General features: G+C 38.3%; 2 protein-coding genes across 2 annotated transcripts; both read left to right on the top strand.

The window, feature by feature from the left end:
- The first annotated feature begins 5,224 nt into the window (after positions 1-5,224).
- On the top strand, positions 5,225-115,418 carry LOC118821269 (lethal(3)malignant brain tumor-like protein 4). The gene is given in 21 exon segments (XM_036589814.1): positions 5,225-5,452; positions 19,694-19,793; positions 22,752-22,842; positions 22,942-22,996; positions 23,181-23,266; positions 29,930-30,034; positions 30,157-30,292; positions 31,808-31,899; positions 35,650-35,801; positions 37,458-37,534; positions 44,249-44,334; positions 44,824-44,934; positions 50,620-50,734; positions 53,057-53,168; positions 62,603-62,654; positions 62,656-62,786; positions 66,029-66,172; positions 74,100-74,173; positions 104,114-104,283; positions 111,589-111,651; positions 113,724-115,418. Coding segments are annotated over 19 exon segments (1,992 nt in total). The 5' UTR covers positions 5,225-5,452; positions 19,694-19,793; positions 22,752-22,767; the 3' UTR covers positions 113,880-115,418.
- Positions 115,419-125,246: 9,828 nt separating this feature from the next.
- Positions 125,247-142,188, top strand: tmem200ca (transmembrane protein 200C, genome duplicate a). Its single transcript, XM_036589825.1, has 2 exons — positions 125,247-125,497; positions 139,594-142,188. Exon 2 carries the CDS (start codon positions 139,627-139,629, stop codon positions 141,235-141,237), a length of 1,611 nt encoding a protein of 536 aa, XP_036445718.1. The 5' UTR covers positions 125,247-125,497; positions 139,594-139,626; the 3' UTR covers positions 141,238-142,188.
- The last annotated feature ends 1,991 nt before the right edge of the window (positions 142,189-144,179 follow it).

The raw sequence follows: 144,179 nt of genomic DNA on the forward strand, positions 1-144,179 counted from the left end.
GGTTCATTCAGATGCTGCCTCCAAGAACCATTAGTCTATGTGTTGAGACATAATTATGACAAATGAAAAGAATGTCTATGAAAAAGGTATTTTTTGGCATTTATTTTAGCTGTAGGCCAAATAGAAGCACCATTTGACTTTATTCTACAGGTTTTTTCACAGAGGCAGACAGTACAACATCTAATGACAACTCTCATCTTCTGTTTAAGTGTACCATTTTGGAATTGTCTAGAAGGCTGCTAGCAGCATGAGGAAATGTTGAAGCTCAGTTGTGTTCGCCTACTCTTCCAGTGTTCCAGAGAATTTTTCCTCAATGCCCGAGGCCTCTACGCCACGCCATCTCTCTGTGAAGCCCTCATCTTCACCCCGCAGACCGCCATCTGTCTGATCGTGCTGTGAATTCCTGGGAACGCGTCAACTTGAGCAAAACAAGAAATCAGGAATTCTGCTTGAAATGAATCACTTCCTGTAAACGAGAGGGATTTTCCTATTCAGTCTAATAGTGAAACTACTGAAAATATTTCCATCTGACCTATAAAAGCAAATCTACTGGAGATGATGTCATTTATTTTTGAGGACATGGCAGGTTATACATGTTTATTCCTAAGGCATGTACACAGGGCTGGAATGAAGCAGGGTTTGGGGCAAAATACCTTCAAAATTACAAAGATTCCCACAAATTAATAAAAAAAAAAACACATCTCATTCAATATATTTGTTGCTGATGTCATGTTTAGACAAAACTCCCTCACAAAGCTGAAAAATCCCACTGAAAAAAAAACTGTCCCTAATTTCTAACGGTACATTTACAATCTAAGCAGAATCATAAGATGAGCATTGTTGGCTTATCATTTTATCTTAAATAAGCTTTACAGAAGTTTTTTTTTTCTGTCTGAACATAATACGTACAGGCTTATACAGCAGTGACAGTGTGTCTTCTCTGCTTCAGTGTACTGACATACAGTACATCCTGTGCAGCTTCGGCTCTTCTGTGAGGAAAATCTAATCTAATAGTTTGGTCTATTGCTACATGCCATTGGGTATCTGTCCTACTATGATTGAGGCACAGTAAACACTGCATTCCACACAGACCGCCCAATCCACAAAGCGCATGAGATAACACATTCTTTGCGGTGGAAAAAGTATTTGTCAACAGTTCAGTGTGATGCTGATGCCTGTACTTTCTCAGGGGACTCTTGGGGGACAAGCAAAATGAAAAAAAAATCACCTGCTTTTTTGCTTCTGTCTAGGATATATACCTTTCCCTGGTGAAGACGAGTCATTAATATTAAACACAGTGCTGTATGATTGGGCTCACTGAGTGAGTTGATAAAAATAATATCGAATAAGCATGAAATCTTTTTATTTCAATACATTTCACACAAACATGGGTAAAGTCAGTGCCATAATTTGATTTTAGTGTCATCAAGTAGCAGTACAATAAATTAAATAAACGGTGTTACTAGAGTACTTTAGAACGTGCTGCAGTAATAACTCTTCTGGGAAGGCTTTATTCTCGATGCTGAAACATTGCTGTGAGGATTTTATTGCATTTTGCCACAAGAGCATTAGTGAGGTACCGATTATGGATAATTAGGTCCGGATCACAAACTCCATTTCAACTCATTCCAAAGGAATTACATAGAGCTCCATCACTCCAGAGAACATTGTTCTTCTGCTCCACAGCCCAGTGCTGTAGGGCTTTATACCCTTCTAGTTGATGCTTGACATTGGGCATGGGGACTTTAGGCTCATATGCAGCAGCTCCAGAGTATCACAGTCTATTAGCAATCCATTTCTACGGAGATTCTCCAAGCTGTGTTCAAATGAACACCTGTGTCAGCAATGGAGGCACCTTAAAGTAGCTGAATACACTAAATAGAGAGGGTGTTTATATATTTTTAGACATATAGGGTAGTGGCCTCCCAAAAGTGATCCTCTGAAGTAAGTTCACCAATAGTTAAATGATTAAAACCTCTGAATACTTTTTGAGGCTACTGTATATATAATATAAAATATGCAAAGGGTACTTTTACATATATGCATGATCTATACCACTACATAGGCAAAAGCTACATATACAGGGTGATTCAAAAAGATTAATCCAACTTCAAAACGCCATATTTTTACAACCGTGAGGCGCCTAGGAACCAATCACATACCAATTGAAAGAGGGAGTTTCTGACTGTCACTGGAAGATGGCTCCCTCCAGTCTGCGAGGAGATGGCGACCCCTGAGCAGAAAGCGTTTTGTGTTCTCCACTTCAATAAGAGTGAATCCGTCATAACTGTGCATTGTGATTTTTGTCGGCAGTGAACCTCCAACAGCTCAGAGCATTCGTCGTTGGATCCACAACATTGGATTATCTCCGAAATCGCATTGAAAGAGCCGTGAGTACAGTAACACCCGACATGCTCAATTGAGTACTTGACTATCACGTTGATGTTGTCCATACAGCTGGAGGAGGTCATATTGAGCACTTGTAAAATTACATAATACATTTTATGCTCACTTAAACCGTTTACAATTTACTGCATTGTTCTGTAATGATTTACAAGTGAAATAAATCATTTTGAAATCAGATGATTTTTTTTAATCACCCTGTACTTAGAAGATATTAACTGTTATAGCATTATTATAATCGTAGACCTCATTATTATATTACAACATCAGTCAGTATTTTAAAGTTTTCATTCCAAAATGCATTAAAAACTACTTTCAAGAATTTCCTTCTTTTCATAATATACAGCTATATGCAAAAATTTGAACACCCCTAGTCAAAGAACATGTTGAAAGCTGATTTTCTAAGTGAAAATAAGTTAACACATCTTCAAAATGGAACAAATTTAAATATGGCTTGTTTTGCTCATTTTAGTGCACAATTTAACATACTGGTAAAAAAAAACAAAAAAAACATAGTTTAACATATTGGGAAAAGATAAAGCAGTAACTCTATGTTAAACATGTCATTTGCTCAAGAGTGCCCAAACTTTTGCATATGACTTATGTATATGACTGCACATTGTTGAAGGTGGGCTTTAAACATACAAGAAGAGTCAGTGTTATATTATAATATTATAATTTCCACCTTTATTACAGATATAAAATGTGTATTCCATGTGTTTTATGCCAACTGTCATTCTTTTCAAAAGCATGTTCTATCCACACGTGCTACATATGCATATTCAGCATTTTGGAATGAAACTCTTCATTTACAGGCAGGGTTGGGATGTAACAGAATACAAGTATTGGGAATACATATTCAGAATACAGAAAATATCTGTGGCAGCGGAGGCGTGGTCAAGTGCTGTCTGTGGGGGAGAGGCTTGCCCATAGTGAGGACGTGGACTGACTGGCAAACGCTCACACCTGTGGGCAGTTGTCTCTTTCCCTACTAATATGAGCTTCTTTCCCCAGTAGAGAGAGAGAGAGAGACTTGGCAAACACGAAGACTTAGAGTACAGTTACTCAGAATACAATTACATTTTTAGGAGAATACTTTTAGAATACTTACCCACTAAACATCAAACATCTTGAAAAGAACCACCATCAATGCTTGTTTATTAACTATTTTAGAATCAGTTCACAGCATGTAGCAAACATGCTTATTAGACAAATTCTAAAGAGGACCTGAATTAACGGCTTCTTTACAAAGACTGTATTTCCTGCTAAAGCCTGAGTAGACTGATAAATCACTGTGATGATCAGTTATTAATCTCAGTGTTACTGAGCTCTGCTAAAGCCTGAGTGGGCTGATAAATAAATATGATGATCAGTTATTAATCTCAGTGTTACTGAGCTCTGCTAAAGCCTGAGTAGACTGATAAACCAATGTGATGATCAGTTATTAATCTCCGTCTTACTGAGCGCTGCTAAAGCCTGAGTAGACTGAAAAACCAATATGATAATTAGTTACTAATCTCAGTGTCACTGAGCTCTGCTAAAGCCTGAGTAGACTGATAAACCAATGTGACAATCAGTTATTAATTTCAGTGTTACTGAACTCCGGTAAGGCCTGTGTGAAGTCAGTGTGAAGATCAGTTAATAATCTCTTACTGAGTCTTACTGAGCTCAAACAAAGGTTACACATTTTCTGAACTTCACTTAAATGATTTTTCGTGAAACATATTAACGGAATAATTACATTAAGAAAATTACCAACCAATAACAGTGAGGAACAAAGTGAATTACGAAAAACGTTTTTCTCATGCGCCTTACCGAGCTGTACTGTAAATGTATTGTAAATGTATTCTGAATATGTTACCTGTGAAACATATTGCTGAATACATTTAGGACAGTGTATTCAGCCATCACTACTTTTTTTTTCAAAGTAGCTTGCCCAACCCTGTTTATAGCAAACAATATGCATATGTTACATGAACACATACTTATATTAAGGGCACTGTTCTTGCTAAAGTCAGAGAAAACAGCTAAAGGGCATGTTCATTTTAAATCGCTGATTTTGTGATTAATTCCCCCGTCTTTAAATCCCCCACCTGTTCGTGAGCACTAACCTGTTCAGCCTGACACTGAGCGCTGCCTCCAGTAGAGGGCTGAGTGTACGCATGCGCACTGCGGCCCACTGGAGCCTATTTCTACTGTCACCGCGTTGAGGGGCAAAGCGACTGGCACACATCGTGTGGGTAAGGAATTCATAATTTCATACAACCCGACCTACCGCACCTCGCTTTACACCGATAACCGCGCTCACACCGCCGCACAGCGTCGGGTTTTCGAGGGTACGAGAACAGTACTGATGGGAAACGGTGGTGTTTTTCTTCTCCCTCGTCTTTAAACGCGTTTGAGAGAGAGAGAGAGAGCGAGAGAGAGAGAGAGAGAGAGAGATGGCTATCCTCGCTAATCTCTCCTGTTTTTTTCTCTCCTGTTTAAACACGCTAAGACAAAGTGGGATGCCCCCCTTCCCCTCACATGCTGACCCAGTAATACTGAACTGAAAGCACCGCCACGCTCTCAACATTTATCGACAGTGTAATTATATATTCCGAGTGTGTGTTTTTCCCCCTTTACGTTTCTGTCATGGTAAACAGTGAGCAGCTAGCCGTGGAGCTAAGCGAAACTATCATTTTCAGCTCTCGGAAATGTTTCCTTCTCACGTTTTAGGGCGCTCGGTTTGGTAGCTGCTGTTGAGTTTGTCACCGTCATGAACTCTTCCTGATGTTTGACTGTCCTCATGCTGAGGGGGGACTTCAGCCCGACTCAGCTTTTCCCTTAAACGCTTTCGTTTCTTATTTGGCTGTGTTGTGGTTTCAGCTGCTCTTCCCCAGGTGGGTGGAGGGTCCGTTGGCGTTCGTGAATGACATTTAACGCCGTTTTGTTTTGTTGGCGAGTTAAAAGTTTCATGGCGCCGCTGTCGGAGGCTGATAAACAAACGAACACTTCAACATTCAGCCTTATCTTCTAACGACCGAGGGTGAAAAACACTGTAAAAATAGTAAGAATAAACCTTTAACATCCTTCTCATGGGTTAAACTAGTTTTTGGGGTGTTTTTGTTTTTGTTTGTTATTGAATTGTTTAGTAAACGGGGCCCTACATAAGATGTGCTGTAATCTTAGTTAGGACTAGCTATAGGCCTGTCCACAAGAAAGAAAGAAAAAACACGTTTCTTATTGTAAGATAACATACAGATATTGATGGGTGTCGTTATCGGGCTGATATAAGCAGAAAATGCTGTGTTGGATTTGGGAGGGAATACAAGAATGAAACTGGTCAAATCCTGTAACAAATCTGTCCTGAAATAGCAAACAATAACATTGTGTGATGTGGTGGTGTTAGCAGGGGCTGGTAGAGTGGTTTGAATACTTTTAGCCAGATTAGCCTGCTTTCACATGTTCATCTTAGTAGTTTTTGGAAAAGAAATAATGTATACAAATAACAGATCTGTATCAGTATCAGTGGAGGTTTTAATATCGATGTAAGTATTAGAAACGAAAAAGTGGTATAGTGCCATCTCTGCCGTCAGCTAATAAGTGTGATACAGGTAGTTATTCAATTGCAGTGCACCTGTTGTTGAAAATTTCAAAGCAGATGTGTCCAGAGTGGAGTTTTTTTGGGGGAAGCTACAGATTCATCAGATAGTTTCATGAGAAGTGTGTTCCCCCCCCAGAGGAAGAAATACCCGTCTTACAGCCTTATGTGTATAAACAGATGGTCTTTCTTTTCATTGTTAATTTCTGTTTCATTTTTCCGTTTATCGTCAGTCCTGAAGCTGTTTTCTCTGAGATTTCCACAGGGTTTGTGTGTGTTTCTGCTGCAGAGTCGCTGAATACTCAGTTTCATTTAAAGAGCAAACTGTTCCATGATGTTTGAGTGCTTTTATCTTTGGAGTTTCCGCAAGTGAAAAAATGATGGATTCTTTGTAAACGTAGGCTGGCGCATTACACATGGATCCATAAAGACATATGATGTGGGCTGGAGCTGTTTATTTTCATTTTGGTGCCGGGAAGTTGTTCGGTTGCTTCCAGCTCTGCTGCTGCCCTGTAGCACTTCCTGTTCAGTACAGTAGCTCAAGCTGAGCATGAATTTATGGCTTAGCGACAGTTCTGTCGATTACATCTGCAGTTTGTTTTTTTCTTTGTTTGTTTTTGATTGGCTTTAAGCAAACACATTGTTGTGTAACGCCAAGAACTTGAGCCTGATTTGATGTTCTTTAATGAGGTCTTGTTCTGAAAATGATTAGTTTGAGCTGAGATAACAAAGGAAGACATTTCAGATTTGCACAGAAGACCTTGTTTCATCTAGAAGTGTGAAGTTAACTTGAACCTAATTGTGAAAGTGAGACTGTGAGCTGTTTCTTTATAATACTGATAAATTGGCACTCTAAATCGTAGAAATCAGTCAGAGACTTGCAGAATCTGGAGGATTTATAAAGTTTCGTTTTGCTATGGGAACAGTTTTTTAATTATTTGGTAATTTTACTGTCTGTTAATTTTCTCAGTTGCTTAAATCACATTTCCGAAACACAGAACGCACAGCCTCCAAAATGTTTGAAGACCCCCCAAATCCCTTCCCACAAAGTGCAAAGTAAACTGTAGTTAATAAGAACTGCATGATTGGGCAATATTTTGATTACTCATAGTGCTAGGTGATATATGTTGTAGTGTTATTGATAGGCAGGAAAAAATTAGTTAACTGTAAAGTATGTCATTTTCTGAGTGCTTCAAATTGTTTAGAAAAAAAATTCAAAATGCATAAAAAATCTAAATAAATTAAACAAAAATAAAAGATGAAACAAATTAAAATAGTAAATTTTCTTTCTGCAAATGTAGTTTGTGTGTGGTTATCATTTATAGTACTTTCTAAAGATTCCTTTGGTGTAAATATAAGAGAAACAGAGCAAAACCATCCATTCAAAACAAGCTCAGGTTTGAAAGACATTTTTTTAGCATAGAGTAGCAGTGCTCAGGAAGAATGGTTTACATTCACGTTATTTATGAAGACCTAAAAATTCTCTGTGATATATTTGGAAAATATTGTGGTCCAGCGCTGTCTTTTGTAGGTGTTTCTCTTAGCCCCACATTTATGAGTCATTTTAACCATTGAATTACTGGGTGATGTATTGTGGCAAGCTATGATATGAACGAAGAAGTGATCCAATACTTTTTAGAAGGGACCAAAGAATTCATACAGGTGCTTCAAAGGTGCAGCCGTCCATGTATGATGACTCAGAATAGTGTTGTAAGCTTAAAAATAACCTGTAGTTAAATATGTTGTCATGATATTGAGAAATGATCTCAACCTTTAGCCCCAGTTTTAATAATGTTCATGTGGTTTTAAAGTGTAAAATTGAAAGGAGTGGGAAAGCGCATGTCTTTACTTCACTGCATTTCACGATATAAGCACATTAGCAACAGGTAGCAAAGCTCACTAGCTGCATATGAACACATGGACACAATGCAGTGGCCTTTCACCTGAAGATGTCTCTGTGGCCAAAACATGCTGTTTTGCCCTTTCATTTGAGGGCTTTACATTTCAGAAATGCATTGTACCCGTTGAGAAAAGCAAAAACTTGTGTAATGGTGTTCAGGATTTTCTTGACAGGTGGACTTTGTAAGCAGTAAAATATTTTGGATAATGTGCTACAGTTCTTGGGTTTGCATGAGCATTTTTAGAACATTTCATCCTGACCGCGGTGCAGTCACAGGACCACTTGTTATGTTTTGTTTGTGCACTTTGCACTGTTGGAGACATCATGTAATAAATTAATCTTTTGAGAAGATTCAGTGGAATGCCATAGTTGCTATTTAGAAACGCTAATCATGTTTGGACTAATTTTCCTGTAGAAAGCTTAATTTGTCAGGTTGGATCTCAAATCGGCATCATCACATGAGACAACCCAGCATTTTTGAGTCTTGCTGGTTCTGAGGGTGATGCCTTTATGACTGCTTCATTGTGATATTGTGTCTTACCCCATTAGCGTGAAGGTCCTTGGAAAGTCCTTCACTTTACCATCATAGATAGAACTCTTGATTTTTTGCTCCTGATCTAGGCAGAGCTAACCTGCAATACTGAACTAGCCTGAGGTCATGATTCATATCTCCAGCTGTAAATGGGACATTGTGGTTTCTCTGCAAACTTTTTAGTTTCTTTGCTGCTTTGATAGATTTTTATTTATGGTGTAAAAGGATGATTGTGTCACTGGAAGTTTTGTCACTTGTGTGTCAATAGCAGAGGGAGATTCAACAATGTGATATCATTATCGCAGAAAATGGCATTAAACTAGGCTTTTCTGGGAATATTGTGGACTTGAATCACACTTCCATCACTCTTCACCCAAACCCAAAAGCACAGCCTCCAAAATTTTTTTAAACGCTGTTTAAAAGCCCCCCCCCCAACGTCCTTTCACTCAAAGTGCAAAGTAAATTGCAGTCAATAAGAACTGCATGATTAGGCAATATTTTGATTGCTCATACTGCTAGGTGATATATAGTGTCATATGATTATAACAGAATTGGTGTTACATAGTGTTATTGATAGGCAAGAAAAAACTAGTTAACTGTAAAGTATGTAATTTTTTGGCTGCTTTAAATTGTTTTGAAAAAAACTATTCAAAATATGTTGCACCTAAATAAATGAGCGTTCCTGGGAATATTTCTGGGAATATTTGTAGGCTTTGTCAGTACATAAAGAATACTGACAGAATACAGCTTGTTTGACTCTTGATTGGTTGACTCTTATTACCAGCCAGCTTTATGGCCTGCAGTTTTATCAGTATCAGCAAAAATATCACCGATAATTAGCCTGTTTAGCCAAGATTCAACCTCACAATCTCCTAATGATGGGGTGAAACGATTTGGGCCACTGGAGAACCCATGAAGTGTCAGCACCTGTTTAACTGTATGGTGGCAATAGAGGCTGAACTGGTAATTCTGAGTACCATCAGGATTAAAATAACAGAACATGTCAAAAATATTCAAAACAAACCTTTAGTATATTATGAAAAAACAAAACCTTTTTTACCGAAAAGATTGAATGAAAAATAATGGGGGGGAAAGAAAGAGAAACCAAACTGGAACAAGAAAACAAAACCACAACATTCTGAGTAGCTCCTCCCCAAGTGCTGTGATATTTAGATTGTATATATTTATGTTCATAGGACTGTGAGTTTTTGGTGTTTTATTTGAGCTTAAATTGTGTGAAGTTTTAGCCTTTTAAAATTGGTGTCAGCCACAAACCTTGGTCAGGCCCTACTCCCAAGCAGCTACTCTTTCGTCAGGAGATTGCGAGCTTGAATCTTGACAATGATGGAAGTTCAAGAGAGTGTAGATGGATGTAGTGATGTACTGTACATGAAACACTGAATTCTAAAAAAGTCTTTCTACTCATGTTTGTTGTTATCATTTTTGAAAGCTGATGTTACTGTTTTGGTTGTATATTGCATCTGTTCTAACTTTCCAAGCCTCAAAAAATATAAATATTGTGGTACATATCATATATTGGGAAGTATTATGTTTATTTTTGCCATGTTGCCCACTCCTGTTAGTCAGTGCACAATGCACTTCTTTAGCACATTATGTGATGAAGAAATCTTTTGTGGAGATGTGAATCTCTTTTCTGTGAATGTGTGGGAGTGTGTGTTCTTTTCTTGTGGATTCTGTGTGTTAATGTAGATTTCGTGACAGTGTTCCGCTCATGTAACCTGTTTCATTTCAGTGTTTTTTTTTTTCCCCTTTGCTATGTAAGCGCTCTCTCTTGTTCTTGTTCCTATAGCGTATTTTTAACCTTTTTTTTCTGAAGTCTTTGCTGCTTCTCTTCTCAGGGAGTTATACCATAATTCGAACAGCTGTTTATGTGTAAGAAGGTTTGGATGTGCTAGCAGAATGGATGATAGAAAGATGAACAAAGAGCTTTTCATGTGGCAGCATTTCCATTGTTTTAGATTTCAATGGGAGGAAGGCAAATCATAGATTGTGGGGACTGAAATTGTTTGTCTGCAAAAATATCAGCTGTGAATAGAGTTCCTGCTTTGAATTCCTCACATAGCCTTTGAGATTTGAGGTGAGTGTTGTGGTTTATTTCCTCAGAGAGGATTTTCTCCTATAAATGTAGTGGTATTGGCAAACACCTTTACAGCGTCATTCCTTTAGATGATGGGAACACAATTTTACAAGATAAAAGCACATTTCAAGATTTTGTCACTCATGCAAAATGCAGGTTTGTTTGGAAGACTTTAAGTCTTAATTTAGGAATAATGTATTTTTACTACTGGATTATATAGAAATAATAATTCTAATTCCAACAATATACACCATACAAAGTATTTATTAATGGAAACGTCTTTCTGCTAAAACCTAAGGGTGATGAAAGCTGCTGAAAGCTCGTGATGCACCATTACACACCTGTGTTGTACATTTACATATTTACCAATGCAGATACCATTGCCAATATATACACCTTCAGAAAGTGTAAACCTTGGGGCTACATCTCTATGAATTAGCGTTGCTGAGAAATATAATATTTATTTCTGTGTTAAATATTTTAAATGCAGTACTGTTAATAAAATGTAGATATTTTAGTGCAGTTACCACCAGCATCACCTGTGTCATCAAATATCATGTGGCTCTTATCAGTCGTTTTTAGTGTTTGGTTAATGATAGGTGTTAATTGTTTCTAGCACTGGCAGCCAGCGTCTTAATCTACTTATTTAAACGAGAGGTTTTGTCCGCTGTGCCTCTTTGTTTTGTTTATTTGTTTGTCATCATCGGGGCTGTGATTAGCATGCACTGGAGAGAGCTCACCTGTCATATCATGATGCAGCAGTAATTGTTCTGTAATCTGTAAAACTAATGAGCTAAACAAAGAGCCCATACTGCAATTATGAAAATATGATTTAAGCATAAATGGCTCTGGTGAATCTGCTAATGTAAGTTTAGTTGTAGTTTTAATGGATCATTTATCATAGCACTGAGATTAAATGGGAATTCTGATTTTTAAAAAATATCTGCATGGTTCAAACATTGAGATGTAAACAGTCATTAAGAGTTGTTTCATGTGAAATGGTGCATTGTAGAGAAACTTACTGATACTGATTTCTTTACAGTGGTGGTGACAGAAAGCAGAGCCATTTAATTTACTATTCAAAACAGTCAGTGAACCTTCACATATTTCCGTGTGTAATGTTCATGATAAAACAGTTTGAAATCCAAAAAGAAGTTGATATCTCTCCACCATGAATGGATTTAAGAAAATATCAAAAAACAATGTCTCTGCCGTCAGGCAACATATTTGTAACCATTTTGTGTAAAAACTCCGTGAGAAAACTTTTAGAGGCAATAAACACTTCAGGAGTCTGGTTTCTATCACCACAACTGTGAACAGTTCTGACTTGGCAAGTTTCTGTAGAATAGTGCGTTTCACATCAAACCACTCTGAACGACTGTTCACATCTCAAATTTGTGAACTTTGTGTTCAAATCTGTGAATTTCCCTTTTAAGTCAGCATTTTCTGCCAGCCCTCTCTCTCTCTATCTCTCTCTCCCCCTCTTTCTTTTTCTCCCTGTCATGCTCTCTCTCTTTCTCTTTCTGTCTCTTCCCTCTCCCTCTCTTTCTTCCTCTCTCTCGCCCCCTCCTCTCTCTCTCTCTCTCTCTCTCTCTCTCTCTCTCTCTCTCTCTCTCTCTTTTTCTCCCCCTCTCTTTCTTTTTCTCATGCTCTCCCTCTCTTTCTCTTTCTGTCTCTTCCCTCTCCCTCTCTTTCTTCCTCTCTCTCTCTTCCTCTCTCTCTCTCTCTCTCTCTCTCTCTCTCTCTCTCTCTCTCTCTCCCACTCTCTCTCCCCCCCTTCCCCTCATCTCTCTCTCTCCCGTGGATGAGTGTGTACATTTCCACCGCCAGTCAATATTACTGTGTTTGAAAGCATAGCTGCTATTAGTTGGCTTTTTGATCCTGTTTTTCTCTTGCTAGTGAAGAATCCGAGAAGGAGCTCTTTTATTTGACCTCTTAAAGACTTTTGGAATGGTCAAGCCTTTAGGCCCTGTCCTTGCCTTGAAGAACTTGTATGCTGAGATTAAAGAGAGTAGTTTGCTTCCGTCTGAGCTTATCCCTGATGTAAGGGAGGGAGGATATCCTTCCTGTACATTTAATCACACAGCCCTGCAGGATGGCACAGCAGCACTGGTCAGCAGTCCAAGAGCTGTTGAACCTGCTGCTCTATAGAAGCGTGGATTCTCTCGGGTTGCGCGTGAGAAGGTTATCGAACTCTGTTCCAGGTGCTGGTATTTGAAAACCGAAATCATTATTTAGAGTATGCATTTTGTTGCATTGCGAGAAGTCAAGGAGAAAATATGATGTAAAAAAGAAGTCAAGGCAGCACGTTTTCTTTCTTTTTTTCTTTCTTTTTTCTAACTGTGGTCATGCTGTAGCCTTTCGCACATGTAATGCTTTCCCTCACAAAACATAAACAGGATTTAAATGATCACGGTGTGGTTACATCAAAATGAATAAAAACGTAAACCTAACATGCCACAGTAACAGTAGAGGAAAGATACAGTAAGAATAGACTGTCAACTTATTAAACCTATAATAAAAAACACTAAACCATACCAAGAACTACCAAATCATAGCAAGAACAGTTAGCTTACATGTAAACTCGTGTTTATTTTCTCTGGTTCATGCAGGCTTCTGTGTGGTGTTATCACACTACATGCAGTGGTGAAACGGGTTATTATAGAAAGCAGCCTCTCAGAATTTGTGGATTTTTTTTTTTTTTGTTTCAGAAAATGTGCTTACACAGTGTGCTGGTGGCACAGGAAAGCGGCACGACAAAGCACCTTTTTATGTAATACAACACTGTATTTTACGTGATCACACAAGCGTAGGTTCAGTTAATTATGTCTTTGTATTCTCAATTCATATATGCTCTTTATATTATCATCAGACCAAATACATCCACTACCGACTGGGGGAAGGTTTAATTGCAGTGAGAAAATTATTCTATGTTGCATTGACATCACCCAAAGTCATAAATTGGGTGATTGGGAAGCCATATGAATTGACCTTGTTTGTAATATGGAAAGCAGCTATTCCATTTCAGATTTATTTATGTTATTGAGCACTTAATCTCTACTTCTGTCCTCCATTAAAATGTCAGCTATAGCCGATCACAGACATGCATGCACACACCGCATTAGGTCAGTAATTTGAGCGAAATATCAGGTGTTCTTTATCCCATACCAGTAATCTGTATGAAGCACAGATGTTTGGAGATCTCTCATGTAATCTGAGTCTCAGGGGAATAGGGCTTTTGTAAGCATCTTTTGGTGCTCTTGCCAGGCCTTGGCCAGCAGCAGCCAGAGCCTGGTTTAGAGCCCTGACCCACTGCCAAACAGGTAGATTCATATGAGCCTATACTTGACTACACCTGCTGTTCCATGAATAAAGTGTTCCTTGTCCATGAAGTACTGGAACACTTTTAGATGTTAAACAGTCTCCTGTTTCATGTTCATCTGCTGGTCAAGCCTGGCTTTTTTTCAGTAATCAATCAAAGTTCAAAGTTTTTGATCCACCTGTGATGTTATTGATCTTCCAGTGCAGGTTTGAGGGAGTTGCTGATCCTCTCGAAAAAGGTGTTAGGCAGAGCAACTTCTAGATGACATGAAAAATAATTTGTAGATCAAGCCTCGAAGAAGTAATGAGTCCACTGCACACACAGATGCTTCATCCTTATGGCCTGTGGAGTGCATGAGTTATCAGTGAAAGATAAAGGCGGACTACAGTGTATCTTCCGCTCAGCCCACGGTGTGTTTAACTGCCTATTGTTTTGTCTGCTCATTTATCTTGACAAAATGGCTGTTCTGTGGAACCTTTTTTTTTTTTCTTTCTAACGTTCGTAACCAGTGAGCCAACATCAGTTTGAGTTGTTCTATGAGCAGATTATGTTTTTCAGTAGACTCTTTACCAGCAGAATAGAGACCTCCTACTTCTCTTGCCATGAGTTATTCTAATTCAGGTGACCATTCATTCATTCATTCATTCATTCATTCAAAAGAAGACATGTGAGCTACATTTTCAGTAGGATGTAACGATTCCCAGAATTCACAGTTCAGGTTTAATGTAATATAATAGTGGTGTCTCCATACAGCACTTTTTTTCAGTGCAGTGAAAATGAGTGGCTAAACATATGACTTATCTTAATGTTTGTACATCAACATCATAGAAGTACAGTATTTGAAACAAAAGCTGCGCTTTATAGTGTCCTCATCTACCACTCTAGCTACAAGCTAATATGTTAGTCCCAAGTTTACACACTAGACACAAGCTGACATGTAAGTCATGTTACAATAATACAATAAAATACAATATGAATTAATTGATAGTTAATTCTGACTAATTGCAATACACTATATACACAGGAAGGCAATATGGCTTCTGTTGTTTCGTTCCATCTTAAGGAGAACCCGTTTGGAGCACAGACAAAACTATAAACAACGTTAATGCCATAGGAACAGCATGGTGAAATGTACAACATGCAGAGCGGAGGTGGCGTTTTACAGCAACGTGACAATGATGCACAAAGGAAAAGTGGAATGTCTCGTGGAATAGAGGAACATTTCAGTGGTTATGTACAGTCTAGTAAAATAAATGCCATACTGAGGTAGAAGTTCAATAGTGAAATGGCTCCAGAGTAACGTCGTCTAGCCTTCCTGGCCAGGACGACAAAAAATCTCTTTTAAGATGCTTTCAGGACAATATTTCAGGTGATATTGCAAAAAAGTAATATCTCGATTATTTTCAAATTTATTAATGATTCTCGAATCTGTTTTGGGGGGGGTTCTTGCATAATGCCATTGAAAAAAGACACAGTTTCTTTTTCGCACTTTAATTTGAAAGACTGCAGAAGTGCAAAAAAAGTAACAGCACCACCTATAATTACTAAACTGTGCAAACAGTGGTTACTTTTAAATATCCCTTCAAGGGACTCAAACTGTCCAAGCAGAACTAAATTTGTAATTAAAAAAATCACAATAATTAAAACATAAAAGAACCATCTTGATTTAGTGATATTTTTTAAAAAATAGCAAGCAGCTTCCTTAAAGCTCACAAGCAACTCTCACTTTAAATAATGTGCAAGCATGACCTCCTTACTTTAAGAAAAGTGCAAGTTACTTGAAAGGAACACAAGCCTACCTACTGTTTCAGGCTTAAGAGATGCCCTCTGACAGGTAACAATGTTCCCAGTTGCACTGAAAACTCGCTCATTTTCATTGCATTGTTTTGCTCATTGCTCCCATTCCACTGGGTGTTTGCGTCGTAAGTGCTGGAACAGATACGTCGTACTGCTACATTTGGTTGCACCTGTCTTTCGACACGACTTACACTTTACATGAATTTGTTCAACATCTGACTTCTCAAATCCGAACCAGTTCCGCACCACTGAACTGATTTTTGCGTCCTTTCTTTGGTACGAGCTCCCTCCTCTGCGAAGCGCCGCCTGCCTCATTCTGTGTTTGTGTGTGTGTTTCTACCACGCGCGGCTGAGGTCAGCACACAGACCTGTGAGAGGCGGCATTTTTTATTTAAGATGCGTTTTTCGTACGTCTTGAAAATTGTAATAGTTTTTGTTGGTATTTTAATTAAAGTACAAGCAATGTAAACTTCAATGTAAACAATCTCGATTGACACATTTCTAACATCGTGTGAAAACGTTAATTCGAATTAACCAAATTAATCTTGAAAATCGTCCAGCACTAATGTAAAGGTGTTTTAATTTGTTTTATTAGCTGTTTGAAAATTTTAGTAAATGATAGAAAAATAATAATTTCTTGAATTCAAACATTGTTTCGATTCAGCAACTATTTCAACCGGGAAATAAGTTTAACAATAACGTAAACAAAAGCAGTTTAATATTTGGAATGATGATTTTTCAAATCCAGGCTTCTGGCCATTATTTAAAGGTATTTCTCTCTGAAATAGGAGTGTAATAATGGATTATTATTAACATTGAAAAAAAAAAATGATTCATGGATGTGAATATGAAAGTGATGGTAAGTTACAGCTCTAAAATAAATGTATATATTTTAGCACAGTGGCATAAATATTCTGATCTTCAAGAATACAGTAAATGTTTCATTTAATACTGACTTGAATTATCAGTTAAATCTAAGCATCAGTCTCATATCTGCATGCTGCCGATATGATTCTGATATCATTGTGCATCCTTAGATTCTGAGCAAAAGCTCACCAGGCAGTATGATTCTCATGATTTTTGTGTTTGTTGCTTGTAATGGCATCGTAATTAACATGATAGAATGGCAAATTAATCAAATTCACAGCTGAGGCTTGTTATCTTTTTATTCTTGTTTTTTTTATTCTTGTTAGCCCCTTGTATTCTTCTCAGCTCCATAGTCATTGACAGCCATTTGTCATGTTGTATCAGTGGTTGTCGCATCTTATTGGCCTCTTGGCAGCCATTAGCTTGATTAAAGGAGAACATGCTCATATATGAGGACTGCTTTGCAAATGGTTAACAGTTCCTTACCTTAAATCCTTTCAGGTCATTGAATAAATGAGATTGATATTTCAAACAAACAGTGTCCATTGTACAGTCGTACCTACACAATTTGAGCACTGTGTAGAACAAAATAAGGCTGTTACAGCTGGTCCGTTATGTTTAATATCTTGATGGATGTCTAGTGAGCATGTTTGAACTGTAATGGAGTTTATCTGGATCCACAGAGAGAGTTCTAGCACTTCAGAGCATGATGTGCTGTAAAAAATGGGTTGTCAGTTCAGCCTAAAAAAAGTGTTTTGTATGGTAAGTTTATTCAGCTCAAATAAATAGTTCGAAGTTTGCAAACAGTGCAAAGCAAAATAAATAGGTTCAATTATCAAAGGCAATATTTCACATCAATTTAAATCTCAAAAAGACTTCAAATCAACATCAGCTCTCTCTTACTTTTAAGAATGTAAAGAAGGAAAACAACATAGTGAATGTGATATGATATGAGTGTTTATTGACAATATATTCTCTCTTTCTGTCTCTCTCTGTCTCTTTTTCTGAGACGGACCTCAAATGTAATCGCTACAGTTTGCTTGTTTCATTACACATTATCTTAACATGTCAAACTACATTTTAAGACGCTGTATGGCTGGCTGGCTGAACTGCAGCAAAAAAAGTTATCATCCAACATTGCCATACATCACTGGCTCCGTACCTTATTGGATATCTTCTATCTAGAACTATCATCTGCAAAAATTAACAGTGCAGCCCCTAGAACTCTTTATACATGGATTCACAGAATCACTTAACTGTATGGAGTGTTCAGGTTGTGAATGGTGTAGCTCAATTCATGTGTTCTCTGATTGGTTTCTGTTGTCCCATGTGGGTTTGGGTTGGGGTTGAAATGTTGCTGTTTAGCTTTTCTTTGAATGTAAAATAAATTAAAAAAAAGAATTACAAAAGAGCCTACGGATGCACCAATATGGGAATTCTTTGCCAGTGCCAAAATCCGATTTTTTTTTCATATACCTGTCTGCCGATGCTGATACTGTGGTTGATATATACACATTTATAAAATGAAGAAAAGGGCCCTGACACGATGATGCCAATATGGTATGATATCATCATGCATATACTTTAAAGCACTTAAAAGTAATAATATAGATTATAATCTAATAAATATAACATAGAAATTCATTGAAATTCTTACAACTCTGACATCAACAACACATGACATTTTAAGCAAGTAACTGTTAGCTGTTAATTACAGATTAATAACTGTTGACCCTTGTAATAACATTTTCTATCCTAGTGCTTCTCATATGAATGTGTGGACTTAAACAACAAACCACTCACCAAACAGCCTGTCCGACTCTCTCCCTTCACCGCATATCTACATGGATATCCAATCATGTTAGAACAGATGTTGCGCATCAGAAGCAGCGTGTGCTCGGTCGTTTTACAGTCCGAGTGCTACTGTGAGTCCTGTGAGAAGTAGCAATCCTTTCTCAGCAGTTCAGGGCAGAGGTTCCCAAACACCAGGCTGTGACTCATTTGGTGCCGGTCCACAAAAATGCTGCAATGAAGTGGGGGGAGTTAGCAGCCTAACTGCTAAACTCCACTATTTATAATGTAATTGATGCTGTTGTAGTACTTTTAATTTAATATGTAATTCTTGCTGTTGAAATGTTCGTAAACAAATTTTATGTCATTTTGTCATTATTGTCGTATCTGTCTGCTTTACATCTCTGTATGGCCTTGTGCATGCATGTACTGTAGATTGCTGCTGGCTGCTTTTAGTTAGTGGCTAACGTAAATGAAGAAATAAACAATGAAGAAACTGCCAACATTAACAAACTTGCTAAAGGTACTTCGAACATGGAAAATATCTGTCCTTGGCAAGAGTAAAAACAATCCCACCAAAAACAAAGCATCTTGTAATCGAAAATACGTTAACAGATACATGCAATACCGATTCTTTGCCACCGAGGATGTTGCTGTTGCAAATGTTTGTGGTATATAAGGAGAAGCTAGCGAATAAAGCTATGAAACTGTCCAATTCCTTCTTCATTTGGAGGCAAAACATTCTGTGGCAACAGCAAAACATAGGCTAAACACATCTGCAGTACCCTCCCCTCCTTCTGTCAAATGTTAAAAAGGGTAGGGAACCCCAGTGTTAGAGTAACTACACCCTAAGACCTTTTTTCATTAATAGCTGAAATGGATTATTGTGTAGTAATAGTAGTAGTAGTAATAATAATAATAATAATAATAATAATAATATACACCAGCCTTGCTTGAAATGTGAACACATCTTTCCAAACTGTAAAAATATCATTTTTATCGTGGTCAGCTCCACCTCTGAAGTGCCCCTCTAGTTCAACTGTGCTATAGGCGCAGATGATGTGTCTTTGCATTAATGTACAATGACACGTCACCGTATGCAAATCAGTCAGCCAGTGTGGAATTATGGTTATTCGCAGACAGATTCTGATCAATGCTGTACATACTTGGAGACTTGACTCTTTTAACTGTGTTAATAAAGTGCTGGAGGTCAAGCACATCTCTAACAATCTCTCTTGCTCTCTTTAGGTGCTGGCATCTGTGTAGCGCTACACAAATTACCAACACTTGTACATTAGGCTAACAGCAGGATTAAGAGGATCTTCATGTAGGATCTATTTATTCAGCCCAAGTGCTTGGAATGGCTTAGGAGAATGTTGTTTCTTTTGCTTTGATACCAGGCCTTGGAGCGATTCAGCGAGGACGTAGAATGTGATTGGAATGGAAGCTGGAGGACTGATTCCCTGATAGGGTGCTTTGGGTGAGTGCAAACACCAAACGGTGAGTCACTTACAGCTGCCGTTGATATTGGTGTAATTGTGCTGTACTCAACATGCCATACATTTTAATACTGACCAAATGCTGTTTCTCTGAGTCACAGTGTTTCAGTTTTTTTCAGACCCTCTTCTTTGCTGCTTTTTCTCACTTTTTTTTCCTCTCCTGTGCCAGTGTGCTTGAGACTAGATTTGGCATGAACAGAAATTGATGCTTACTACATGAGGTATCACGTTTCGTGCAGGAGGCTGTTATACGGGTCTTGCGGCTGAGCTGGGAAAAGCTTTCCTTTGTGCAAAAATACACCTACATACATTTTACAGTGCAAAAGATTTAGTTTTAGAAGCCTGTACCTTCTGGTGTGGTTTGCACAACTGGCAGATCTAGACAGACGTTTTTAACTGCTTATAGGCTTTTTTAAATTCTAGAGGTTTCTATAGGCATCCTGCTTTATAGGCACTGGAGTCTTAAGGTGTATAAAATGAATAGTAGCTTGTTGGCTTTTGAGAAAGCATGCATGAAGAACAGTGCAGTGATGTGTGTCTTGCTAAGCCAAGTAATCCAAATTCAAGAGACCTTCTGGGATTCTGTGCTCCTCCTAGACTTCTCATTTAATTTCTGTTTCATGAAACCAGAGTCAGAAACTTTTATGTTCTGGTTTTAAAACGTATCTTTTAGATCTAACATTTAAAGTGGTTTCCTTTCTTATATATTGGTTGTGTGAACTAATCAGTTAAACAGATTGAATTATTTTTGCTAAATGTTAAGTGGCATCTGTTCTACATTCTTAAAGATGGTTCTTCAAGGGTTCTTTAGTGAAGACAATGGTTCTCTATAGAACCATGAATACTTAAAGAACCATTTGGATGCTTAAAGGGTTCTTTGCACCATGAAATGGTTCTTCAGGTTGACGGAAAATGTGTTGTACGTGGTTGTGTGTAGAACCTTTTTGAAAAGGGTTCTATATAGCACAAAATGTGGAAGCATATCAGTATCAAAATGAAAATGTAATATGTAAAATGACAATATTTATGTTTTCATTTAAATGGAACTCCTATGTGCAATGTTGAGCTCAGAATGAAAATTCAGATTTAATACTGGGATTTTAATTTGTCATTTGGTAACTAGTATTGACATTTCATTTACACAGAGATTTAGATGCTTTATAAGTAGCTTTATTTAAATTAAAAATATTTTCAGAACAGGATATTTATACTTAATTGTGCAATAATTGTGTCAAAATGATCCATAAAATGTAATTTGTCTTATATGTATTTTTACTCTCCAATAATGCATTTAAATTGCTTTATAAAAGAGAACACCAAACTAGAAATGTTAAAGGAAAACAGTGCTTCTCTTCTTTGCAATTACATACTCTCACCTACAGCATTCATTTGGTGTCAGAATACCTTTGAAACTACATTTGAACCGGTTGCATTTTCTTTTTCATGGTCTTCCCAACCTGTCAATCATCTCGTCATGCTTTCATACCAAAATGGGTTCTTCTATTGTTACAAGCTTGACAAGAGCCATGTTTTTAAGATTGTAGCTTAGGGCATCATACCGCCATTTAAAAGTTTAAAATCACTGTTTTCGTTGATATAAAACTAGTTTTGTTGCAGGTACATATATAAAATCATTCTATTATGATGCTACTACTCTACAATTTTCTAGCTAATTTGTAGGAAGCTCTAATAGAATTAGCTTGAGGAGCCACTTATCCTCCATGGGAAAAATCTACCTGCTCATGGAACACTCTCATGCAATTTTACATGCAAGCAAAACATTGAGGTGTTCTGATACTGCTAAATTTGCCACCACTGCTGTTACTATTACCTTTACTCTGAATGAGCTGTGAAAAATCTTTTTAAGAAAATGTTTGAGAGGAAAATGAAAGAAATCCTTGAATGTAAGTTGTTGTTGATGTTGAGTTTTATTTTCAGCTCTTTTTTGTTGCAACTGACAGTTGCAAAATTTAAGTTTACAGTTTTACATGTATCCCTTAAGCAGTTAATGTAAGACAAATACTTTAGATGTTTTATTTAAATGGTCACTATTCTTCAAGCAATTGTGTATTTATACTCCACTTAATATTTACAAATTACACCTTGGCAAGATTCAAACTGAGTTTATCACCACCTTAGTGCAGTGATTCCTATTATCCCATGATTATGACAGTTTCTATCATCATTTTCTGTTTTTACTGTTATTATTCGTGTTATCAGTCATGATTATAAGTATTTATAGTTGTACACAAAAGTACAACACAAAAGTTGAACACCACTGGTCAAATTGCATTTGGTTGCATTTAGTCTAGGTGAAGATAACATCCTCTACAGAGAACACACTTCTGCACATTTTAATGAAGAATTACTGTTTATTTACTGAATTTAACATATTTAAATAGAATGATGTTCAAAAGTTATGAAACATTTTATATTTTATGTTTTATCGTTTTCCAGTGTGTAAAATTCAGAAAATACATAGAAATTGTGCACTGCAATTGTCAGGAAAATGTCACATTTAAGTTTCATTGTAGATGATGTGTGAACTTATTTTCACTTGGAGAACGAATAAAAATTTGACTGGGGGTGTTCAAACGTTTGCAAGTTTTGGTTAAGCATTTTTCAAGTCTGTAAAATATTCCATTCAAATTTACCCAGAATTTACACCATTGTGATGTGTACAGATTAAAGTCTAAACTGATGAATAGTGAAACTGTCTGTAAAATTTGCATGCACTCACTTTACAATATCATTTGTCCATATGCACTTATGCAAATCTGCACCTGATGAATTTGGTCATTTGTGTTTTGTGCTGAAGATTTTATCAGAATGCACTTCAGTCAGTGTAAGGGTTTTTTGTAAAGAAGAGTGTGATTGACCATGATATCCCCTCATTTAGAGTTCTATTTCTTTTTGTCTTTGTTTATTCATACTAATGTTTGTTTATGTCTCATTCCAGAGTCAGTTGTTCTCTAATGATGCAGGGAGAGGACAGGAAAAAAAGGAAACAGAGTTTGAATCCAAGAACGTCCGAGGAATACAGTCTCAGAGTGAGTGTGGAGAGTCTCCTGCCCTTCAGTCAAGCTGTACTGACTCCTTTGCCGTATTTGTAAAATAGATTGTACTGATATTACCATAACCTTTCCTAGGAGCGTCCAAAAGAAGATACGACAAAGATGAAAAATAAAGTATCCGCTTCAAGTGGTAAAACATCTCTCCATGTTTGACATGTCTGTGAAAAGATTTGTGAATTTCAATATTAATATATGACCTCAAAGACTTATCAGAAATAAATTTTGCAGTGTTCAGTTCACTGCTTTTCACCCATAAATACTTCTGTACATTCTACTAAGGGATTTAAGTGACTTATATTTCTAACTGTGAGCAGGTAACAGTAAGAAGAGGCCTTGGTCGTGGGATCAGTATCTGGAGGAGGAGAGAGCCATAGCAGCACCTCTGAGAATCTTTACTGAGGTAAGGATCAACGCCCACATGTACTTACTGTGTAAGAAGCAAATGATTACTCGTTGTGTTCATATGTAGCTTTCCTGTACAAAAATGAATAGAACTGAAGTTTGTCGTCAGTGTGGCTGACAATTACACATTCAAAAGGAAAAATTACTAACCCATAAAAACAAGTTTCAACATTACATTATGCTACTCTAGTACTAATCTAATTTATATTTAAGTGTACTTCAGAAGACAAAACAGAAATAAATTAATTTGTTTATAGAGATAAAGCATAAGGGGGCTGTAATAGACTTAGGAATAGGAAAGCGCCAACTGCCAGTTCTGTTACATTAGCTAACAGACGCCTGTGCCGACTAGAATCACGTTGAGTGATGGGGAGAATGGGGGAGGGGGCGTCCTACCCACCCAGAGAGAGTGAAGCCAATTGTGCTCTCTTGGACTCCCAGCCGGATGACTGTAGCATCAGCAGGCATGGAACTCGCGAACTCCTGGTGATAGGGCCAATGCTTAGATGGTTGCGCCACTCGGGAGCCCTCTAAGTAAATTTTGAGCCTTGTGATTTAAAAGGCTTGCACCTTTTTTGTTTTTTTGTTTTTTTTTTTCTTCTGGAAGTCCACTTATACCATTTGTATGGTTTTATGTACAAACCCAATTCCAGAAAAAAGTCAGGAGGGTAGATAAAATGCAAATAAAAAACAGCAATAATTTATAAATCTGCTTTGCCCCATATTTGAACAAAAACATCATTGTCCCAACTTTTTTAGATTTTTGATTTGTACCAAAAAACAGCCATTACTTACTTTTACATGACCATTATCAATCTCTCTTTATCCTTGAGAATTAAACAGGTTGTTGTTACAATACCTTTTAAGACTGATGTATGTAAATGGCCTCTATTCTGGTTAGCTGCTCTGTATTGTGTCTCATTCAAAAAGCAGTCTGAGTTGAAATACTGCTTATAACTTCAACATGAATGGGTGGAGCTAAATTGCTGTAGGTTGGGCAGATATATGTAAAATGTTTTGGTTTTCGTGGCATCACAAGAACACTGAATTCAAAATGGGGTAATTTTGCAGCTTAGTTTCCATATGTATGTACTGAAGACTGAATGGTCTTATTTATTTATTTATTTATTTATTTATTTATTTATTTATTTATTTGTGTGACTTTGAGAAGTGTTTCAGCCTGGACTGCTTTTAAATATATATATAAAAGGCCTATTCCCTCCAAGTATGATTTTTAACATAGTAAAACTTCACATCAGGTCCAATAAACGTTGTTGTTGTTGTTGTTGTTGTTGTTGTTGTTGTTTTTTTTAAGGTTTGCATTTTATCCAAGCATGAATGATGTTTGATACAAATAAGTAAACAAACTTATCTAGAGTGCCTTTAGGCCTTTAAATGTTCAGTAACAAATTATAAGGGCTGGAAAATTGTCAAGTAAAGAACTGAAAAATGGTTATGTAATAATCAGTTACTGTCATTTGGTATTTGAAACCATACAAATATTGTAACTGGAGTAACTGGATCTCAGGGGAAAACAAAATGCAAGAAAAATATAGGATATAGGTCCTTTAAGTGTGTACGAGGGGCTTATACTCTGCTGTTGTGCAGTTATTTACTGACACGGTGCATTTTTCCCTTCTCAGTTTTACAGCTCTTTTACAGGTTTAGCCTGACCCATAAATATAATGTGGCATTGCTATTGTTTTCAAAACTGTGCCCTGTGATTTATTACTCTATGCAGTCTTATATACACACACACACGCACACACATGCACACACATACACACAATATATAGTTATATTCCACACAAGAAATCACATTTTTATATTAAAATTATATATATATATATATATATATATATATATATATATATATATATATATATATATATATATATAAAAATGTGATTTCTTGTGTGGAAACAGTCTGAAAACGTAATGTACTTAACACAAGAAAAAATGTCTAAATTGTTACTTATTGTAGTTATATCCTGTGGCACAAAACTTCCATTGAAAGAAAATGAAGAGCCAAACAGCTTACTTTTAACCTTATATTGTTAAGGACAAACATCAGTGGAAAAGGCCGATGTGTCATGTTTCAAAGCAAACATACAGGTTTATTCCATCACAAGCATCTTTTGGATGGATACTGACTCTGAATTGCCTGCTTTAGCAGAATTGTAGCTTGAGCCATGAAAAGTTATATCTTATAAGTTTATCTTAATATGATGTTTGATCAATAGTCTCGTGGCCTGTCACTGTCACTGATACCATGCACAGCAGCGTATTCTATGTATAATGTTCTCCACCTAGTGTGAATGAATTTATAGTTTTAATTTACTAGAATTTCAAAAAATATCAGTTTCTGGAAGTAGTATGTCCCATATTTTTATTTTATATAATTATTTCTAGATAAGTCATTATTTTGAGAAAACAAGTCAATATTTCAACATGCAACGTATAAATCTAAGTTGTTGTTTTGTCATAATGATTCACAACTTGGAGAAGTCAAACATAAGCTGAAATTTGAAGTATTGTTGTCAGAAACAGTGACAAACATTACACAAGCTGTTCACAGGCCTTAAACAGTGTGCACAATCAGGTCAGTTTTTACTGTCAGCTTTGGAAAATTAGAGTAGGTAGTTCATTATAATAATCTCCACCCTTTTATTTGGCACTTTGAGAAGGATTCTCCTATAAATGCACATGCAATCGCACCCATTTGATCTTATTATGATCGCTAAAGGCCTATATAGGACTAATTTTTTAGCAGCAAAAGAGGGTTTATGACAGTGCAAAACATTTTATATTGGCTTTATTGTTGTCTTTGGGCATGTCTTAACTGAGTAGAAGTTACCTTACAGCAGTACTCCTGTTTACAGCAGTACTCCTATTTAGTTGTAGTCATGTACGCTGCCACTGATGGGACACTTAAAAGAATGATTTAGACACTGCATACACACACAAATGACCCTATTCTGTCTATTTATCCTGTTTGTTGTAAATAACCTTGTATGTGTTCATTCAAATCATTATTCCCGAGTTTTTTTGCATTTAACCATTTGAATATGTTTTCACTGAAGCAGAAGTGCTGGTTCTAAAAGACGAATTACACCTTTTTTTCAAACTTTTTGCATAATTCTATTGTTGAGGTGCAAACAAAGTCATTCAGATTGGGTTTATGTGAAATGATGAAATGTGAAATGTGCAAAACGTATTGACTAGGCTTTCTTTACATTGGTGGTGATGGGAACCTTTGATAGGAACCTTAATGTCTGCAACACAAATCTAGCCATTTTATTTACTATTCAAAACAACCAATGAACCTACATGTGTCTTCTGAGTTTTATATATAAATGATGGTGGTAACATAGCGTTAAATCTAAAAAAATAGACTTTTTTTTGAGGACTAATTTGCCTTACAACACACTGCATTTACCCCTCTGCCATGAATGTGTTTAAAATAGAATGTTTTAGCCAAAGCTCTTATCACAAAACTATTATTAACAATGTTTTAGACATGAGATAGCATATTTGTAAGATTTACATTTATAAGATGTAATGGCTTTCTATGAAGGAGTTTTAAAGTCATTAAACTTCGGACGTCTGGTTCCAGTCACCACCATTGTGTATTTCTCGGTAAGTTTCGCATACCACTCGGCATGACTTTGTTTACATCCTGCAGATTTGTTTTTAAGAATGAGTGAAATTGCCCTTTAATTATCCTACCTACTTAAGATAAAACTGGGCTTTGAAATAAATTGGTACATGTAGCCCACATGCCATGTGGAGGGAAGAGAAGCTTTCTTGCTTCCGTTCAGCCTGAAATGTTTTGTTGTTCCAAGGGGAAACACCAAAAATTAAACATCATCAATCAATTTAGTGCATATAGTACACTGGTGCTTGGGAGCATAATTATAGATCATCCTGACAAGAGGAGAAAGAAAAAACAAATGACGACGTGCTAACTCTGCAGTTTTCACTCTGCAGAGTCCCATTGAATTGAGCCCTTTTACTTTACAAGCTTTTCTTTAGGTTGGCCTGTTTTACTGTGTGAGCTTTACTTTGCTATGAGGATTTTGTTATGGCTATGTTTAAGAGCACTGTGTTGAGGTGCGAGTGCCTCCTGCGGTGTCTTTGTGGAGTTTTCTGCAAGTCGTTTACTTGGCGAATGATGCAACTGCAGTGTTCAGTAAGCTATTTGGACTGAGGGTGCTGAGCTGCTCTTGCGGGCTGGTACAGAGCAGTATATCAAGGGACATGCAGAAGCGCGAGCTCGGAGGCAGCTTTTTGAGTAAGGAAACATTGATTAGAGAAGAGCTTGCAGTTCTCTGTCAGACTTTGGCTGATGTTAAGCTCAATAATGGTGGTCTAAAGGTGAGCTTTAGCACATGAAGCAAGTTTTTTTTTCTGGACTCTGTTAAGTCAGCCCTCCAATTAGCCCTTCCATTTAGAGCTCCTACAACAATGCTGGATACAGGAAGATGAGCAGTCTTTATCTTTGCACGATAACCATTGATTAATGACTGCTCAGCTTATCATTTTACTATGCATCTTGTAATTCAACAAAGCATTTAGTTAAAGTGAGGTTTACTCTCCAGATCAGCCTTTGGTTTTAACTAGTTATGTTGTTTGTCATCGGGTTAAATGCATAACTGTTGCACTGCTTCTCTTTGATTGTTATTCTAATGGAGTGTTTAATGGAAATCGTTACACTGCTTCTCCAGCAGACAGGATAACATTAACTCAAATTATGAAACTTGATGTTTTTATTTCTGCAAAATACATTCACTGATTTTTCTGCAGAATTTAATTATATTGTAGGGCCATGGTCACCAACCCTGGTCTGGGATCTCTACCTACCTGCAGAGTCTAGTTCAAGCCACAGTCTGCTGCACCTGCTCCTGCTAATTAACTTCTTCAGAAGTCCTTGATTGGCCGGATCAGATGCATTAGTGTTGGGTAATGCAGGTTAGAGCTAAACTCTGCAGGTAAGTAGACCACTGTTGTACGGCATGCACTCAAAATGACTTTTGTTGCCTTTCTGACTGATGTTAGTACATTGATATAATAATGAGAATTTTTTCTCAGATTTTCATTTGGCATTAATCATATTTTGAGGCAGGACATTACTTCACACCTGATATTTGAAATTGTAAGTAAGAATGCACCGGCATGGGAATTCTGAGCCAATGCCTGATGTTTTTCATCTGTCAGTACTGATGCTGATATATATTTGTATACAAAGGTTTGGGCTCCTCTGGTCAAATGTTTTGTTGATTTTCTAAGTAAAAATAAGTTAGCACATCCACTTATTAAACATGTGCTAAATTATTTTCACTTAGAAAATCAACAAAGCGTGTCATTTGACTGGGAGCCTTTAAGCTTTTGCATTCGACTGCAAACACGTTTATAAAATGTAGAAATGGGGACTAGATCCCCCGAATAAGCATTACAGAGAGATGTAACATTTAGGTCTGTAAGTACAATAGCCAGTGTCATTTAAACGTTCTGCTCTTCTGAAGTGCAATAAATACATCATCAAATGAAGTATTGATCAAATCTAATTCCTCCAGTGCAGATTATTTTATAAAAACAATTATCTGGCTATACTGATATACTAATTCATATAATAAAGACATGCATTCTTCATTATATGAATTAAATAATATATAGATATTGTAATTATTACAAGTAAACTATGAGGTTAAGTATTCATTAGATAAAGTTTAATAAAGAGTATGTAAAATGCTAAATGCATTTTGTTTATATTACTGCTACAGCTACTACCACTACTACTACTTGTAATAATAATGTGATAATAAAACTGAACCTTTGTCAAAATGATCTTTATTTAAAATGAAATAATTACAAACAATTTAAAATGAATTTCAAAATTGGTGATGAAGAAAACATAAAATATTAAATTCATTAATGAACAGATTAACTATTATATATTAATCATTTTTATGCACTCCTTGTTTAAGGCTCTCTGTATGTTTCAAATGATGGAATTAGTTTGATGTTTCCTCTCGTTGCAAGCCCCACCCAACACGTCGGCCCTCCAGAAGCCAAAATAATTTCAGATAATGGATAATTAATCTGCAGTTTTTAGTACTCATTTTCTCTCCGTAGACTTAGCAACCTCTGCTAGCCATTTCACTCTCAATCAGGGGGATGTGCTGTGCATGCAGAGAGAGCATGACCAATGTCAGGATGATGTAGTTCAGCAAGTGAATGAGTGGCATGGTTGGCTTAAGGGTTTTTTCCTTATTGCCGGACAAGAGTTTGAATCCCAACATGGTTTGCTTTGTATCTTAACAGTGCTGACTGTTCTGGGTGTAGCACTCTGTTGCCTTCAGTCATTAAGCACTGATTTATAGAGTAGGCCCCCTCCTGCATACTCACTGACACACGGGCCACATTCTCCATGAAGGGATCTGACGAGACATCTGTTCCCCTTAGAATGCGAGCGAGCGGGTAGCTGTTTCCATAGCAACCCGAGCGCACAGACGCATCTTCTGAGTAGCAGCGTCTTGATTTTGAAGAAACAAACAATGAGATGTGAGATAAGTGAAATGTCCATTAATGCTCTTGATTTCCTGCAAGCTTGCACTTAAAAGGTTTTCCGCAGTTGGAATATTGTTCTGTGTGCTTGCAGAACCAGTCATTTCCTCATACCAAGAATGGCTTTAAAGTGGGCATGAGGCTGGAGGGAATCGACCCCCTGCACCCCTCCATGTTCTGCGTGCTCTCCGTGGCAGAGGTTAGCATTACTGTCTAAAGCTTCACAGCAGGATGGCAACTCCAGTGTTAAAATGCTTTTTGATATACATATAGTGTGGTTAAAGAGGTCGAAACTGTTTAAAATCGTTTTATGTTTTCCAGGTGATTGGCTACCGGTTGCGTCTCCACATTGATAGTTACTCAGAATGCTATGACTTCTGGGGTAATGCTGACTCTCTTGATATCAGGCCAGCCGGATGGTGCGAGTCCACAGGTCACAAACTTCACCCACCAAAAGGTGAGAGAGCTCTGTCAATATATATTTAGTCACTGCAATATGCAAAATCTCGTAACTCCACTTTTACACTTGTCTGTCATAGATAACACAGTAATGACGTGTTAACACCTTAACTTTTTTTAAACACGTTCAGCTAGTTTTGTCTTCCAAACCAACCATAGTTCCAGCCTGACGCCCAGTTTCTTGCATGCTGTTGCTGTGACTTGGCAGTTGTAGTCCTGTCATTCAAATACAGCTTAAATGGCAATTTCAGTTTAATGGCCCTCTTGATAAAACATATTTCCAGCTGCTGCAAAGATGAATTTATCACTGAAGTATTCTAGAGTTCTAAAGTGCCTCTTTCCTAACATTTTATAATTTATTTTTACATGACCATTTTCCAACCTCTTTTTATCCCTTAGAAATAAACATAAAATAACATTTTTGTTGCTGTACTGTTCCTGTTATTGTGCCTCATTCAAGAAGCAGTCCAGGCTAAAACTCCGTACAACTTCAGAGTTAATGGGTGGGGCTAAATTGCTGTAGGATGTATAGGCGTATATTTATAAATGGTTTGGCTTTCATGACATCACAAATGAAATTAACTCTCAAACGTGCTGCTTTTGCAGCTCAGTGTCTATATATGGACTGAGGAGTGAACAGTGCATTTTAAAACTTTTGATAATGTTTACATACAACAACAAACACAGTGCTTATGCTGGCAGTACCAGTAATATCAGTAATATTAGCACTGGAGGACGCCTTCAACAGAATTGGGCAGTGCTTGCAGGCAAACTAACAAAGCAACAACAGAATGATAATACAGTTCTATTCAAAGCAAAACGTGTTGTATCAGTGTAAGACCAAAAGGGCTTCAATCACAGGAGTTGAAAACATGTAGCACTGTTGCTCTCACTGAAGGTTGGTGGTGATCTGTAGAAATCACATGATTTTCGTGTTCCAGATCAAGTGAAGCCTGCATTTACATAATGAAAAGATTAAAATGTTGTTGCTGAATTATTGAAAGTAATAAACACATTCTGATGAAGCTTTATTCATCAACATGTAAAGCTATAGTAAAATGCTTTAATTTCTAAATGGAGAACTCTTTCCTTAATCTTGGCGTATTACATAGGAACAGGATGCTGTTCTAGAGCTCCCACTGTATAAAAATGTCCTTTATGAATGTATGGTCAGCATTTAGGTTCCACATCATCTAATAATGGTAGCCTATAAGATTTGTAGAGGTGATTAAAGATTAAAATGTTAGTCAAGTTCTGTTTTGTTTTTTGGTTATGATTCAAAGCATGTGTACTGCATAGTATTCTAATGAGCGTGTGATAGGACTTTATGCCACTCCTCAATCTCACAAGTGATGAATCGCTGTGTTGCATCAATTGTAATCCTGATTAATATGGACACAGAATGATGAGTCACAATATGTGTTGCACAATGTTTATGCTGATAAAATCTCTCTCTCTCTCTCTCTCTCTCTCTCTCTCTCTCTCTCTCTCTCTCTCTCTCTCTCTCTCTCAGGTTATAAGATAAATGAGTTTAACTGGGAGAAATACTTGGAGGCTTGCAATGCTCAGGCTGCACCAAAGAATTTATTCAAATCCCAAAACAGTGTAAGTGTGCTGTCTTCTGCAGAGTCAGCCAACGCCTCAGATAGTGCGCAGTAAGCTGAGCTGAATGAATGGTTCTCTTAACAGAGAACAGTGCCTCTTACAGGCAGAATGAAGCTGCTGTCCAGACATAGAAAGGTTCTACAGGGATATTTCACTGCCCTATCTATCCTTCTATCTATCTACTTATTTACACCTGCTGTTAAAAGAACATATCCTTTGGCTTAAGTTTGAGTGAAGAAAGGATTTATGAATTTTCTGAATCGTCTGAATGTGTGCTTGAACAGCTCCTAAACGTGATCAGATTTTCAGTCAGAATTATAAATAGACAGACAGTACAATATATTACATTATCATGTACGTATCGAACAAGTAGTTTAAACAGTCAAGGGCACATTTCTGTGCAAAATTCAGAGGCTAATCTTCACTTACTTAATTTCTAGTCAGAATGGTCGTTAAGTTCAAGTTATTAATTATTCAATGTCAGAAAAAAGCAGAAAACATATTTAACAAAAAATACACTGAAGCTTTATTAATTAAATGTCACATTTTTCAGTATGTAGCGTGTCCACTCTTTGCCTTACAGCTTCCAGTCTTTTCAGGAAGATCTGCAGGGATATTTTTCCACACCTCCAAAGTTCAGTCTTAGAAGTCGGTTACATTTTCTGCTTCTCACAATCCAAGAAATACCAAACACATTCAGAGTTGTGGTCTGGAATCTAGGGTGTTCAGTCCATTGCTCTGAGAGCAGCTTCTTGACAGCTACACCTCTTTTCAGACCCATAGCATTGAGTTGTCATGGGATTACACAGACACAGATGCACAGCAACACCTGTGGATTTTTTTTCCAGAAGTAAGAGTGGAGCTTGATTTTCTCCTCTCTAAAAGATGAAAGATTTAAGTGCTGTTTGTCTGATGGTGACAGTTTTGGTGCTCTTCCAAGTCTTGTGTGGTTGTTAGGATTCCCATTTTCTCTGCATCTTTTAATCATTTTTTAAACTCCAGTTTCAGACAATCCAATTTTTTCCTGCTTATTTTTATTGAACTTTCTCCTTCTTCATGCAGGTAGATTATCTTATATCTAATTTCTTTAGAAATCTCTTTTTAAAAATGAATAACTTACACCTAATGATCATTTTTGACCAGACATTAAATAAAGGAAGGGTGGTCTCTGACTTTTGTACAGTAGTGTATATTAACTTAACAGGGTTTTCTCATGAAACTGCTTGGCAAGAGGAGGTAGAAGTGAACAATTTAATTCGCCACTGGTACTCTCCACATTCTTCTAGCAGATATTCTAGTTTTTCAGAATTCTGTGTTTGTATTATTTATTTTTTATTTTTGCAAATTAAGTTTTATCAAAATTGCATGTGCCTGTGGTACATGTGACAGCTGATTGCATGACTTGCTGTGACTTAACTGTGAAAGGACAGAGTTTGTGTGCAGGAAGCTCCATTGATGTGTTTTTGAAACATTTCTACTGGCTAGTTTTTAGGTTTTTAAAAAGCAAATAGAGCACCTTTTAAATTATTTTACTGTGATTGGCTGTTTCTTTCTAGATAAAGTACTAAAAAGTGTACTGGGTTTTACCTTGAACTTTTTCTAGTCGGTGTAGATGTGTATGGTGATTTTAATATAGGTGATTTGGTATAGGTGATTTAACTACTTGGTTGGTTCGGACTGATGTGGTATTGCACCCACATGAATAGATTCTACAGCAGTGCAGTTAGCACATTGAACACATCCTACATCAGGCTATGGGACAGTGTGGTTTAAAATGGTATAATGACAATAATAAAATACTGTATAGTTGCTTGGCAGTTCAGTTACTTGCAGTTCTTTTAAGTGTGTTTGTTTACTTCTCTTTAACAAGGCCTAGAGTTGGACAAAATAATCCCAGTGGGCCATGGGGTCTGTAATAAACCAGTTAGATGTTTTGGTCCATTGGTCCATTGCTCTATACAAAAAGTATGTGTGTGTTGGGATATCTTACTTGAAAGCCTCTGCCCATAGTATTGAGGTTTAAACTTGGCATGTCTAATTCATGGAAACTCTTCCATTTGAGTAACTTTGTAGTCAATTCTATATTTTGAATCATTGAATCACCTCTTTTGAGAGTTAGGGTCGTAGACCAATACCCCCGCCCTCTGCTGTAGGCTGTTCAGGCACTGAGTAAAGCAGCCCTGCGCCATAATACTCACTCCACCATGCTTTACTGCAGTTTAGATCTGTTTCATTGTAATATCCACAGAACAGTGTTCCAATAGGTTCTGTGCAACAAAGACTGTGAGAAGAGTGGTTCCTTCCATGGTGACCTCCCATTAATGACAGTCTCATTCAGATTTTGTAGACTTAGTAGATATCAAGTGCAAGACAAGCCAGCAGATCCTCATATGTCACCCTCTGGATCTTTTGTCACTTGTTTAAGGATTCTACAGCAACAGTGATAAGTTTGTAAACTGTTTGTTGATATGAGGACAAGGCTCAGGTCTTTAGATATTCTTTAAAGTCTTGAGAGCTCCAAGCTTTTTCTTTGGTGGTCCCCTGAAATGTCCTTTTGGGTTGGCTGGTTGTTGGTGGTGGTAGTGGTGGTGTTGGTGGTTGTGGTGGTGGGGTGTTGTGTGTGTATGTGTGTGTATGTGTGCATGCGTGCGTGCGTGCGTGCGTGCGTGCGTGTGTGTGTTTCCCAGTACAACATCTCATGAGTTAAAATTATCTTGATTGTTTAAATTTTTTGTTTAAGATGTATTTGGCAGTAAATGACTGAAAATCAGATCACATTTTAAGAACCTTCCTGGAAAAAGTCTCCTAACATGTTACTTTATTTCTATATTCTTGTCTTAAACCCATACACATCTATACCAACTAGAAAAAGTGCAAGGGAAAACCCAGTACACTTTTTAGTACTTTATCTAGAAAGAAATAGCCAGTCACAGTTAAAAAACTAAAAACTAGCCAGTAGAAATCTTTCAAAAACACATCAATGGAGCTTCCTGCACACAAACTCTGTTCTGTCACAGTTAGGTCACAGCAAGTCATGCAGTCAGCTATCACATGTACCACAGGCACATGTAAATTATGTACAATGACAAGCATGGAATGTCTGTATAGGAGAAATTTATGTTTCAAATTCATCATGTGTAATTAATTGTGCTCTGTTTGAGACATAAGAGTAACGCAAGTAACAGAATTAGTTTTAAGCTGGTAACTAATGACATTGTAGAATTAAACAGTAATGGATTACACTACTTTGTTACTGGAAAAAGTAATCACTGTAACATGTCGCTTTGTACCATGTTATCCCCAACACTGCTGATCAGGGACACATATACCAGGTAGCCATTCACACATTCAACAGTGAAGTGAATATTATTAGAATGTTGTCCAAGACTAGACTTGTCTCTGACCAGGAAACCAACCCAGTGAGTTTATGTTAAAGGAGTGGGAGGGTCTGTGGGCAACTGCTAAACCTTTATGGTCTGCTTTATCTGGGGAGCACAGTCATGTTTAGTCATCTGTTCGTCTGTTGAACAGCTAGATAAGTGAAATTTCTGCCTATACAATAATGTAAATTGATGCTTCCTTTGTTTATGGAAAAGCCACTGGCTTTCATTGTGATACTGTGGTTTGGATTTTTTTTTAGATTACAACAATATTGTTCAAATCTGGGTCAGAATGATTTTGCCAGGGTCTAGGCAACCTAAAACCATGAGCTTAGTTTTCTGGATAAGATGTAAACCTCTTTTGAAACAGACCACATCCACCTCGAAGTTCCAAGTGGGCATGAAGCTGGAGGCTGTGGACAGGAAGAACCCCTGCCTGGTGTGTGTGGCCACTGTGGCGGACATTGTAGACAATCGCTTCCTGGTTCACTTTGACAACTGGGACGACACCTATGACTACTGGTAAGTGAAAGGAAACTTAAATAGAATAAACTTAAAAGAACTGTGTTCTGTTTCTTGCCAAAAGGAATGTGTAAATGTCACTGAACTGAAAACAAGGAGCCATCTGCTTTTGCATATTTCATTCTCAGTGTGTCCTTACCAAAAAATGATATTTTTGTGTTTTGGTTATTATTAATCCATTGGCTTGAATGTATAATGAAGGCACAGAGCTGTGAGGTATGTGAGGGAGGTTTAATTGAATTCTGGGGACACAGCAAGGCTCATCACCTGTATATATATGTGGAGCAGCATACTTAAGCCTTGCCCTTTGAAACGCAGCATGATGCCCGTAGGAAAGCATTCACTCACAATTTCCATGCTGATTTGACGTGTCTTCAGAAACCTGTATTTCATGTTACTTGTATCAGAGGAATATGTATCCATGTAGCATGACTTTTTAGACAAGGAAGTGATGTTAGGTTTAATCTATAAATATTGAGGATTTGTTTAAGTGGCTATTTATAACTTCTTAATTTTTGTATATTTTGAAGCTTAAGATGTAATTAAAGTAATTCAGAGTGGTTTACTGTGGAATATTCTATGCTAGAAACTTATTAAGAATTGTTCACAATGGTGGTGATGGGAACCAGCCGTCCAGTGTTTTATGCCTCTAAAAGCTACCTTACAAAGATATTATATGAAATCTTCAAAATTGTTGGCTGATGTCTGAAGCATTGTTTTACAATAGTTTTGCGGTAAGGTTTGGCTTAAAATATATATTTTAAATACTTTACAGAAAGAAACCAGTACTCACTATTTTACTGTAATCAACAGTAAAACTCAGAAGACCCATGTAGGTTCACTGGTCATTTTGGATAGTAAATAAAATTGCTATATTTGTGTTGTAGACATTGTGACACCTGGGTTCATATCACCAACACTTTAAAGAAATTGGGGTCGGTAAGTTTTCTGAACATCAAACCACTCTGAATAATTTTTAACATCTCAAAAGACTGGATTATGCAGAAATTTTGAGAAACCGGTGGAATTCTCATTTAAGCTCAGCAATGTGCTGTGAGATGAGTGATTCTGGTGTTTTACATAATTTGACAAAAAAAGAGGCAAAGGGGTAAAATTAGTCCCCACATAAAGCAGTGAAGGTGATGCTTAAAAGGGAAGAGTTTATTGTAGGGTCCGTTGGAAAGAGATGTTTTCTTCTCCTTTTGTCTGTCATACTGCTTGCTTCCAGCAGGAGAAGCTCCGAGCCTTGTAGCCTTGCAGCTCTTTTCCAAATCCCAGCAATCATCTCGTCTTGGCACGCTGCAGAACTCACACACACATACACGCACACAGAGAGAACAGAGTTTTTTTCAGTACCCTCCCTCTCCTTTCTTTCCCCAAAGTTCTCTTCCTCCTTTTATTCCCTTCTGCTTTCAGCCCTGTTTTATAATTAAAAGCATCCAACACTCAACTGATGCACTGACAGTATTTGTTCAATCGAGTGAAACTGAGAAAGATGCTATCATGCTATCATGCTGTCAGGAAATCATTGTCAGATTGTCGTGTTTCCTGAAAGAATATTAAGAGAAAACTGATGTTATTGGACACCTGAAGTAAATGGAACTAAGCATGATATTTTTGTTGTTTCTGCCTGTGTCTTTGTGTGGTTTTGCTCAGGTGTGATGCCAGTAGCCCCCATATCCACCCTGTGGGCTGGTGCCAGGACCACGGGCGCCCTCTCACAGCACCTCAGGGTAGGTACCAATCCCGAGTTGTGACCCGTGCCCTCTACTCACTGTTCTCTGTTTCTTAGCTCTGTTAGAAACGTCATTTTGATTCATCTCTTTTCATTGACTCCAGCCGCACAGGCAGTGGAAAAGATTCAAGGCCAATGATTGGGCCCCGTTTGTGCCATCCGTCTACATTAGGGAGGTGTCATCAGTTTGCTTGCTGGCTGTAGTGAACTTGCCCTTGTGTTTGCAGCCACTGTGATTTAAAGTGCGAAGTAATTTTATTTTCTGTTTGAAGGTGGATTAATCAAGTCGTGTTTCAGTTTCATTAGTCTGTAATTTGTCCTTACACCTTTAGTGTCCTTGTTGTAAGTAGTTAAAGAAGACATCACTCAGAAAGCTGGACAATAGCAGAATAAGGTGCCTTGACCTAAAATACACTCTCAAAACACATATGTTAAAAATGTGTTCATTTGTTAACACATCTTTGGGTCCTGTTAAGGACAACACTCTTTACCTTACCTTTAACAGAACCAGTGTGTTATCTTTTTCAACACGGGCAGTGTGTTCAGATCTTTAACACAAATTTATGTTCTAATGAGTGCTGAATTCTAAGATGTGCTAAATTCCTGCCTTAAATAAAATGTTTTTAAAATATAAGTAGAAGCATCACAGCATGCTAAGTTTTCACAGTATAGTTTAATGCTTATTTCTGTATAATATCAAGCTGCAGTATGCAAAAAAGGCATTTACATGATCCAGCAAATCCAGTAAGTGATTTTGGGCAAAATAATGCTGGCCAGTTTTTAACCACACTCTCAAAAACATATGAACAAAAAGTGTTTGTGTGATCTGTAACACATTTAGTTTTAAAAGTAATTAGGGCTGTCCTGATTACTTAATTAGGGATTACTCAGTTGTAAAAATAAATGGGTTCAATTTGATATTCTCAATGAGTCCGTGTAGCAGTGGTTTGTAGTTTGAATGATAAACGATGTATCCACAACGGGGTCATTTATAAAATCAGATTGGCAGTCTCAAGATTCCCCCCGAGGGAACGCTTAGCGCTTGTGTTGCTTATGTGAGCATCACTGAAAGAGAGGAAACTCACACCAGTAGATCATGAATGCACATATGTTTGTAGTTACAAATGTCATGCATATAATATAAAATGAAATGTTTTAAATTACATTTATGTAAAGCAAAAGGTGAAGCAGATTTTAGAAGAGCTGGACAGACATCTAACTGGCTAACAGACTCCTCCAATAATATTGATGCCAAACAGAAGGTAAAAAATGTGCCACTTAAAAGGCTCTTACAAGCCAGTCTTTCACATTATGCTCCAGGACAGCTGGCCAAAGTAGCTTTGAAACCTGTGTGTGGAAAGGGACCACCACTGCCAGCTTAAAACTGACACTTCCATAGATGTGCTAGCGAAAACATGCATTATTGTAGATGTGGTACTCAGGCTACTTATAAAGTGAAGATTTCTGCATTAAACACTGCTAAATGATATGCACAGCTGTGAGAAGCTCATGAAATTACTGGCTTGAGAGAGCAATGCAGATTTCTGAAAAGCAGCACTGAAAGTGACTTGAAATGCATTGAAATTAAATTTGCTGTTACTCGCATATAAACCGATAATGCACATTTTAAATTGTCCATCTAGTGTCTCTTTCAGCAAAAAAAAACCCTGATACACATTTTTATGCTTTTTCTGCATAATTGGTTTATTTACATTTGAAGCATTTTTAAATACTCCTTTTTTATCTTTTTCAGTAAAGTATTCTGAAATCTTTGAAAGGTTCTACATAGTATATTGTTGTTCAGAACACAAAAAAGCACATTTTATGTGATTGCTTGATTAATTATACAAATAAACTGATAAGTAGACTACCTGATTGCTCGTATAATCGATACTGACAGCCCAGAAAGTAAACTAAAATATTTTGTCCTCATCTGGACATAGATTTGTCAATTAAGGACACGGTGTTGTTTTCATACATCTATTTTGAGACTGAATGTAACATGAAGGCATATCACAACACCAGTATAATCACAACATAATTGCATACTAATCGCAATATGGCTTTTTATCCATTTACTGCATGCCTGCTGTGCGTATTAATCAGTAACCTACATTTTCGAAAAGGGGTTTATTTAATTTTAAGTATTTTTGACTCCTGTGGACCAAAATTGCTGCACCGTTTGACAGACAGCTCTTTGAAAAGCCAGTTTGTGGTCCCACAATTACTGCAGTCTCTTTATCATGCTTTGTCTCAGAGAAAAATCACAAAGCTGCTTTCCCCCAAACAAACAGAATCCTGGCTAATCTTCTCCCAGGGCTCCAGAGTACAGATAAAAATGGCATCTGCTTGCTGCCTTCTTGTTTGTTGGTTGTCTGTCAGCAGTTTGGCTTGATAAGGCAGGGTGGCTATACTCTAATTCAATAAAGGCACACCTTTTCCCCCTTAGACTGATTCTGATAAAGCTTTCAGCTCCTGTGCAATCAAAAGGACTTTCACCCCTAATCGTATATTGATTTGTCAGATCATATCATAAACATATAGGTCCAGATGATGCATTTTTGAAAATCAAAAATAGATATCCGTTGTATCCCTCTGACTTTGCACACTATAGTGAAAAGTGCATTAATGTCTCTAAGATTGATTGTCTTTACGTTCTCTTATACTGATTTCTGCTGTTCTCAAACAAAACCACTGATGCTCCTCTTTCATTACTCAACAGTCCAAAACGGACCTTTAAATAATCATATCCTCTTAATGATCAACATAATTATCATTTTTGCTTTGATACTAAAATATGGAGATTTTACATCTAGAAGTACAACACCTCCACAGAACTAAAACTAAGTTCAGATTTAGATACTAAATCAGTGAGGTTCTGTTGTCTTCAAACATCAGCTTTTCTGCATATTCACTAACAAGATTATAGGCACAATCGTAGGCCTTTTAAATAAGTTAGATATAGTATGTAAACACTGATAAACATTCAAGACATACCATACATTCCTCCGAGACCTGTGAAGCCAGCCACCGCATCTTTTCGAACTGCCGCTAATGCAAAGTCATTGGACAGCCAAACGCACTCGGAGGAAAGCGCCAACCGCCAGATCTGTTAGGTCAGCTAAAAGACACCTGCGCCGACTAGCACTGCATTGAGTGATGAGGGCAGAGGGGGGGGCTGGCATCCTACCCACCATGCTCCCAGCCACGGATGGCTGTGGCAACACCAGGGATCGAACTTGTGATCTCCTGATGATAGGGCCAATGTTTAGACGGTTGCGCCACTCAGGAGCCCCCCCCCCGACTATATTTTGGAAGTGCAATATAGGACAGCCAGTCAGAACAGAGGTCCTTTACATGTATCAGCCTTGTATCAGAAACATTATTAGGCTAAGGTATAAAAGAGGTTGGAAAATCATCGTATAAAAATGAATTACGACTGTTTCTGTTATAAGTGGACCTTAGAGGGTAAAAGAGTTAAATTGCCCTTTAATAGGCAAGTATACCATCTGTAGAAGAGTGTCTAGATTAGTGAATCTGGTGTACTGTAACCTAGGACTGCAAGACATGGAAGTACTGCCGTTACTGCATATTTCTATTGGGATGCACCATACAATGTATTAAAATGCACTGATAAATCTATAATGTGACTTAATAATTTAACCAGAATAATTATTTTTGTTGGATTACTTCAGAACAGCGACAGAAATCATCTGGAGCTGTGATTGGTAAAGATGCTCACAGCAGCAAGTAAAAAAACGTCATGATTGGTTAGAGTGCAAATTTACATATTGCGCAGGCTTCTGCAAAATTAGTATTACAAAGGACTCTCTCTCTCTCTCTCTCTCTCTCTCTCTTTCTCGCCATCTCTTTCTCTGCCCCTCGTCGCTTGTCTTCTTGATCTGATGAGCTGTGTGCCAAGCTTTGTTAGCCCAGAGTTGCACTCTTCACCCAAACTGCAGCTGTCATCAATTTCCCCACTTTAACCACACAGAGCAGCCAGGGCTACTAGATTAATCCCAGAGCACCGTCATTATGTGTCATATCGTTTACTAGGTACTGCTGTTATCACATCTTTTTAGTTCAGCATTATCGTATGTGGGGCTGCAGTCCAGACCGGAGCACAGTAGCGTGTAATTGAGCATTGGAGAGCGTTTTTTTGGAAGCCTGGCTTGGCCACACTGCAATAGCACCATGGGGAGAGAGAGCGAGATAGACCAGACCTTAGGTTTTGGGGGTGTGTTGGGGAAATGTGGCCCAGGCTGATAGCAGCTAGCCCAGCCAAGTCTGCCCAGAGCAGGAGCTTAGCAAGGTTAAAGCCAGGGGAACGCAGACCGGATCATATCGGCGTGCCGAGACTGCACAGTCCAGAGAGGATATGGAATGTGTCAGCTGCACTTGCTGTGTCTGGTGCAGCTCTCCTCGCTAGCTTGAATTCATTTACTCTAGGGGGAAAAATTAAAATGTTTATACAGTAAACTGTACAGGGCATATGAACATGGCAAATTCTATTACAGTTTGTGCTTTAATTCAGACAACTAGATTACGTTACACTGGGATTCTGCCAAGCATCCCCTGCATGCAACATAGATTTCATTATAGATAAGGAACATGTGCACATATCTGCAGGGGTGAAGCTGTGATTCTCCGCAGGGTGAAGCTCCTCCTTACCTCTGAATAGAAACATCTGTAAAAAGAAGCCCTGGACATTAAATCTCTCAGATACTGTTTAGCAGAGTAAACCACTTCTGTCTACTCCATCCCCCGTGATATTTAAAAAAAAAGCCTCTTAACTGAGAGAAAATCTGTTTTGTTCCTTAAATAAGAGTTTATTTAAGAACTAAATCTCTGTAGTACAGTGAGTTGAGTTGGGGGAGTTTGGATGGAAGTGTTCTGCTTTGAGATTAAAAAAATGTACAAGGAGATAAGGCTGCTACCCATGATTTTCCTGAAAACTCAATGGAGGCTGTCGTGACTCCTCACTATTTCCGTTTTCTGTTTCCGTCGTCCTAGAATTTCAGTTGTGCTAACCAGAGAATTTGTAAATGTAAAAATAATTTGTAAATGTAAAAATAAATTGGCTCTGATATGGATTGTGTTTCAAACATGAGCTCGGGCTCTGTGTGTGATGTTGTTGGGTGTCCGAACAACATAAAAAAAGCAGATTTGTAAACATTATCCATGTCCTGTGCCCTATGCGTTCTTTTCTATGCCACAGAAGAAAAGGAAATTGGTGTGGTTTACAGCTTTAAAACTGAAAGATGCTCCAAAGGGAATACATATTGTTTGCTCATTAAAATAGGATGTATAAAAGCTGGAATATATCTAAGCATGTCTCTACCATCCACAAGAAAGCTGCTGCATTGCAGCAGGACTTCTCAACCCTGCAGTCCATGAGCAACCCACAGTTCTCACCACTCTACTTTTGCTCAGCATTACCCACACCTGATATTTACATTAGCTGATGCTGACTTGGCTCTGCCTCAGCTTTCAATGAAGTCGCTGTGTTTGCTAAAACCTTTCTTATTTTCTTGTTATGCAGGTAATTGTACGTCTCTGTGCCTCTAGATTTGTAGCTCTTCACCATTTACACCTTCAGAAAAGACGAAGTTCACTATATCAGTATAGCTGACCTCAGGCCACAGTATTTTGCTATCTAGCCGCTCTGTAAGTGTTGAGGAATGGGGCATCATCAAAATGCAATCACCGCAGCTTTATAAAATGTCATTACTAAGCAACCACCTAGTATTTTTTGCCGTTTATGTTAAAAAAGAAAAAAAAATCAACATCACTCTGATCAGAAGCCAATTAACAGCTTCAGCTTCAAATCGCAGGAAGAGTTAGTAAAGTTCAGCACATTACAGCTCTGTGCTTAAATACTCTGTAAACAATATGAAAAAACAATAGACAAGAAGACATTATAAACAATAGGAGTGGGGGGAAATAATTCCAAATTGATTTCACAAAACATCATAATTGATTTTTAAACAGTCTCTGCATTTGCTATATTATAAAATAAACTCACGTTTAAACAGAGACATTATGAAGTAGGATACCTTGCCACACATGGTTGTTAGTGGGTTTGGAGGAGGGACATCAACGCAGGACCTCATTAATGCATGCAAGTTTTGGTCACCACACTACTAACACTACTTGTTAATGACAAATGCAGGGAAAAATGTGTAATGTAGGCTGTAGTAATAAACAATCAAGATGCATTGAATTGAATCGTGAGGTGCCTAGAGATTCCAACTGCTACATAAATGGGTAATGACAAACGTGTAGAGGTGTAACAATAGTAATAACTGTATAATAGTACTGTCTGAGGTTAGGAGTGCAAATGCAGCAGAATGATGCAGTGTTATATGTGCAAACATGACAATAATCTAAATTGAAAGAACAAGTAGTATGCAGCAGTCACTGAAATGTTACAAGCAGTGAATCACACTTATATAACACAGTGCTGCCATACCTGATATTGTACGCAGTGCTTGGTCTTCTGTTCCAGCGTTCATGTTACGGGGTTCTGCCTCGCAAAATTCTCACATTCACCGTTAGCCATAGCCATTATTAGCGTATTCAGCCACGTGCCTCAGTCACACGGGGCCACATGTTATACTCTTTTGCTGTTGCAGCCAAATCAATGAGCCTGGCAGCGTGTGCCATTCTTTTTTTTTTTCTAATCAGATTTTGCTTTTGGCTTCTGTTCAAGGACACCCCAATCCAGAGCATTTTGTATGGGAGGAGTACTTAGAAGACAACAGTGCTTCTGCAGTTCCAAGCGAAGCCTTTTGTATGGTGAGCACAGAATACTATTCACATCACAGCAAGACAGTAATTCCCATGTGTTTGAGAGCGCAAGAATGACAAAGAGTGTGTATATGTGAGTGTGGGTGTGCCCGTTTGTGTGTTTATATAGGTGCGTTTGTGCATCTGTGTATGTGAGTGTGTGTGTGTGTGTGTGTGTGTGTATGTGAGAATGAAAATGAGAGTAAGCTTGTGCGTGTAAGCATTGATGTCATGCTATTTTTGAGCTCTGCTGCGTTGTACTGCAGGATTAAGTGTTTCATAATGTCTCCCCATTATTGATAAATCCCCACCGCCATGTTTCACTGAGAAGAAAAGCCAAACCTCAAGGCTGAATGCATTTTGAATGGCAGTTCAATTAATGCAGGCTCACTGCTCCCTCACAATAGCTCGTAGTTGTAAATACCGCCAATGCAGCAATGCTTTATGCTCCTGGCAGAGAGCCTAGCAAAGGATCTGACAAACACTGTCCATCTGCAGAGAGCCCCTCATGGATTTCAGGTCAACATGAAGTTGGAGGCGGTGGACAGGCGAAACCCAATGCTGATCCGTGTGGCCACCATCGTGGACACTGAAGACTATAGAGTCAAGGTGAGTAGGCAGGGGAGAAGAGGGATCAGGATGCACATAAAAAACATTAGGGCTATCACAATAATTTGATTTAAAAAATAAATTGAATAAAATGTATCCTCTCACCGAATCAGCAGTGTTTAGTTGGTAATTTACATGATGATGCGTATTTAAATTTTTCTACTGGTATCTCTTAGGCCCTGTCCACACTTTGCATTAACATATGTCTTGGGGGGTCAGATTATAAGTGGACAGTGCTAAGTAAAGCCCCCCGCAGACTGTGCGATAACAGCAGCTTTATACATTTATTGCATGTCAAACTGCACAAGATGCTGTGGCCGAATTCCATGGCAGACTGTGCGACTGCAGATATGCTTCAGGTCAGACTGTAATAAAAAAAACTTGATGCAAAAAAATAACAATATTCTGTATATTCTGGAAAATAAAGCTGCACAACCAAAATAAGCCCTCAGCATTACATTTTGCCTCTCAAAAAAATGCACATTAAACAGCAAAGAGCGAGAGTTTGGAGCTGTCCATGGAAGTGGGCAACATGGAATGTCCATTCTCCAAATAGAGCTTAAGGGAAATGGCCTAATTTTTCTGTCCATTAGGTGGTAGTTAGCACTGCCATTTTAAGGCAGGTCTCTCTATATGTGAGCTGAATGATGGGGCACGCTAACGTATATAACAAATCTAACATAGAACTTCGGAGTATTAAGGTTTAATTTCATGTTTCTGACTCTGCCAGTAATTCATTGTACCCTGTCTTTGGTTGCAAAGGCTCTAAATCACATTCATATTGGATTTCTGGATACATGACTCAGTTTGATTGGCCAGATCGACTTTCATGTGTTTGTTTGTTTGTTTTTTTGTTTTGTTTTTTCCATTTTGTTAGCAGATCATGACCTCAGAATATGTGACAACATAGTCTGTGTTGTATATTCACATATTACAGCTTAAACACAGACAGTAGAAGTTTTTAACAGACATTTAGATAACACATTCACTTTCTTTGTTGTAGTTTACATTGACTGCTTTCAAAAACGTTTGAACTTAAAGCCTGCCTCTGAATGTTACTGCTACGGCCAATAGCTTGTTAGCAGTCTGATGATAAGGTCATCCTACACTAATGTCATGTTCATACATTCATATTAACTGTAGTTAATAAAAAGTGAAATGCTGTTGTGAAATATAGCATGATCCTCATATTAGATAGGTATCATTGTTAGGTTTGCTATGTTTTGCCTCTACCTAATCAGCATATACACATGTGCTTCATTACTACAGCAACCAGTGTTGCACGTGAGCGAATGCACCTACAGTCTGACCATCCAAATTAGATTTGGTAATTTGTAACTTGAACGGTCGGACTTAGACCTTTCACAAGTATTACATAACCACCTAATCACAATTATTTGAGATAAACGCAATTATTTGAGCTGACTGCAGTCGTTTGTTACATTATATTTGACAGTAATATTAAGCAGCAACAACAAAATGTGAATCAACTGTGTGGGCTGAGGCAAATAAATGGAAATAAAAGACAGTAGTAAATGCATTCACTGAGACACGTCATGGGACTAAGTTTTTTTTACTTGAGTGCTCTAATATGTTTAGAGGGCAGCACAAGTAATGTTAATTGATTTGTTAGATATGTAGCTAATTTTAATGTTTTTAGCAGGCTAGGAAAATGAGAGTTATTTTATATATATTTTCACTCTTAAGAGAAAACAAGCTTTGCTTGACTACACATGACTCTGCAGAACTGAGATTCGGCTACTCAGTTTTGCTACTTTTGGCTCGTACCTTAATACATGTAGTTAATGAACAAGAAAAGACAATTAAATTGTTAATCGCAATTATATAACAATTGGTCAGCTGAAATTAAAGCCTGAAAGACAGATCCTAATGGACATACCCCTTTGTTTGCGTTGTTTATATATTTTTGGTAGTGAAGTCTTTTTAAAGGCTTTCTAGTTAATATTTTTTCCAATAACATAATTAGGCATGGTTTGGTGTTGTTGAGTTGAAAATGGATTAATGAGTAGATTCCTTGATTTACTTCCGTAATCAGAGTGACGATTCTAAAGGACATCAGTTTAAGTGATGTTTCTCTTATTGACTTTGTGTAAAATGGTTTATGTTAGCAATGAATGTTTCTTTCCTTTACCTTCATGCTTTCTCTGTCTGTTTAAAGAACCTTAAGGCATTTATCTAGATGACAGTAAATCATATTTGTTTCTCAGTGGGTCAACTGGTTTCCCAGGTTGTAGTGCAATCAGTTTTACAATGCTTTCTGTTATATCTGCAGTGGTTTCAGAAGATCAATCTGCTACTTTATGATCATCTAAAAAAAAAAGCTTTTTGATGGCTCCTTCTTTGTGTCTTAGTGAGGTTACTAATACTTTTTTATACAACGTTTTCTGTAGTGTGAGTACTCTCTCTGAGCCATAAGCCCTGCAGCACTGCGGAACGCCACTTGCTGTGTCGCTGTATGAACGACTAACTGATTAGTCGCATTCAGGCTTTTCTGACTTGGAATCAAAACTCAAATCCCTTGTGTTTAGTCTTCAAGAGAGGCTTGGATGCCACTAATCATTCAGGCATTCATACAGTCGCACAGCAAGTACTGTTCTGCAGTGCTACAGGGCTGATAGCTCTAAATGACTACAAAAAATAGTGTGCAAAAAAACAACAGTATACACTTTTAGCCTGTAGTAAGTTCAGGAGTGGTTTTAGAAGAGAAACAGCCACTATCCCTGTATCAGTGAAAATACAATGTATTGTGACTGTTACACAGCATATCAAGATGTAGAAAAGTATTACCAAAAAAACTTTTAGATACATGTTGCGTCTTTTTATATCATAAATGCACAAACCCAAACCAGAGTATTCAGTACTGTACCAAAGTCTTAGGTAGCCAACAGTTGTTTAAAACCGTTTAGCCAGAAAGTGTGTGTTTACCATTAAACACTCTATAGCATTAGAATAAATACAAAACATAAACGCAGTGAAATGTAACAATATCCTTTTTAAAAGTTATTTACACAGGTACACAGGTTTTGTTTCTGACGTCTTGCTGCAGTCATTGCTTGAATTTGTTAAATTCCATCAGCAGCACACTTGATTTCATTTAATTAAGGACTAATTAGCTAAAGCAAGTGTTGGATGGAAGCTGGACTTCCTCAAAAAGAGATTTGGGAATGGTTAAGCTAACACACTGACGCACATCAAATCACAACAGGACACGCTTTGTGTTACACAGCAGTCCCCAGCAAATGCTGCAATCAAGACTTCCCTTGAAACAGTTTTTTCAGAATGCTCACTGGCTTTCAATGTATTATTTTATTAACTATTCCCATGCCTAGCAATTATGTCTTGGACTGACACTTGAATGTCTTTCTTAGCCAGGCTTAGTGATGACTCAAACTCGATAATGCTTTTTTTTTTGTGAAAATTTGGTAAACAAATAGCTGCTTACATCACAGATATACACACAGTGCATACATGTGCAAAAGTCAGAGACGAGTTTTCATTCAATTTCCACTCAAAATGGCTATTAAGTACAAGTTCCCAGTGTCGGGGGGGAAAAGCAGAACACATTTAACACAAAATTACACAGAAGCCTCAACACCTAAATATAATATCACATTTTTCAGGACTTACTAAGTCCTTTTATAACAGCTTCCGTTCTTTCCAGGAGGCTTAATTTTGGTATTTCAAAGAAATATACAGGGATGCTTTTATGTGCTTCTTGTAAACACCTCCAAAGTTCAGTTGTGAAAGTAGGTTGCATTTTCTGCTTCTCACAGTCCAAGTAATCTCAAACACATTCAGTGTTGTTGAGGTCTGGACTGGGGTGGTCGGTTCATTGTTTTAAAAAACACAAACAGCTTTTTTTATTTGATTTGCAGATGTTCTTTTTTGTTTATTTCCTTTTCTCAGTAAGGGCTTCTTGACAGCTACACATCCTTTCAGACTCAGTGTTGAGTCGTCTTCTTACAGTGGAAGGATGGACAGAAACACCTGTAGATTTTTTCAGATCTGAAGCAAGAGGGGAGCTTGATTTTCTCCTCTCTTCTAAAACATCAGGTTTTATTAACTGTTTAACTAATGTTGACAGTTTTGGTGGTCTACCAGATTGTGCACAGTTGTTACGAGTTCCATTTTCTCTATTTCTTTTAACTCCTAAATTTTCTGCCAAAAATGAATAACTTATGCTTAATGCCTATTCTGACCAAAAATTAAATAATTGAAAGGTGGTCTCTGAGTTTTACTCAGTCCTGTATGAGGTTATGTGTGAGTGTATGTGTATGTTGCACAGTGATGATGTGTGTTCTAATGGGCCAAGACAAAAGGCCGTTGCCATGCTGCAGCCTATAATGTCTGCTGTGCCTGGTATTCCCTTATGTGATTTATGAAAGCATCTCCCTAGTCATATTAATTCTTAATTGCGTGATCAGACACCAACCATTAGCAGTGCATGGCTCTTACGCAGGCCGAGGGGGCGCATTGACTGCATTGATTTCGGCCTGTTCTCATTTGAAAACAACTATCCATCTTAATCAGACATGCTCTGGAGCATGTCAGCCTTGAGTACTTCCCAATAAGAGGAACTCGTTAGAAAACAAAAAAAATCAGATATCCATTATTGTCACATTTCGTTTGGTTCAGCTTTGTTTCATTTTTGCTTTGAAGTGCTTAGTCACTCTGCGATTTCTCACGGGAGACATTTTCACTCTCTGTGGGCAAGTAAACATCATCAGGCCGAGGGTATCTGCAACTATTGGCACCATAAAATTTAAGTCGTAGTCAATTTGCACGTACTTTCAGAGTGACACTGAAGTGGATTACTTTATTTACCCTGAAAATAGAGAGCAGAGTGAAGTATGCTCTGGGAGCACAGGCTGCTGATAAGTGAGATTTTGGATTTCACTGCTGATGGAAGTAAAGCTCAGCAGTTAGTGGCATCACACTTAATTTATACTGCAGTGAAGTCACATCAGAGCTCGCTCAGATGCTGCAGATTGAGGTGTTTCAGATGTGGCAGAAATTATGCGGACTTTGCAAAGTTTGACATATTTATAAAAAGCAGGCTGATGTTTTTGTACTGATTCTTTTTTCATGGAAACTAACTTCAGTTGTTTAGATGCTTGATTTGGTTAAACTCACAGTCACTCAGCTAATTACAAAATCGAAAGAGAATAGTCAGCATCTGCCAACTGTGCTGTATAATTGAATTTTTTTTTTTTGAGATATTGAATATTTCTCACCATGTTGACAGATCTTACAGTACTCTGAGCTAAAAGCAAGGCTGCTGCTTGTGCTAGATCTCTCTAGAGCTTTCTGGAGGCTGCATGGGCCACTGATTTAAATGTAAAAGAATAACTTTTTGTGACTTTGTTTTTCCTCAGTTTTACATATTGAGTTTTGTCTTTTATACCGTACAAAATAAGCAGTGGCTCACTTTCCAAGTTAGTGTTGTTTGGGCGTATAGTATATAAAGAAGAGTTTCATTTCAAACTGCTGTATAGCCATTTGTAACAATTTTGGATATATATCCATATCTATTTTTACACACACACACACACACACACACACACACACACACACACACACACACACACACCCACACACACATTGGTCGGTAGATTGATTGATTGATTTTGCATTTTGATAAATGAATGGCTTTCTTTTTAACAGGTGCACTTTGATGGCTGGCACTCAAAATTTGATTTCTGGGTAGACTCTGACTGGCCAGACCTCCATCCTGTGGGCTGGTGTGGAAGGACAGGACACCCTCTGGAACCCCCACTGAGTGAGTGTACATTACTCTGTATAGTATGTATGTGGTGTATAGGTCTGTCACAAAACGCTGTGATTTGAAGGTGAGCAAGTCTAGACAAATCCATATTACTCAAACACACACCTAATTCATGATCTTTAGATACAGTCTTGAGACTACTTTTTTAAAATTGCTTAATGTGTTAGTGTATTATGTAAATTATGCTTTGTCTGGCTATGACATGCCTGGCTAAGCATCAGTTGTGCAAATTCATGCACTCCAACAAATTTCTTGTTTCTGTGTAATCTTTGATCAAAGTGTGATCACTGTTGCCCTCCTCAAAATGTCTTCTGACGTTTAGTTGTGCCACTGTGTTCCAGCAGCAGGGAAAAAAGTATGCTAACCAGTCATACCTCAGCATGTTTTGCTTTTCCATTGCCACCACCCTGAGCAATCATCGAGCGAAAACACCCGTCATCACCTCGGCTTCCAGTTGCGTGTACTTGTAACTCCAGTTGGTTAGCCTGCTGCAAATGACCTCTTCTTGTCTTCATTTACTCTTTCACTTTTGGTTTTGGGCTGGTTGTAAAAACAATCCCTCATGAGTAATTTTGGTTTGTTTACACCGGAAGCACGTGTTCATGTTAACACAAGTGAGGTAGTTTGAAAGTCTGGCCAATTTTCAGCCACACTGTGTGTCTGTTCAGCTGATGATGTGGGCAACACACACACACACACACACACACACAGTCCAGCTCTTGCTCACACACATTAGATAGTTATGCTTGTACACAGGTCTGCTTTAATGATAACCTGATTTTATTTATTTTCTTCATGAAGTTTTGTGGAAATGTAATAAAAGTGAGAGTAATGTTAAAAAAGTTAGTCTTAAAACATCAAAAAAATATATTAAAGTACATATTAAACATTTTCAACAAATAACAGATCATGCTTCTGAAACTATGAATCAAATATGGATCAAAATGTTGTTGTACTTCTTTTTTGACAAAATCTGTTCATTTTCATTTTTTTATTTTTGGCTTTTCTGCAAAACAGACCGATTCTGCTGACCATTAAAGTCTGGCTCCATGTTCGTTTCATTTCAGGACACCTGATTTTTACAATCTAATCCAATCTTGAAGAACAAAATCATGTTGTACTCAAAATTATTTCCTGTTCAATTGTTGTTTCACTTTAAAATGAATAACGTTACAGAAGAAAATATGTTCTGATTTCTGATTAACGTTCACTTTGAGCTTTTAGTTAATTACAGGGAACATTTTGGGTTTCGGTTAGTAAACTTGGTTGTTATAACTTTCCTGATGGATACGAATAAATAAATTTCAGCTTCCGGCGTGGAAAGTAATAAACGAACAAGACTGTGTTGTACTGAAATGTATTGAGCTGTATTTTAGGATCCCAAGATTAATTTTGAGCACTGTAAGTCACAGACATGGCACATCATGCAGTTGTATATGTGCCTCTTTCTATAGTGATTGATGGGCTGTACAGGAAAGAAGTGAATTCATGATCTGTGTTCAGTTTGTGAGCTGCTGCATGCATCCACACTGCCTTTTTGCAGAGCCTGGCTTATATATGAAATATGGCTAAATATAGTCAATAAAAGTATGACTCATATGGATGTAGCTGCAAATTAATATTTTGCATAGCAATTAAGTAACAATTAGCATGGCATTAGAAATGCTAACACTGATAGTGATTTATGTTTCAGATGTTTCAGTTCTGTTTGAGTCACTTGTGTTGTTCTGTTCTCACATTTTCAAAGATACTGGACATTTCAGTAGATAATGAGACAGTTTAACACCAGTGTCAGAATTATTTCCACAGTTGCCTCGTAGGTCTGGTCAAGCTGTAATAAAGCTGACTTTTATTACTGCTCCCAAGAAGCCTTCCTCATGAATATAGTGATGAATCTTTCACCTCTAGAGCTGACCTTTGTGAATAACATTTGGCCATGTTGAGCCTGGTGTGTTTTACTTGACAAGGTATTTGCACACTGCTGTATTTGTGTGTTAAATTTGTTCTTAAGTACAAAAGCCAAGCAGTTATGAGGAGAAAAACAAGCTCCTGATTTAATTTCAGCTGTGAGATACATCTTGCAGGGATAGCAAAGCAGCATGTTTCTCCCATTCCCTTCACCATAACTACATTTGAGGTTTAGTCGAAGACAATATAACATTGTTTACTGCAAACTAGAGCTCAAGCTTCATGCATATTATGTGGATGAGTCGTCTATGTCAGTGTTTCTCAACGCCAGCCCAAAATTGTTTCTATAAAGGAATTTGATGCACTTTTTTGAGCATGTTTTTAAGTGGTTATTTTCCCTTATTGCAGCACAAGCAGGACCTTCTGACCTCAAGAGCTCCGTCACGCAGGGCGTGTGTCCAACCCCAGGCTGCAGGGGAGTGGGCCACATCAAAGGCGCAAAATACACAGGACACCACAGGTATGGCAGAGCACTCAAAGTAGTGCTTCCCAAAAGCTCTTTTTGCTTTGACTTTGATTGACATTGCAAGACAGCTTGAGAAAAATAAAAGCCAGAAACTGCAAGCTTGCACCATACTATGAAGAGGGCTTTGTTAAGACTGGGTGTAAGACTTAACTTTGTACCATTTTACAATAAGACTATCCTTATAGTATATGATTTATAAACAGTTCAGAGTTAGTTTATTAATGGTCAATAAATAGGTCATAAATGAGTTACAATTAAATAAGCACATTAATATATAACACACATAAATAAGAAGAACAGCACTGACCTGTTGATCTGATGAATATGAAGAGTTGATGGGTTCGGTGCTGACTGAGAAGACAAATAAGTATCCAGCAAGAGTATTAACAGTATCAGTGAATGTGGACTCAATATTTGGCAAGCAACAGGCCCCTGTTACCCTTTTTATGAATGTGTTATAACTGCATATTCATGTTTTTAATGTGTTTATTATATAATTAACAACAATGTAATAGACTAATTTTAAAGCTTTCATAAACCCTTTAAGAGATGTCTTATTACAAAGCACTACCCTTAAATTTGACTCTTCTCTGAATGAACATGTTGAATGTTTTCATGGCAAGTTTTCACCTGAAAAGTTGTTGGTGGAGGCAGATCTGAAATCAGCCTATGGTGGAGCTGTGATTTGGGAAGAAACAGTAATGTGATAAATATTTTAGCAAAATACCTTGATAGCAATAAATGAAACAAAAACTAATACATTTTAAACAGTGTTAATTACTGAGAGGCATTCACCAGTCAGTAAATGATTGTGATTGTAAAGTGTTGAAGAAATAAGCAAATAAACGGTGGGAATACGTACATAAGATGTTGCTGTTGTAAATGCTTTAGTGATAGATCGTTGTCTTTTAGCATTTCCTGGCCATACAGTCATAATACTCACAATAACTGCTTTGTAAATGACAAAACTAATTTGTGGTTTTAAAACCACTTTGTGGCAGTGTTTACAGTTTAACTTGATGTTTTATACCCAAAATGGATGTAGAGCACGTCGATTTCTGTGGACTGTCAAAACTGCTATTAGAACTAAACGACCTTTGACATATTACATATGTCAGGGCCCAAGCACTGTGCACTGTTGTGGAGCCAGTACAAACAAAACAAATGATACGCCATCTATTTAGAATAAATGTGGGATCTCCAAAGGAGATGTCTACTACATTCCATACACATTGACATTTTGACATTGGTATGGTAAGCAACAGATTTTTAACACATACAAACCCGATTTTAAAGATATGTGAAATGCTAATAAAATCAGAAATAAGTGATTAATACATTCTGTTTGACTTATATTACATTGGATAATGTATGAAAAAAAAACTTATTTTTTACCTTATGAACTTGGACAGGAGCATTTTTGTCACTGTGTTACATCATCTTTTCTTTTAACAACATTTAAGTCATTTGGGAACTGAAGTGACCAATAAATCCAGTTGAAAAAAATGAGTTTTTTGCCATTCTTCTGTTTTCAGCTGTGCAAGGGCAGGACCTTTGTTGTATTTTGAGTTTAATAAGACATAAGTTTTCAATGGCCTGTTCATGATAACAATCTGGATGGTCCTTTTCTTCTTTGGCCCATAGATCACAACATCCATTATTCTTATAAACATAAACATCTGAAAGGTTGACTCATCAGACTACAGTGCACATTTCCACTGTGCATCTGTCTATTTCAAATGAGCTGGAGTCCAGAGAGGTCAGCAGCATTTCTGGATGTTGTTGATGTATGACCACTGTGCATAGTATAGTCTTATCTTGCATTTGTGGATGCAGTACGGACGCTGTTTATTGACAAGATCTTTTTTTTAAGTATTCCCAAAACGATGTGGTGATATCCACCATAGAAGCATGCCAGTTTTTAATGTCGTGCTATCTGAGGGGTCAAAAGTCATGGACATTCAGTTGTGGTTTTTTCTGTCCTTTACGCAAAAAAAATTCTCTGGATTCCCTGAATCTCTTGATAGTATGTGCTGTAAAGAAAGAAATACTTAAAATCCTTGCGGTCCCTGGTTGAGGGATGTTATTTTTAAACTGATGCATTTTTTCTGATGTTTTTTGGCGAAGTGGTGAGCGTTGACTCATCTTTGCTCATAAAGGACTAGGCCTGTCCTGGAAGCTACTTTTATATCCCAGTATGACTACATCACCTGTTTAAGGTTTTTTTTATTATTATTTTATTTATTTATTTTTTTTAACATTTTAACATTTGCTCCTAGTCTTCCTAGTCTGCCCTTGTCCCAACTTTTCAAATCAAAATATCTAGAAAAGAATATAGTTTTTGGATATGACTTCTTGTTGAGCTGAATTAAATAATAATTCCACAACAATTACCCCATATCTTAATCTCAAAGTGCACCAGAACTTACTGACTTAATTTTAAACTCAACACATTTTTTTGCCGCTAGACCCTGCTGCTTATCACCTTTTTCACTGCTTATGAGTTTTTATGTCTGTATTGGTGACTCGTTTAATTATCGCCCCGCTCAGGGCTGTATGTGCACTCACCTTAATGTGAACTCCAGAGTGTTTACAATGAAGACTCAACTGGCACTGATCTTGAGAGCTGGCCATGAGCCTCCTAATCCAAGGAGTGTTATAGAAGCGAGCTCAAGGCTGTTGAAGGCCGTTAAACAGGAGCAGATTAACGGGGAAGGGGGAAGGTCTCTCCTGGCCATGGTTCAGAGACTGTGGGCCACTGAGGCTCCACAGCCTGCATCTTCCGCCAAGAATCTGTCTGCACTGATCTCTCTAGACTGTGCATCACCCAGCCTCCTGTGATGAGGGTTACGGCCTGAAAAAAACATTCATTTCAGCCGCTTAAGATTTGTGCAACCTGTCAGGGTCTTATATCTTGTCAGGATTTCTTTTATCTTTTCAGGTGTTCACTGGGCCGGCATTGCACTACACCGTCACAGCGTATGTGTGCCTCTCGGACCACCCGCTAGTATTTTCTCTCGCCCTTTGCAGATCAATGAGGAATAAGCCGGAGAAACGCCAAATTAAATTTTGATCGATGTGATCCAAAGTGTAATAAGAAATGTAAGCTGCATGTTCTCTTGTGTGCCCTTCCTGTTTTTTCCAACCGCTGTGGAAAAGCATGGAATGCAATCAAGCTTCTCACTATTCTGCTGATCACCTTTTCCAGGCATGTAATCATGGCAGAATCAATTGGGAGTAGAATGTGCATACTTTTACTCATCCTCAGACTGAGAGGCACGGGTCCTTCAGAGAGTAATTTCTGATTAAAGAGGGAGAGCGAGAGAAATAGGGTTTTTGTAAGCTGTGCTGCGAAAAATCCTCTTCTTCTCAAACACCAAAAAGGGCTGAGCTTCATTAGTGAATAATTTACATCTCATTTACATACATTAGCATACGATTACCTCCTAACTGTTTTATCATAGCAAAGGCATTACTTTGTTCCATCAAGAGTCACATGCAGGAGATAATACTATGTAATAATGTCTACAACTTCTAAAATGCTCAACATACTTGAGGCACACAGAAAAGCACCCAGTCTGAAGAACGCTATGACTTGTTTTCATTACTCTGATAAGCTGCCTCTAGAAGTAAATCATTATGACATCTTAAAGGCTGTTTATGTGAAGAGCCCTAAAGTGATATTATTACAATAAACAAGTCTTCCTCGTGCAGACCCGTATGAAGCTTCTCTGAAATGTGCTGTAATAAAAGCATCATTTGACATGCATATTAAAGTGCATAATCACTGAGAGCTACTTCATATTGTTGCATGGCCGCCTCCACCATTGCCAGCAGAGTTCCATATTTCGATTCCCTATCCGTTAATGGGGATTAGATGAGTTGAATCATTATCTCAAAATGAAGATTATGGGGTGTGGAGTCAGAGCCTCATTTCCAACATCCTGAATTTGATCAGATATGCTGTAGGTAATGATTCCTGTACATTTCCTGAAGACTTACATTGAACAGTTTATATGTTTTAATACAATCCATCCTGCCTCATTTTGAGCTGATGTCAGAGTTTAGGATCATGATGTGTTTTGACAATAATGTAGTCATTGTATAATGGCAGTGTTAAATGGTTGGGAACAGCGATTTTGTGCGTAGAGGTGTGGAAACAGACGACTGGTGTAAATTAGTCAGTCAACAATCCTTGACATTCTTTGTTAAAGAGATGCACGAATGAAGCAGGGCTGTACAATGAAACAGCATTGCTGCACATGCTGAGGGAAATTGATCCTGTGCAAATACAAAAAGATCACAGTGGCAGGAGTAACTTTTTGAATATATCCATTTAAATATTCAGGTAATTCACAAACTACTGTCACTTCATGGCATTTGCAGTGTCACGCTTTTCTCCACTTCTCAAGCCATCTCTTCAACTCATGTGAGCACAGGTTCACTGCTAGTGTTGTTGTAGTCCATCAGGTAATTTGAATGCTGTTACAAATCCAAATGTCTGTAAACATGAGGCCTCATGAAGTACAAAAAGCACAGGGTTGTTCAGGTTGGGATGTAATGCCAGATGTAAATCCGGCCATTATTTGACATTTTATCATTTGCCTTCCAAAAAAAATAAATAAATCAGCCCATAAATGTCTTTGGATTTACAAGCTGAGGCACCCGACTGCTTCTCTGCCTTTGCTATTAGCCTATATCCCTTTTAGAATGGATTTATAAAGTTAAAATTCACAAATAACAATGAGCTTTACCTTTAGGTATCTAAACTATTAGGTAATAAACTTTCACTTCCTGTTTTTAAATCTGTGGCTGCAACCATATGCAAAATCCTGGTGGTGTGGGTTCGACTTCTGTTCCACTTATTGGGATTACTGCTTTTATAATACTAATTCAGTCCAAATTATGTAGGGATCTGAATTATACAATTATGATTACAGTGTTTTTCTAGGCAGATATTATGAAGCTCTTTCATGTTATATTTTAAGTTGTCTGTTTTGTAAGAGTGCATATGTTTTGTATTGTGTCCATCATGAAGCCAAAGGCAGATTTCCACAAATGAACAATAGTTATCTCTCTATTTGTCTTTTTAGAAGAATTATCATGTAGTTTTTATTTCAGGGCTACAATTTTGCATTAATATGCATCTCACCTAGCACTAGTGCTGCAATTAAAAAAAAAGCTGCATACAGCCCTGATTAAGGGCAAGAGGACATTCTGAGTTACATTAAAATGCCAATATCCAAATTTTTATGAAATTTTTACTTTTTTTTTTCTGGGGCCATGTATGACATTTGCATTGGTTTATTTTCTAAAAAAAAAAAAACATGTAAATGACCTCTGTTTTGATTGGTTGGCCTGTATTGTGTTGTGCCTTTTAGACACCATCTTTTTCAGGGCCATCCATGGTTATGGCCTGGTAAACAAGCTCCTGTCCCAACTTTTTTGGAACATGTTTCAGGAATCTCTTATAGAATGAGTGTGTGTTTAGGAAGACAGTGAAATTCATGAGGTAAAACATCAAATACAGTCTTCAATTTAATTCAGGTCAAACAGAATTTACTAATCACTGCATTAAATTTTTTTTTAACCTTTTAACACATTGTCCCAACTTTTTTGGAATTAGGTTTGTACCAAAAAGTCATTATTTATTTTTAGCTTGACCTTCTTCCAACCTTTCTTCATCCCTTAGAATAAATAGGTTGTTGTTACATTACCTTTAAGACAGACATATGTAAATGAGTTTAGTTCTGATTAGCTGCTCTGTATTGTGCCTCATTCAGAAAGCAGTCTTGAGCAGAGTTGAAACACTGCTTATAACTTCAGCATGAATGGGTGGAGCTAAACTGCTCTAGGCTGAATAGACAGATATATGCAAATACACTGCTTTTGTGACATCACAAAAATAATGAATTCAGAATGCGCTGTTTTTGTAGGTTAGTTTGCATTTATAGAGTGTAGTGTGTACGTTAAGTGTTTACATACTACATCTAACTCCTAAAATGATTATATTATTATGGTAATATATATATTATGAGAAGCACTTTTCAGAGCTCATCCTACCTTACTAAATGGCAGTAGAGAGCACTTGCAAACATCTCCAAAAATATCCTAGAACCCTCTCCTGAAGCACACATTGATTTCTGTCTGGAAGCCATCTGTACTGTAGGAAAGGGCACCATGCGGTGAAGCGAAGCCCATTTGACTGCAGTAATTTTAGCCTACTCACATCTAGGCACCTCAGTCTATTTTTGCACTTCTCCAAAACGCTCCAGCTTCTTCTCTATCTCACTCTCTCTCTCTCTTTCCCTTGCATATACTACCTCCTCTTTCTTCTGTCCATTCTGTCATGCATCAAACAGTTTTAATGATCAGTGACATGGCCAATAATTCTACAGCCTTGTCAACACAAATTCTAGTGGAGTACCGCAGCGTCAGTTGTGCTGACAGTGAGATTTTTCACTCATCACACTATCGCACAGGAATAGACTAGCAGATCATGATCTGGTTTGATGTTGTTGTTTTTGTTTTATTGTAAATTCCTAAATAAATGATTAAATAAAATCATTAGAAAAAAAATAAAAAATAGAAAGTAATAAATTAATATAGTGGATAAACAAAAGAGCACCGAAAAAACAAAGGAGTGTTTTTTGTTTTTTTTTTTTTCTCAAAAAAGGTGATTTTTATATATGTATCGGAAGAAAACCTTGTATCTCCAAAATGATAACTTTACAAGAGAAAGAAAAAACCTATTTTAGTTTTAATGTAAGTCAATAGAACCAGACTTTTTTTAAAGTCATTTTGGGTTGTTTCTTTTAATCCATTCATCATGAAATTACATACAATGTAAAGGGCAACATGCATTTTCAAATTATGTCAAAAACTAAAAAGTGCCAAAAATAGAGATACAAGGTTTTCTTTCGACAAGGACAATATATATATGTGTGTGTGTGTGTGTGTGTGTGTGTGTGTGTGTGTGTGTGTGTATGTATATATATATATATATATATATATATATATATATATATATATATATATATATATATATATAAAATGTGTAGTGCTGAGGCTGCACAGTCCTCTCTCATTGGCCTGCCTAACAGTCTCCATAAGAGTATATTGGATAAGAGAAGTCCATGTGCTCTGCTTATCTTTCTGTACTAACTGCTGTTCATGTTTGAGCCTTTATCTTACTTGCACCCCTGCTCCTATTGTTAGTCACAGTAAAGCAGAAGCATTTAACTGCGCTGTGATATGGGTCGACATCTCAGGGGTTTTATCGTTTTCCTTTAAATCACAGCGAGTGCTTTACCACTCTTGTATTAACATTGTAAAATTTGTCAGCATTAAATTCAGTAGCCAGGCTTATGGCGCTTGAAAGGAGCCTAGTGATTGGGCTGTAATGGACTGTGAAGGTGTAGGGCTTTGCTGTTTGAGCCCTTCTGAGTGCTACTATTATTCCATCTGTTCTCAGAGAGGAGTGTGAGCTATTCCTTAAGAACCAGTGCAGGTATAGAATATATTTGTATGTAAATCTCCTAAATAGTAATACGTTATCTGATAAGCTTGTTAAATGAATTGTTAGAGACCACCATTCATATGTTTGATTAGCAGTAGGAACGGCCATTAGGTACAAGATATTCATTTTTGAGTGTCTGGGAAAAGCAGCAAACATATTTAACACAAAATTTGAAATCAGAAATGTGCAGGGATGTTTTTAAACACCTCCAAAGTTCATTCTTAGAGGTTGATTTTATTTTCTGCTTCTCACAATCCAAGTAGTCCCAAACACATTCAGTGATGTTGAGGTCTGGACTCTTGGGGGTCTTCCCCTTCCCCTTTTTTTCTTTTCTTAGTAAGGGCTTCTTGACAGCTACACATCCTTTCAGACTTTCAGACCTTGTCTTCTCACAGTGAAAGGACGGTCAGAAACACTTGTGGATTTTTTTCAGATCTGAAGCAAAAGTGGAGCTTGATTTTTCTCTTCTCTTTTAAAGATGACAGTACATTTTTGGTGGTCTGCCAGGTTTTGCATGGTTGTTAGGTGTCCTGTTTTCTCTATCTTTTCATTTTTTGGAACCTCATTTTTAGAACGCCTTGTTTTTTTTTCCCACTTACCTTTCTTTGACTTTCCCCTTTCTTATGTAGGTGGACAATTTTATATCTAATCTCCTCAGAAAGAGCTTGTACTTAATGTCCGTTTTGACTGAAAATAAAATAAAGAAAGGGTGGTCTCTGACAATAGCACAGTACTGTAAATATGCCAGCAGCAAGATCAACACTGATTTATGTGAGTGACTCCTTAGCACTTCACTTTTTCTTTATGGAACAAAAATATATTGAAAATTAGTCTACCGTTGCCAGGATGGATAAGATTAATGCAATTAACTGTAGCCCTCTTCGTTCTTCACTGGCATGACCTTGACAACAAAACAATAAATTCTTGTATGTTTGAACCCCTAGCTGAGAGGAAGAACAATGGAATTAATCAATCTTCGTTTCATTACTAAAGGTGCCATATGCTTCTGTTGTCGTTGGTATGGGAGCTATAATAGGAACAGGACCCTCCTGTTACTCAGAGAGGGAAGTAGCTTCTATGGCCAGATGGTGCTCCAGATGTAAGTGAGTTCAGTGAAAAGTGGCCTGTTCCGAAATGACTTCGTAACACAAAGCAAGCTCCTGAGAATGCAGAGTTAAGCCTGCTAAGCAAAAATCACCCATCAGTTCAAAAAGCCAGAGAAACCTTTCTGTATAGTAAGTATGTACAAAGATGAGTTCATAGTAATGTGTTTTTAGGGATAAACAGCAAACTGTTTTGGCTAAGCTGTGATTCCTTTTGATTAACAGAAAGGCCTATTTTGCCTGTTCCAGCTCCCAAGGCATAAAACGCAGCCTACATTGAAAACATATCCAGTTGTGTTTCCAGAAACATTCTGTACTGATTACCAGTGGCAACCTATTCAGCCACACACAGTGTTCTGCACAGTCATGTCCTGTTTCTAGAGCCATGAATGAATTAATTTGCTGATTAAAATACATATAACATTGCTCTGCAGTGTCACACACACGTAATTCACAGAGGAATAAAACACAGTAAAGCTTTACAGATTATTTTTTTGCAGTCCTCATAACAAAAAACGAAAGACAGCACAGAAATGACACAGTAAGCAGAAGGAAAGGTGGATTATTCATTAGATACTCTACGTGTAGGATAAGAAATATTAGTTTGACAACATACTGCTAAATAACTGTCATTTTAGAACCATTTTAAGAGATCTTTCTGGAGGACTGTGCTCAAGTTGTATAGGAAATTTGTTTGATAGGATTACGTAAGAGTATAAAACTGTTGAATAAAATCAGTAGAACATTTATGTCTAGTAATGCACATATATTTAACCAACCTTTTCACTTGTCTTTCTCGTCCCCAGTGCCTTCGGCTGTCCGTACTCAGACATTAACATGAAGAAGGAAGTCGTGTTGCCCTGATCGGCTGGGCGGCGAAAAGCAAATAGCCTTTGTCCCTGTGCACTTTGTGCAAAAGACTAAGCGGCTGTTTGCAGAGGACGAGGCTATGGACGAGGTGCAAGACGGGGAAAGTCACATGGAAAACAGGTGAGGAGCTGCAGTTGACTTTCTCAACTTTGGACAAGTGTTGATGGAGTTGGAAGTATTAGTTGTGGTGTTCTGAAATGCTGAATGATGCAAAGCGTTACTAGTAATCAGTAAACCTCCCTGGGTAATGCTGTTCCTGCAACCAAAAATGTACTCATTGTTTGCTCTAGTTTTATAGTGTTTTATGAATCAGATAGGAGATACAGTACTGTGCAAAAGTCTGAGACTCCCCTTTCATTTATTTATTTCCGGTCAAAATGGCCATTAAGTGCAAGTTATTCCCTTTTCAGTGTTAGAAAAAGCAGGATACTTAAATTTAACAGAAAATAACAAAACAGCCTCCAACACTATCATCACATCTGTCAGAGATGAATTTGTCCACTCTTTATTTTTGTGCACCTACCTACCACTTTAGCTCCTTCCATCCTTCCAATCTTATAACCAACCAGTTACCGCTGTGTCTTCCCAACAGTAGCTGTTCCCAAATGAATCACTGTCATTACATTCCCCTTCAAACAGACACTAACATTCACACAAGCAGTTACCCAAACACACCTCAGCTGCCTTACAGATTTTTTTTTTCTTAGGCACATCTGAGAATCTGGAGGAGAAATTTCTGAGATTAGATATCCACCTGCACAAGGAAAGAGAAAGTCAAAGGAAAATATGTGGGAAAAAAACTGAGTTAAAAAAAGTTTCTGAAACTGAGTTTAAAAAAATTATTAAAAAATACAGAGAAAATAGCACTCACAACTGTGTAAGCGCTGACCATACAAACAATACTTAAAGCTTTTATCTTTGAGACATCAAGCTTCTCTCTTGCTTCAGATATAAAACAAATCACAGGTGTTTTTGTCCATCCTTCCACTGTGAGAAGACACTATGAGTCTGAAAGGATGCATAGCTGTTAAGAAGCCCTTACTGGAAAAAGGAAGTACACAAAAAGAAGATGCACTGAACACTGAAACATGACGTGAGATTTTTATAAAATGATTCAATCTGTAATTGGGATTACTTGGATCATGAGAAGGAGAAAACACAACCAATTTCTAAGATTAAACTTTCGAGATGTGGAAAAATCCCTGCAGATTCCTGACAAAACAGAAAGCAAGTTTATTGAAGAGAATGGAAGCTGTAATAAAGGCAAAGGTTGAACACATAATACTGGAAAATTTGATATAATGTTTATGTATATTCAGTTGTTGAGGCTTCTGTGTAATTTTGTTAAAAATCTTTTCTGCTTTTTTTTCTAAAAATGGATAACTTGTACGTAATGGCCAATTGGAGTGGAAATTAAATAAATGGAAGAGTAGTATCTGATTTTTGAGCAGTACTGTGACTGGAGAAGGAATCTTTTGAAAAGCTTTTCAAAATCCTTTTGGAGCTAAAAATCTTAAGCCCTACAAATTCAGCTGTCATATCAACATTTCCTTTTATCTGATAACCAGTTTGCTTAATCCTTCATTTTCTGAAAGAACGATGAGCACAGAAGTTAAATGAAAATCACATGAAATTCTGATAATGAAACTTGTATGTTCTCAGTGACTAAATAGGGATGTGGTCATAGTGGGTGGTTTCATTATCATCCTAGATAGCAGGCTGGAAAGACCGGTCACATTCATTAACTCTTTCACCATGCATGAATCCGCATGAGTAAATGAGCAAAGTCCAGATTTCAAAAGCTGCTTCATTACGTGCCCAAATTCACGACAGAGCAGGCCATGAAATACTTTTTAAGTTTCAATCACTGCGCAGCTGTATTGTTGCCTCATCTCAGCAGAGAGCTGATGGGCTGGATCTCATGTTTACTCCCAGCGAGAAGCCTCAGAGGCGGCCAAATTGCATCTCTTGCTTGTCCACACAAACACACAGAGGCATGGGCGCCTCTTTGGCATAAATGCTGAATCAGCACCGCAGAGCTGAGCTGGCTTACGCGTCTTCAGAGGGGTTGTGTGAAATTGCATTACTTTTTTTTCCCTCTCCGCATGCTACGACTGAGTCCTTGGCAACTTGCCAAAGGTTCGGAGAGATTGTCAAAAGTAATGGTTGAGTTGTGCTGCAATGAGCTTTTTTTTATAAGGCAAACCCAATTATTTGCTCGCCTGTTAATGGTAGCACAGGGAGGCACTTTCTCTCCTAGCAGTTCCCTGCCCTGTTCAGATTGAGTTCGGTCAATAAACAGAATGTCGCTGTCATAATTTCATATAGACGTTTTATGTACAAAGACCTTAGGAAGAAAGGGTGGTAATTTGTTCAGAGAAGTTGGAGTCCTGTCAAAAAGTGGTACCTGCCAAGTGATGCATCAGTGTGCGCACTCTTGTGTGGGTGTCTGTGGCTGTGAGTGTGTTTGTGCAACAGTCTCTTTATCTCCCATCAATAAATATGTTCTTCTCTGTGAGAGCCATGATCTGTTCATATATAATACAGCATGTGTGGGTCTGTGTTTCTATGTACCAAACATAAATCCACACATGTTATATGATGTACGAACAGATCAAACGATAAGCTATAATAGGGTCCATTCTTGCTATGCTTATACAAATATTATTACAGTGGTATGAATCTGAAGGCCACCAGCTTTCATTTGCTGTAAGAGAAATCCTGTAGCCGGTGAGGAGAGACTTTAATCCTCCCCTCCAATCTAAATGCAAATTTTCCTTGTTCGATCTTACTCTCAAGATTCTTATATTTTTCATCGATTTTCCAGTTTTCAGATTGTTAGACACCTGTTCATTTCAATTTTGAATAGTAAGGCTTGACAGATGTGCACTATAAGGCCAAAAGTATGTGGACACACCTCCTAATTATTGAGTTAAGGTATTTATCCACACTCATTGTTAACAGGTGTATAAAATCAAGCACAAAGCCATACAGTCTCCGTAAATAAACATTGACAGTAGAACAGGTCATGCTGAAGAGTTCAGTCACTTTGAATGTGGCACTGTCATAAAGTGACCCCTTTCACTATTATTAAGAAATAAAAGAATCTAGGGGCAGCAACAGCTCAGCCACGAAACCGTAGACCACATAAGCTCACAGAGTGGGGCTGCAGAGTGCTGAAGCATGGAGCACATAAAAATCTTAATATTTTACCATATTAAATTGTGTCTGCTGATTTTATCAGTTGTCAGAATGTTTACCTCCAGTTTCAGTATGGGAGTCGGTTATAGAATTTTCATATTGGTCAGGCTCTGCTGGATCAAGGCGGTTTATTGACGGTTTATTTTCTGGTTCTCCTTTAGGGCAGAGCTGTCAGGCTATGATGGGGCCCCTCGTCTACGCGGTCGACCCCCAGGCCACGCCATGGTGAAGCTTAAGGAGGAAACTTCATCTCAGGGACAGAAAGCGCTCTCTCCCCTGGGGAAGAGGGGCCGGCTGCCCTCCAGGTAATCCACTGCACCTTTAGAACTTCAGAAGACCAGCATTCACACACAAGCGAAGGCTTCAGGGAATCTTCCTCTGAAGTTAGATAATCTAACTAGGTCTTGTGATGAGACACAGCCTGTGTGATGAAATTCTGTGCAACCTAAGATAAGTGTTTTTTTTGTTTTTTTTTTTTTTTTTTTGTTTTTTTCCTGAACATCAAATAAAAAATGCAGAACATGATATACTATTTTGAATCATAATTTATTAACAGCTGCACCTTTAAAGCACCTAATATAACAAAATCTCCAAAATGACAACTTTACAGAAGAAGAAAAACATGCTTTTCTTTTAATGTAAGTTGATGTAACCAGACTTTTTTCCCCAAGTATTTTTTTGGCCATTTCCTTTGGTCCATTCATCATGAAATTTACAAAAAGTGTAAAGGGCAACAGGCATTATATATATATATATATATATATATATATATATATATATATATATATATATATAATATGTATTAATATGTATGTAATTCTCGAGCTACGAGAAGCATGGATAAAAAATGGGCAGTATTGGTGAAATTCAATACCACAGTATTTTACAAATATATCACAGTATTAGATGATATGTAGGGTTACAGTTCGCATAATTTGATGGTTAAGATGTAAACAGAGTCATTCAGGATCTAAAGTGAAATGCTCTGTTCTAGAGAAACTTACACACACTTGTTAACATTGGTGGTGATGGGAACCAGACATCTAAAGAGTTTAATGTCTATAAATACCTATTTTAAATAAAGCTTTTGGGTCTAAAATGTTTTTTGAATGACTGAATTATGCAGTCATTTTGGAAACTCCCATTTAATGAGGTAAATGATCTGGTTCTTTTTTTAGTACTGCTACTCTATGCAAAAAAGTTATGTCTTACAAAAGTGAAGTAGCTTGTTGTGAGTGGACTTTTTCTGTTCTGTTCTCCTCTTTTGACACACAATACTGTGAACAGAAATCACATTTCCAGATAGGAATCTTACTATTTAGTTATGTATTTTGAACTGTTTTTCACAAACGTCTGTAAATGAAATGAGTACATTATACAGTGGTATTATATAGTCAAGTCTTCATCTGTTATCTCTATCACTAAAATAGAAAATTAAGGGATGCACAATATAATTGTCACATTTGGCAGGATTGTGCTCTAGATATGTGATCGGCAAATTTACTGTTTTGATTCGGCTGATCTGTGTTGTAATTTTTTTGACTCATTAATCTGACATGGGAAAGTGCACTTGCACTATACTTGAATACTGCTGCTACACCTATATCAACATGTTGTAGCATAATTATGCATGACTCATTGTGCTGAATAGGCAGTTAGCTCTTTATTTTGATGTCACACTTTGTTTGATTCATGTTATTTAAACATGATTTTTAATTTGAGTTTTAAATGTCAATTTTGCCCTCAAAAGAACAAATATTATAGTTTATGTTGCAATGTTGGCCAATAAAAAGTATAGGAAATATGCTAGTGTGTTTTTATCTTTCATATTTAAATGGCCATTAAACAGAAAAATTGGACAACGGGCAGTTTAAATGTAAAGGAAGCGGAATCGGCTGTAAAAATTCATGATCTGTGCATCCATACTGAAAACCAACATTTGTATCGCCCAGCAATAATAACAGGGCTTATGAAAACCATTTATGTTTGACAATTTACAAAATGTAATACACTTTACCAGTAAGAAAGCAATGCAGTTAGAGCTGGGCGATATGGGCAAAAATGTTATCACGATAAACAAAATTCATATCGTTCGATATCGATACATACCGCGATAAATGTCAAATCATTATTTCTTTCAAGTTTGGAGGCTGATTTTTGGTCCTGGGTGGTTAATTGCTGTTTTAAACTATCCTTTATGGTCGGAACACGACAAACACTCAAACAGTGGAACATTTCACAAATCTGTCATGGGAGAGTGGGAGAAAGTGTCTGGTAAGCTGTTTTTACCAGCTGGAAAAGCATGGCTATTTTGTAATAGTCATAATTTAAGAAAGAGAACAGATTATTTTTAGCTGGTGACGAGCGCTCGGCTACCCCGCTACAAATGACATCACAGTATTCAGACACCAGCTAGCGACGACTGGATTTCTCTATACCGTCGTAGTAATTTAAGTGGTGAACCGCCAGACAAACAGAGTCCTCTTTTTAGGTACATTTAAACTGAAAGCGGTGCTTTTGTGTCTTGTTTGATCTACAGTATCATCAATTCTCCGTGTTGTGGAGTGACGGAGCGCTGCTTCAAGTTAGCCAGCTGCTAATAACAGCTAGCCTGGAAAGATAGCGCTCTCCCGCTCTCCAATGCCTCACAGCTTCCTCAGTTTACTTTCGTTTAAATCAAGGCTGTAATTTACATGAACTCACTTCTTTCTTTCACTTTCGTTGCTTAGGAACGCACTCATACTAAAATATGACTGTCAGAGCGCTGCAACAGCGCTGTAGTTGTGAGGATTGTGATTTAACGCTGCTAAAGCTGGTTAGGATGTTATAAAAGAGGTGAGTTCGCTGTAGGACAGTATAGTTACACCACTGACCTCGTCACCCACACTCGGTCACAGGAGAACAGATCGCCTGTCGCTCCACTCAAACAGGGAATGTATAACTCCGCGTTTCAGCTGTTGCTAAAGACTCCTCTTACTCGTGGCCCCCTCGCTCTCTAATCATGTAGAAAAACTCGGAGGTGCACCCTCTCCTGGTGACAGCAGAGTAGTGTCGCTTTCCTTGCAGTAGAAAACGCCACCACGGCTGTCGCTAGAACGTGGAAGTGTGAGAATGATGTATTATATCGAACATTTATCGAACATCTCGTATCGCTCTATCGAGGAAAAGTTATATCGCAATAATTATCGTTATCGTTTTATCGCCCAGCCCTAAATGCAGTCTTTTCTTCTTTTGTGGTAGTGTGTTTCCTTGGGGGAAAACTACATGTCGTCGTGTGGGCTGGCTCTCTGATGTAGCTTGGTGAGACTGCCACTTGCGCTAACTCACTGAGACATACAACCTTGCTGAACATTTATAATGTGTCACCTCTCTAGCATTTCAGACAGCTGTTGCTTTAACACAAGGCCTGAAGTGACCTCCTTGGGGCCCCTGTCCACTCTTTTCATCCCTTTTTAATGCAAGACTACAGATCCGGGTAGTCCGAACGGATTACACTGTCACAGTCTTATTCTTCTGTACAGTTATGTCTCAGCCAGTGACACTGATGATATTTAGTACCACTCTGCAGTGTGGGAAGAAGATCCCCAACCGCTCTTGCTGTTTATTAATGTAAATGCAAATGGCTTGTGTCCCGCACTCGTGTTCATTTCCCATGGGGCACGGAGAGAATACACTGCCATGCTTTCAGTACTGAGCACATGTTCCTTGCATGATTAATATTCATGTGCCTTGCGTGATTAATATTGAATGGATTTGTATGTTTGGAGGGCTATGTTAATACGGTGTAGGTGTTGGAGGAGATAGCTAAGCCCTTTTGTAAATGCGGAAAGTAGAATGTGCCATAAGGATTATGTAAGGATGGGCTTACGTAAAAGCGAAGAGAAACTGGAGCTGCCCAGAGAGAATTAAAAGAGAGAGAATGGTTGAGGCACACACTGGAAGATAATTTGGGGATGATTTTCCTTGTTCAAAGGACCCACTTAAAAAAAAGTAGAATCAAAGATGGCTTGCCTCTTTTGAAACATCACAAAAATATAGCTATCATTTCGTTTTGGACGTTTTAATCAGTGTGCCTTCATTATTGGGACTTTGATTCATATGCTGGCCCTTATCATTTGGATCTTCTATGATAAGGTGTGAATATGATGTTTATTAGGTGATCAAAGAAGTCTGTGAGCGGCACTTTATTGAAGGAGTTGTCCACTTAATCACTTCATTTCATCCAGACGTTCCTCTCTCCTCTGATCCCCTGCTCTTTTCAGCCATTAAACATTCATGTTTTGTTTACTTGACTTTCAATTACAAAAGAATGTTTGGGAGCTTTTTTTTTTTCTCCATTAAAACCATAAACAAGAGAATTCCTCAGAGAGAGTCTGACTTGGCCCAAGGTTGCTCACTCCCTTGGGGAGCCTCAGAGTCAATGCTGTGACCTCTCTGTGAGAACAAGACTGCATTCGTCTTCTCTCTCTCTGTCTTGGCTGGCATTGTAGCACGTAGTCCAAGCCCTAAAATAAGACAGCATTGCTTCAGATTAGTTGTTAAATGCATTTAGTAAAAAAAAAAAGTTGCAAAGTGGTAAATATTACTTGTAGTGCCTCTAATAATTAATAATAATTTAATAATTAGCTTCACTGATGTGTAAAATACCACTTAAAGTAATTTGCACTGTAAAAGAAATCATGAAAAAATGGAAAAAGTACTGGCAAAAAAACACTGGCAGTGTTTACAAACAGTTACGTCACTCCTTTAATTGAAAAATTCTGGTAAATTACAGTACATATTATGTGCATATACAGCACAGTTCTTTCACTTTATATACGGAACATTCTGTAACTTTAGAGCTTTGTCCGTAAAAAATCTTCTGTATTCTCCGCTTGGAATCAACCAGTATATCAGTTGGCTGATGATCAGTTCAGTGTGAATTAAAAACAGCAGAGACAGAAAATGTCTTCAAATAAAATCAGCAAACGAATCAGCAAACAAAAGCAGTAAAAGTTCTTTTTAACTTTTTTTAAAATCAGTGATTGATGGAGCCTGACAAAACCTTGTATCTCCAAAATGGTAACTTCACAGGAAAAGGAAAAAGACTTTACTTTTAATGCAAGTCAATGGAACCAGACTTTTTTCCTGAAGTCATTGGGCCGTTTCTTTTGGTGCATTCTTCATGAAATATTCACACAATGTAAAAGACAACAAGTATTTTCAAATTGTGTCGAACTGAAAAATGGAGATACAAGGTTTTCTTGCCACAGCAGCGATTTGTTAGTAATATGTTCCAAATCTTTGGTGTGTAAAAACAAAAGGCTACATCACTATTTGTTTTGTGCCATTAAGAGATATTAAAACTACAAATACATTTTTGTAGTTCTAAAGGACACAAGCAGTGGAGTGATGATAAAACTAGTGTAACATGATCTTGTTTTCTACTGTACATTAATATTCTTGCTGCTGCATTTTATACAAGTTGTAGTTTGTTGTAGTTATAGAAAGTTCTGTGAGCAATGCACTGCAATAGTCAAGACATGAAAGAAAAACACAAGCGTGGATCATTTAAATTAGCATCTCGTAACTGGAGGTAGGGTTAGTAATGTGATTGTGGTTTAAAAGGTAAATCACAATCCATAATTACACCAAGATGTATAACTTCAGCTATACTACTACCTATTGCAAGCACTTCTGTCTTGTTTTCGTTTCATTTAAAAAGTTGTCATACATCCAGCCAACAATGCACAGGCTCCAAGATTATCTAACGTAGTGACATCATCTGGTGCTGCAGATATGTATAGCTGTGTATTATCAGCCTAGCTGTGAAATCTCCATTCTTTTCAATAATCACTGCTAGAGCTGGGCAATATGGCAGAAATACATCACAATACTTAAAGAATTTTTCACAATACACACAGTGCCATGATATTTATTTTTTCTTACATCTGATATTTTCTGAAGTTGGAATAGACAGCTACTTAAAAAAAAACAGTACTGTCAAAAACAATGAATACAATGAATTGTATTCAACATTTCACATCCTGTGCTGCAGTAATTCCAAAGAGCACTAATTTTGCTCTCTTTGTAGTGAAATATGCAGCTGGTCAGTACTTTTTTAGTACTGCCGATGTCCATGATATACTCAGAGAAGTGTATTGTGACGTATCACAATAACAATAAATATTGTCATATTGCCCAACCCTAATCATTGCTAGTATTATCTCTTGTATTTCTCTACTGAAGTTACATTTAACTACTTTTCAGGACCGAACCAACCTAATTATTGACCAAATGATTAAACTACACATTTCTTTTTCACTGATAGACTCCTCTATTTAGCCTAATCTCAGAGTGGATTTTAGTTTAGCATGTAGGTCTGCTTGCTGCTTTTTGAAATCTCTTCACCTTAATTCCTATTAGGTCACTCTTCTCTTCTTCCTGACCTGAGATAAAAGCCAAAAGTTGTGAAGACTTACAGTACTTATGACTGCTGCTGCTGTAAGTCTATGGCAAGTCTTCCAAATTAGATCAGATGTTCCTGAAGGAAGGAGTACACTGGGGTCAGATGATGGATGGGTCTGAACATTCACATTTAAAGTTGAAGAGTAAAGGAAGGCCTGTAAAAAAGACATCAAAAAAGTAGGGCAAAGGCTATTGAAGTAAACCAAGTAGTTAATGCTATTTTTTAAAAACAGGATCTGAACCCATATATAAATGGATGGCAATCTTACAAAGACCCATAAAATTTCAGTTCCTCATGTACAATTTTAATAGATTCTTGCTGTTAAGTAGAGCTGCTTTGTGCAGTGCACTGTCGTCCTCTACCACAAACACATACATACGTGCACATTAGCAAGTACTATAAGTGAGTCAGATGAGCTAGCAAGTATAAAGTCATTATATTATTAAAACAACTCTAGCTTAATTTCAGTTGCAGAATTGGTTTTAAGTAGAAAAACTCTTTGTTCAAGAGCAAGTGCATTTTTGTTATTGGCTCCCTACCAAAACTGTATTCTGTATGAATTCAAACAGCGGTGTCCAGTCTTATCCGCAGAGGGCCGGTGTGGCTGCAGGTTTTCACTCCAACAAAGCAGGAGGTCACTTGACGAAATGTTTAAAGGCTAACACTAATTGATTAAACAAGTAGAGTCAGGTGTGCTCCAGCTTGTTTGGAGTGAAAACTTGCAGCCACACTGGCCCTTTGCGGATAAGATTGGACACCCCTGAATTAGAGTGTGCTCTAATGTACTGGTAGGCTGGCACTTGATTTCACGCACTTTCGATGATTCATTTTTTGTGCTAAAATCCGTGCTTGTTTCCACGTCGTTTGAATGTTTCGTGAATCCATCACAGAATACTTTGTACATCAAGAGACAGTCAAATCTGTATTCCTTTTTATGCAACTTTGATGAATTGGGGCCGCTATACACCAGAGTAACATCCCATTGGAAACGAAACATGAGGAATTATAATTTGTGGTTATGCTTTGTTTGTTTGTTTTGTTTCTTTCTTTCTTTGTTTTGTTTGGTCAGAAATCGTGGAGGAATCCGTGACCTCATCTGTCTATCACAAGATATTTGAGTTTCTGTCAATGTACCATATGACAAAAATGGCTTTGGTTTCATTAGCTGCAGCTGGCTTACTATAGCCAACAGTTTGCTGCCAACACGTACACAAAAAGTAGTCTGCAAGACTAGAACAAGAACACCAAGATTAAAATGAAAAGGAGTTGGGAACAAATGAACCTGCAATGTTTTGCTGCTCCTTTGGACACTGATCAACTGTGATGCTGTAACAGTAATTTCAACAATAGGAATATTTTGAAAATCATGCTTGGACCCCAGTGATTACCATTTACGGCTGTTTTTGAACCGGTTTAAAAACAGGCCCTGTCTTCCTAGCTAAAATACCTGTTTGTACTATTAATGTTTATCAGTATAGTAATATGTGTTTTATTTTTACTATAAAATACTCCCGTAACTGCTTCACTCTGTAAAGTACGCTGAAAGTGGTGTGCTCGTTATGGGATGTATGCTAGATTCACTTACTATCGCTGACACATCCCTATAATGAAGTGAGGATTAGGCCATCACTCTGAAAGACACACAAACGTTGCATCCTGAGGAATCCGCTTAGTCAGAAGTGCACATTCATTCTTTGGCCAGCAGAAGTGGTTTGCTTTCTTTTTTTGCTAGATAATGAATGAATAATGAATAATCCTCTCCCTCTCCCTCTTTTTTTGTCCAGGCTTGCCCAATCGACGAAATTTCTGCGCATCAAAGATGAGGAGGAGGAGATTGAACTAAATAGCATGATCGCAGGTAGGAAATGGCTGTCCTTCTGATATGTGGCTCTAGCCTTCAAATTGGCTGACAGACTGTACTCTTCAGGGAATTATGTTGTTTCATGTCTTTGTGGATGTATGATATCCCTTTATATGCAATGTAGCAACAGTTTCTGTGAAACAGAAGTCTGTATGGGACTGATTTTTATTTTTTTTTGTTTGTTTTTGCTTTCACACTGCTCCTGCCCGCTCCCTCCGAAAATCTGCATCGTTTGTCCTGCTCACACCTGCAATCTAAATGTTTTGTTCTGCTCCCACCTGCAATCCTGTAAAACTGGTTTCCATCTGCATTAAACCCGTTTGAAAGTGACTGCCATAGGTCAGACCTGCCTTCGTCGGCTTTATTATTCTGTGTTCGCCTTTTGTTCAGAGTACTTTCCCCAGCTGTGACCCTCTGACTGTCTGAAGGCTCTGCTGTTTCTGTATCCTACAAGAAAGAACTTCTAATTAGAATGAGTTTATTAATTTTCTATACTTTGCTATTATATACTATTCATATATGCTCTTTATTAAGTGGTCGTTAATGTTTTATTTAGACTTTTCATTCATCTGTGGGACTTCGCTACACGTATGTGTTGTGCTGCTCCTGCCTGCTCTGGGCTGGTTAACTGCCCAAGCATCACTCTGAAAAGTAGCCCTGTGCCACAGAATATTGTGGTGGGTTTCGCAGGTCCTTGCAAACCTTTACTGTGAAAGAACACAGTTCATGGACAGGTCAGTTCAGTATTTCAGACGGCTACAAATGTGTTTTGCTTGTTCGTTTCTCCTAAATTAGACAGGTGTAAATGTGTTCTAGAAGTCTTGCTTCATTCTTGCTTAGTATTTTGCAGCAGCCATTTGCTGGAATGACCAATTAAGTGCCATTCATCTGTCTGCATGCTTTTATTGCCATGTTAGCTATCTTCAGGGTGAACACAGAACTTTCCAGACCCCCAGCCGTTTAGTGTTTATGGTGCTGCCCTGGGGTGCAAGTAGGACTATGGCTGGTAATGGAGCCATTCAGCTGTGATATGGTTTAAAACATGCAGTGGGCCATGGAGAACTCTGTGTGTGTGTATGTGGCTAAAACCAGCTGTTCTGTGTCCTTTCATGCCTTACAATACTCGTTTATATCAGAGTTTTTATCAGACCTTTATTATATTACTGGACTGTATCAAATATTCTCTTTGTTTTGCATGGTTTGTGAGCACAGAGGTTGAGTAAATCGCAACTATCACTGTATTATCTCGAAATCACCCAAAAATCAAACTATTTAATTTTTTAGTCTACATTAAATTAAAAAATTTCTGAAAGTCTGAAATGGCTTTTCCTCACAGGACTTTCATTCTGAGATGCAATTCCATGCTTTTTAAGATCAGCTTTTCTGTTAGTGTGCCTGAAACGTGATCATTCATAATGATTAGCTACATGTAGTTCATTAAGGTCCCTTAATAAAAAACACAAAATGAGTGGATGGCATCAAAAGTTTGTTTCCTAATATAATAAGAACTCAAGTGACAAACACAGGTGGCAACACAGAGACTTCCCAAACTCACAGTGAAAGCAAGGGGTATAAGCTGCCGTCTGAATGTCTTTGGAAAGAGCTGCAGGTGTGTGGGTGAGAGGGAGAGTGGGTGGAGACAGTGAGGGTCCAAGTCAAGTCTCCCCAGAGGCGGGGAGACATGACAATTACATTGCATATTGCATGTTATTCTTGATTAGTCTGCAGTCTGTTGGTCAGTAAATGAACCCACTTCCAGGACCTCACACTCATTTCTGGTTTTGAGCCACACTCCCTTTTAGTTTGTTCGTTGGCTTCTGTGAAAAGGGGTTAAAAGAAGGTAACGGGAAAAGTATCATTCAAGAATCTCTATCAAAGTCGAGTTATTGTCATTGGTATCGAATATTTTTGGAGCAATGCTCAGTCCTGTTACTCATTACAAGTTCTGCAGCCCCTCTGCAGCTGTAGTTTGGTGTAAACTGATGACTGTCCTCTGCTGCTGGATCTCTTGCCTTTGGCTATAATGCTTTTTTTGTAATTGAAGACTCTAAAATGTAATGAGGGGTTGAGAATTCATCAGAGAATGTAGATCACACAGACTGTTTTTAATTTACTGCACGTTTTCTACAATGCGCAGCAGTTATGATAGTGGCCGTTTTTAGGGCCAACTTCATTGATTGCTGTAATTCCCTGATTGTTTCCATGGAGACGCAAGCCCCCCTCAGGTTTTGAATGTTTCATTGCTGTCAGTGAGAAAAAGAAAGGGATCGTTGTTTTTGTGTGTGCGTTCACATGTGTGCAAGCATATGAGAGTGAGCGTGCGTCCATAATGCCACAGAAATAGCATATTCTCACAGTGTCTGCTCTCCTCAGACTGCGTGGGTCTCTTGTATATTCCCCTGCTCCGAACGTTCTTTTCTCTAGCGGCGTAGCAGAGTGAACCACTAATTTTAGACCAGCTCTGTGTGTGTGAGTTGCGGAGGAGGAGGAGGTGCTGTAGGGACGATAAGAGAAGGTGAAAGAGCTTTGGACGTGACGACAGAACATATTACCACCATCGGCCAGTCTGCTTGAACCCCCGCCGCACACACGTTGAACCGTGCTCACATTCTCCCGTCTCCCTCAGGCCAGCCAGCGGAGAGTGTTCATTTTTAATGTTAGCTTCTTTCTCGCTAAGCATCACTGATGGACTATTCAGGGTTTAATAGTGGAACAAATTGCCAAATCTCTTTTTTTGACCTTTTGATATCAGACTCTCACAAACTTCCCCATCCTTAGTAACTTGGTGAATTGCAATAACTAAGACTGATAGGAAACTGCAAGGGAAAGGTGCTGTGTTTCTAACTCTGAATAGTAATGTATTATTTCTGAAGCAGCTCAGATCCTGGCGTAATTAAAGATGCAGATTACCTGAGGAAAGTTGAATTTTTGGCTCGTGCAATGATTCAGAATTGGGAGAACATCATGCTGTGCACCTCACAATCTTGCAAATTCTGTAGTCTAATCAACAACTCTAATTTCTTAAAGAACCAGCATTCTTTTGACACTGAGGCTAGATCAGAGTACTGTGTAGCTTTTTAAAAATAACAGTTTTAGGCCTGACACGATCAATTATATAAGTAAAGAGTAAGTAATTTAGTGACTATTTTAAGGCCAAACCATAAAAAGGGCTTAACTCAACAAGAATATACTATGCAGAGCCTTTTGGAGTTTCCAGAATACTTTGAAACTTTATATATTACAACAATAAAACTCTGTGGCAAAAAATGCATGAGCATGTCCAGTCCACCAGGCTCAGTTTCTTACTGTAAGAGATACCAGTCTTAGAAATCTTTAGTGCTGCTTTGATCCAGTTATCAAATAAACTTGTCACAGCGATGTGTATCATTTTTTTTATTAGAATTTCTAGGCCTGATACAGCAACCAATAATTAACACCTTACGGTGGCCAATACCAGTAACATAAACCAATAATTGATTTTAATGTTTAACATTACTTAATATAGAGAGATTACTTTATTTAGCAGACATTGTTATATAAAGCCATTTATAGTAGTATGTACTATAACACAACACTTTCTAAACATAAAGGATGGGAATAAATATGGAATTAACTGACTACAGCAGCTAAAATTGTTCAAGATCATCATTGCTTAATGAATCTGCTACAAGGCTTTAAAAAAATATGGAAAAAAAGTCATACACATGTAACTAAAGACTGTGTGCATTAGAAGAACTCCCCCTCAGACATGACTTTGCATGTCACCCTGTAGTTTGAAAGACTAAAGTTAAGTTGAAATAATATGATAGAAAAAATATTTTTTTGGCTCTGGTTTTGACGTACAAAATGAAGCTGACGGCCTCCTCAGTCGCTCTTTGTGCCACAGGTTAATAGGTTTCTCTGATGCATATAGGATATGAAATTATCTCTATAAATATTCTCTATAAGTCCATATAAATTAACTTTAAGTTTGTGTCAAACACTGGAACACCTCTGTCCTGAACGAGATTTGTGTTATAAAGGTTATTTCACTCATAATTAAACAAAGATTAAAAATAGTCACATATTGTACTTCATCATCACTGCTATTTGTTTGACAGAAATCCTGTCATCTGTCTCTGTGTCTGAAATATATGCTGATCTCAAGCTCGTAAAAAATAGAAGAACCCTTTTTGGTGCTACATAGAACCATTTTCAACATTCTCCATCAATCAGAAGATCATGTTCACCATGCAAAGTTTAAGCATGCAAAGCGTCTTTGACTGTTCATTCTTCTGTGTAGAACCATTGTCTTTACTAAAGAACCCATCTTATTTAAGATTGTAGCATTAAGATATGTAGTGACAGCAACAGTTTTTGAGAAGTTAATGCATAAAAAACTGCATGGAAGTAATGGCAATGGACGGTCGCTTGCGTCAGATTTGTTCATTACTTTATGTAATTTGGCATTTTCTGTACTTTTCAGTGCTTTAGTGCTCATTTCAGTTCTGTAGTGGGTCAGGATGGCATTAGCATGATACATTATTAGCATATTGTGTATGAAATTCAAATGCAGCAGTGCATTATTTGTGTTTTTTCTTTGAGTCACATTGACATACACTCTCACAATAAAATTCATATTGGGCTGTTTTTGGGGACCTTTAAAATGTTGCATGAAATTTGCTTGACAACTGCTCGAAGGCTTTGGACTGACTTTTGGAAGAATAGATAAATTGGATGCTTTTCATATGTGGTCCTCTCTCTGTCACGATGGTCTACGATGTCACGACTCCACGAAGGATCACTGAGCTTCTCTTCTTTTTGCCTAGAGCTGTGCAGTTGGAAAGCTGTAGTCACACAGTTTCTTGCTGAGTATGCGGAGATATTTTGAGACCAAGTGAGTCATGGTGGCTTTTGCTTGCTAAATCTTTAAGGTGCTTCAGTAGCACTGGCCAGACTGACTTTCAAAACATCATGGTGTTGGAAAAAAGATCATTTAGTTGACAAAGTGACTGAGCCTTCAGACTGCAGATTTAAGTTGCTGGGGGACTGCACAGTGTTTCGTTTGTCTCTATACATCCACAAAAACAGATGTGTGTGTGTGTGATGTGATTGATGAAGAGGGCTACTTTTATTTGGTTAGGGAGATAACCTTGGTTTGTCAGAGTGCAGTGAGTTACCAAAGAGAAAGAGGGCAACAGCAACGGCAGTAGGGTTTCTGTTTAACCCCTGAATACCTGACACACTATTTCACATTAATTATTGAATAATTCAGAGAGATCACTGGATAATACTTCTCAAAATTAATAACAGTAATAATTAATAGTATGTTTGTATGTACAAATATACTATGTTTCCATCCTTACACAATCTACTTAAATATCAGTATAATCAGCTTTAGTCTGTACGATTACTTTTACACTCAGTTATGTAATGTATAGTCTGGCTGTAATGTTAAGTCAGGGTGATTATTACTGTCACATGTTCACACTGTATTCACTCCATTCTGTGTTTTTCACGGCTTGCTGTGGTTCAGGATGCTGGTGACCTTTCTGTAGATATTGGAAAGACAGGTCTAAAAAGATGATGGATCAGAGAGAGAACAAGAAAAAGATGATGATGGATGATTCTTTCTTTCTTTCTTTCTTTCTTTCTTTCTTTCCTTCTTTCTTTCTTTCTTTCTTTCTTTCTTTCTTTCTTTCTTTCTTTCCTTCTTTCTTTCTTTCCTTCTTTCTTTCTTTCCTTCTTTCTTTCTTTCCTTCTTTCTTGTTCTCTTTTTCTTTCATATTCTTAATCTCTCTGCCTCTCTTAATCTGTCCATTTCTTTTTCTGTCTGTATCTCTCTCTGCCTCTCTCTCTCCCTTCCTCTCCTTCTCCTTCCCTCCCTCTCTCTTGTACTCTCCGTCTTCCTGCCTCTACCTCTCTCTCACATTCTTTCTCACATTCTTTCTCGTTCTCTGTGGCTTTCTGCCTTTTCTTTCTCTCTCATTCTTTTTCTGTCATTCTCTCTGTCTGTCTTTTTCTTTCTCATTCTTGATCTCTGTCTCTCTTATTCTCTCCATTTCTTTCTCTCTGTATCTTTCTCTGTCTCTCCTCTCTCTCCTCTCTCTTTCCCTGTAGGCAGATGGTTGGATTGACCTTGACAGTCAAACTGATAGGAGCAGGCGTTGTGCTGCCAGTCAGCTCAGCTCGGCACTCTGCACTGCAAGAGCAGCCAGGAGCGCAGCACCGTGCTAGGCATTAGATTAACCAGAGCTCATCTAACAGCTGCCGTTGTGGTAGGAATGTTTCTGCGGCAGCACTAACTAATGCTCTCATGTCAGCAGAATTATGCCTTGAGACTGTGTCAGTCAGTCTTGGCGTTGTAGCTGTGATGGTCAAGTAGTCCAGTAAAAAAAACAGTGATGAGCAACTTTTCAGATCTGATAGCTGGCATCATGGTACGGTTATATCTCTGAAGCTAATCCATTACAGTTAAGTCTTGTTTTTGCAATCAAATATGGCTGCCTCATTGTTTGTTAAGAAACCCTTGCCTCTACCTACCGATTTTGTCTTTTTTGAGGAGCGTTGGAGGTATCCCTAGTTTCTTCTCTAATGGTTTGGAGTGTTCCAAATGTGAAGTAATGACAAATAAACTGAGTGAAAGCAATGACAGTCCTGTATATCAGCAAAATTCCCACCCACTGCTGGTTGCTTCCTTATTACAGAGCGCTCTGACAGTCTGAATATAGCAGCTCCAGCCTGTCAGGACAGGAGCAAAGTACATTGACACCTAAGCTAATAATATCCCAAATTACCTTCCTAATTTGCAGTAGTTTTAAAGAGGTTCTGAAATGCTGCAAAGGTGGGCTGGCGTCATTGTGCATTTCAAGGTAACTTCGTATCTTTAAGGAGCACAGGTTCATGCCACAGAGCCAAACATATCTGCAATGGCTTGTATCATAAGAATGGAATAATGTCAGATGTTTTCAGCCGAGGCTATCTACTGCTAATGCCGCCCCCACAGTATGACATGCACTGACATCACTCTATCCCACTGTCTCAGCCACACTCACCTGAACTCATAGCCTACTCATTGCCACTCTCATCATTCCTTACATCTGAGCTCTTCCCCTCTGTCCTGTGTCTTTGTCCTTTTTTCATTTTCTCTTGTTTACTTTGTTTTGTCTCCAACTATCTCTCAGTCTCTCTCGTTCTCTCCCTCTTTTTCTCCCTATTCTCACTGGAGACAAGCGTCATGGGTTACTGTAACTGGGAAAAACAGTGACTGTTTTGCTCAGGCTGTTTTCTACTACAGCAACAAAAACCAGCCTGACATAGGAAGCGCAGTCTAAGGTTTAGGTGTCTTAATTCTATGTTTTTATTGTATGTTGAACTTTATGTACAATTGATAGAACATGTTTCAGGGCTCTGTATACACAATACTGTAAAGGTATTGGGCGTCTGAGAATATTGCAGTTAAGAAGCTGTTTATCTGGACAGTAAGCATTTATTTGCTCACAAAAAGGCTTTTAGAATAAATACAAATAACATTAATGCAATAAATAGTCATTTTACATGTATCACTGAGTTCATATTCATTTCTAAACCCCCCTCAGGTCAGCCCGGTATTATCTGTAGTTATCATCCAGTGCCTGCTTTGGCTAATCAATGTTAAGTCCATGTGGCTGCTGGGGGCATCCAGGAGAAATCTGGAACCAAACATTTGTTCTTCAAAACAGCTCACAAGATATCAGCTAGTTTTTTTCTTTTAATATATAAAAATCTTTTTACATTTTATGGTACTTCTGTTTGTTTGCACCTATTCTAGTGATGTGTTTTTACTGAAAAGATACATTGCCTAGATAACTGGTTTTAAACAGTATGCTTATGTATCCTGTCTTCTGTTTGAGTTTTCAGATTTCTTATTGACTTGTTCATAATTGCTCTGATTGTCTATCATCCATTTTGATGACCATCCATTTTGTTGCTGGCTGTCAAAAGTACAGCTTTTACTTTCAGCCTTTCCAAGCATAATTGCCTTTTTTACTAATCCTGAGTAGCCTGCTAACCAAATATATCCAGCTGACAGCAGTCCTGTGGTCAGAAATGACCACTGATGAAGGACCGAAGGACAGCAGAATTGGTGAAGTCAGACACACTAAAAAGAATGTGAATGTAATGTACAGATCATGCAGTCTCAAAGCATATATCCATGTGTTTTAACCAAATGACTTGAATAAAATAAATATTTAGTTACATGCCATATTTGAGTGTGCGTTTTGCAGTGAAAATGACATTATTTTTGCCATTTCAAGGTCTTAAAAAGGTACTAAAAGCATTGAATTTGATTTTAAAAATTGTAATTGTGATTTTAATTGCTTTCCCTTATTCTAAATATTCTGAATATACGTCATCTGCTCATGTTACAAGACACTGTAGTCCTCTTAAGTGCTTCATTAGTTAATTTCAGAAACTTTCAACCAAATTTAATAACAATAGACCTATATCACTTCTTTACAAGCTAACTAGATTGCTAGCTAATAAACTGTTGTTTAGACCCCCTGTGGAGTGGACAGAGAAACATGATCTGCTACTCCATAGAGACATTCTTGCTTTTGTTTTTTGAATCAACATAAATCATCCAACACTTCATTCTGCCATTGTTTGAGTTGTTGCTTAGTGACTTCCTCAGCTACGGCATTATGCAGATTTATTTCAGGTTGCCATAGACATCTCTACATCCATCATTGCTATTGTGTGAAAGCAGACACTATTGTGGAGAAGTCCTTATTGTGGAAGAGCAGAAAGCCCTGTTGTCTGGGGAGTTTTTTCCAGAATCTTTTCCAAAAAAAAAACTGCAGTTTGCATTGTACCACCGCTGGACTTGCTTAGAAAGCATGGAAGTTTCTGCTCTGCCATGCTCCTCTCCCACCATACTCCCTCCCTTTGCCACCATATGCCCTTGTTCTATGTTATATGTCATTCACACACTTCCAACAGTGCCCATTTATCTTTTGGGTTTTATGAAGTCATTTTGGAATTATGGCCAATGTAATGTCCACTTGGCCTTTGGGGGCCAGAAGCAGATGCACACTGCTTCACTGCCCAGTCTGTCTGTTGCTATAGCAGCAGAAGAGGACTTCCATGCCAGCTGGAGCTGGGTGGAGGGTTAAGCCGTTCAGTGTTCAGCTTTTCCACCCAGGGGTCGACACGACTCACTGAGGCCCAGCACCACTTGGCCAGGCCAGAGCAGTTTCCCTGCTCTCCTCTAGCAGCACTACACTTACCACTCATTCACCGTTCTCAGCCACTTCCTTCTCTTTATTTTGGACCAGGTCACTGGTTTTGGTTCTGGAGTGACTTCATCTTGGTCTGCCCCTCGCCCCCCTTCTTTACTCAGCCAGACTTCTGTTGCATATCGTTTCTGTGTGGGTTTAAGTTGTTTGTCTTGGATGATATTATTGATCATTTAAAAGCATAGTGTAGACTGGAGAAGTTGTAATGGTTTCTTCATATAGTCCTGTTCTCCTTGTCTCCCAAAGGACATTTCTCTGGAATGACTGATATGCACTTTGCTTGTAATGCTCTTCTATATCCAGTGCAGCATTTTGCCTTTTTACTCTTTCTCTTTTTCGCTTTTGCTCTGTTTGTCTGTCTGGTTGAATCCCCTACTGATCCGATTACCTCCATGTCATCTGTGCTAACATCAGAAATGATCGTCTAAAGCTTTTTCTTTTTTTCCCCTCTCATGAGTCCATGCTGTGCTCTTCTCACGGCTCCCAGTAGTGATCAATAGATGCTCTATCAAGTCAAGACTTTGCCGGTGGATCATTTTTGGCAGGAGCAAAGTGCACTGCAAGGCATGTGATGACAGATTTAACATCAGAACTTTCCAGAAGCACTGTTTTAAGTTAGTTGTGCCTCCTATCAAAATGGATTTAGCCAAAAACATTGTTTAAAGTCAGTGTGAATTGGAAACCACAGCACAGTTTTTCTCCGTACCATGACATATTTCAGAGCGTTTACTCTTGATAATAGGTAGGGGTGTTCAAAGGTGGAGGTGAAATATATTATTGATAAATATTGTTTTCTCCACGCACTGGTGCATGGAGACGTCTTCAAAAATCAGAACAGGTTTTCCAAGTGGACAAAAGACAACAATTCAACAAACATTTTAAGTGATATGAAATAATGACCCTTACTTAATATGATCAGGGTCAATTTTGATTTCAGGTTGAGTTTACTTCTAAAGTAGCAGAGATGGGTGTTCTAGTTATGAATTGGAGGGTAGAAAATGGTAAGAAAACCTCCTAAACTAGTGGTGTGTTTTATTTTTTTATTTTTTTTATTTTTATTTTTTTGGGGTCTTCCCCTTATTTCTGGAGGCTTTGAAGATTGGTGTCTTCTCCATTAGAACAGATTAAAAGCTGCAGTGATTAGAACTGTCTCCTAGCCCTGTGCCCTGCATTACATCTCCATACCAGGAGAACAGCACAACGTTAGTGCAGCGCAGAACCAAATCTAAACCTTTTTGCATTGAGAATTGAGGTTGGCTGATGACTGTGACTGAAATGGACCCTTGTTTGCATTTTAGAGCAATGTTCAGTATGTCAGCCATTTTTCTCATCTTGAACCAACCTGAAATCAAAATGGACCTTGTTTTTTTCCTGTGCTAGTTCATGTCCTTGCTCACATTGAGCACAATTCATTATGGCATGTCATTTAAAAGACAATATTCTTGTTTATCTGTAATCTTTGATCAAAGCGTAGTGATTTTCTACCTGCCTCTAAACGCCTTCTGATGTTTGGTTGCATCATCGTGTTACGGCGGGGGGAAAATTTTTACTGAACAGTAATATCTTAGCATGTTTTTTTTTATTTCTTCCTCCTCCCATCGCACTGACCAATCATCAAGCAGAAACACCAGTCATCACCTCTGCTCCTGACTGCACATAGTATATCAGCAGACGATCTCCTTTCTTCTCCTCAATTCACTCTCTCACTTTCGGTTTTTAGACTTGTTGTAAAATAATCACTTAGGTTTCACTTTAGTTTTTTCGGTTTGTTTATGAAAACCTGTGTTCATGTTAACACGAGTGAGGTTCCATTATCAGGTAGTATTTGCGCTATTTTCTAAAGTATTATGCCGTGCTGTGAGGCGAGCTGATGATGAAATGACGTGCACAGACTCTCACACACACACACCCACACACACCGTCTCTTGCTCAAACGTACACGACGCAATTCAAAAGCACACAGTTGCATGCAACTCATTCAGTTGCTCCACTAGACTGTTTTTTTTGATACACCATATTGTTCTCTAGATAAAGTCATCCGCAAGGTGAATTGTACATATTTGCAGCGTTTTTATCATCTTTGTGTATTGTTTCCATTTCATTTCATTGCCATTTTTTTATGTATCTGACATTTATTTATTTCTCTCTGGGTTTTATTATATATTTGAGTTTTTCTATCTAATCTGTGTATGTTAACCCTTTGAAAAAGAGGGTTTAACTATTGATCAAGGTTATAGCCTACTGGATGTCTCCCTTTAAACCACAAAATAAACCATTTTCTATTTTATTTTCTTGTCCACTGATCTAGTAAAATCAAAGATTTGAAAGTATGTTGTTCAACGTGATCATGTGATGTATTTTGATGCATACATGAGCCATTTTGGCTGCTTCCTGAAATGTGTTTCACAAAGCAACTGTTGTGGCTAGGTTTCAAATGTGTTGCAGGGCACATTATATTATGCATTCAAAGTGCAGTTTATTTTTGTGTAGATTTCAAGCACGTTGCATGAAAGTTTCATGGTAAAGTCAGCCTAGATTTTTGAATCTTGAGATGCCATAGATTGAGACACTAGTAGGATGTATACCCAAATGCAATGTGAGTCTGTTGTAACTAAGCAACTGACAGGGTGGCAGTACATTAACAGTGGCCCCTGAAGCACTGAAAACAAAACTTATTAGACTCTCTGGCAAAAAACAACAGTTCTGTATAGTTATGAACAAAGACCCTAACACGAGTTCTGCTTGCTGCTCATCAAACAGCAAAAAATTTGTTGCAGATGATGACTGCTATGAGTAAGAACCCAAATACATTTGGAATAATGTTGGTTTGTTTGTGCAACTGGTGAATACCATGTCTCGTGATGAGAAAGTATCCAAATTCATTCATTGATTTATGCGTCTTTACTGCTATTTAGTAAATTATAGAGTTCACCCGCATATAGTGCAATACTGGTGAGGGAGAAAGGGATCCATTTTGCTCACAGCCCTGGAGTCCTTGTTAAAAATGTAATAAAGTGTCTGTATTAGCCTTTAAACTTAACTTTCCCAGTCAGCTTGCTTCAGAAAATTTAAGCAAATAGGAGTTATTGATTTTGTAAGAGTGAAGAGATGGGTGAATTCTCTAGATGTTGTCTTTGATAAGTAAATGTTAAGCTACTCATCAGTGGTTGTAATTTGTCAGTGCCCCAAGCAGACTGAATGAATAGTATGTAGATCTATGTCTGTGTTTTCCCTATGGTATTCCTTTTGTGCTGCTGCTGTCTTGATTTATCAAAGCACAGCTGTATTAAGGTCTAGCTGAAAAGTTCTCTCAGGTTTTCCTCCACTCTGTGCAATCCAGTAATAATATTTGCAGTAAGCGTCCATGTCTTGACCTGTAGTGTCAAGACACTGACATTGTCAACCTCCTTGACATTTTGCATTGATTCTGTCTTCTGTGTGCCATGTCATAAGAGGAGTGTGATCTGTTTGATTCCTCTTTAGTAACTTGAGCCTGTACTTCTTCACCTTGCACACCAAGCTCCTTCAGGACAATTAAACTGACACTGATGAGCAACAGAGAACCTTTATGGCAGAGCCTTTCCTTGGGCTCTGGTATACTTTGATAAACCATTGTTATTCTTCACTACATCCACAAATGCAAGGTAAGACTGTATTATGCACAGCGGCTTCCATATATCAACAATGTCCAGAAACGCTGCCGTCTTTGCTGGGCTTACTCTTCTAAAATGATGCGCAGTGGAAACGTGTTGTGATTTGACAAGTCAACCTTTCAGATTGTTTATAGAAGTAATGCTATGTTGTGTTCTCCAGGCCAAAAAAGAAAACATATATAAACATTTCAGAGCAGCATGTACTACCTTCTAGACAACATGTTTTTCAGGCACATCTGTTTCATCATTACACTGCTAAGCCACATTCAGTGCATGTTACAACATAGCTGTGTACTTAGAGAGTGCAAGTGGTAGACTGGCCTGCCTGCAGTCCAGACTTATTTACAGCTGAAAAAATGTGGCGTGTTATGAAGCGTAAAAAAGACAACAAAGGCCCTGTATGTAACTGTAGACTTGTATAATGGAAGAATCACAGATAAATTCTGCTTTCAAACTGGATAAGTTGATGTATTCAGTCCCCAAATGACTAAGTGTTGTTAAAAGGAAATGTGATGTAACAGTGGTAAACTTGCTCTTCTTCATTTAACATTAACATTTTCTGAGCATCAGTTTATTTGGTTGCAAAAAAGGACAAATGCAATCCAAGTTAGGTTTAGTACTTTTATTTGCAGTAGTCCACTTTTTGATCGATTGATTTAACTTTAAGTCAAGTCCAGACAAAATGTTATGACTGTGTCACAGATTTGCCCTAGGCATTCATACAAATCGTATAAACAGCAAACTGCAGCTCACTTCACTTAGGAGAAAAAATACACATTAGTCTCTTTTACACTGATGTGGCTGTTCTTTTGAAAGCCTTTCCTATGTAACATTGTCAATTTTACCAGAAAGTGCCATGTTTAGGTAGATGCTGCAGTGCATCTTTTTGAAGTGCTCACCTTTGTTCAGTTTAGCAAGCAGCCTCACTTGGCAAGCTATGTTACATCAGCATTATATCTCTCTGACATACAAGAAAGACACTGAGCTACAAAGATGACATGATGCGCTTCATTCCAGCTGAAATGTGTCCCAACAACCTTATGTCAACTAAAATCTGTCACTAAAGAGAGACATTTTGTCAACTTGAGTTGGGAAAAGCAGCTTTTTTTGATAGCTGACAGCAATTAGAATCAGCTTTAGTAGATGAAAAAACATAGCTATGGTATTCCAAATAATCGCTAGGCAGTTGTTATGCTCTCCCAGGTGGTTGCTAGGTGTTTGTTATGCTGTTGGCTAGCTGGCTGCTATGGTATTCCAGATAACCATCACGACAGGCTTTAAAGGTTGCTGTGGTTCCCCAGGTGATTCCTAAGATGTGGCTACGCAGTTACTATGCTATTCCAGGTGGTTGTATTGATATCCCAGGCGGTTGCTAGATGGTTGCTAGGTAATTGATACATGGCTGTAGTACTCTATGTAGTTAATAGTGTGTTTGCCCATCATTTATTTGTATGAGGGGGAAAAATCATAATTTTACAATCATTGTATGAAAACTGTACATCTGATCAAAAAGCTATATACAAGCACACAATTCCTCATCAGACCATACATTCTGTTGGAATGGTGACGATGTCTTGCAAACTGCAAAACAAGTTAGAAGACAAAAATCAGGCAGAAAAATAATAAGAGGAAGAAGAATATAAATCTGAGTGCAATAGTGTTGTGTTTTGTCTTGCAATGTGCATTCACTAACAAGAAAACTCATGAAAAAAATAAAATTAAAAAATGAGATTAAACTAGCAACCATAACAGGCAAAAAGTTAATTAAAGCAAGTTAAATCAAGTGCACTAGCATTCTGTAGATTTGTCATTTGTTATGAGGTTTACATGTGTCATGTAGCTTTATAAACACTGTCTTCGAGTAAAGCATGGCCTATAATTTTGTTTTAACCCTGTGGACTACCTTTTGGCATCTTAGAATTTGAGCTTGGATGTGAAGCACCAGCCTTGAGGTTTGAGGGCCAGTTTATTGCATGCCCTTGGGGATGGGGCTCCGAGCTTAGACACGACTCCTCTCATCTGAGCTATTGGGCGGGCTCCAGGACTCGCTGCCAGCTCCAGCAGAAGAGCACACTGCTAGCCTGGCTGGACTTCTGACAAGATCCTGAGACAGGGGGAGGGGAGTGCAGAGGCAAAGAGTGACGGAGAGAAAGAGAAACTAGAAGAGATTGAAGAGTGAGACAAGACAGGATGGGGGAGAGTGGGACACAGAGCGAATAAGCAAACATATCACTCTCTCTTTTACCTCAGATGCACCTGTGCAGGGACAGAGGTTGGGGTGTAATACTGCCATCGTCGTCTTCATCTCCCTAGATGAGTCATTATGTCATTTGGCAGCTCAGGTTCATCAGTGCAAAAAAATTTGCTCAAGTTTGCCTGTTTCAGAAAGCAGCCCAGCCACTGAAGCCCAGGTGTAATGCTGCTTCTCCATTATTCATCCAGTGCAGTCTGAGTTTGTAGCATCTGATTTGTTCGGTTTGAATAATTTGTTTTTCTCCAGAGCTGCTTAATGAAGCGGTTTCCATCACAGACGCCTTACCTCTGTCATCATTATGGTTCCATTAGCCTGGACCTTTTTGTTTTATTGATCAGTGTTGCCTTGAATAGCAGTGACTCGTTTCAGTCTACAGTCTGAAGTGTAAGAGCTTTGTTTAGAGGCACTCAAGCAGTAGGCAAATACTCTGACATGACCCTGTAGCGAGGTCAGCCTTACCAAAAACTGTCACCCAGCATTGAATGGCCTTCTGCTGTACTAAAGATGGTGCTACTATGTTTATCACTGAACTGGAATGGAATAGAATTGATCACCAGCTCCCTGCTGTCTTGGAATATGTTTTTGCCATGATGGTGTGGTTGGATAATGAATGAATGAGGAAAAACTATTGCTTATTTAAATAAATAATGTACATTTATTTAGGGGGGTGTAAGATCTGGCCTAGCAACACCCCTGTTTCTACTGTGCCCTTTTATTGCTAGGTTGGAATCATATTCACATAAACACAGCAGAGCAAATATGTTGTGTCTAGCTAAGCTGACACCTGCTTACTTCTGTTACAGAAGTACAGTCTGAACTCTCATCAGTGATTTTATCAGTTTTAAAAAAATTTTAGCTCCTTAAAATTGGTATCATTCGCCAAAGATTTGTACCAGTCATGCCCTGAGCTGTGTCCACTGTTTTTATATAGGTCTTCTATTTATGTCCCACTCTTGTGCAGTGACTTTGATGCCTGCTGTATAACTTTAATGTGTCTTGACACTTTGTCCGATTCTGTTGTCTTTGCCAAATAGGCCTACATTGAGCATGCGACACAACAAATTACAAAAAGGTGCTCAAGTAACGATGATACGATATGACCGTTTCCATGGCAACGGCCTCAGTGACAGGAATGGTGGTGTGTTGACCACTCCTGTCAAGCCCTTTCCCACAGACTACACATGCACCACACCATAAAGCTGAATATGTGAAGACAAAGAACTGCATCTCATCCCAAATTCAGACTTTGTTTTATGTGTGTTGTATGGTGGCCTGCTGATACTCAGAGGTACATGCGTAAATGCATAGTTACTTGATCTCAGCCCCCTACCTCCTAAGCAGTCATGTCTACACCCTGAAATGCCTGTTTTGTTAAATTACTTCTCACTTGTAGTTCATTGAAACAAGCAGATAGATTCTATTGAAAATACAGATTCTAAATTTTCAGTTCATTATGCTAAAATAAGAGTGAAATAAGGCATAGTTGGTATGAAAATTAGTTTGTTCTCTGTTGGCTGAAGGGGTGACGTTTAATTTATTCGATTTAGATTTACAGGGAAGATGCACATTAATAAACATTTCTGTAAATGTGCCAGTTTAGCCAGTTAGGCTAATTTTTCAGTTGGAGTCTCTGAGAAAACTTTATGGTGGCCTGAGCTGAGAATCCTCCTGGAACATCCCTGTGTTAGGTTATGCTATGAGTTTGATTAAGTTATTGTTGTGCAAATAGTCTTGTTTTTGCAGGAAGAAAGAGCTTCTATCATTTTTTGTGACATTATAATAAATGAATTTGCAGATTATTTAAAAATATATTATTTATGTAATTGCATATAATAACTACTAGTAGTAATAACTCTTGACATCTGAGGGTTAGATAATCTGTATTTGCCTTTCAGACACACACATACTCCTCTTACACAGGAGGTCTCAGTTAGTGCACACTCTCTGGGGGTGTTTCTAGTCCCATGATACACAGATACACACACATGCACACATGGACCGGGTCTGTGTGCTCACACACTGTGAGAGTGTTGTGTGCAGACAGTCAGACCGACAGGCAACTGTACACACGCGCGCACACACACATACTCATACAGTCGCTTGGTCTCCCAGCGGAGACTGTGCTCCCTGATGAGTCACGCTTTTTCTTGCTGTTAGCTCATCAGACTGTGGCTGTGGGACCGTAGTGTCAGTAACCCAGTCAGTCTCACAGCCTACCAAATGCCACTCTCGCTTACACTCTCCTGCCCCTGGCGTTGTTAGAGCTAACCTCCTTTCTCACTAATGAAGAGCTGCCGACAAAGCTGCTGGAAATGGTGTGATTCCGGCTGACCCTGCCGCTGATCACCCAGTCACTGTCGTCTTGGGCAGCCACTGCAGGTTTTGGGGCCGGACCACTAAAAAGCAGTTACCATATACAGAGAGAGCATTATAGATTATATGTCCAAATATCTTCTGTAAACAAGGGGATTAACAGGGAGTTTCCACAATAATGGCCTCTACTTTTCTGGAAGGCTTTGCACTAGGTGTTGGAACATTGCTGTAATGATTTGATTGTATTCAGCCACAAGACACAAACTCATCCCAAAGGTATTAATTAGACAGAGCTCCATCACTCCAGAGAATGCAGTTCCACTGCTCCACAGGCCAATACTGGGAAGGTTTATACCCCACTAGCTGATGCTTGGCATTGGTCATCATGATTTTAGGCTCAAGTGCAGCTGCTCCAGAGTGTCCCATTCCATTTGCAGTGCTTTTCTATGGAGACTATACAAGTTATGTTTGTGCAGTTGAACATGTGTCAGCAATGGAGGCATCTTAAAGTAGCTACATTCAGGTAGATAAAGCTGAATTTAAATGTAACTGAATTTAATTAAAGTAATAGGAATTTAATTAAAGTAATAATGTGCTTTACAACTGCTTTGAGAAAGAAAAGAAAGTGGTATACCATATGGATTTATATTTTAGTATTAGACTAATATAGCTTTTCTTACGGTTTCTGCATATATTTCATTTAGCACATATGTTTGTGTTGACTAGGGCAATAATTAATTGGCTTATAAGTGTAGCTGTTGTCTTTCAGAATAGCCCGTCTTACATACCGTTTCTGTGTAGTGAGACTCTGTAGATTTAGAATTTGAATCATTCAGAATTGCACACATTCTTCATTTTGCCCTTTCAAATGATACATATGTTTTCAAAACAGACACATTATGGTTGCAGGGGTTACAAAAGACAATAAATATGGTTTTGCTAGACAATTTCATGATGCGAAACTGAATTTTGTCCGTCTATATGAACGTCAAGTTGTCTTAATTTTATTGTCTTAATTTGCCTTGATATTTAGAGAGCTCTTATTCATTTCATCATTGTTTGTGTAAAATCACCCAGTGAACGCGCCCATGGTTAAGCATTTTTTTCTGCCATTGATGAGAATTTTTTCCCTTTGTTTTCCCCTTTAATGTATCTGTTTTACGAAGCCTATTATGTCATATATTTGTTTGCCTTCCTGCCGTGGTTCTCCATGTGGAGACTGGAGAGCAGTGGTGTGGAAGGCAGGCTGAGTAAACACGCTGGATCGTCCTCTTCCTCTGCTGAGCCAGCCTGATTCAATTAACATGCTTCATAGAATGCGCATTCTCACGTCCGTTCAGAGCCAGATAAATGCTTGTAAAATTGTAAAATGCACACGATTATGATAATCTGACACTCTCCTTCACACTCATTATGTATGTGCATATAGACTGTGTGTGTGTGTATATGTATATATATATATATATATATATATAGAGAGAGAGAGAGAGAGATAGATATATATGCATATACATGGACCCTCACAGAGCAGGTACTATTTGGGTGGTGGATCATTCTCAGCACTGCAGTAATATTGACGTGTTGGTGTGTGTTGCGCTGGTACGAGTGGATCAGACACATCAATAATGCAGTGCCACTCACTGTCCACTCTTTTAGACACTCCTGCCTTGTCAGTCCACCTTGTAAATGTAAAGTCAGAGATGATAGCTTATCTGCTGCTGCACAGTTTGTGTTGGTCATCCTCTAGTCCTTCATCAGTGGTCACAGGATGCTGCTCACAGGATGCTAATGGCTGGATATTTTTGGTTGGTGGACTATTCTCAGTCCAGCAGTGACACTGATGTGTTTAAAACTCCAGCAGCACTGCTGTGTCTGATCCACTCGTACCAGCGCAACAAACACTAACACACCACCATCACGTCAGTGTTACTGCAGTGCTGAGAATGATCCACCACCCAAATAGTACCTGCTCTGTGAGGGTCTGTGGTGGTCCTGACCACTGAAGAACGGGGTAAAAGGGGGCTAACAAAGTATGCATAGAAACAGATGGACTACAGTCTGTAATTGTAGAACTACAAAGTGCACCAAACAGACAGTGAGTGTAAAAACAAGGAGGTGGTCATAATGTTATGCCTGATCGGTGTACTTTTTGACCTACAGCCGATTTGGTCAGACTCTGAAGATGGGCCTACACTAAATTCCGAAACTGTCATTACCACCGAGCAAGCTTTTCAGTCGGCAGCTGTGACAGAAAAACACCTAAACAACCAGAAATTAGCCAGAAATGAACTGAATACCATTCACCAAACAAAATGGGCTGTAAAATGCTTTACAGACTGGCTGGAACAAAACAAGGAGCTGGAGAACGAATTGCTGGCTGTGCAGCGAGTGAGCGGAGTTTGTTATTCTGACGTAGCAACAAGCTGCTTGTTAAGGAACTATAATTTGGTGGAAGGAATGCCACGTTCACTGCCCGGTTTATTTATTTCTGACTTTATTTATTTAACTGTTGTATAAAAGCAATAGAACGCTCGAGGTCGTATGTTATCGCGAATAACATCAGGGCTGTGATTTGGTCGCAGGCACGAGCCGAAGGCAAAGGCACCAGTATGAACTGTAGTTAGCATCTAATACCTTCTTTGGCTAGTCATTCTTTCATTAAACATGATGTACAGCCATATTGTCCCCTGGTTGTGTTTTGTTTTTAGTTTTTTCCAATATGCTAAACTCATCTGTCTGTCTGACTCTCTGACTGTCTGTCTGTCTGTCCCTCTCTCATCTCTTTGCCTTCTCTTTCTCTGTCCCTCTCTGAGGACAGGTAGATCTGTGCAGCTTTTTTCCTAAATGCCATCACCTAGGACATTTAAATCACAAGCACCATACCAAACGTGTTCTTTTTCTCTCAGCTTTTCTAACGCTCTGGCTTGTTTGAGCAAATACTGAGCATTCAGGGTTTAGATGTTTAAAATGAGGATCACATTCTGTTCCTCAGGGGGACTTTGGATGAGTGGGTCTGGACGAGGGTCTCCCTGATGATCGCTAGTCATTAAGGATACTAACAGGCAGACATGGATGGACACACACACACATACCTGTTGTTAGTGGTGTGTTAGAAAGGAAATGCAATGGACTGAATGTGGTAGGCAGTGATGGAGGTTTCGTGTTGCAGCCCCCCTAGAGCATGTGGGGTGAAATGTTCTGTTTGGACAGCAGTGGACAGAGCTCGTTCTAAGTTGGTATGTGTGGGTGTTGATACATCAAATCAGAATGCCTCTGGCTTACTGTAGTGGAGTCATAAACTAAACCATTGCAGTGACAACCTAGTAACGAGACAATACTTGCAGTGCATTTAAGATTCAATCAAAGACGTGCATATAAGAATCGTAGTAATAAAAATATACCTTTTTTATATAGCAGCTTTTATATATTTAAAAAAAGTACTTTATGGTGAGGAGAAAAACAGGGAAATGAAGAAAGAGAAATAAAAGGTAGTCAAAAGGTAAAAAGGAAATATAATACAAAATGTAACAATATAGCAAACCTTTTTGACTGTGTTGACCACATAATTATGGAATGTCCTCAGGGAAATGGGCATAGCAGAGCATCTCATTGTTCTAATGAGGAATCTCTACAATGATCAACAAGCCACAGTCATGACAGAAAACAAGACAAACAAACTGATTCCACATCGATGAAGGACATATATAAATATAAACTGAGAGATGCAGGACTGGAGGAAGGTGATCAAGAATTTAAGATTAGTGAAAGAAACCTTTGATACGTTGATGACACAACACTCATAGCAGAAATTTAGAAGGACGGAGTGAAAAAATGGAACTTCAGCTGAATAAGGAAAAAAACAAAGTTAATGACAACAGGAAAAGCCACTAACTTTACCACTGATGGTGTAGATGTAAAAGTGGTTGACAGCTTTTGCTTGTTTGGATTGATTATTAACAACTACATATCCAGCAGTCAAGAAATACAACACAGATTGGCACTCAGCAAAGCAAGGATGAAGAAGCTTGAAAGGTTCTTTAAATATAATTACAAACAAAGATCAAAATTCTCCAGGCTGTGGCTTTTGATTGCTGGATGGAAGCTTGACAGTGGAAAAACAGGACAGTAGTAATACTGATGTCTTTAAAGACTTAAAACGGTACCCTGGACAAAACAGAAAACACATGGATTCTTGAGGAACTCAAACCTCACCCCTCACTGGAAGCTCTGAAAAACAAACTGAAGCTCTCTTGATTTGGAAATATTATGAGAAGAACCAATTCTTTGGAAAAAACAAAAGTGTTTAGAACAGGTGATGGTAAAAGAGGAGGAGGACAACCAGCAAGAAAATGGATGGACATAATCAGAGGAATCATGAACAAGCCATTAAGGAGCTCGAAGACCCAAAAAGAAGACAGGGCATTCTGGAGAAGCAGTGTACAAATCGCTGCCAGGAGTTGGAACTTGACAGCACTTAATGATAAATAATAAGCAATGGCAAAATAAAATAAATACTACCATTGTGTAAAAAAGTTTTAGGAAGTTAAAATAATATAAAAAGTGAAGTGCTGGTTAAAGTAATGAAATAAATAAGAGCTAGCTAAATGCTTAAGTGAAGTAATAACTTTTTATTTATTTTTTAATTCAGTGATGGATGGAGCTTGATGGCTATTTATTGTCAGCATCTTCCAGATTTTTGTGCATATAACAAAGGACTGCTTTGTCACTCCTTTTAAGTTTGTGGCATGTGATGACAGCTGGCGCTGAATGAACTAATGAACTGAAATGAAGAAATTAATAACACATTACATAAACCATAACAGCTATTTCAGATAACTCTCACTCCTTCAGAAATCAAACATGTCAAAATTAAGCTCATAACAGTGACACATTTAAATTTAAGAGCTGTTCCAGGTTTAATAGCAAATTATTATTCAGCATACTGATGGCATTCCTCACTACTACGTGCTTACTAATGCATGCTGAAAGTGTGGTTTTGGTGTTAGCTTGGGCATGAGAGCACAGCCAGTGGCTGTCCTGCGACAGCAGTGTTTAAAACCGCTGAAGGCTATGAGAAACAGGAACTATGTGACTGACAGACGTAGTAGAGGGTGGGAAAGTGCTTGTTTTCCTGCTTCAGGCCATTGCAGCTCCCTGTTCTGTAATGGGGTGTAGTTCTGTTTATGTGAAAGCAGTACCATCTTTGATTTACTTTACACGTTTTAGAGCAGCCATTATTTGTTCAGAAGTTCATCTTGATCTTCCTGCTTTTCATATGTACTTAATGTATATTTTATTATATGTAACATGTACAAATAAGGGCTGCAGTGATTAGTTGACAGTCACTTAGTTTTTCAACAACTGTGGGGTAAAAAGCCAACCTGTCACTTACTTAAAAAAAAAAGATATATAATGTTGTATAATGTTCATATGATGTGTGCATTCATTTCAATAGATTGTAATATACTAGAGGATGCACTGAGTGCAGAAAACGTAAATGCATTCTGGCTTTTATTATTTCAATGCACCATAAAAGAAGAAATTACTTGTCACACAGAGAGAGAACTTGAATGATGTTTCCACAGTGAGAGACAAAGAGAGTGTTTCAATAAGTCAAATTCACCGAACAACATTTGATAGATTAAATAGTTTAAGAAAAAAAGCTAATAGAGTTGGAAAAGCTGTAGTGACCCTGATTATATTTTCAAGGCAAGATGCTACAGGCAAAAATGCCTATTTTGGTCCTTTCAGATTTTTGGATAAATTATATCTGTGTTCGCTAAAACTGCAGTAATAAAATGTTAAAACTCAAAAGAAATATTTTCATTTTAGGATGTTTCGTCAGCTTGTGTTCATTCACACCAAGCAACTATGATCTCTGCCACATTTGGCACAACCACATCATGTCATACATTACGATGCAATCTAGCTAGAATGCCAAGATTGGTCTATTTCCTTTGTACTATCAGCATCATGCCTATAAATGGTGCCTGATTTCTGAAACCTCACTAAGTAATGCAGTTCTGAGATCAATTCTTAAAATGTTTCTTCACAAAATCAGACTTTATCCACATTGAAAATCAAAAAAACATAAGCTTTGCTGAAGGACATTACTGAACAATTTCTAAACATGTTTATAATAGTTGGTTTGTGCTGGATTTTGTACTGCAAAATTGCCTGAAAAACATTTTATAATAACAGTGCGTAGTGTTTTCCTAATTAAGCAGTAAAACAGTCTTCACAAAGAAAAAGAAATGCTAATTTTAACATCATCCAAAGGCTAGATATGTAAATATGCTGATATCTGAATTATCTGAGTATCTAATTAAGCATTGCACTTGCATATTAAAATATAGCAATCAATTATAAAAGATCCATTGTGATGACTGTTGTTTCAAAAAAATCCTTATAGATCTGTAGTGTCTTAAATGCAGGACTGTAAAATCTAGAGTATTTTTTTTTCCAAAAAAGTGCAATATACTGTATTTATAATTTTGTTGCACTATAAATTGATATATCAGTTATATTTTTTTATCATTTGATATCTGGATAAATTATTATGCAAGTTTAGTATATAGTCATCCCTGTCTGCTATTACAAACCTGAGAAATGATTTGATCACACATTTCCTCCTTCTTTATACAGTCATCTCGTGTGTTTTGTCATGTACAGAACAGCTTTCCCTGTAGGTGCCCTCTCTTTCTCTCACTCTCTCTCCCTCTCCCCCTCCCTCTCCCCCTCCCTCTCTCTCCTCCTCCCTCTCCTGGTGAAGTCACTCAGGCTTGTCTGTGTGAAGATGACAGCCACTTGGCACTTCTCCTGGGGAGGGTAGTGCTGACCCAGGAACAGTTTTTCTAAGACCGCTCCCTGCTGCATAACCAACACAAACTGAGAAGCTGCTCTGAGATCATTATAAAAGAGCAGCTTCGCTCATGCAGCTTCAAATACAGCACCTCTCACCAGCAATGTTTATGTGAGGTGCCAAGCAAGGACCCACATGGGAGGCAGCCAGGCAAAAAGAGATGCACTCTGGAAGCTCTTTGTTTAAGCGTTTTTTCTTCCAGGTGCTGTGTGTGTGTGTGTGTGTGTGTGTGCTTCCCACCTCACTCCTTCAGCCACAGAATGACAGAGTGTGATGGCAGTTTGGCTCTGAAATGGTGGTGTGTCCTCTTTGTCATTGAGGAAGAAAGTCTTGCATTTGTATTCTTTGCAGTGGCGGGTGAAGTTGGCAATCGTATATTTTTTACTAAGGATGAAAATGTCTGACCTCACCTTTTGATTGGATACTAATTCTTTAGGAAAAGATTCAGTGCTCCGTGCAATCTCCAGTTTTACCACAATTTGATTATTTTTGTATTACTTTTTTTTTTTAACCTAAAACTACTCTCCAGTTTAGTCAAGACATGTCCTTCAAGATGCATAAAGCACCACCACATCTTTTCAAACTGCTGCTGATGGGACCAAAGCTTAGATGGCTGCACAACCTAGAGAGCCAATTGTTTTTGAAAATACAGTGAATTCACACGTGACTGGAGTAACTATGTACACGACTTTGGAATATAAACCAAAAAAATGCACCATGCATCTTTGCAGCAGCAGCTGCACAATTATGTGTAAAAGTAGCTTGAGAATTTGCTTTACTCAGTATTATTATGATCAATTCTAACATTTAAAAAACACTGCAGTTGAAATGACACTTTCTGGTCAAAGCCTCACAATGAACAAAGGCATTTTTACACTCACACAGTTTTGTAAGTTTAGATCAACAAGTAAATAATACAACCCCGTTTCCAAAACAGTTGTCTAGATGGCAGCACATGTTGCTCCACAGCCTGTATATATTGTTTAGCATTAATGGTGCCTTCACAGATGTGCAGGTCACACATGCCATGTACACTAATGCACCCTTATACCCTCACGGATGCTGGCTTTTAAATTGTGCACTGATAACAAGCCAGATGGTCCCCCTCCTCTTTAGCCCGGGGGGTGTGGCGTCCATGATTTCCAATAAGAAATTCAAAGTTTGATTCGTCAGATTACAGGACACTCTTCCGCTTTACCTCAATTCATCTTAAATGAGCTCTGGCCCGAAGAAGGCAGCGGTGTTTCTGGATGCTGTTTATATATGTTTTTTTCTTTGCATGGTAGAGTTTTGACTTGCATTTAAGGATGCAGCGCCAAACTGTGTTCACAAACAATGGTTTTCAAAAGAGTTCCTGAGCCCATGCATTGATTTCCACTACAGAGTCATGTCTGTTTTTAATGCAGTGCCGTCTGAGGGCCTACAGATCACGGCCAGCCAGTATTGGTTTTAGCCCTGTCCCTTGCATAGAAAGATTTCTCCAAATTCTCTGAATCTTCTAATGGTGCTATGTATGTGCATCATTGCGTTCTGTTTTTAATTGCGTTTTGCAAAGTATCCCGACTTTTTTGGAAACAGGGTTATAGTAAAATAAATCACAAATCTAGTTCCGAAATCTCTCAAATTACTTTCTGTAAATATGCTCTGTATTTGCCAAGTTCTTGTCTGTCTTATAGATATTTTCAAAATAGTTACTGCAACTAGGCATTATAAACACTGTCAGTAAACATAAACGTGTTGGAGAAAAGCATATCGTAAGACAGTATTTTAACATTAATTACATTTCCTCTATCCACACAGCACTGCATGTTCAGAGTTCTGAACTTGATCAGAAGATGATTAAAGAGTCTCATAATAGCAGTAAAGCTCATCTTCTCACTGATCCATGTGAGGTGTATGCGCATATGTGTGCATGTGTGCCCTCCCCTGAGCAGTGTCCTCTGAGCCTCAGAGACAAGTGATTTAGAAGCAGCTTAAACAGTAGGCTGGCACCTGATTTTGTTCATGTTCATGCCTCTGACTTTGGTGTTCTTGAAAGCTGCTTCTGTTGCACCTCCATTTGATAAATTAAATACCACAGGGTGGCTTCCATGAAAAAGGGTGGGACAAAAGTAAAGTGGGAGTGGTTTAGCATGAGGCGTATTGGTTTGAAGTCTTAGATGCTGTATTACTGGAACTACAGAGGAAAAGCTATTTCCTCTGAAATCATTCTCCTTTGCTCATTTCTGCAGCTATTTATTGTTTTGTGTCTTCAGTAAGTGAAAATAATAACAGTAAACCTGTGGCACTGTGGATTATATTGGAAATAATTGAGCAGTCAAACAGTTTTAAGAGTTTTGTGTGTGTGAGTGTGTGTGTGTGTGTGTGTGTGTGTGTGTGTGTGTGTGTGTGTGTGTGTGTGTCTGTGTGTGTGTATCAGATTACATGTTTTGTGATTTTCGTCTTCTACACAGAACATGCTTCTGCACATTTTTAAGCACAGTTACTGTTTATTTGCTGAGTTTAACATCTGAAAAAAAGAAATGTGGCAAAAAATTGTAGCTCATTGTATATTTTACATTTTTTTTTCACTATGTTATATTAAGTTTGTTGTCTGTAGGTGTATTACACCCATTTTCAGAAAAACACACCAGGGGTGTTCAAACTCTATCTGCATGTATATATTTATATGTACTGAATATTAATACATTTTATTATAAATGGGCTTATAAGCAATTTAACTGTTACTTTGCTCTGGACACACATACTACGAATACACTGTTAGCTATTATTAGACAGTAGCCATTTAGATAAACAGCAGTCATGCCTTATCGCTAGTTCTTTCCCTTTCCTCCTTCATATCTTTATTACTGAGGCTGTCACACAGCTTTATTATGCAGTGTGAGTTAAACGGGACTCTTTCTCTGAACCTGAATCTCACGCTCTTACCTGCTGAGTCTACAGTCTGGCAGGAGCAGGTTTTGGCCAGAGCTTCTGGAAAGTTCCCCACAGGAAAGATGTAGAGCATTTCAGCTCAAACTGATTATTGCACGTCATGACCATGAGTATAAATCTGTTATGTCTGGTATCATTGGAACTAGGACTGTATGATATGGACAAAATATCATATTGTGATTACATTACAACAGACTGTGAGCAGAAGACACCTTACATTATATTAAAAACACTTTGAAGGCTTAATGTAACGTGGTGTAAGCTTGGCCCACATTTTTTTGTTTGTTGGTTCAAAAACATCCAGTGAACGTCTGTGATTGGTCAGGATGCGCACAGCACACAGTGAACCATTCAGTCTATGTGAATCAGAAATCAGAAGTGTTTTCCTTTTGTACCATGATGTGTTTCCAAGTGCTCAGTCGTAAATAGGTGTGGGGGAGTTGGAGGTGAAACATTGCATTATTGTTTAATATCATTTTCCCTGCCAGCTGGTGCATGGTGATGCAATCAAAACTCAGATGTTTTAGAGTCATTTTGAAAAAAGATTATAAGAATACATGAAATTTGTCTCTTAAATCAGGCATCCCTAAACCTGGCAGGAGGTAGCGTCTTGAGAGCCACCAGATCTTTTGTGGAGTAAGACATAAACTCGTCAAAGAAGTCTTTAAACTCTTAGTCGACTTTTACTCAATATTCTGTTCAGTCAGCGACGGCATATCGGGATAGAAGAATGAAACATGCATAGGCCTTCACTATTAAATACAGTTGTATGCAAATTTCGAACACCCTTGGTCAAATTACATGCTTTGTTGATTTCTGCTTTGTTTTGTTGATGAAGTGAAAATACACTATCACATGCTTTACAGAGAACAAACATTTTGGCACTTTTCTGCACATTTTAGTGCACAATTTCTGTTTATTTTCTAAGTTTATTACATATTTGTATACATATATATTGTATAAAATAAAACATAAAATATTAAATGTTTTGTAACTTTTGCACAGGTCACAGTTTTTTTTTTCCCCCCAAGATATTAAATTCAGCAAATAAACAGTAATTATACATTAAAATGTACAGATCAGTATGGCGACCACACGTTGCTTCTGCAATCATTTGCGCAGCACTAGATAACTGTGCATTGCACTTGCAGCTTATGGACAGTATAAAAGACCACATTGTCAACACAGGAGTGCTTTGGAAGCTTCGGCAGTGCAGTGCAGAGTTAACATCTGATCTAAAACATGCTTCATTTAGCTGTCATTGACAAATAACAGACATATGCATTTATGCAGCATCATTATGAGCCACTCATCCCCACACTGAGACTCACAGTTTGAAAACCACTGTTTTAAATGACAAGATATGATTAATGTTGTCAAATATGACCATGTTACATGAGAAATGAGTAACTGTTAATGTAGTAGGGGGGGAATAAAATGAATAAAGTTGATAGGTTATGGTAGGTTACTTAATTTTATATTGCCTGTGTTTCTCATGTTTGCAGTATTGAAATGGGCACTGTATGAAATGAATAAATGAAGCTGTGCTTTGTCTGTTTTTTTTTTAAATACAGTCCTTTGTTTGAACATCCCCAGTCTTTTAATGCACAATTTCTGTTTATTAAATGTGCCATAACTTTCTCACAGGCCACATTTTGTTTTTTTGTTTTTTTTTTCCCCAATATGTTACATTCAGCAAAAGAACAGTAATTGTGCACTATAATGTACAGAACTGTGTTCTCTGTGGAGGCTGTATACTTAGTTTCAATTAGAAAATCTACAATACGTGCACCCAAACTTTTGCATATGACCGTATACTCTATTTTAAATGATAATTGTTAAAGCTTTTGTGTTTTTGAGAATGATGTGGTCTTTTTTGTTTTTGGTCCTCTATAGCAACAAAGAAGTCTATGAATCTCAGATTGAAAGAATGAACACCAACTCTGTGGTCATAGCAGTTTTGTTGGCAGTGTTCTTTGTCACTCATTGCAAATTGCTTATAACAGTAACATTTTTAGCTATTAAAAAGAAATGTATCAATCACTCACTGTAGACAGACAGAAAAATAATTTTCCCCAGATCCAAAAAATATTTGATCTTTTCCTTTTAGGTTTTTTCAGCATATCAAAGTAGCACATGCTGATACTTGGGGGAAAAATCGAATTATATTTGAGCATTGACCAAGCTGTCTTAAGTTAGCTAGAGGCGAGGCTACTCCTTACAGACACACCAGCAGAGAGAGCTCAGATGGGTTTCCGAATCTGACAGTTCTGACGTTTTTTTTTAAAACTTTGTTTTATTTATTTATTTATTTATTTTCTGTAAAGACTATGGCCTATGGATCATGGCCTACACTGGAAGACATTTTTGGTTTTGATCCAATCACCAAGTTGCCCTCTTGTTCAAGCTTCTTTCCAAGTATCCTGACTAAATTGTAGTTAGCTTGGTTCCTCTCATTTAAGCAATATCAACTGTAGTTCCCATTCTAGATGTAAACATAGTTAATTAATTTTATCACCATCACTGCTGCCATAAATGATTTTTTGCTCCAGCACTTTATTCAGCAGATGTTAAGCAGATGCACATTTCCCCTAGTGGGCCTCTATCACTGACTCTGACTGACTCTCTATCTCTCTCTCTCTTTGTGTGTGTGTGTGCGTGCAGAGAGAAACGTGGACAGTCTTCAGCAGGCACTGCATCAGTCAGTCTTCCTGTCGGCCATGTCTGCTCACCCTGGTCGCGACCTGCCGCTGTGCTGGGAGCAGCACTGTAAACTCCTGCCTGGAGTGGCTGGGGTTCAGGCCAGCCGTGTGGCTGACTGGACAGTGGAGGAGGTAGGCAAACCCACACTACACTTTGTCATGTCTTTAACTCATCATATTTTTTTTCTATGTATCCTACTTTCTGTTTCCCAGAGCTTATAAACGTCCTTAATCATTAGGGATGTCCTGATCTGATCTGAAATAATATGCCAGCCCCACCATATTTTAATGAATCAGTATAGTCTTTATTGAGCACAATTAATTTCTAATCCTCTGTTAAACAGTAACAGTATATCGTTATTGTAAACCAACAGATGTTGTCCGCAGCTCGTGTATGTGAGGCACGATTTTAGAATTTAACAAGCAGTTCAGTGTCTGCTCATTTGCATATTTTAGGCTTTTAAAGGCACAATAACAAAAACAGCCCAATGAATTCTGAGGGATAAAGAGAGATTCAAAAAATGTCATGTAAAAATGAGTTATGACTGTTTGTTGTACATAAGACAGACACGTTTTATTTCCTACTAAAGTAGTGTAGAATATGAGCCCTTTATCATATCATAGTTCTTACTTATAATATTCAAACATAATTAACAGGTACAGGCTAAAGCAAGTCAAAATGTAGCAGCATTGGAGTGCCTTGTACAAAATGTAGTGTACATTGGAAAGCTTTTTTTTGTTATTCACAAATTCCCAAGAGAAATCTTTTGGCTCGTTTACATAAGTAATGCTTTAACATTAACACTAGAGCTAACCAGTGTGGATGAGGATGACTTGGGGGACTTCTACACAAAGTTCTTCTTCTCAGTGGACAATGTGTTAACATGCTAGTTTGTTGAGGTAGCTTTGAGAACAGAAATATCTTCGGATTTTTTCTGGTTCTAGCTAACACTAACTACTTAGACTAGTTAGCAATTATGGCTGTTCCAAACAAAACATCTTTGGCATCACGCTCACTTTGAGGCACTTATATTTCAAAGTAATATAGTATGCTGTAACATATACTATTGTAAATATAATCAAAAGTATCACACCTTACAGCCCTGTTAAAACATAACAGCATTTCACTGAGCTGTTAGTCTGTATATTGTCTCCTTAACTTTCTGAGGTGCAGCGCAACAAATTCCTGAATAGGTATTTCAGTATTTGAATGCTGGCACCTGACTGACATTATTTCTGCTGTAATAATGTTGTGAAGGCCTTCTTGCCTCATAGGTCAATCCAGCCAACATGCCAGTTTAGGAATTAGCAAGAATATTGTCATACTGTGTCACTGTAAATACTGTTACCCAGACTCACTGCAGTTACCCATTTTGTAACCATTTCATCCCGTTGAAGAAGCTCATTAATTTTTCTCTTTACCCGACAATCGAGAGGGAAAGCCGGAAAAAGTTGTTGATGGGTAATTAGAAGGTTTTTTGGCAAATCTGTGTTTAAAAATGCCCCAAACCTTTATAGCACCAATTAGTGGTCCTTTCTGTTCTGTTGTCATCTCACAGACAGATTCAGGACTTCTTGAATCTCTTGTAGTTTCAAGTTACAGAACAAGCTGCATGTCTGCATAATTAAAGCCCCACTCTAGAATCACTGGGACCACAGGCATTTGAACAAGAAACAACAACAACACAGTTGTCTGTCTGCTGCTGGCTCTGAGCTCGGAGAACCGGAATTGTTTTGACTTCATGTTTAACATACATGAAATATATAAAATGTAGTCTTTGTAGCATATCTTGAAATATTTGTCCACTCATGGGGTTTGAACAGATTTGGACATTACGCAAATATTTACTCGGGTTCACATTTCTTGTTTCAGTTTCTGACAGCTTTTTTGGGTTTTATGCCTGCTCTGTTCTTCATCCCTACTTTTATTACCTAAAGCGGTGTTTAATCTGACAAGCTGGAGTCAATCATGTTAGTGGTAGGGAGGTTCAGATGGCCGACATGGAAAGTTTATGAATGAAAACTTTCAGAATGTTATTTGAAGGCACTTAATCATGGATAAATTTGTGATAAAATTAGTTAGAATTTTGTGGTTTAAACTTCATTTTGGACAGTTTCTAATTAGGCTACTTTATTGACCTTGCAAAAGATTGTTGACCAGAGGACAGCAGTCTTTTTCACTACAAGGTAACTTAACAGGCAATATTAGGAATGATTGGGAGTGATATGTAAAAACATGTCAAGTTTTATTTGGCCACCAGCTAGTGGTAGTTGCATTTGGGTCAGATTTGGACAGAATTTCGTCAAGGTCCAGTCAGACTTCGATTCAGAACTTGGTGCTATGACTCAAACTCCAAGAATATTCTTGGACTGTATTCAAGTTTGAAATATAATGTAATGCATGATTAAGTCTCTGCTGTGTAGAGATCTCCCATTTAGAGCAACTCTATGTTTGGCTTATAGGCGTTGTTGTGGCATCCCCAGGCAGACGGCCTGCGTGGGGTGCTCCACATTTAGCAAATGATGATTAGTTACTGGAAAGGGCTCGGGTGTTTCCCGAACTCGCAACTTTTTAATCACGAAATATGCAAAATGCCTCGACTCGCCAGACATTCTGCTTTCACAGTAAACACTGTGGATGCTGAGGACGCAGAAGACCATAAATCATGTTGTAAATCTCTTTTATCTCTGCCAGTCCTGCTCTCTTGCTAACATAAGTCCACAGCCAGTGGAGGGAATTGCATAGGGATTCTTTGTCATAGTAACCAGATATAGCTCAAACTCTGACCCCTTTGCTGAGTCGATGAGCATGCCAAGGTGGTAAACATACAGCATGTGTTGAAACAAAAGGTGGGCAAACATCAGGTCCTCACCAGCATCAGCTCCTTAGCACATCTCGCTGTGTGTTTACACATGCTAAACAGGGCCATGTCTGTCCATACTGAGAGAATGGGAATTGCATTGATCTCGGCTGTTCATCAAGACGTTTGTTCCTTGTAGTTCATTTAAGATTTGTTGTATTTCCATGCATTGTTTGTTTTTTATTGACCAGTTTGCAAGTTCGGAGCATGCCTTTAACATAGGCTTGTAGTAATAGAAGAGGCTGTATGGTAAGAATCTATACCAATTTAAAGGTTCTTCCTTGAACCTTTACATTGTTTGGGGGTTCTTTAAACTTTGTAAAAGGTTCTTCACACTCACAGCTGATTCACAAAAATGACTTTTTAAAGAGAACCAAAAATGGTTCTGTTATGGCATTATGCAAACATATCTCTTTGGCACCTTTTAAGAGTGAATTCTTGTTAAATATTTCAGAATGTATCACATTTTATATTATTGCTGTCTTGTAATGCAGTAATGCACTAGCCACATGCTAATTCACGAGTCATAAACTAATTCATTGGTCATGAGCTAATACACTAGCCATGAGCTTAATATGCTGGTCGTTAGATAATTTGCTAGTCATAAGCTAATATGCTGACTTGAGCTTATACACTAGCCACTTGTCCAAACATTCCTTATGAGCGGTGCATGTTGTTGCAAGGTAAAGAGGAAGCAAATGTTTCAAAGGAAAAACTGAGGTCTGCCCTCACTGTAGGCTCGATTGTTTAAATAAGCCTACAGTGTAATAAACGTTTATTTGCTCCATTCTGTTGATGGTATTGTTTGAATCACAGGCCTCATCACATAAAGTACAATACAGATTATTGTTGCATCCCTTCATGAAAACTCACACCTTTAACATCTCCTGATTAACTGAGATTGGCCCCAAAGTTAAATCTATCTTGTCTAATAAGCCACTTCAAGAACACTGTTACTTTCCCTCAAGCTTTTCTCAGTTCAGGTTCCAGTTTGCTGGCTAGTTTGCTGCCCTCTTCAGCACTGTCATATTGCTGTATACCAAAGCTGTGGTCAGTTTCTAAATTCTGTGCCTTGTGGAGCTTGCCTGTGGAGTTCACTCATCATAGCATGTTTAGTTCATGTTTTAACCCCTTAAACTGCATGCTTATAGTTCAGTTATTAATCTTCCTACTCATTATTCAGTAACTAATACAAATTACTTTGTAAATGCTATGATTTATAGGTTATGTAGTTATGAAAGTAGGGAATAGAAGTATAAGAGTTTAAGCTGTAAATGTTCACATCCATAAGAAATGGGATTTTCTCTCTCTACATAGCACAGCAGGTGCTAAGCTCCTGAGCAGGACTGCAGTGTAGGGTGACTGTAATACTCAGTGAAAGGCAGCATTTGGGACCATTTTGGGCTGTGTGAAGTTGCCACACAGACTCCAAAGCAGTTTTGGAAGTGTTTTTGTTTTTGGAAGGAAAACTAGATCAGTCAGGGGATTGGAGCTGCTTTCCAAGGAGAGGCAAGAGCAGAGAGGTAGAGTGAGGTACACTGGTGCTACACTGAGCGTGTTCAGATGTTCAGACAGACCATGCTGATTTCCCTTATGTTTACTTTCAAGGTGAAAGTAAAAAACATCACATGGGCAGTGCAAGACCTTTTCCTTTATGATTTGAATACTGACAGAGCCTGTTCAGTAAATGATTACACTGGATGTTAATAGCCTGTCTAAACTTGTAACACTGTCTGATAATGTAAAGTAAAAAAGAAGAGGCTATAGCTTATACACTGCCTCATACGGTATGATTTTATGTGTAGTTATACTGAAAAGAACTGTTTATTTGTTTATTTGTCATGTTTATGTAGGTTTATGCAGTCATAATTGTTACATGACCATTTTCCAACCTCTCTTTATCCCATAGAATTAAACAGGCTGTTTTTGTTACTGTGCCTTTTATCATTGATATATGTAAATGGGCTCTTTTCTGATTAGCTGCTCTGTATTGTGCCTCATTTAAAAAGCGGTCCAGGAAGAAACTCTCCTTATAACTTCAATATGAACGGGTGTGGCAAAACTGCCGTAGCCTAAATAGGTGGACACATGTAAACTTGTTAGTTTTCATGATGTCACAAAATGAATGAATGAACTCATAATGAGCTGTTTTTGCAGCTCAGTTTCCATATATATTAACTGTATGAACTGAGGAGGGAGCGATTCATTTTGAAGCACATTTTGTTAGGTCAAAGTTCTTAATCTTCCAAAATTTTAATAATAATAAAATAGAAACTCACTCTTTGGTTAATGATGCCTTCAGACAATGCTTGGAGTACAGTTCCTTAAAACTCTTCCATTTTCTATGGATCCTCTTAATCATACATAGATTTCTCAGCTAGAAAATCAGAAAGCCTGTTTTAGCAGCTCAACAAATGTCTCCCATAGTCCTTAGTATAAGAGAATATGTGTACTTCCACTCTGATGGTGTTGTTAGCTTTTAGCACATCAGGCTAATTATAGTCACACAATTTGCCTAAACACTTGAAGGCCATTTGGCAGCGGTCGATGAAACAACTAATGCATCTGGCCTATTAAGTAGCCTATTGCTCTAATCTCTATCAGTACTGGGAAAGTAGTGTTGATTGTGGGGGGAAAAGCATCTCTGTGGAGACTGTATATAAGGAGCTGTAAAAAGTTTAAAACCTCTCTAAGGCAATTCTGCATCACTTCCTCCAGTGGTTATACGTCAGTCGCCAGTTTCTATACAATAATTTAACCTTGATCACTTTCTTTCTTTCTCCCTCCCTGTTGGGCTGAATCTTAATGAAATCTTCTGAATAGAGATTTTCACAGATGAGCTCCAAACGCCATCAAGGTTCATTAGCAAGCGGCGCATACATCTTCATTATCACAGCTAACCCAGCCCGAGCTGCTAGTGCTACATTGTAATATGCCTCACAGTTATTAATGGGTAGGCTTTAATTGCTCTTCTCCTGCTAACATAACCCAGAATTTCGCCATTTTGAAGAGGACTCTGGTGAGTCTTTTTCAAGTTTCGTGCAGGGTGTATCCATCTTGTTATTTTAAGTGGTCTTTTCTGTGTCAGTCAGAGTAAAGGGGAGACTATATGCAGTGGAGGTCCTAATGCTACAGCTCAGCTTCAGAGAGAGGAGCAGGCAATGTGCCAATGCACTCTGGCTCTTCCTGCTCTGCTCAGAGGTTCTGGTGGCTGAGCTGTGTGCTACTGGCCCCCACAGTCTCGTTACGAGCTCTGCCGGAAGGCTCCTTTGCTGTTAACATCTTTGAACATTGGCTTTAATTTGTGTTATTCCCCAACCGATTAGTGCCGTAAGGTCATGAGCCGCTGGGCCTGCTTTACACACTGGCTGCTTAGCCCCACTGAGCTAATATAGTTTGCAAAGCTTGTTCATGTTTATATGAAGGGATGGATTAATGCCTGAGGTTGGACTGTGTTGAACTGGGAATCATATTGATCTGTTGGACTACTGGGTTTGAACCACATTTGCCAAATATGAAATGGAGCACACTTTTCTTCAAAGTCCTTAAATTATGCATCTTTCGACTTGTCAAACACTTTATAGATTTCACTCGAATCTGATCTGTCAAGATCAAGAAAAGATTTTGGTACTACATTTTGTAAACATTTTAAAAGCTGTAGTTCTTCATTTCATCTGTAGTCTGTTGGCAAGGTTTTAGATGGGAAGCACCTCTTGGACCTGGCTTGTAACTCAGTCACTCACGTTTAGTGGGCTAAAGATTCTTCTCGGAGCTATTAGGACTGAAGTTTTTTGTGTGCATCTTTGCTGGCGTGAACCCTCACCAGCACAATTTCAGGATGCTTGTTTATGCTTGCAATCACACGTTGCATTTATATGAAGTGAAAGGCCGTACGAAACCATACTAACTCTGCTAAACAATAGTAAACATATCCTACATAAATATGTAAATGCAGGGCACATTCAGTGCTGCTGTTGTGGGGCTACAACAGGTTTTCAATCACATGGGTAACATTCACTTAATCAGTAATGCTTAGAAAGAACAGGATTTCATGCTTTCTTGCTTTCAAGTCTCCCCCCATACCTCTTTTGTCTTTCTTCCCTCACTTTTCCCCTTTTTTTCTGGAGCCATTTCATTCCTGCTACAATTTTTCAAGCCTTGTCTTTATTTTCACTTTTAACTATTCTGTTGCTCTGAGAGTAAAGTTAAGTTCTCAGCATGGCCTTGTATGCTGGGTGATTCATTTTGTGTTTTATCCAAAGCCTAGAATGATGGATGTCTACTGATATTGTAGGTCATTTAAGTCCTTCAGCTTGTGATTAGAAACATTTCTGATTCTTTAGCCTTCAACACATCATGCCACTCAAATATGAATTGCAAGAAAAATATTTCTCCCTTTCATCATTATTTGAATGACACCTTAGTTATGACTCATTTCTGACTCATTGAGCTCAGCTCAGTTATTTAGAATGAATGTATCTCTCTTTTGAAAACAAATGTAGTGGTTTAAAAGATGTTAAACTCAATCTTCACTGACTAAACCATTTTCTGTATGTGTGTGTGTGTGTGTGTCTAGGTGGCTGACTTCATTCACTCTCTCCCAGGGTGCGAGGAACAAGCTAAGCAGTTTAGAGAGGAGGTAAGCTAAAATGAGACAACTTTATTCTCCCTCTTAGGCCTCAGGGAGAAAGTCTGTAGCCTGCACTCTACAATCATCAGTGTGTTGAATTTACGTCTGTAGCCTGCAATATATTCCTGTTAACATAAACTGAATTTCAGTTCAGTTTTACTGCACTTTACTCTGATAGTGACCTCACTGTATGTCCAAACGTTTGCTCATTCAGTGATTCTTCTGAAATAAAGGGTATTATCAGGGCGTTTGCTGCAGTGCTGCATGTATTCTTCCAGACTTTACACTGGAGGTTACAACATTTCTGAGAAAATTTGATTGTGTTCAGCCACAGAGCATTGGTGAGGTCAGATACTGATGCTGTATGATTAGTTCTGGATCACAAATGCCACTCCAGCTCATCCCAAAGGTATCGAATGGTGCTCTATCACAGAATGCAGTTCAGCTGCTCCGCGGTCCAATGCTGGGGGGCTTTAAATCCATCTAGCTGATGCCTGGCATTGGGCATGCTGACCTTCATGTGTGGCTGCTCCAGAGCATCCCAATCTATTGTCAATGCTTTTCTATGGAAATTATACAAGTTGTGTGTGCGCAATTGAAAGTGCCAAATTGTGTCACCATCAAGTGCACCTTAAAGTAGCTGAATTCACTAATTAGAAGGGCTGTCTGGATATGTGAAGACTTATAGCATATATGAAGGTATTGATGCATATATTGTAGACAGAATTCAGCAGAAAGAGCAAAATATAGGATCTGTGCAGATGGCTACATGATGGTCTGTTCTGTCAGGTGGTGGGGCACTCTCTCTTCTGCAGTGTGCTTAACTTAATGAAGTGGAACAGACACAGGCTAGCCTTTTGCCACTGCACACTCTGAGCATTAATCTCTCGGGGACAGTGTAGAGAATAGAGCCTTTTTCCTCTCTCATAATAGAGTAGGCAGCATTTGTTTGAACTGGGGAAAGAAGGATTTTTTTTTGATCAAAAGCCATTAAAAAACACCACTGTAACCACAGTAACTATTAGTATGCAGGGGATGTTGTGCATGTTAAAGAGACTGCATTCCCTTACACTGCAGACTTTTTATCTACTCCAACTAAACTACATATTCTAGGATCCAGTGATAATGAACTGCTTTAATAGAGTTTGTTCATATTGTAAGGATGCAATATGGAATTTCTAGGTTGATGCAGTAATCAGTGCTTAACACAGTGTTGCCAATACCAATGCCAATAACAAATTTAACTTTTTTGGATTTCATAATGAAATCATACATTAATCCATATTGTTGTTGTCCAAAAAAAAACAAATAGCCATATTTTTCTACATTATTTGAGCACAGCAGCTGTCCTGTACAGTGTGTGAAAATTGCATGATGAATGTATCAACAGAAATTCTCCAAAAATACTTGGAATAAAATCTCTTAACATTAACGTGCACTAAAATTAAAAATGTTTTTACATTCTCCTGTAAAGCTGTTACTCCTGTTTTTGTTTTGTTTTTTTTCTGACAGCAATGATATGTGTAGTTCTACAGGCTTGGGGCAGGTTAAAAAACTGGATTGTAATTGATTTTACGTAGCCATGACATATCTAAATCATATAAATGATATTTATTGTAAACATTATCATATTTAATAGACACACAGAATGACTTCCAGTGGTAGCTTTTGGTTGTAACTATTGATGGTCATTTCAGGATCAGACCAATACGAACAATTACATTTTCCCAATCATGAAAAAAAATATTATTCGGGCCGCTGATATACCCAGCTCCCTTCTCATATCATTATTATTTTTTTCTGATAGTGTCAATTTGTACTTGTAAATAAGCTGTTTTGGTGCCCCTTAACATCTGGCCAGAAACAACAGATGAAAATTAACCTAATGGGCTGTTTCTGTTGATAATGTTTTTAATGAGCAGTGTCCCTGACCAATAGTGTCAGTAAATAATTAGTAAAGTAATAAATAAATATGCATGAAACATGGTTCTTATAATAAGAGAGCAGAGGGACTTGTTGTCTTTCGGGTGTTTGCTTGGCCATTGTAGACTAACCCGTCCTGCTGCTTGTCCTCTTGCTAGCAAATCGATGGCAAGGCGTTCCTCCTGCTGACGCAGCGTGACATCGTGAAGATCATGAGTGTTAAGCTCGGCCCCGCCCTCAAAATCTACAATTCCATCCTGATGTTCAAGCATGCCGAAGACAACCAATCAGCAAGCAGTGATGCCAATACATGAAGTCCATGAAATCTGACCCGCCCCCTTTGACAAATGTATGTGAACACGGATGTCTACTGTATTGATGCATTCCAGCCCCCCTTTAATCCTTCCAGTCACCTTGACTTAAAGGTACTCGCCCATAAGGACTCTCTCTTTAAAGAGGATCTTTTCAAACCTCTGCCTTTCAGGTTCTAGTGTCTGTCCTCCCTTCGACACAGCTTTCAAATCTGCCTTGAAATGTCTAAATGGCGTAAAAGCAAAGGTCAGCTTCACCCATATGCCAGCAGCAGTTCTTCTATTCTGTCATGGGCTGAACCCACTTTCTTCTCCTCCTCCTCCTCCTCCTCCTTCTCCTCCTCCTCTTCCTCCTGTAGTTTCCTCCTTCATACAAAACTCAACGAAATGACAATCAACAACACAAAGTACAGCATACCCAGCTTTCACAACAGGGGTTTCATGGTGAAGGTGCTATTTATATCAAGTACAACAAACTAAACAGCATTTGATAGCAGGTTTCAGTCTCTGGTACAGCATATGATTATGTCTACTGACTAAACCTGGGAGAGGCCCTTTGTGATCACTGCTCCTTATTTTAGTATCTATTTTGTATAGATGATATATATAAATATAAATATATAATTTTCTCTGTACCTGCTGATTCATCACCTTTATTTATTGTGCAAATCTCTTTATGTTTGCACAGTTGAAGGAAAAATAATATATTGTATATTATGAATTTCAAAATGCCAAAAGGATTTTTTTTAAAGATTCAAAAATGTTTATTTTTGTGATGTATTGCACATTAGCCCGAAGACTTCTAGAGGTCAAATATCCAAAACCCTTGTATGGACATTCATATAAATATGAATTGCTATTTGAGTTGTAATTTAAAGTAGCTAGAATACTTTGAGTGTCATTTCTGTGTTAAGTGCATTCTTATTCTGGTAAAAGTAGGCTTGTTAGGCTTATCAGCAGTGAATCAGGATCAGTAAAGCTGGGTAGAGAGACAGCTTCAGAAGTCTTTCTTGTACATTTCAGGAAAGATCACAGTTCGCACTCTACCTTCATAAATCTGTTCAATCAGGGGGATTTTTGGTAACTATCTAAGAGCTTCTAAAAATGCACACCCATAAAAAATGTCTATATATTTGCTATACATTTTTGAACTATTCCAAATGAAAGTTGTCAGCTCAGATGTGTTTGCTCAAGTTAGCCAAACGTCAATGAAACTTAACTTAAGCAATGTAAATCTGTTTCTTGTCTTTTTCCTGCTTTCCTGTTTTCTTTCATTTGCCTTGGGCCAGCTCAGTTCCAAAATGAAGAGCACCAGGTATTTTGTTCCTTTACAACATTTTCTTGAGGCTCCTGTTAAGTGCATGGTGCAATGCTACAATAAGCTGGTTCCACCACCAGTCTCTGTTTCCAAATGTCAACTGATTTAACCTTGAAATGTACTGTAAATATTTGTTAATCCGATTTCTTACACTGAATTTACACTTTGTACAACAAAACACATTCACAAGCTCACAACCCAAATAATAAACAGTACAGATTCCCTATTGTTTTTTTTCCACTACTTATCTCCATTTAAGCGTACTTGTAACTTAACAAACTTATATTTAAGCAATAGAACATGAGAAGGAGTGTGTTATGTCAGCAGCGCTTTGGTCACAGGCACAAGCTGAAGGTGAGTACGGTAGATCATCCCAGCCGTGTTCTACTGTTTTTGTTTCTGTAAAGTAAAGAAAAAAGAAAAGAAGCCCTGAACATCGTATCAAATGTGCTTTAATATTTGCAATTCCTTCCACCACGCAAAGGAGTAGCCGTCTGCATTATGATGGAGCCATTAAACTGCCGAAGTATCAGGTTCAGTGCAGATTCTTCAATATTTGCCAGATTAACCTGAATGTCCTTTTGTTACAGCCAGTCTGTAAAGCATTTCACAGCCCATCTCGTTTGCCTAATTTGTTTGTTTAGTTGTTCCTCTGTCAAAGCTGCTGACCAAAAAGCTCACTTAGAGACAACAAGATGTGCAGAATTTGATGTGCGCCTGTGCTGTTCTTCAGAATCTGACCAAACAATGTGCACATCAAATATTGTCCAGAAAAAGTTATCTAATGAATTTAGTTTTTGTTTATTATTAGCTGAAGTAGAAACTTTGTAATGGTAAGCCACAGCATGAAGAGAGTGGTTACTTGGCAGCTGGAGAGCTCCGTGTAATGAAACAGCAATTGTGAACAAGCCATAATCACAAACAATAGCACAGTTAGAACACAACCAGTCAGATTGTGTCATTGGAACTAACTGTTGTATAAATGTAAATATAAGGTCTCCGCACTTTTCACTCCCATCTCAAGCTTTTAAGCAGTTAAGCTGTAAGTTCTGTGATTGGCTGGCGCGATCTCTGTCTTCATAGCCTTATTCCATTGTGTAGTAAATACTGGAAGGCATGCAGCTGTCGGAGGGGAAACGCCAGTGAGTTTTGAGTGTTTTTTGCTGCATACTGTATGAGACTGCCATCTTGTCTCTCGTTCAGTGCAACTCATTTCAGAATAACTGGTTTTGTGGATGAGGCACCCAGCAGTGCTGGCTGCTCCCTAACTGCTGAGCAGTCAGCAGTCTCCAGAAGAACAGAACATTTCTGTCCTGTTGTTCCCTCACACAGACAGAAGGAAAACGATGGATTGAAGTATTCAGTGTTCTCTAATGACGGTCGTGTCTCAAAGTAATGACTGATGTAACTCTTGTGACTGTAGTCATCCATAAAATAACAGCTCTGCTACTGTCTGAAAGAATGCATTGGCTTTAGTTGGATTAGGCCTGCAGAGTACCAAAAATGTAGCATTAGTTTAAACATGTATTCCAGAGGTGCGTTCTTTAGCCACAGTTCAGACTGTATGGCTGTAAGAATGCAGTTTTATCAGGGTCTTTAGAGAGGCTGGGAGAGGGGTTTTGTGGTAGGATATAGTCACATACTAACAATTTTTTATTGTCACTAGAACAAAACCTTCTATCTCCAAAAAAAAGTAGCTTTTTAGGAGAAAAAGTTGACTTGTCCACTTTTAATGGTCTATTTTTAATTAAATTTTCACACAATGTAAAGCAATATAAAGTACAATTGGTGCTTACTAATAAAAAAGGAATACACAGTCATCTCCTGAAATATTGGCACCCTTCATGAGCTAAAATTAACATAAAAAAACTGCCCTTTGCAGTTAAGACCACAGATTTTCAGTTGAGTTCAAGTCTGGAGACTGATAGGCCCACTGCAAAACTTTGATGTGTTGCTGCAACCATTTCTTTGTAGATTTAGACATGTGCTAGGGGTCATTGTCTTGTTGGAAGATCCAAGTACAGCCCAGCCCAACCATATTTTCAGCTAAAATGTTATGGTTTTGAATGGAATTGTGCCACTGACCTTAACAAGAGTCCCTGGACCACTGCAGCAAAACAGCCCCAAAGCATTTAAGAGTCACCACCATATTTTACCTTAGGTATGAGGTGCTGTTCTCTTTGTACTCTATTCCCTTTTTTGCCAACCATGGTGATGGTGTGCATGGCCAGAAAGCTTAGTTTTTTGTCTCATCTGACCACAACACACAATTCCAATTGACACTGGTTGTGTCTCACTGTTAAAACTGTGAAACCTCACAATGCAACTAAACTCTGCAGTTGTGAAACTGTGATCTTTGGGCTTCTCTTTGCCTGTCTTAGCATCCTCCTCACTGTGTGCGGGGGCAATATGCAGATACGTCCTCTTCCTGGCAAATTTTCAACTGCTCCATGCTTTTGAAACTTCTTTACTATGGCCCTGATTGTGCTTGCTGGTAATTTCAACTGCTGACCTATTTTGTAGCCATTTCCCAATCTGTGCAGTTCTTGGGTTTTACCCATGATGACAAAGGGATTTTACCTGGGTGTTCTCAGATTTGTACCACAATGAAACCGGAAATGGCAATAAAGTTCCTAAACACTAAAAGCACATTCATGTTCTTTTATTTATAGTATTCTTTAAGGCTGCCTAATTTTGCCACAGATGTTTTTGACAGAATTAACAATTCCAAAGACACAGCTGCACTTATGCAGGAATTAATTTTATTGAATTTATAGCTAGCAATTTCTTCAAACATTTGTGGAAACGTGTAATCATTGGATGTACTCCCTGTATTTGACTGATGTTTTTGCTCACCTTTCTTGAGAGGTTAACAGTATCAGGCAGAGTTAAGTTAATGTTTTTAGAAAGGTGTATTAAAAATACAGTCACAGAAAATCTGTGTCTCTAAGACATTACCTGAGGTAGTTACATAAGTTCATTTTCAGTTCCTAGCAGTTTTAAAAATCTAATGGTTTTCTTGTTAAATATGCTGGGAAAAATACCTTATTTCATCTAATATGCAACATAAACGCTGTGAAAATAGGGCTCCTAAAGACTAGCAATAGTTAAAAGAGGTGATATGAGCCTACATATTAATGGAACAGGATAGAAGCTGATTTGAAGTGTTTTTGAGAATGCAAAAATATTGCTTTGCTTGACTTCATTTTAATCAAGGAATTCATTTGGCTAGTTAAACTGCTTGTTAACACATGAAGTTCAATTTTTTAGGTTGAACTGACAAAATATACTAAAAATAAAATACACTGAAAAAAGTTCCTATAAGCCATATGATCCTACCAATAGAGAACAGAGAAGGGAATCTGCAGGGTGTGTGATTTAGAATTCTGAAAGACTTTCCTCAAAGCACATGAAGATATAAGTCAGTACAAAAGCAAGAGACCACCCTTGATTTATGTAATTCCCAGTCAAAACCACCAAGTTATTCATTTTGATACAAAACATATTTAACAGAACATTACCTCCACAATTACATTATATATATATATATATATATATATATATATATACATTATTTATTTATTTTTTTCCCCCAGTGTTACCGTGTCCACTCTGCCTCTATTCCAACTTCCATTCTTTTCAGGAGACTTACTTTCAGTTTTTCAAAGAAATCTGCAGGGATATATTTCCACACCTCCAAAGTTCAGTCTTAGAAGTTGGTTACATTTTCTGCTTCTCACAATCCAAGTAATCAGCACATTCAGTAGTGTTGAGGTCTGGACTCTGGAGTGGTCAGTCCATTGTTCAGAGAACAACAGCAGCTTCTTTGGTACAAATGATCAAGCAGCTCTTGTAAACAGAGTTGTGAGTGTGCTGGCTAGATTTACCCAACATAAGCACACCACTAACACAAGAGACAAAGTCCCCTGTAAATAGAGATCAGGAGTGTGCTGATGAAGCTAAAACACAACCAACACAAGAGCTAAAAACCACCCAAAACAGGTTAAAATGTGCAGGCAAGATACTGTCACAGAAGTATTCTCTTAACAGACAAGCTCTTTTAAAAAAGGGACATACTGGTAAAATGACCTAAACAAAGCACACCCCTAACACGAGATAAAGCTAAAAACACAGCACACGTGGTGGCAGTCCTGTCTCTCCCTCAGCCAGCTTGACTGCAGATTTTAATGATTAATCTCCTTCCTCAGTTACACCTACCAGGATTGATTGATTGATCAGAAGTGGGGCAGGTGGTAGGGAGTACAAAATGCATGCTTATACATATCTCCTCAGAAATATCTCCTGAAAAATGAATAGCTTCCTTCTTAATGTCTGTTTTGACAGGAATTAAATAAATGATCTCTGACTTTTGCACAGTACTGTATGTATCAATGTTTAAATATATAGTGTATCTAATATAAAGTGTGACTTAAATTCTTACAAGGATTTATTGAGTGTATAGTTAACAGATAAACGATGGTCAATAGCAAATGACCACCAATCTTCCTATATCACTCTTTCTTTCATTCATTCTCTGTTTTTCAAATTTGGATAAAACAGCATGTAAACATACAGTATGGTAGCATCTCTGTGTGATTGGGGCACCATAAAGAGTGAAGGATAGTGACATTCACGGGGTTTGCCATTTTCAAGGCTTTATCCGCTTTTTAATTAGAGCATTTCTCTGGGTCTCATTTTAAACTCCTCACCCACCACTCTTGTAATGGTAGCCAGAGATAGCGCATGCAATTCAGATTCTGCAGTATGTGCTAGATTAACACAGAAGAAAATGAAATTGCAATTTAAATGCATCTAGTCAATCTAATCAAAGTGCCTTATATTACATTCATTATTTTCAGCTTGTGGCTCTGTTCTTATAGAAAGCTTGTAATGGGCATTTCTCCTGTTTGCTGCAATGCAAGCCTGTCTGCAAATGCACTATTCCCCTGAGAGTTTCTTCCACAAATAAAAAATAAGTGTGTGCTGTCTATCTATATTATAATGTAGCAACAAATAACACCATGACTTCAGCTGAAATTGCCTCAAAATAACATGGGCCACTAAGCTGAGCTATATTGTCCCTATTGGGTCTTGACATCCCCTTAATGCTTTTAAGCCACTAAATAGCAGGTCTGGTGACGCTGCCCTTTTCTCAAATGCTGTGGGAATACTCCGGTCAGTGGACGTACACGTGTGTTGTGACTGAATGCCGGAGTCGGGAGCCACACAGATGGGCACTTAGCAGTGCTAAGATCATTTTGCTGTAGCGAGAGAGGGGACGCTCTTATCTGATACGGCTCCGCAGAGACTGCGCTGGTGCTGGTGGGATTCGTTAAACGCTCTCCACCGGTGCTGACTGTTGGGGAGGAGACGAAGCAGGAAGGATGAGAGGGATAACAGTGTTCCTGCATCAACACTATATTGTATCTTCAGGCAAGATGGGGCGCAGCAGCAGAACCGCACATCAAAGGCCATGGAGGTTTGCCTTAATAAGGCTTTCCAAGGCATAAAGAACTCCACAGTTAGTGAAGGCTAGTTCAGCCTGAGCCATTCCAGTTTCAAGCCACTCCATCCTAATACAAGACTAAGCTGCTAAAGGAAATTCAGAATATGCTGTTAGAAGTAGACTGCAGCTGTGTCTGAAACATAACAAATGCTGCCAACTCAAAAGGGTACAGAGCCGCTAAGGAGATGTTTTTTTTTTAAATAATAATAATAATAATAATAATAACAACAGTTCCCTCACAATAATTGTGCATCCTCTTGCAATGATTTTGCATTCCTTTGCAAATGCAATGAATTTTGCTAGAGGATACACACCAAAGGAACACAAAACTATTGAAAGGGAATGCAAGAAGTTTGTGAGGGAAAGCAAAAATATTTCTTGCTTGGTAAACCTGTGTGTTCCGCACTGATGCCATTGGGAGAAAAATCATGCTACATAAATTATATATCAGGAGAAAAATCATCATGCTAATCTTAGCCAAACAATTTGTGCTCTTTTAGTATTTTGTTTTATTTTGCAATTTTAGAACAAGTGTGACAGCGTCTTTATGATGTCTGTTTTCATGTTCTGCTGAAAGGGTCTGCTAATCTAAGCTGATTTAGGCTAAAATGGGCCAATGCTTTACGTAGCCTAGCCAATAAATCCAGTGGAACATTGGTGCTTTTTGAACTTCCTGTTAGGTGAATGTTTAATTTACATAAAAAACATTTTCGTTATGCAGAAATCCGCATGCTAGCCTTCATAAAAGACACGCCTAATGCTAACACGGCTAGACGCTAACAGATAGCAGCAGTGAGCTGTCAATATTTGGCAATGATGTATTTCTGCCTTTGAAAGTGTCTGAAACACGATTCAGTTGCAGGTACCTTTATCTCAAAGCTGCCTTCTGAGGCACTGACTGATAAGACAGCATGGACAGCATGGCATCGAGACAGCTGCCTTCAGTTTCAGACACAGCCTGTGTTTACATATTTTCGTTTACATGCTAACCAAACCTTATGTTAGGCCTAGAGATGCCAGTGTTGAAGGATTCAGTATTGATTTTTCAGCACTAACAGGTTTTCCACTTGGAATAAATCGGATGTGAGATTTTTACGCTGCCCTTCTCTTGTAATGAAGGGGTTTGTTTTGAAGTCGTAGTCAAGGCCCCTGCACCAACATAAATATGCATTATATTTGAGCACAGGCTATGAAATTTAATGCAACGTGTTTTCCTCAAAGTGGAATTTCATTGATATGCTGGTGCAGGAAATTTTCCGTATTCCAGTAGATGTACATTTTGGCACTTCCACAGTAGAAGCTGCTCATTGTCACTGCTTGAATATGTCAGGCACTGATTCAGCGCCTTGCTTTGAATGAACGGGACAGGCTGAAAACAGGCCTGGCATCTTGTCAGAAGCATACCAGTTATGGCATGTTGTGAGATGCAAGCCATTTTTATTGAAGTCTCTTTTTCGAAGGTTTCAGGCATTATGATGTGAGTGTATTTAGCCTATTGACTCCTGACCACCATTGAACTCTCCTCATGACCAGCTTAGTCCTTTTTATGGCATAGAATGTATCCTCTTATCATTTGTAATAAAGACTGCTCATAAACAGTTAAGCGCAGGCTACATTGTTTAATATGCAGTAAAAAAAAAAGCCCTAATGAGTGTCTGATCAGGCAGCTGAGTGCTAGCATGCTGGGTGCAGACTGCTCGTACAGGCAAACCACACTGCAAATTGGGAGCAGCTCTCCACCTGGAGTTTATCTATAAAGACAGGCTGCCAAAGAACAAATTATGGGGAAATATATGCAGGTAAAGCACAACTCCACACTGACTACTAACTATATGAGCTAAATAATACACTCACAAGCCACTTTATTAGGAACACCATTCTAATACTTGGCAGGATCCCTGTTTGCTCTCAGAAAAGCCTTCTGAGAAATGGTTCCAGGACCATCTCTAAGAAATGATTCCAGCACCTTGTTAAACCCACACCATGAAGTAAATTCTTCATGGTGTGAGTTCAACAAGATGCTGGAACCATTACTTAGAGATTCTGCACCACATTGACATGTTTCACATAATTACTGCAGATACTGCAAATCTCCCATTCTACCACATCCCGAAGGAGCTCCATTGGGTTCAGATTTGGTATATGGTTAGGTTGAAGAATAAAGTAAAAGGCCTGGATTCAATGCAGGTTTAAAAAAAAAACTGCAACATAATGTAGTATAATTATGTTCCCTAACTAAAGGTATTGAAGGCGTATCCTTGAGTGACAGAGTTTAAACCCTGAAAGGTATAGATTTTTTCTGACAGTGTAACTGGGGAGGCCGTTGAAGTGCACTGAACTTTAATTGAACCAGTTTGAGATGATTTTGGGACAAGGCACATCGTCATGCGAGAAGTAGCCATTAGAAGATGGATAAGTTGTGGCCACAAAGGGATGCAGAGTCCGCAATACTCACTTTATGACTATGGCTATCACTAAATGGCATTAAAATGATGCTTGATTGGTGTTAAGGGACCCAATTTATGAAAAAAAAGAACATTCCCCACACCACAACCACCACCACTGCTACCGCCAGCTTGAAATGCTGACACAAGTCAGGTTCCTCTGGGTCCATCTGCATGTCACAGTAGCAATTGACCATAGCCTCATATTCCTGTTTTTTTGTCCGGCAGGAGTGGAATCTGATGTTGCCTTCTGCTGTTGTAGCCCATCCACCTCAAGGTTCAAGGTGTTGTGCTTTTAGAGAAGCTTTTCTGATCACCACTGTTGTAAAGAGTGGTTGTTCTAGTTGCTGCAGCCTTACTGTCAGCTTAAACAGGTCTGGTCAGTCTCCTCTGATCTTTCTCATCTACAAGGTGTTTAAGGCCACATAACTGCTGCTTACTGGATTTTTTCACCATTTCTTACAAACTCTAGAGGCTGTTGTGAGTAAAAGAAGAAAAAAACAAAAGATCAGCAGTTTCACAAATACTCAAACCACCCCATCTGTCAGTTACTTAAATCGCATTTTTCCTCATTCTGATGTTTAATAGCATTTAATAAAAAAGTAGCTGGTTTTAATATGTGTATGTGCACATTTGCTTAAAAACTGTTAGCTGAATTTGTAGAAGGCTGTAGGGCCTAGCAAAAGTCACCCACTCACACCTGTTGGGATTTACATCACACCTCAATACTTTGTCGTAAAGTATTAAGAGCTGTGAGAGTGTTAGTCTGTTTTAAGCTCTACACGATAACAGAACGCATAAACTTCCCTTGTAGTGACTCCACACAGGCAGGAGCAGCTCCCTCTGTGAGGTGAACGTGTTCAGTTAACACAAGATGACAGACTGTCTCACAGACTTTCTTCGCCGTTTTAGCTCGTTTTGTTTCTCTTCATCGCAGAGTCCGTTCGGCACAGGCCCCGCCCACCGGCCCTGAGTGGTCCGGGTTGGGCGCGCGCGTTTGGCCATTGGCCGAGCGGAACGCTTCAGGAGACCGTTATTCAAATCCTGCAGCAGTTTCAGCCACGTTCCGCGGTATCATAGCAACAACACCGAACGAATCAGCGGAAACATCAGCAGTATACACTATACTCTCTCTCTCTCTCTCTCTCTCTCTCTCTCTCTCTCTCGCTCTCTCTCTCTCTCTCTCGCGCTTTCTCACACACAGTCGGGTTTGTATTCCTGTCATTATGAGGCCTTTCCATCAGCGCCTTGTGTTACTGTGGCTAAATGCTGATGTTTACACCTAATCCGATCCTAATGGTAAAGTTTAATGACTATAATTAAAGTGGTTTATTGTAGAGAAACATGTTTCTTTAGAGTGGTGTCACAATGTGCAACACAGATACAGCTATTTTATTTACTATCCATAACAACCTACACGTGTCGTTTGAGTGTTTGTATGTTATGTGTTGATGATGGTAAAGTAGTGGTAAAATACCTTTTTGGCACTATGTTGCCTTATTATCCCCCTGCATGTAGGCCTACCTCTCTGCCATGAATGTTGTTTTTTTTGGGGGGGTGGGGGGGCGTAGCCTCAAAACTGTCGTAAACACAACGTATCAGACATCAGTGTATTAACCATTTCACCTAATAGCGTTATGATGTAGCCTTTGGGGGGTTAAACTCTTCAGACATCTGGTTTCTATCACCACCGCCGTGAACAATTCTGACTGTAATTTTCTCTAGAACATAGCATTTCACACCAAACCACTCTGAATGACTTTGTTTACATCTTAACACCATAACTGCGCAGAAGTTTAGAGAAATTGGTAGGGGTTTCCTTTAACATCATCTACCAAAGCATCGTTTTTGCTGTTTTTGGCAAACAGTAGCTGCTTTCGTGATAGTGAGAATGGATTTTGTCTTCGCTGTAGCCGGACAGATTTCACTGTAACGTCAGGACATGTGGTCCCCACGAAGAGTTAAATACGGGAACACGCCCGCGCGCGCACACACACCCAGCGCGCGCCTTCCAGTCGCTCCAACTCTGTGTGCAGAACTCGAGGCTGCAGCGGCGGAGCGGACACACACACACACGCACACAGACAGACACACACACACAGACAGACAGGCAGACAGACAGGAGAGCTCTGCTGCTCCGCTCAGCGGTCCAGCTCCTCGTTTTACTTCAGTTTAATGTTGTCTTATTGTGTTATATTTTGCCCGAACGGCGGCAGGAATGGGTCCGGCGAGGCTCCAGCCCCGTGCTTCCACTCGGCGGTGGATTAAATGGACCGACTCGGTCTCCTCAGAGGAGAGAAACTTTTTGTGATTGTCGCCTGAAAACAGGAAATTGATGTCCGTTTCTCTGGCGGTGAGTATGGTTACTTCGCAGGAGTGTTAAACGGCACTGAGGGTCTTTCTAACACAGAGTGAGTGAGTGCAGTGCTAGTGCGGGGTCTCCTCACATTTTCGTCTCTCTTTCGTTTCGCCTCTGCCTCTTCTGCTTCCCGAGGCTTTGTGGAGGGAGGCTATACAGCTACCACAGGTCACGACGCAGGTGAATCTGTATTTTATTAACATTTCAAGCCTCGTCACTTTTTCCCTCCGCCGGAGTTGGACAGTTAGAGCGCCTTCCTGCCTCCTGTGGGGAGGTTCCGGACTGCCTCAGCGGCTTCAGGCTGAGAAATCATCACATACGGTCAACGGCGTGGCGCAAGCGTGTGTTAACAGTCCAGCAGTGGGCTTTCACGGGGCTAAGACACTTTCTGAGGCAGCGCTGTCGTCAGACTCCACACAGTTCCTGCTCTCTTATGTACAGATTTAAATTAGAAGCTGCTCGTACAGTGGGTGGTTTAGGCTAAGAATAACAGGCTGTTGTATAATGCATAAAACAGCGTCAGCTTCGTTCATTTCGTGGGTTTTGTGTGTGAGAGAGAGCAGGGTCTGTCTAACTGAAGCATATTGGACTGTATTCTGTCTGTTCAGCAGCACAGCACCAGCGTTGGCACCTCCACATACTGCTCTGTGTTGTACTCATTATAGCAGCAGAGGAGATACAGAGGGAAGATGTGGTGCCATCACTGCCAGAAGCAGCAAAACACATCCACATTTCTGACCACACTGGGTTGACTTTGTCTTGAAGGCTGTTTTTTATCTTCTTTCAATTGCAGGGGGCAATATTGCAAAAATATAATATCACTATACTTAAAGACCTTTTCTCAATATACAATATGCATCATGATTTTTAGTTTTTCTGTGATTTTGGTAAGTTGGAACAGATGAAAAGCCCCAGTAGTGCAATATACAATGGTAATTTTTATCCAGTGTTTCACATTCTGCACTGCACTAAATCAAATTAAACAGGGCTAATTCTGCTCTCTTTGTAATGAAACGTGGTCTGTGGTTTTTAAGCATTGACAATATTCACAACATGCTCAGAAAACTGTGACGTAATTTATCATGAAAACGTATAATAAATTCTTTCATTGCACACCGTTAAATTTCAGTCATGGGTTTTATCAGTTATAAATTTATTAAGTAATTTTAGATATGAGTTATATTAATGTTTCATTGTTTCTGCCCTCTTAGTCCATATCAGCTGGACAGTGGTCACTTTCTCTGAGCACCGTCAGCACATGCACTATTGTATTGTTAAACACATTAAATGGTATTTGTCAAGCATTTGGAAGCATCAGATTCAGTTGATTCAGGGGTGGAAGGATCACATATGTCAGTGTCGGTGCTCTACTTTACGCCATAGGATCTTAAACCAAAGCAGCAATCAGACCTTCATATACTTTACATTGTTTGTAGAAGGAAGCAGCACGAGGCAAAACACAACTGGCTTGGGGAATCTGTAACTGTGCCATTTCAACAGGAGAGGTATGAATAGCTTTCAGCGGCGAAATCACCACACCACCCATAACAGTAAGACCAGTGCTTCTAGAAATTAGACTCAAAAGTGATAATCTAGCATCAGTTTTTGCTTTTTTGCTTTCCGAACAGTTTAATTTTGTGTACGCCATTCTGAGATGCCACGTATACGCCACAAGGAAACTGCACCAAACTAGTACATTTATTCTTGTGGTTTCATTATTTCTTTGATTGTGTGCATGTCTAATGAGTTACTGTACTCGGTGAGTTTCTGTACAGTAAACTCTCCCCAGCATGCAGTGTCAGCAGGGTTTAAAGGGATGCTGCAGTAGTAATGCTATGCTGTTAGGAAGGATTCAAACATGTAGCTGCTCTGGACAGTGCTGTACTGTAGGACATGACATAGTCCATAAGCCAGACATTGTGGTTTTGGGATTTGCCACTAGGCCACTTCAGGCAGGCATGCCTAAAGCACTGTACAGGTCAGAAGGGCTGAAGGAAATTCAAGAATGCCAGAGGCAAGAAAATAGATATAGAGAGAAGGACCTTGGCAACAATAGATAACCAATGTTGAGGGTGTAAGGGAGCGTGAAATTAGGTCTATAAAACTACTCTGAAAGCTGCTTTAGGTGCATCTGAAGAAATATTATGGACTGTTTTGCTAAACCGTTGGGATATGCCCACTGCAGGCCCGATGTACTAAGCTCTTTGCAGTAGTTTTAGGTGTATTCTGTCTGCATGTTATGTTAGAAACTGGCGCACAAGCCTAAACATACAGTTTATGGGCCACATGCCAGGTATAACATAAAATGTGCTGCCTTCCTCATGCACATGCATTTGAGGGAGGGTCACACAGAACGTGAGAGGATTGTGCAAAAAAGTGGGTGGTGATTATACAGATGCAGCTAATTACATATTTCACTTGATTTACAAAGGTTTGTGAAAGCTCACGGCGGCCGGCTATCTCTTCGTCACTAGTTTTTATTTTCTGTTTTGTCTCAAGCTTGTTTATGGCTCCATTATTTCACTGCCCCTTTTCAGCCTTGCGCCTCATAAGTGAGCAGTTGCTAGGTGGGGCTACACATAGTGTGAATGGTAAGCTACAGTCTTAGTAAATTGAATGTTAAATTCATGTGCATTGTGGTCCCATACAAGTGTACATCTGGCTCTGTATGTCCAAAAGTTTCCAGACACCCCTTCTGTTTGTGAATTCAGCTACTTTAAGATGCAGCAATTACTGACACAGGTGTTCAGTTGCTCACACAAGTTGCTCATGTGTGGAGAAGCCGCACATGAGCGATGCTCAATGGCAAGTGTCAATTAGAGGGGTCTAAAGCCCCCCAGCATTGGGCTGCGGAGCAGTGGAACAGTGTTAGGAGTACCTTTAGGATGAGTTGGAGTGGAGTCTAGGATCCAGGACTAATCAACATCAGTTCTTGACCTCACTAGTGCTCTTGTGGCTGAATACAATCAAATCCTCACAGCAATGTTCCAACATCTAGTGTAAAGCCTTCCCAGAAGAGTAGTTGCTGCAGCAAAGGGGGGGAAACTCAACATTAATGCCTGTGATTTCAGCAGAAATGTTGAATAAGAAGGTGCCTACAAACTTTTGGACAAACAGTATGTCATCTGCTGTGAGTGTGTCTTGCTTTATAGTGTTGACAGTGTTAGTGCTATCACAGATTATTATATTTGTTCTGGTTAACTACTCTGAAGCGACTGATACATGGAAGGAAATAAATTCAGCTATTAATGTATGTCCTTTCCTGTGCCTGACCATAAACCATGGTGGTTAATTGGAACATCCAACTGGCAAACTAAGTTATATTTTTGTGGGTTCAAAGGTGATCTCTTGAGCAGTACTGATGGATTGCTATGTGCTTGAAGAATTATGGCACAGTTTTATCCCTCGCAGTTTATCGCCTGCATGCTTCAGTATCCAGCAAAAGAAAAATATGAGAGGAATCTTTTCTCTGCCATGCCTATGATGATGGATGTGCCAAATATCAGTTCTGAGCATTTAGTCTTAAAGGAAAAGAAACTTTTTCCCTTAGATTATTAGATGTTTTGTATATATTTTTTCTCTCTAGCCAGAATGTAGTGCACAATCTTTTTTGTTTTTCTCAGTAAATTAATTTCCTGCATTCATTTTCTGCGTATGTTTTCTATTGGACTGTGCTTTACTTTTGACTGCTGTGACAGAATAGAAGTATACTTTTGTTTTAATAGTACAATTTCATTCTATTTTAGGAGTTTGCTGTTTTATGTGGATACATTTCAAAGTAGATTTTGCCTTCTGGAATGATTTGAAATGTCTTTAGCTAAGGGTATCTCTCTGCCTATAGGTACCACCATGATCTTTAAATTGGGAACTCTTATTGGTTTACATTTCCAGAAATCATTCAGCCATACTTACTATTCAACCATTATTAATATCGGGTAAAGTGATACAGCCCATCATAATTGATTCAGAGCCTTTGGTAGAACGAAATTACTGCTTTACTATCTTCACTTTGACAGCTTAGTTGCCTGGTTTAATCGTCAGTAAATGTTCAGACTGTAATATAAATGCAGTATATTTTCAGGTAAAGATATTGCTCTTGTTTATAGCTGATAGCATACTGTATTAAAGAGTGTCTATATCATAATCCCATCAATTCTAACAGCTGAGTGAGTCACTATTGAACGTTAGCCTGCTGCTTCAGCCTCCTCATGGGTGCTGAGTGTGTAGAAATTGTCTTTAGAACTGGTACGGTGAGGGTAATTGTTAGTTTAATGAGCATGTTCTTCACTTGGGCACATTTCACTGCTCATTAAACTTCATATAAGCTCATCAACCGGCCATGCGTAGTTGTCTTGTCATTGAAGGTGAATTACTTAATGGAGTGTTTTCTGTTTTATTTCTTTCTGCCAAACAAGTAGATTGTTAGTGAAGTGAAAAAAATGTTTTCTATGGCAGGATGATGTGGTGCTGATTTGTAAGCAGTTTACTACCTTAAGATTAAGCATTGTAAGAGAAACCTCGAAAACGGCTCCTGTCAGCCGTAAAGGTGTAGGTGTTCCAACACAATGCACTTTAGATGAATATGGGCTTTTTCTAGGCATGTCATTTCTGTTTGATCATGTAATAACAGTCAGCACAGATGTATGGTACTGATATCAAATGTTATTTGTTTTGTGCACAATGGGTTTTGTGAGTGATATCGAATCTCAGCCTCTCTCATGTTTGCTTCCATTACCTTTAATGTGCCACTTGGGAATGCTTTCAATGAGCCATAATCGATTTGGTGGACTGTGATTGCTTCAGCCATTTCGGGGTGTAATATCAGTGGCAGCATAACATAATTGGCAGCTCTTTTCCCCACCACTCTGCTGTGGTCTATCATATTTATCTCATCTCATCCATTTGGGATGCCAGATCATTAGATTGCCCTTGCTGCTCTCTTGTGTACTCATCCTCATCTTCAGATATACATTCACATTGTGTACAGGTCATTCACTGACCTATAAATCCCTGCCATCGGCTGCATCTGTGAAATGTCAATTTGTGTGTCATGTCCCTCTGACGCCTTTCATGATCGCACACCTCATTTCCTTGTTTACACTGGTTCTCTGCTGTTTGCTTTGATGCGGGGAGGATCTAGACAAACCTTTGAACCTTGGCTCTCAGCACGATCATTCACTCATGTGCAGCATCAGATATATTCACTGACAGTAGACTGACATGTTATTTGATGAGAGAGGAAGTGTGTGCATGAAACTAAGTATAATACTTTGTGTTAAACATACCCCAAACCCAGCCTACAGCCCATTTGGCCAAAGGAAATTCAGGGTACTGCATGGTCCACCCTCTTTCTCTATGGCACCGCTCTCTGCAGTATTTTATCAGTGCTCTGTGTTTTTTAACATACAGGGAAAGCAGCTAAGAAACTCCACAGTCGATAAAAGTGATTGTTCACTTTGTAATTTCCTCCAGCCTCTTGTGGCATTATTTGAATATCTTGTCCACTCTGTGTAATTAATACTGTTTTACTATTGAAATTTCAGTCAGTGAGCTTTATTATAAAACGTCCACCATAAATTAGCATGTTACCTGAGTGGCACAAGTGTAAGGTAATGATTGCAACCGAGCCACTAGATAACTAGATTTCTAAATATACAATAATGTAACCGAATGGACTTTTTTGACAGTCTGGCAAAGTAGATCATATGTGAACAAGGTAGTTTAGTGTTAGAATAGTTGTTGTGACAACCATTTGGCCTTTTACCTGGCTGTAGTCTGCCTTGTTGATAGGCTTGTTTGGATTTCTGTGTGTTAGTCAGGTTGTTAAGGGTAGTTTCAATGAAAGTGGCATGAACCACAGTGTTTTATTGGGTTATGTCGGTTTAACTTACCTTAGGTATATCTGTACCTCTTATGATCCAGTGCAAACATATTTTTGATCCTCTGTCTTGTATGTTTGAATTTCTGTTTACTAAATTAAGGCATTACTGATAAAGACCTAAATTTGTTTGCAACAGTTAAAAGTACTGTTGTTGGCAGCCTGCAGATTTTGAGTGTTTTTGAGACAGGAAGAGAACAGCAAGGGCCAAGAGCAAGGACAGAAGAGTAAAGGGTAGAAGAATAGAATAGCAGGAGGATGTGTTTTAAGAATTTGAATGTGAAATATCATCAAGTTTGTCATTACAAAAACCAAGGTAGAAAAATTATTAGCTGTCATGGTAGAAAAAGGGCAGAGATCTCTGATGTAAGATAATGTAGAAACGTCTAAGAAGAAAACATTAAAGCTTTCAGGTCTTGAGTCTCTTCTAAACTAGCAAATGTACTATATTCAAGCATTTTTAACTATTTAAAAATCAGTCCATGTAAAAACATTTTAAGGTATATTTCAATGTGAAAATGAACCAGAAACAGGCATTTAGTACGATATAGCAATGAGAGGCAGCGACTAGCTGCCTATCTGGATTCGAGAACCATAACCTTTGTGTGCTAATGGACTTGGATCTTAGTTTTAGCAGTCGTGTCAAAGCAGTTACTAAATCAGCATTTTATCACCTTAAAAACATCAACAAGATTAGAGATTTTCTGACAAAACCAGACCTGGAGAAACTCATCTATGCTTTAATTTTTAGTAGGATTGATTACTGTAATGGTCTCCCAACTGGATCCCCAAAAAAGACAATCAAACAGGTTCAGATGATTCAAAATGCAGCTGCCAGAGTCTTACTAGGAGTAAAAGATGGGAACACATCACCCCATTCTTAAATTCTTACACTGGCTACCAGTCTGTTACAGAATAGACTTTAAGGTACTATTACTGGTCTTTAAATTGTTTAATGGTGTTGGACAAGCGTATTTATCTGATGCAGTGTTGTGGGCCGAGCAGAACTCTCAGATCTCTATAGGAAGCAGTCAGTTAGTCCTGCCTAAGCTAAAACAAAACATGGAGAAGCAGCATTTGAAACCAGTTGACAGAGCATTAGAAGAGCCCCAACACTAGACACTTTTAAATCTGGGCTGAAAATGGATTAAAATGCATTCCTATTTAAGCAGCTTTCAGCTCAACAGCACTTCTCTCCTGTAACAGCACTTTAGTATTCTAATTTAATTTTTAATTGGATTTTTAATTTAATGTCTTCCTCTTTTAAATCTGTTGTTTATAATCATGTTTTAATCATCCATCCAGGCAGGATACACCCTGCAGGTTACACCCTGGACAGGTCGCCAGTCAGACATACACATTCACACCTAGGGGCAATTTAGTGTGTCCAATCAGCCTGACTGCATGTTTTTGGACTGTGGGAGGAAACCCACGCAGACACGGGGAGAACAGGCAAACTCCACACAGAAAGGACCCCGGTCGCCCGGCCGGGAATCGAACCCAGGCCCTTCTTGCTGTGAGGCGACAGCGCTACCCACTGCGCCACCGTGCCGCCCATGTTTTAATCATGTTTTTATTATCTTTGCATTTTCTAATTTGTAAAGCACTTCGAATAACCGCAGTGTATGAAAGGTGCTATATAAGTAACTTGCCTTTCCTTGCCTATTTCACAAAAAAAAGTGTTTTCCCTCAGTAAAACCTGGCCGCTAATGCTCTTATGGCTGAACGCAATCAAATCCACACAGCAATGTTCCAACATCTTGTGTAATGTCTTCCCAGAAGAGTAGCAGCTGTTACTGTGGCAAAGGGGGACGAACTCACTTTTAATACCCTTGATTTCGGAAGAAATGTTTGCATACAATCTTTTAGTCATATAATGTTTGTTGCCTTGACTTTGAGGTAGTGATGTAGTCAAGTCCATGGTAGTCAAGAGGTGAGTCTGAGTCATGATCAAGATCAGATTAAGGATATAAAAATGAATAGAAGAGCGGAAAACTGAAATCCATTTGTAATTAATTGTACATTCATTATCATTCATTATACATGATATGCATTAATGAATAATATTATATTTTAGAATATATTTTGTAAAATCTTACATTATTTAATATATAGCCCCAAAAATGTATTACATTACATGCTTAATCAGGCTGTGCAATGTAACTTTTGAAAGTAAATGACAGTAAGATTATTCTCTGTCCTTCTTTTCTAAAGCTTATTTAGAATCACAACCTAAAGTTAACTGAATATAAACCAAACAACACACATCCATTTTATTATAAAAACATATGAACACAAAGTAATACATATAACATCCTCATCTGCCCTCAGGGTATGATTGAATTTTGAAACCAATGAACATCAGCACACAAACAATACCATGTTAAGTCATCATGGAAAGAATCAACTAGATCCTCAACCAGTAGCAAACACATTCTGCTTAAACTATTAGAGACAAATTTGTTTAATTCTGTTTGAAGATACTGATATTCAATAATGTTAAAATGCTAAAAATGATTTTAAAAAGAACACAAATAATAAAAAATGATAATAATGATAAAAAAAAATTACCTCAGATGTAGGCATCGCACTCAGCTGATCAGGAGACCAATTTCTGAGTTCACCTTACCCTGAGACCAAGTCCAAATGATTTTGAGGCTGAGACAAGACCAAGGCTGCTGATTTACGGTGTTGGACTGGACTCGAGTACTACAGCGCTACTTTGAGAAGTGAATATATTGCTGTAGTTACTGAAACAAAGCATCAAGGTTTTGAAAGCCATTTAAAGATCCAGATCAATGCTTGGTTGAATGAGAAACTAAAAGAACTTATTTCTATTTAAACTATAAATGCCTGTAACTGATATTATGCGCATGCATTATTAGATGCATAGTAGAAGAAAGATTCCTCTCATATTTTTTCAATGCTGGATAGTAAAGCACGGGAGCGATAAATTACAAGGGATAAAACTGTGCCATAATTCTTCCAGCACAAAGCAATCCATCAATACTGCTTGAGAGATCAACCTCAGGTGGTTATGGGTGTCTGCTGTTGCCAGGAAGCCTCTCTCCCTCTCTCTCTCCCTCTCTCTCCCTCACTCACCATACAACTCACTATCCAAACCGCAGCTGCTCTAAAAATGCAGCGCTATACAAAAGACATTGTGGGCTGTGGTTCACAACTGTTAGATGACCATATTTGGATCTAACAGAAAGCAAAAGTATGAAGCGCGTTGGTCTGCAGTAGGACATTATGAACATTTCATCTGCAGGACCATTTCTTTCCAAAAAAGTTTAATGAACACTGCACTGTGGCAGTAGATTCATCACCACAAATTAAGAAAAATGGCCACTGTATTCCCAGAAGGAAGCAAATCCAGTAGCGTCTGTGCGGGTCGCCCTGCTGGTTCAGGATTAATGGACTTCGGTTGTAGAAACTCCAGTATGTGTTTTCCCTCCAGAACTCCCTGTTGAAACGCAATATAAAGATTTAATTGTTGCAATTAATTACTGACTTTCAGCTACTGAGACATACTGAAGTGTTGAGAAATATTTTACCGTGTTTATTTTGTGTAACACACAGAAATTGAAAAAGATCCATACTTATATATATATATATATATATATATATATAAATTAGGGCCTTATCGATATTTGTCCCTGTTATTATACTGATTTTAAGGACCTAAAAATCAAATAACCAGTAACATCTTTAGATTTTAATTTAATACTCCAGTAGTTTTAGTTAAACAGTGCCTTACTGGCTGAACTGTGAGTTGTATGATGGTCACTTCTCCAAAATAACTTTTCTTAAACATACAGTCTTATATAATATAAATGCTTTAGCACTGGGGGTGGGTCTACCCAGAATTTTTTGAGGTTTTGTTTTTTGTTAATTACCTTCATAAAAAAATATTTTGTGTTATAACTTATCAGTCCTGGTAACTAATGCTAAAAGTGAGGTTTGAATACATTTTACATATTTACAGTAACTGGAGGAATACATTTGAAAATCAGTAGTTTACATGTTGGATGAATTGGACAAGCTAACACTACAGCTAACTGAGACAACACTAAATGTGAGAGGGTCTTTTCTTTTTAATAGACTTTGTTCCAGCATGTTAGTTTGCCAGAGAAACATTTTCACTGTTTTTGGACCTGCCTAACCTTAGCTGGAGCACTTAGCCTAGTAAGCAGTATAGCAGCGCTACATCTGCCTTTTTAATCCTTGACAACACACTCACATTCAGACACTTGCGTTTCAAAATGGCAAAGTGTAATATACATACAAATATGAGCAACAGTCATTTTTTACAGTCTGTGTTCAAACATAAAAGTGATGTTTTTTTGAATTGTTAGTCTGTACTGTCCATTTTCCTGTAATGAAATGGAACAGATACACAGGTTTTACCCTGTTGACAGAGATTGTGAGTTCCAGCCTTCAGGGATAAAACCCTGGGGATGTCAGTATCAACAGATATTGGCAGATGTACCAGTCAGGCTCCAATATAAATTATACATGAAAATGGTTCTCCTCATGTCATTCGAATATTTCATGTAGCCTACATTGTCTCTGAATTCAAATTGATACAATGTATAGTCACTTAGCTGGTGTAAACATGCAAATGCTGTAACTCACATTCATATCTTGAGCAAATAATACAGCAGAGAAAATTCCAAACATGCTGACTAAAATGTATTAAAAGTCTCATCTCATATGTAAGTAGTGACTCACTTTAAAGCCCTGTTGTTCTGTTTACTCAAATAGTTTAGGAAATCAGAGAGAGATGAAATTGCTCCTCTGAGCCGGAGTGTGATCCAACCTGTCTGTTATCATTAGCTGGAGCTCCAGGTGTTTCTGTTTGCCATCTGTTTGTCGGCCAGATGCCGTTTAAGAAAAGCTCATTTATTTCTCCTCTGTGTGTTGGAGAGAAGCATTTAAACCTATATTCATTTGTTTGGAATTAATGTTCCACACTTCAAAGTTTTCAAAAACATGACATAACCACTCGACTAAAATTGCAGAGATTAGTTTGATCAGGCATTTTTGTGCCTCTTTAGTCAATTTTGGCTTATGGATATTTCTTGTCTTGTTCACGCCATCGTGACAGCTTTATTAAATCTAAGAAGCTGTTCTGTGAGTAGATTACTTAATTGCGTTCAGGGGCCTTATAGCCATAGTCAACGCTGCAACAGCATACAGCAGCACTGGATTTACCAAACCAGTGGAGGAAGGATTCAGAGTATGGCTAGGACATCAATTTATCGACCGCTGTAGAGAACAGCCATGACACTGAAAAGTAGAATTTGTTTTTTTTTTTTGTGTGTGTGTGTGTGTGTGTTTCTTTCTTTTCTTTTTGCATGCTGGAGCACTTTGTGCATTGATCTGTTATCAGAAACTCCAGTCCTGATTTTAATTTACACAAACAGTACTCAGTTGCCCTGTGAGCTGCTGGTGAGCACACTGGAGTGCTGGCACTCATGGAACCCGCCATCAGAAACACTGTTTTTTGTTTTTCACAGTAGACATAATCTGCTGCCTGTTTTGCTTGGAGGTCTAACTGCGTTTTTTTTTCGATAATGTTGCTAGGATATATTTTGATGGAAATGTGAATGATTTACAAAACTGGGGGATCTGAATATTAGAGGCAGGTGTGTTGGATTTCTTTAGGGTGGTAGATCTCCTAGACCAGGATTTGGCACCCCTACACTACAGAAACAATTAGGGTTTTTATTTTATTTTATTTTATTTTATTTTACTTTATTTTATTGGTAAACATAGATAATGAATAAATTTCACTGCTTTGATTTTCTGTCTACATCATGTAGCAGACCATCCTCCACTGGCAAGCTCTGTTTTAAGAGGTAGTGAGCGCAAGAGATAGTTAGTAGAGGTTTTACTCTGCTTAAGGTGTTTAGGAGCTTTCTATACATTTATAATAATATGTGTATATGCACTTTTAAATTTAATGTAAACAGTAAAAGGTTTACAGTTCTTTCTGGAAGCCCTGCAACTCACAGAGTATATTTTAAAGCACCAAAGCAACAACAAGAATGCCCCAGTCCCTAATCCTCGGGGAAGCTGTGACACTGTTTTGATTATTCCTGATTGAAGCTTAAAAGAGTGTCAGATACAGTAACCTTGTTCTTCCTTTGCATATTAAGTATGTTCATTAATTGTTAGTTGATAAAGTCCACACCAGTAAATTAATGTCTTGCCCCTTGGGCCATGTCTTCATTAACAGTCTTCCTTTGGTGCTAATTTAGGTATTTCCAACACCCACTCTCTGTTTGGTCAAGCTTAGATCTTCACCTGTTGACTTCAGTAAGATATTCCTAGAGATACATTACAAAGCCCTTTTTTCTCCACCCATTTCCTCCTTAGAGATGTGTTGCCTCAGACTTCAAATGGTGGCTCAGATTTTGTCAGCTTTGTTCTTGTCCTATATGTGAGCGTGTCTGAAATGCATTCTCTTTTGGACATGCTATCCCTGCTGCAAGCAAAGGCTGCCTGAGCCTCCATGGTATTCTGTTCTTTTCTTTATGCCTCTTTGTTTTTTTCCACTCTATATCTAAAGTGATGCCTTGATATTGTTAAACACTAACCTCCTGCCCTCCTCAGAATTCTCTGATAAAGTGGCAGATGAAGAATCCCATCCCCCAAAGCAAGACACACCTGCATGCATACCAAACAATTTCATGCATTTAGCCCCTTGTTTTCATCCAAAGAATACCTATAAGGCCTGTTTCTCTTTGCACTTCAGTAGTTTGTGTCTGTATATTGCATTCTGAGTGCTGTCACATCTTTCTTGGTGGCAGACACACACATTTGGTTATCAGGCGTGTTCTCCAGGCCTGTGTGAGGCATTGTGTCACTACTCTGAACGCACATGTGCAATGGCATTGCCTCCTTACTGCTGCTCCTTGCTACCTCACATCAAATGAACAAGAGCCTGAAGAAAGAACATTCCATTGAGGTTCCTTTACTTCTCGCTTTGCCTTTTCAGATAGTCTGCTCATCCTTAGTTTTATGTCTCAGAGGTAGATTTTGTAGCTGTATGAAGAGAGCACTACTCATGTATCACTGACAAACTGATTGACCGAAATGATGATTTCATGCACATGACACAAGATTTAGAAAGGCTAAAATCTACATTTTGCTCGTTATATCATACAAGTTATTCATTTTTCAGCATTTGAGAGAAAAGCAGAAAACATGTATTTAACAGATCATTAAACAGAAGTCTTAACAGCTAAATATAATATCATTTGATCAGCATTTATTGTGTACACCGTTTGCCTTTATTGCAGCGTCCATTCTTGTCAGAAGACTTGCATTCAGATTTTCAAAGAAATCTGCACAGAGATTTTTCTACACCTCCAAAGTTCAGTGTTACAGTTTGGATGCACTTTCTTCTTCTGATAATCCAAGTAAACTCCCAGTTACACATCTCAGATGTCCAGTCCAGATGTTCATGTATTCTAATGCAAATGCTCTTCTTTTTTATCTAATTCCTTTTTTTTTTCAGTAAAGGCTTCTCAACAGCTACACATCCTTTCAGACTCATAGTGTTGAGTTGTCTTCTCACAGTGGAAGGATGAACAAAAATACAAACAAGAGTGGAGCTTGATTTTCTCCTCTCTCTCAAAGATGAAAGCTTTAAGATCTTTATCTTTAAAAATAATTTTAACTCTAATTTTTTCGCTTATTGTCTGTTGACTTTCCACTTCCTTATGCAAGCGGATTATATCATATCTAATCTCTTCACAACTATCTCCTAAAAAATGAATAACTTATACTTATTGTCTGTTTTGAACAGAAATTAAATTTATGAGGGGTTCTGTCTGACTGCTGCATAGTACTGTAAATGATCTCTTTTCTGATTGGTTGCGCTGTATCGTGCCTTATTCAAAAAGCAATCTTGGCTGACATATGTAGTAACAACGCTCCTTATCACATCAATGTGAGCAGCTAAACTACTGTAGGCTAAATGGGCAGTACTATGTAAATGTGTTCATGGTTGTGACATCAGAATGATCATTTTCCATATATGGGCTGTGTGGACTCTTTTGTATAAGATTTCCATAATGTGGACCCTTAGATCTTGAGAACTGCTGTAATACACTGTAGATGCGTCAGTCTGCTTGCATTAGGGATTTTAATTAATGCCACTGTCAGTCTAATTGCCACTTTTTCTTTCTGTCAAACTCAGGATGATTAATTGATCACCAGCTCTGGCCTCATTATGATTGCCACTGGAGGTCTTCTTCGGATCTCAGCCAGACGCCAAGACTCCCTCCGTGCCAAAAACCGAGCGGAAAACAAGCGCAAGAGGAAAGCCAAAAAGAAGAGGAAGAATGAGGTGGTGGTGGTAAAGGGCAAACTGAAGCTTTGCTCCATCTCCGGTCTGGTTGCTGCAATTGGCATTCTTGTGCTGCTTGTCGGGATTGCCTTGGCAGTGCTGGGATATTGGCCTAAGGAGAGTCCATTGTACCCAGGGATAACGACAGCTAAGGGCTTACAGAAACTAGAGAGAACCGGTAATACCAGAGGACCTGAGTCAGTGAACAGAACCACAAATGGTAAGCTTGTTCATCAACTAGATAAAGACCTAATAAGTTCAAATCGTTCCAATGTTACAGCTGAGGATTCACCAAAATTAGGGGCCTTTGCTGAGTTTTTGAAGAGACACTTGTATTCAGACAAACTAAAAGTATTTGGACCTTTAATTATGGGCATTGGGATCTTCCTGTTTATTTGTGCCAATGCGGTGCTGCATGAAAACAGGGACAAAAAGACAAAAATCATCAACCTTAGAGACATTTACTCAACCGTCATTGATATTCACAGCTTAAGAACCAAGGACAATGCATCACTCAATGGATTTGTAAACTATGCGCAATCAAAAGGGGTAGAAGGCAAACCAGGCTCCATATACAGTGCTGCTATGCTAGCAAAGGGCTCCTGGTCATCTTCAGGCTCCTTCAAACAGGACCAGGGCAACCTATCCCCATCCAGAAGGTCATCCTGTGACGAACTGCAAGACTTAACTGTGGATAGGCATGTCTTCCCAGATACAGTGTTTAGCATCTACAGAGAGCATGATAGAACCACCAAATCAGCACCAGAGCCCAAGCAATGGGCGACCAGAACCACCTCAGTCAATGCTTTCACGTTACCAATGGTCAAGCTCAACCACAGGGCAGGAGAAAACAGGAGGGGTTCTGACAAAACTGGGGAGGTAAGAAGTGAATGTTTGGATGCAGAAGCTATTCGCCGTCACCTGGAGTCTCTTGCGGCATCTGGGAGCATTACCAAAGCCAAAGGGGAAACTGTTCAAACTCGAGCCGTCCTTTCCCAGGACTCGGTGGAGGTTTACAAGAGCAGTGGTAGCCTGCAGGGGATGCCGCATATCTCTCTTCAGGGCTCACAGGTACAACTGCTTCCTGCCTCACCTGGTCCCAAGGTCACAGGCTCTCACCTTTCCCTCAGCGCCCTCTCAGACTACTCCAGGTCCATCGACTTGGGAATCTGCCCATCCACCCCCACAGACTGGCACACCGAGAGATCCAGACGACTCAGCTGCCCTCGATTGGAGGGCCTGAGCAGTGGGGGTTATACCAAACTTGAGGGCCTTGGTGGAGAGTCCTTTGAGTCCACAGATGTGGTAACGTTTAGTCGGGGGAGTTCTGCTGATGCTTTGTCCAGAGGACAAATTTCAGAAACTCCACTCTTCCAGGATGAGAGCAGCTCCAGTGGTTTGATTAGGCAATACTCAAAGAAAGAAAAACTCATCATGATTTCCCAATCTGACAATACTTTGGAGGACATAGAAATGGAGAGTGTTGAATTGTAACAGGACCAGTGGACTGGATCAGTGAACTTGCATTACAAGTTTAATAGGCAGATTATATACACGAGTCATTACAGCAATGGATATTTTTCCATTTGTCATTAGAAGTGGATCTGTTGACTTACAGAATAAAATGCATACTGTGGGAAATCATTTTTAATGCCCTTCCAAATCAAGTTTGAAGTAACAAAACTTGCATCAGTGGGAAGAGCGAGTTAAAACATACTGACTTGGCAGGTCCAAAGACTCTGAAAGCACTCTTATAATTGCTGTTTGCTGAAAGAGCAAAGCAAATACTAGAGGAAGCCAAAAAGGCTCAGTTTTGAAGTATGATAGCACAGGTGTGTCTCTACTAGGTCAAACTTTTATATTTGCAGTAGAAATACCATATATATGTGGCTGTTCCACCTGTGTGTTTCTCTAGTTAATTAATGGAGAGTTGCTGTGTCAGCGGCATGTATTTTATACTGTAGTGTCCTTGCACTTTTTTTAATTAACCAGATTAATGATTTTTTTTTAAACGTTTGACCTGATACATAGCAATATCTTATTTGAAATGTTGATTGCCTGTTGGAGAAGCATTATGTTTGCATTTTGCCCTAAAAAAGTCAGATCATGTTTTTACTACAGTTGTATGTTCCTGGTTTCTAAATGTCTTGCTTGTTTAGAAATTGCTGTAACGGCTTTTGCCCGAACAAATTCCATCCTTTAGCACAATGGCCTGCTCCTTTCAGTATCGTCACAATCCATGAGCTTCTATTCAAACCACCCTGATTCCATTAAGTGTTTCTGGACACAGAAGTCCTGTGTGAGTGTGTTTTCTGTGACTGATTAAATGTGGGTAGTGCTGAATCACGCTCGATTAAAGTACACGCTTACATCAGTGTTCCATGTATTAAAAAATGATCAAATGCAAAATCATGATGACCATCATATGGTGCACTCAATTCTGAAATATAAACTAGAATCCTAAAACTAATGTGTATGCAGTTTTTTCATTGTGATTATTCATGCAGTTTACTGTTTAAATGCTGGGAAACTGAATATCACCACACAATAGGTTGGTTTAACCTGATGTTAAGAGGTAAATTATGCGCAAACTAATTCTGAGCTGCCCTCCAAAACAACTAAAAACTACATCTTTTAGTGATATTAATGGTTAAAGATTAAAGATGTCATACAGTGTGATAGGGGTGTAATGAAACAAAGTATTCAATTTGAGATGACATGGTGGTGTTTTTGATACAGCAAATTAGGGAGTGCCTGAAAATGTGCATTGTGTTCATGTGTTACACTTTTTTAAAAATCTATAGAAACACTGTAAAAAGTCCGGCCGCCAGGTTGCCAAAAAAAACCTGTTATTTATGAGTAAAAGTATGTTTTCTCAGTTATGGTCTGTAAAATTACAGTCATTTAATTAATTAGAAATACTGCTTCTTACTGTAATTTAACAGTTTGACCAGTTCAACTAGTTATTCTGACATACAGTATTTTACCATATTAACAGCAATATGCATTAAAATAAACACGAATGTCTGTGAAATAAAGTCATAAAGATCATTTGTTTTTGTAAATTTACATTCTATTTCTTTAAATTCACAACAGCAGTGTTAAAATACAGTATATATACGTATACTATATTATTTACATTTACCTTGCATTGCCTTTAACCTTTTTTCCCCAAAAAACAGGACTTGACCATTCAATTTTACAGTACCTTGACAGTGAAAGTATTTTTCCTTTTTTGCTGTGTAATGTTAATATGTTAATGTTTACACCATTCTCACAACATGCATGTATGCATGCACACTAATTAAAATGCACGTTTCCATATTATTTTCATATGATTTTCAATTCTGAGATCAAGATTGAGTTCATTTTTTAACATTTTGCATGATAAAAATGATCCTACAGAGCTATAATTATGAACTGCACACATAAATAAAAGTTCTCCAATAGACCTAACAGAATAAACCCCCAAAATCACAACCTCTAGAGTTTCGGACTGGCTGAATGCAGAATCACAGTTTGGTTTACTGATAGTGGTTTCCATGGAAGATGATAAATAAAAGACCCATAGGAGAGAGCGAGAGGAGAGGGCATATCAATACAGTTTTGAATTCCGATAAACTTTTGTGAAAAAATTGTAATCATTACAGCCAGTCTAAGCAGAGCTATTATTTAGTTTGTTTTAAATGAATTACAGTGATTACTGTTAAAAGGACATTGTTCAATACGAAACACTCAATTTAATATACTGAGGTATCAAACAATACATTCAACAGACTGAAGCAAATAAAGTACTTCATTTAATACTGAAAATCTTGTAGGAAATATAACAACACAATGAGTGCAGACCTTGCAAAACTATCCTCTTTACTGAGGATACCAAGAGCAGGAGGAAAAGCACACTCCTCATAAGGGCTTGTGGCTATTACATTGTATAAATATTGTATAATTTTATAATGTTAATTTCTCTACACTCTCAGAAAAAAAGGTAGCAAACTGTCTCTGGGGCAGTACCTCACACTGCCCTCACAGGTACATCTCAGTATCTTTAGTAGGGGACATAATTGTACCATAATCCATTGAAATTATATTTTCTAAGTTGTACTGACTCCACAGACCCTGACTCATCTGCAGGCTTTTTATTTTGTTGTTCTGTTTTAAAACATTAGGATATGAAAAGATAAAAATACATACTTTTCCACTAGGAAAACTTATTTAAGTTACACAAATTGGACCTTAAAACCACTGTTGTACCTTTGAGGGAACATTTACATTGTTTGTACCTTGATGAACGAAAAATGTATCGCACAGTACCTTTACTTCTAACAGCGTAATAAAATAGATGGAAACATTAACAGATTAACATAAGGCACATTTTCAGGCACTTATTAGTGCTGTATCAAAGACGACACTGTATCATACCACACCAAATTATT

Source organism: Colossoma macropomum, unplaced genomic scaffold (genome assembly GCF_904425465.1).
Source record: "Colossoma macropomum unplaced genomic scaffold, Colossoma_macropomum, whole genome shotgun sequence".
NCBI lineage: Eukaryota > Metazoa > Chordata > Actinopteri > Characiformes > Serrasalmidae > Colossoma > Colossoma macropomum.

Bases quoted from the DNA above. Each gene is read 5' to 3' on its own strand.
- tmem200ca (XM_036589825.1), top strand. From the start codon at position 139,627: ATGATTGCCACTGGAGGTCTTCTTCGGATCTCAGCCAGACGCCAAGAC.